The 144,179-nt window shown below is 40.8% G+C and overlaps 1 protein-coding gene and 1 non-coding gene across 2 annotated transcripts; both read right to left on the reverse strand.

The window, feature by feature from the left end:
• Nucleotides 1–22,611: 22,611 nt before the first annotated feature.
• Nucleotides 22,612–99,945, reverse strand: LOC134573760 (interleukin-13 receptor subunit alpha-1-like). The gene is made up of 11 exons (XM_063433538.1): nt 99,602–99,945; nt 85,776–85,903; nt 81,571–81,724; nt 71,419–71,539; nt 67,987–68,037; nt 65,311–65,489; nt 44,554–44,705; nt 37,531–37,666; nt 36,742–36,838; nt 34,327–34,396; nt 22,612–22,872 (listed from the first exon to the last, which is right to left on the reverse strand). The coding sequence occupies exons 1-11, from the start codon at nt 99,684–99,686 to the stop codon at nt 22,756–22,758; spliced, it is 1,290 nt and encodes a 429-aa protein (XP_063289608.1). The 5' UTR covers nt 99,687–99,945; the 3' UTR covers nt 22,612–22,755.
• Nucleotides 76,913–76,995, reverse strand: TRNAL-UAA (transfer RNA leucine (anticodon UAA)). The gene has a single exon. It is a non-coding gene; the product is annotated as a tRNA-Leu (tRNA).
• Nucleotides 99,946–144,179: the final 44,234 nt, after the last annotated feature.

The following is a 144,179-nucleotide window of genomic DNA, read 5'->3' on the forward strand; positions in this document are numbered from 1 at the left end:
TATTTCTACAATTTTATATTTTATTTTCAAGGTTTCACAGAACACATAATAAGTAAACACAATATTAAAACCCTAGAATGGTTCACTTTAAATGCAACACGTAAGGCATCTTTGTGTATCAATAAAGTGCACTTTATATAACAAGCAGGTATTTACAAAACAATCCTAACAGTCTTATATAAACAGGGCATCGCAGGCATATACAAATCTATTAACACATACTTATATACTTTATCCTCCTTATATTACATAGGAAACTCACTGCTCAGAAAATAAAAATAAGTGAACAAACAGAAACAAACACAATAATTCTACACACACACACGTATATAAATATATTTATTTTTATGAAAAACGTAAAATTTCATTTATTTTTAAACAGTAAGAAAAAAATACATCTTTTATGTTTAGCATATAAATACTGTGCACACAATTAGAGATAAGAAAAAACAATGCAATTCTGCTCGATAAATACTTTACAAATGCTAGCTCACAGACTGTTTTGGACAGAGAGAGATATACGATAGGTTAGCTGGATGTGCCCAGGGATACGCATATACAGTACAGGTGTAACAATAAAAAACAAAAGGAAAAAGCGTTTTGTCAGAGCACAAGTGATGATGCAAACACTGATAATGAATATCCTTAACCCCTTAAGGACCGGCCTGTTTTTGCGATGTTTGTACGTTAAGGACCAGAGCAGTTTTAACACTTTTGTGGTGTTTGTGTTTAGCTGTAATTTTCCGCTCTCTCATTTACGGTTCCCATACAAGTTATATATTGTTTTTTTTCACGACGAGAAGGGCTTTCTTTACATACCATTATTTGTATTATGTCATATATTGTGTTAAAAAAAAAATGAAAAAATATGGTGAAAAATTAAAAAAAAAACATGTTTTTGGACTTTTACTTGAAAAATCTTTTACTTATCTACAAAAGCTAATGAAAAAAACTGCTAAATAGATTCAAAATTTTGTCCCGAGTTTAAAAACACCCAGTGTTTACATGCTTTATTGCTTTTTTTGCAAGTTATAGGCCTATAAATACAAGTAGGAAATTGCTGTTTCAATATATATATATATTTTAAATGTATCAATAGTGACATTGTAACACCGTTATCTGTCATAAATGCCCGAAACACACCTAACATGTACATATTTTTTTAAAGTAGACAACCCAGGGTATTCAAAATGGGGTATGTCCAGTCTTTTTTAGTAGCCACCTAGTCACAAACACTGGCCAAAGTTAGCATTTATATTTGTTTGTGTGTTAAAAATGCAAAAAACGCTAACTTTGGCCCGTGTTTGTGACTAGGTGGCTACTAAAAAAGGCTGAACATACCCCATTTGCAATACCTTGGGTTGTCTTCTTTTGCAAATGGTATGCCATCAGGGGGCTAATTCTCATTCCTTGGCTACCATACGCTCTCAAAGGCAACCTAGCCAATCTGACAAATTTCAATATAAAAAAAAAAAAAGTAAAATCAAGCCTTATATTTGACCCTGTAACTTTCACAAACACTATAAAACGTCTACATGTGGGGTACTGTTATACTCAGGAGACTTCGCTGAACACAAATATTAGTGTATCAGAACAGTAAAATATATCACAGCAATAATATCCTCAGTGAAAGAGCTGTTTGTGTGTGAAAAATGCAAAAAACTTCACTTTCACTGACAATATCATCGCTGTGATATGTTTTACTGTTTTGAAACACTAATATTTGTGTTCAGCGAAGTCTCCCGAGTAAAACAGTACCCCCATGTACAGGATTTAGGGTGTCATAGAAAGTTACAGGGTTAAACACAGTGCTAGCAAATTAAATTATCTGGACTTTCGGCCTGGATTGGCAGGCAGGTCCCTCGAATTGCAATCATTAAAATTACTTAATTAGGTAAAAATATTACATAAATATGCACGTATAATTTTAATATATATACATATTTATATATTTGACGTCTACGTGTATATTTATGAAATTATTTATGTAATTATGTATGTGGACATATGTATATTTCGGATTATTTTTATTTATTTATTTATACATAGATATATATATCATTACATTCTAAGTGTATTTTGATATAAATATATATATATATATATCAATATCAAAATACTGTTAGAATAAAATTGCATAGATATATATAATTTTTTTTAATTATTAAATTTTTTTTTTATTTTTTGTTATTTATTTTTATTAACATATTATTTGTATTTTATAATAATATATATATACCATATATATAGTTATTATATATATTGTATATATTTGTGTGTAATTTAAATATAAGTGTATTTTTATAGTAATATACGTATATATAAATATAAAAATACACTTAGTATGACATTATATATATGATATATATATATATACATATATTATATATAGGTATATATAGATATAATACATGTATATATATCATATATATATATATATATATATATATATATATATACATATTATATTTTTTTTTACACTGATTGTTTTTTTTTTTACTTTATTTTTTTGATTTTTCACTTGCAGGGAGACTGCCTGTCAGCACAGACAGTCCCCCTGCAGGCAGACACATGGACCCCTATTGCGGTCATGTGATCGAGTGATCACATGGCCGTGGGGTCCTGATCTGCCGAGGGGGGGCTGCCCGGGCAGACAGGCAGTCCCCCTGGACCGGGAGGAGAGCTGATCGCCGCCGTGGGACCGACGGCGATCAGGTAAGTTGCCCAAGACCGTTATGACGGTTCAGGACCGTCAGCGGTCCAAACGCACGTTTTACCGCTGACGGTCCTAAACCGTCAGCGGTCCTTAAGGGGTTAATGTTTAGAAATTCTGAAGAGGTACTGTTTACTCCAGAGGGAGAAAACAGGGCTATGCTGTTCTCCTTGCTTTTTTAAATCAGATTAACTTTGTAGTACTGCTCTCATCTCCTAAGGAAGATCCTGAGCAAAATGTCTAAGTCTGAAAGGGACACTGTAGGCACCCAGACCACTTCAGCTCATTGAAGTGGTCTGGGTCCTGTGGCCCTTTTGCAATTAGTGCTGCAATGTAAAACACTGCAGTTCCAGAGAAGCCATTAGAGGGCTTCCGGAATCTAAACTGACTTTTGGTCCGTTATCTGATGCTGGACGTCCTCATGGACCCTTCAGAGTCAGATTTTCCCCATAGGAAAGCATTCAATAATACTTTCCTATGGGGAGGTCTAATGCGCGCGCTCCCACTGCCGCGCATGCGCATTAGGTTTACTCTGCCAGTACTTCCAAGGATTTAAAAAATTTAGGTGGTGCCCTAGACTACACAACTACCTTCTGAATCTTGTATCTCCAGGGATATAATAGGGTAAAACTATACATACCTTCTTGAGTAATTCAAATGTATTTATGTAACAAAGTAAGTGTTTCAGAACAAGGTCACTGTATTTTATTTACAACTAAATATAAATTAAACAGCACAATTATTTATATTTATTTTTTCATTTAATACACTATGGTCTGAGATCCTATGAAATGGGGACACTCTATGAAAAAAGGAAAGAGGTAACTAGAATCCAAAAATAGACAGTGTCTCCAAAATGAGGATGCTTGTGTAGCTTGCTATTTCACACCTATATCTAAGCTATTTCACACCTACACAAACCTAAATTTCTATTAACTACTGAACTACATTACATTTGTAAATCAGTCTGTAAAATGCAGCATTTGTTTCAGAATTTGAATTTGCATGGTACATTTGAATCATCTCTACTCGCAGCACGTTATACTGTTAACATTTAAACAAAACCAATGTGTACATTCAATTTGGTTTTCAAACAACTGAAATATAAAAATGATGGCTTATCTATTTCTTTTCTTTAAAAAAAAAAAAAAAAAAAAGATAATTTCATGCTCAAACATGGAAACCCTGTGTATGCATTTAAACCTTTAAACCAAGCATGTCAAACTCAAAGTCTAGCATGGGCCACATAAACAAGGTTTAAGTTTATGTGGGCCACAAAAAAAAAACAAAAACACAATTTTGATAGAAACATAGGTTTATTTTAAAAAGTACTAAATGCCAGTCCCCCCCATATATTAAATCCCCCCCCTACTAAATGCCAGTCCCCCCTTATACTAAATCCCAGTCCCTCCCTATACTAAATCCCAGCACCCCCCTTTAGCCAACAAGCAGGCTCCACTCACATTGCCGCTGCCAGTATGCGACTCTGAAGTCTGGCCTCTGGTATACCCCAAATGGCAACATCCGCACCCTGTGTCAAATCTGATCCTCCCGCTACTTCTTGAAACCCTGTGAAGGTGGAGCACATCGATGTCACGCCGGAATGTGACGTGGTGTTGCGTGCCTCCATGCACTTCCAGGTACTCCACTGTCCAGTCGCAGCCAATGTAACAACAATGTAACCAAGACACACACACACTCACCGACAGACAGACACACTCACTGACACAGACACACTCACTGACAGACAAACACACTCACATACAGACACACACTCACTGGCAGACACTCACTGATAGACTCACACACTCACTCACTCACTCACTCACAGACAGACACTCACAGACACAGACAGACAGACAGACACTCACTCACATAAAGACACTCACAGACACAGACAGACACTCACAGACAGACACACTGATAGACACACACACACATTTACATATTCTTGCACACACACATCATTTTCTTTATTGCGCCCTACTTTTGGGAGCCAATGTGGAGCCTCTCCATGGGGTCCATTGGGGATCTTCTATCTGCTCCTCACTGCTCCCTTGTGCGCAGTTTAGTGATGCTGGGTGCCAGAATATGACGCCCAGCTTCACTACAGATGGCGCGCACGAGGGAGCAGTAAGGAGCAGGAACGCTGAGCTCCCTCGCTGGCCCTCCCCCCTAGGCCGGGTAAATTTTAGCAGAGTAGGCACCTGCAATGAGGGGAAAACAGGTTCCTACACCAAGCATGTACTCGCGGCTCGCCGGGGCGCAAAGATGTCCATTGTGGGCCGCATGCAGCCCGCGGACTGTGAGTTTGACATGCTTGCTTTAAACCATTTAAACCTTTTTCACATATACAGTTATAAACACACTTGCATGATGTTTACTAAATCAAAGCATTTTTTTTACAGTACATTTTTATGAGAAGAGACCCCGGAAGAATTGAGGACATCCACAGCTCCTGAGGAAGTCCCGAATAAAGCGGGACGAAACGCGTTGAGCCATATCTATCATCCAGCTGAAGTCCAGAGACCACGATACCATCACCACTGACCCAGTTGCAAGTATATTTCAGCCCTGGAAGTCGCGACCAGGGATTGTTCATTCCATCTTTTTACTCATTACTGGTTTATTTAGTGGTTGATGCCAGGCATTTGTTCCCAGGTCTTACAATAGGACTGTATACTGTAATCATCTCTGTACTGGATGTTATGCATTTTGTTTTTTAATATTCTTTTTTAATATTCCTTTTTGCACTGTGATGCAGAATAAATTTCACTTTTAAGTTATTTATATTTTCTTAGTTTTTATAGAGTATTATCTCTTGTATGTTTGGTTTCCTATGGGACACTACTTATCTCTAGCGTTTAGCGCCCCTATTAGGTGGGATTAATTCCACCTTCTATCTTTTTTCTACTTTTGTCTCTATAGGTTTTGGAGTGTACCTAGAGGGTGGCAGCTTCTTGTTTAGAGTTTCCCTTGTTTCTGGTTCGATTTTCAGTTTAACGATTTAATTGATGCTAAATCTTGCGGCCATTACTCTATCCTAATTCTCCTTGATCTTTCTGCTGCCTTTGACACTGTTGATCATCAACATCTTCTTTGCATTCTCCGTAATTTTGGTCTACCGGATACTGCTCTCTCCTGGTACTCCTCTTACCTCTCCCAGCGCTCTTTCAGTGTTTCTTTCTCTGACTCTGTCTCTTCCCCCTAACCACTCTCTGTCGGCGTCCCCCAAGGTTCTGTCCTTGGTCACCTACTGTTCTCTATCTATACTGCCTCCCTTGGTAAACTGATCAGCTCCTTTGTCTTCCGTTATCATTTCTATGCGGATGACACGCAAATCTACCTGTCCTCTCCTGATCTCTCTCCGCCTATCTTGACTCGTGTCCCTCACTGCCTCTCTTCGATCTCCAACTGGATGGCTGGTCACTTCCTTAAAATCAACCTGTCCAAAACAGAACTTTTGGTCTTTCCTCCCTCAAGTGCTACTACTCCCGTGTCTGTCTCCCTCCAAGTCAACGGCGCTACCATCACCTCTACCTCGCAGGCTCGCTGCCTGGGTGTTTTCTTCTTGACTCCAACCTCTCCTTCACCCCTCATGTCCAATCAATCACCAAATCCTGTCGCTTCCATCTCAAAAACATAGCGCGCATTCGCCCCTATTTAACCCCGGATGCAGCTAAGGTGCTGATCCATGCTCTTGTTCTCTCTCTCCTTGAATACTGTAATACCCTTCTCAGTGGTCTTACATGTTCCCAGATTGCACCGCTGCAATCTATAATGATTGCGGCGGCAAGGCAATTTTTTCTGTTCGCTCGCACCTCCCACGCCTCCCCGCTCTGTCAGTCCCTGCATTGGCTTCCAGTTAGATATAGGGCTCAATTTAAAATTCTGGTGCTTGCTAACAAGTCCCTACATAATGCTGCTCCAACCTACCTATCCTCCCTAATACACAAGTATGTCCCGTCGAGGCCCCTGAGCTCTGCCAAAGACCTACGTATATCCTCTGTCCGTACGCCCACCTCTAATGCTGCCTCCAAGATTTCTCCAGGGCTGCACCTCTTCTGTGGAACTCCCTTCCCTTCTCCGTAAGACTTTCACCCAGTTTCCACTCATTCAAAAAATCACTGAAAACTCACTTCTTCAAGAAAGCATATCAATTAAACTGTTAGCAGGTTTTTATCCCCAATCCCCCATGACTCCTCTCCTGCAACTGTCAAAAATTACCTACTAAGCCCGCAATAAATACTTTTGTAACAACTTACTTTGTACCCCTACTTTTACCCTTTGTGTCACTATACCCACTCCCTCTAGAATTTAAGCTTATTGTACAGGGCCCTCCACCTCTCTGTTCCTGTACGTCCAATTGTCTGGTTAAAATTACATGTCTGTTAGTCCACCCACTGTACAGCGCTACGGAACGTGATGGCGCTATATAAATAATAAAATAATAATAATAATTAAATATCCTTCCGCACACTAATCTATTACATAATTTGGAGAGGAGATACATTTTTGTGCTGTTTGCTAATAGCATATTTCAACCCTGTGAAATCTTTAAGATTTAACAAACAACGAATAACATTGCTAATATTTACACATACTTAATATATATATATATATATATTTATATATAAATATATATATAAAAAATCCACCTGGATAATTTGTAACTGAGTCAAACCTGAGTTCCACGCAAACATTAATTAGGTTTATTCACAAAACGTAGGATTGTCAGGAATACAAAGTGAATTTAAAGTGCATTTTTCGATTTAAGGTCAAATATAGCCGAATTTGAAATTTTTTTCCAAGTTAGCGATGTTTCAAGTTCGACTATTTTGTCCTTCAATTTTAAATTCTCTTTGAATGACTGTCAATTCTCACCTTGTGAGATTAACCCTGTCAGACAGTGTATTGCAGCCATGTCCATTAGAGCTTTTTTCGTCTAAGTTAAACACTAATTAACAAACCAGCACTGATGTAATAACACATTTATTATTTTACAAAATCTACAATATAGCAAAGCACCTGCTCGGGACTGTGTAACCCATACAGGGTTATCAACTAAAGTAAGAATACAAAGTGAATTTAAAATTTAAGGCCAAAGTAGCTAATCGGGAACACAGGTAAACAAGATCATTTTTCTGATTCTGCTATTTTGACCTTAAATTTGAAATTCACTTTGAAATCTCACTTTAGTGAATAACCCATTCAGAATCTGTCTGTGCACCCTGAGATTGGGGTGGAAACTCTAAGATTCTACAGCACACCAGGCCCCCAGGTATGTTAAGTGATCAACCACTGCATTTAAATGGCTTTTGGCAGGATATAGGTTAATGAAGGCCTAGCTTGGCAAGTAATTTCTATGATGCTATATCTTGTGCATCAACAAAATATCACACCATGCATAAGGTTTCTAACATGTACATGGTACATTCCACTCATATCTACTGCATCATGATATACTGTTTTTATATTTAACCCCTTAAGGACGCGGGACGGTTCAGGACCGTCATCGGCATTTTTGCGTTGCCGACCGACGACGGTCCTGAACCGTCCTAAATTTAAGAGGTACTTACCCGATCGCCGTCGTTCCCCCGGCGGCGATCGGCGTTGCTCCCGTTGTGGGGAGACTGCCTGCAGCCCAGACAGTCTCCCCATGGCGGATTAGGACCCCTGTGGCCATGTGATCGCCCAACAGGGCGACCACATGGTCACAATAGGTGTCCTAGACTCTGCCTGCAGGGGGACTGTCTGTGCTGACAGGCAGTCTCCCTGCCAGTGTAAAATCAAAAAAAAATTAAAGTTATAGTGAATAAAAAAAAAAATATTATTATATATGTGTATATATATGATATATAGACATATATTATACCTATATAATATATGTCTATATATCATATATATAATGTCATGCTAAGTGTATTTTTATATTAATATGTACATATATTAATATAAAAATACACTTATAATTAATTTACACACGTATATATATAATATATATAATAACTATATATATATTGTATATATATATTATTATAAAATACGAATAATAAATAATTTAAATTAAATTTAAAAAATTAAAAATAATAATAAAAATTAAAAAAAAAATATATATCTATACGAAATGTTATTCTAACTGTATTTTGATATTAATATATATATATTTATATCAAAATACACTTAGAATGAAATTGTATATATATCTATGTATATATAAATAAATAAAAAGAATACAAACTATTCATATGTCCATATACAAAATGACATAAATAATTATATAAATATACACGTAGACTTCAAATATATAAATATGCATATATATTTAAATTCTACGTGCATATTTATGTAATATTTTTACATAATTAAGTTATTTTATTGATTGCAATTTAAGGGACCTGCCTGCCAACCCAGGCCAAAAGTCTAGAGAATTTAATTTGCTAGCACTGTATTTTACCCTGTAACGTTCTACGACACCCTAAAACCTGTACATGGGGGGTACTGTTTTACTCGGGAGACTTTGCTGAACACAAATATTAGTGATTCAAAACAGTAAAACGTATCACAGCGATGATATTGTCAGTGAAAGTGACTTTTTTTGCATTTTTCACACATAAACAGCACGTTTACTGATGATATAATTGTTGTGATACATTTTCCAGTTTTGAAACACTAATATTTGTGTTCAGCAAAGTCTCCTGAGTATAACAGTACCCCCCATGTACAGGTTTTATAGCGTTTTTGAAAGTTACAGGGTCAAATATATGGGTCAAATATTTTTACATTGAAAATGACCAGGTTGGTTACGTTGCCTTTGAGAGCGTATGGTAGCCCAGGAATGAGAATTACCCCCATGATGGCATACCATTTGCAAAAGAAGACAACCCAAGGTATTGCAAATGGGGTATGACCAGTCTTTTTTAGTAACCACTTGGTCACAAACACTGGCCAAAATTAGCGTTCAATTTAGTTTTTTACTTTTTTCACACACAAACAAATATGAACGCTAACTTTGGCCAGTGTTTGCGACTAAGTGGCTACTAAAAAAGTCTGGACATACCCCATATTGAATACCCTGGGTTGTCTACTTTAAAAAAAATATGTACATGTGGGGTGTTATTCAGCGATTTATGACAGATAATAGTGTTACAATGTCACTATTGATAAATTTTAAAAATATATGTTTTGAAACCGCAATATCCTACTTGTACTTATAGCCCTATAACATGCAAAAAAATAGCAAAAAGCATGTAAACACTGGGTATTTTTAAACTCAGGACAAAATTTTGAATCTATTTAGCAGTTTTTTTCATTCGCTTTTGTAGATGAATAAAAGATTTTTTCACATAAAAGTCAAAAAACATGTATTTTTTTCAATTTTTCATCATATTTTTTCATTTTTTAAAAATTAAATTACATGAGATTATATAAATAATGGTATGTAAAGAAAGCCCCTTTTGTCCTGAAAAAAACAATATATAATTTGTATATGAACAGTAAATGAGAGAGCGGAAAATTACAGCTAAACACAAACACCACAAAAGTGTAAAAAGATGCCTGGTCGCAAATGTACAACATCGCAAAAAAAGTCCAGTCCTTAAGGGGTTAAACAAAACCAATGTGTTTATTCAATTTTGTTTTCAAACAACTGAAAACATAAACATTATGGCTTGTCTATAGCTTTTTTTAAAAAAAAAAGCTGCTTTTTTTTTTGTCCAAATATGGAAACTCTGTATGCATGCAAACTTTTTTCATATATACAGTTATAAACACACGTGCAGGATGTTTACTTTATTTAAGCATTTCTTTATAGTAAATTTTTCTGAAATATATTTCTGCTTCGTATATTTCAGCGCACTAATCTTTAACACAATTTGGAGACGAGACAAATCTTTGCGCAGACAATGTTATACGTTGAACCAAAATAACAAAGAAGAAGGAAAAATCCCCAAAGGGGTATTCCTGTGCTGGCAATAAAGCAACAATGACACTTAAAGTAACAATAACAATTGCCTACATGTCCTAGGGAGTATAGCGTGGATGTTAGAGGGAAAAGAAAAAAATCAAAAATATATAATGATAATAAGAGAGCAAGAATTGGGGAGGAGGCCGCAGGACAATGCTCTGCTAAATTCATGGAAATAATTTGTAAATACGAAAATAAAAAATTAAAGGAGATAGAGAAAAAGGTGGAAAAAGAGGTAGACCGGGTACAACAATTTAAACTGGACCCAACCTTTAACTTAAATGAAAACAAATTACAAAATAATTTGGAAAAATTCCAATCCCTAATCAAACAACGTAAAGATCATAAATTTTTGAGGGATACCAAAGACTTTAAAACAGGCAACGTATATAGGAGATACCAGAGGAGAAGGATCCAAAAGGACCAATTCTCAACCTCTGAATACGATTCTAGTGAGTCTGAAGTGGATTCTCAATCATCCGCCTCCACCTCTGACGATCAGAGCAGGGGAATCCTTAAAAAAGGTGTCACTTTTTTAGAAAAACAGGGGGAGAGTCGCCCCCAACCACTAACAAGATCCAAAAGACAATACAATCGGAGGAAGCAATTCTGAACAAAAATCAGGTGGTCAATCTATCGAAGTACAAGTTGACACAACCAGAATTAGACCTATTGGGCAAAGGCCTATCTTTTATACCCACTCCACGCTTCGATAAGTTTACTTGGGTGAAAGACGTCCATCTATTTGCCAGAAAGCTCCTACTACACAAAAATTACCTCCTCTCTGAGGAGAAAAAAGCTAAGGCACTAGGTCTGGATTTAAGAGATTATAAAATGACCATACTATTAGCAGAACTCCTAGAAGAAAATGACAGAGGTGAACAAGCAGTATATCCTCTCACCAATTTGAGGAAAAAAAGTCAATATTGCCCGAAATTGGGTGACTCAAAATATATTGAGACTTTTGTCGAAATTGGTAAGCAACGAGATTGACAAAATCACCACATCTGACCTAGACTTTAAACCCAACTCCAACCTATCCACATCAGAAGTAAGGGCCTTAAAATCACTAAGAGAAAACAAGGAAATTACAATTAAACCCTCTGAAAAGGGAGGCAATGTCGTCATTATGGACACCCCAAATTATGTAGAAATGACCAAAAAAATACTAACTGATGAGAGTACTTATAAGGTCATACAGCATGACCCAACCACAAAATTCCAAGAGGAATTAAGAATAATTTTAATAGAAGGGTTGAATGATCATCTCATCTCTAAAAATGAATACGACTATATCCTAGGTGACAGTCCACCTATCTCAACGTTCTACAGTTTACCGAAGATACACAAACAGCATAACATCCTGACTGGAAGACCAATAGTATCCGGTAACAACAATTTGACCCAGAACGCAAGTGTCTATCTGGACCAAATCTTGAAACCACTGGTTACTCAACTCCCGTCTTACCTGAGAGACACAAAGCAAACTCTAGCAGAACTGACTAAAATTCAGATGCCTCCAAACTCTATGCTCTGTAGTCTAGACGTAGAGTCTCTCTACAGCTCCATCCCTCACTCCCTAGGTTTGAAACATACCAGATACTTTCTACAGAAAAGAGGTACCCACTTAGACCAACATAGCGAATTCACAGTTCAATTACTCAAGTTCATTTTGACACACAACTTCTTCCTGTTTGATGGAGTGTACTACCACCAGGTGCAGGGTACGGCTATGGGGACGTCTTGTGCGCCCTCCTATGCCAATCTGCACCTGGGGTGGTGGGAAGAGAAGATAGTCTTCACGAACCCCCCTAGTGACCTGACCCAATGCATCTATTACTGGAAAAGGTACATAGATGACATTGTAATTATATGGACAGGCACCTCGGAACAGTTCCAACAGTATGTGCAGACACTCAATCAAAATGACTTAAATCTCAGATTCACTACAGAGGTGGGAACTCCCACCCTAACCTTTCTGGACCTTACACTTATCCCGAACTCTAATGGGAGTATAAAAACAAACCTATTCAGGAAGAGTACAGCTACAAATAGCTTACTTAACTGGAGGAGCCATCACCCTACTCCCCAAAAGAAAGGGATCCCCATCGGCCAGTACTTGCGCCTTCGGCGCAACTGCACAGACATTGAGGACTTCAAATTAAGGGCCAGAGATTTACGCATTATGTTCAGGTCAAAAGGGTACCCAAATAAATATCTGAAGAGGGCCTATCATAGAGCCCTTCTAACAGACAGAGAGAGTCTAATAAGAGATGAGAACCCTCCCCCCCTTCCCTCATATGGGAAAATGAAGGAACCAGACAACAAACAACTCAGATGCGTAGCCACATATGATGCGGGATGGAACTGCGTGAGATCTATCATGCACAGGTTCTGGCCCCTGCTGAAACAGGACGAACAACTAAGGGATTTTCTTCCACCACAAGTATCCCTAGTGGCAAGGAGAGGCATGAATCTCAAAGACTCCCTTGTCCACAGTCATTTCCAGAGGACTATAGCGCCACAACATTGGCTGACTAATAATCTAAAAGGCACCTACAAATGTGGTAGATGCAAAGCTTGTAGTTTCATCAGAAAGGATTCTAAAACATTTACAAACAGCTCCAAAAGTCTGAATTTTGACACCCCCTCCTTTTTCAACTGCAGTTCCAAGGGCTTGGTCTATTTGATTACCTGCCAATGTCCAATGCAGTACGTGGGAAAAACCTTTTGCCCCTTCAGGAGAAGGATTCTTGAACACGTGAATGCAGTGAAAACTACAAGACACATAGAGACCTCGGTCTCTAGACATGTCAAAACTGTACATAGGGGAGATCCCACGGTCCTAAGGTTTCAAGGCATTGAACTTATCAAACAAGACCAAAGGAAAGGCAACTGGGACCAACGCATTAGGAAACGGGAATGTTACTGGATTTACCGCTTACAAACCCTGTCGCCAAACGGTCTGAACGAAGGCTTTACCTACTCCCCATTTATTACATGATCTCTAAATATAAATTTTGACACTTGTAAATAGTAATCACCTTTTTATTTCCACATGAAGCACTTTTTCACCACTAATAGAGCATCTGTCCGCTTAACCAAGCATTAACCACCCTCCCATTGTACCACGTCATACAAATAGCTTGACAGAGTCTACAGTATATGAATGATTATATAATGAATACACAAGGAAAATGGGAAAAAGTAGTCTCCAGTTTTGGAGCCTGTCCCTAAATCTCTATTGTATATAGATAAACCACCCTTCTCAAATTATACACGTTGTTACATATTAAGAGTATACACTCCAACTTATTTACTGCAGAATTACCTTAATATAAGGGTATTGGACTGTATACCCATTTATAGTGTATAACCCCTAAAGTGGCTTCGATAAGGGACAAATATGACAGTAAATCTTCATAAAACTTAATACCTACACTGTCACTTTAATACTGTACAAGCGCTTTTCTGATCTGTCATTCAACCAAATATAGTAGTGGGCAATTCCACCCTGGAAGGAGGCTTATATAGTTCCATCTCTATGCCTCTAATAGCGATCATGCTATACTCTTTACCTATGTTAGAATGCACAAACTTATATGTGGCAAGGAGCTCCCTAAGGGATTCGTCACAACTCTCGGCCAGATTACGGCGGATAGAGACCACGAATCCGTCAATCATATGACGTTTCCTTCTAATGACTCCTCCTCCATTGCCACCCCGGACCATGTGATATGGTACGTCACACGTGACGCAGGTACATCCCGTACACGTCACCGATGACGAGGGGGGAACCCGGCGTTTAAAAGTCCCGTTTTTTCGCCAGGACAGTTGCTCAGCCCCTGACGAAGGTGTTGCTACACACCGAAACGCGCGTCGGGCGATTAGCTCGTCGTTCTTCTCCTCACTTCACTATTGCACTTATGCACTTAATGCACCTAAGGATATCTACTTGCACCATGGGTTTTTAGACCCATCCCTTATTTTTAGTGCTAAATCCTAGCGAGTAAAGCTTAAGGCTGATTAGGCAAGTGGTTCTTTTAATACCCAGATTCAGACTGAGTTTAGAACACCCTTGAAGGTGTTTCCTATAGGGACTAGTATAGAGGTTTTTTCTAGCAGGGGATTTATATTTATTCTTATTTTTCTCCCTTTTCACTACTTCATTCCTCTACTAGCCTAGCACCAGTGGTAATAACTCAACTATAGACACCAATAGGATTGTCTGCTACATTGAGATAGAGAGCAATCTATAAAGAAAGATACTCAAAAAGCTGGAGTAATCCAGACTAGCTGAGTATAGTACTGGATGGGTAGATAGATAATTTACTATACGATATAGGTACTGAGTAATCTGAATTAAGTAATAGGTATTAACTCAACCTAGTGTATTCCAGCCTTAAATGGCTCACCTCCATATAGATCCAATGATACCTTGGCACCTATTCGCTCAGGGATACCCACTGGGTACTGACTTTATTAGGCAATAGGGTACGGTCAAGTCCAGTGGTTAGAGCGTGTAGAATAGGGGTCTGTCAGACAGCTGACCTCGGTATCTGGAATGGGTCACTGAAAAAGTCTGGATAATAGTATTGCGCCGAACGGTTACTGATTAACTCCACTATACACCACACCTATGGTAGTATGGTTAAGTGACTGGTTAAATCACAGTCCTGTATCGGCGTTAGGGGTGGCATGCATCTTCACCACTGTAGATAAATTATTAGCATCTAGGTGCATATATGACACTAGAGATAACTGCTAAGTCCCTGTAGCGACACTCTTGAAGTAGTCACAAGATCTACTGGGATGTGTACTGCATGCTTTTTAGGTTAACCCCATAGTACTTGAGGAAAAATCCTCCACAGACTATAATATATAGAGAACAGTGACCCAACGAAAGGAGGTGAAAAAAATAGTTAAAGTGACTATATGTGCAGAACCATACTTAGGATGTTGGTTGCCTGCACATAGTGATAGATAGCCCTAGTGAGAAAAAATTGGTGAGTGAAAATGAGCCCATAGAGCCCGACGCGCGTTTCGGTGCTTGCTTAGATGCACCTTCGTCAGGGGCTGACTGGAGACTGGTCCCATGTCTCCTTTTATACGTAGTCAGATAGCTGTGTCTCTGTGATTGTCCAATCGTAAGCCGGTATTCTGAGTATTCCGGCGCCAAAAAACCCCCACGTGATGGTATGCTAATAGGCAGATACAGCCATCCAATCATAGGAGTTCTACTCCGTGTGGTTGTCTAAACGTGTTAACCACCTCAGTGCCGTAAACGTCCACATGCATCTAAGTATCTAGAGGGAGCAATATCCCTTTTGCTATTCTTACTGTGCAACAGAAAATGGACTCAAAAAACGGCCTGGTTGCCACTGTGTGTGTCGATCGATATTTAAAGCTGATTCTCTCTGATTCTTTGTTGTATAGCAGGGAGAAGCCAGGCTTTAAAAGTCTCTCCGTCTCCAAATGTGACCTGCAGCTAGAGCGGCATTCCACTGTACGGTACTCCCAGCATATTAACCATCTCAGTGCCGGTGAATTCCACCGGCATCAAGGTGTGCGCGGGGAACCGTATCAATGTAGCCGTTGAGATGCTAACAATATATTATAGAATTGCAGGTTGCCAGAACGGCATGGTTAATACTGTATGTCAATTAGGGTGATAGTGTTTTGAACGAGGTTAATGTTGCACTTTATGTTGCTAACAGTTATGGGACAATCCTGCTACACTTTTATGCTTGGATACAACTGATTCGTTATATTTATATATTATATAGCAAAAGGCAACCAGAATAAGCGTTCATATACGTTAGAGGGTTAAACAACTTTCCTAATAGACAGAAGCTGTTGGAAATCCCTCTATCTTAGGATATAACATGTAACCCTATGCTTTACACTATGTAGTCCTCTAGGGGGAGGGTATGGGTTATGGGTATCTTTGTATTTTAACTTAGGTGTCTACCGCCTCCTAAGTTGTCACTTGATGCCTTGGACTCCTTCGTACAGATTGGAGTCTTGCTAGGGACGTATGCTTGAGATTAGATACTATCTATACGATGGCTATTCTATTAGATGCTATACTGCTAGAGATACACTGTATTTTCGTGGCTATCACCAATCTTACTAAAGGTGATATCAATCTTCACCTCTAGTGGCTTGCCATATTAGTCAGTGTATATCAAAGTTAAGCATATATGTACTTGCATTTAGATTGTTCTATTGGGAAAGTGCATTCCTCATACACACTGCCATAGTCATGCTGATAGTAGGTTGTAGTGCTATTAAGGACATACATAGTATTAGATGGATATGGAGAAGAACTAATTGTAGAAAAAAGGGGAGTTAACAAGGTAATCTATATGGACAGTTATGACCTAGAGACACAGCGATTATAATAGAGCATATAATACATATTTACATATTTACAAATTTACAATATATACAGATTACTCTTTTGTACTAATAAGCATTAATGGTAACAGGTTCAACTGAGCTTTTTGAGGAGTTTGTTAAAGCACTTAATATTAACAATTTGAATCTTAGGCTGACCTATGAAGTGGGGGGCAATCAAATTAATTTTCTGGATCTAACCCTAAAAATCTCAGAAGATAGTCTCTACCACCCTCTTCAAGAAACCTACAGCCACCAACAATTTTCTGAATTGGCAAAGTCATCATCCTAGGTCTCTAAAATTTGGGATACCAGTAGGCCAATATCTCCGGGTGAGGCGAAATTGCTCCACTCTGGACGAGTTCAAAACCAAAGCCAAGCTATTAAGATCACAGTTTAAAGCTAAGGGCTACTCGAATAGGTGCCTAAAAACCGCATACAAAAGAGCCTTAGTAACTGAGAGAACTACTCTCCTAGAAGACACCCCTAGGAAAGACAGGTCACAAAACTTGATCAGATGTATTGGCACTTTTGACGCTGGTTGGGACCCAGTGAAACAGATCTTAGAAAGATATTGGCCTCTCATATATCAAGATCAACACCTCAAGGAGGTCCTAACTTCACACGTGTCACTCACAGCCAGAAGGGGTCGTAACTTGAAGGACCTACTAGTGCCAAGCCACCTCTCACTACAAAAACCAGAGAATACATGGCTGAGGACCCCAACAACTGGCACTTTTCAATGTGGCAGGTGTAAAGCATGCAAATATATTCGGAAAAAATCCAAAGATTTTTCGGATTCAACTAACACGCAAACATATACGACTAATACCTTCTTCAACTGCCAGACAACAGGAGTAATCTACCTACTAACCTGCAGCTGTAACCTGAAATATGTAGGAAAGACCTTCAGACCTTTTAAAAAACGAATTCTAGAGCATGTAAACTCTGTGAATCCCTCTAGACACCTCGATACGGTAATTTCTCGACACCTAAAATTAAGACATGATGGCTCAGCACAGGGCCTACGCTTCAATGGCATCGAAAAAATTAAATTAGGTCCTAGAAAGGGGGATATAGATATAAAACTACTTCAACGGGAGAGCTATTGGATCTTCACACTGAAAACTTTATCCCCAAACGGACTAAATGAAGGTTTTTCATATACTCCTTTCATTTGATATACATACTTATCTGGAGAGGAGTAGCCTCTACAAGGGACATGTCTAATAAGCATGTTTCATTCCGATTCTCGTCTGTGTACCACCTCTCTATGGCAGTATAGAACCCATCTCTTACTTCCATCTTGAGCACGCCCTACCATTAATGCTTATTAGTACAAAAGAGTAATCTGTATATATTGTAAATTTGTAAATATGTAAATATGTATTATATGCTCTATTATAATCGCTGTGTCTCTAGGTCATAACTGTCCATATAGATTACCTTGTTAACTCCCCTTTTTTCTACAATTAGTTCTTCTCCATATCCATCTAATACTATGTATGTCCTTAATAGCACTACAACCTACTATCAGCATGACTATGGCAGTGTGTATGAGGAATGCACTTTCCCAATAGAACAATCTAAATGCAAGTACATATATGCTTAACTTTGATATACACTGACTAATATGGCAAGCCACTAGAGGTGAAGATTGATATCACCTTTAGTAAGATTGGTGATAGCCACGAAAATACAGTGTATCTCTAGCAGTATAGCATCTAATAGAATAGCCATCGTATAGATAGTATCTAATCTCAAGCATACGTCCCTAGCAAGACTCCAATCTGTACGAAGGAGTCCAAGGCATCAAGTGACAACTTAGGAGGCGGTAGACACCTAAGTTAAAATACAAAGATACCCATAACCCATACCCTCCCCCTAGAGGACTACATAGTGTAAAGCATAGGGTTACATGTTATATCCTAAGATAGAGGGATTTCCAACAGCTTCTGTCTATTAGGAAAGTTGTTTAACCCTCTAACGTATATGAACGCTTATTCTGGTTGCCTTTTGCTATATAATATATAAATATAACGAATCAGTTGTATCCAAGCATAAAAGTGTAGCAGGATTGTCCCATAACTGTTAGCAACATAAAGTGCAACATTAACCTCGTTCAAAACACTATCACCCTAATTGACATACAGTATTAACCATGCCGTTCTGGCAACCTGCAATTCTATAATATATTGTTAGCATCTCAACGGCTACATTGATACGGTTCCCCGCGCACACCTTGATGCCGGTGGAATTCACCGGCACTGAGATGGTTAATATGCTGGGAGGACCGTACAGTGGAATGCCGCTCTAGCTGCAGGTCACATGTGGAGACGGAGAGACTTTTAAAGCCTGGCTTCTCCCTGCTATACAACAAAGAATCAGAGAGAATCAGCTTTAAATATCGATCGACACACACAGTGGCAACCAGGCCGTTTTTTGAGTCCATTTTCTGTTGCACAGTAAGAATAGCAAAAGGGATATTGCTCCCTCTAGATACTTAGATGCATGTGGACGTTTACGGCACTGAGGTGGTTAACACGTTTAGACAACCACACGGAGTAGAACTCCTATGATTGGATGGCTGTATCTGCCTATTAGCATACCATCACGTGGGGGTTTTTTGGCGCCGGAATACTCAGAATACCGGCTTACGATTGGACAATCACAGAGACACAGCTATCTGACTACGTATAAAAGGAGACATGGGACCAGTCTCCAGTCAGCCCCTGACGAAGGTGCATCTAAGCAAGCACCGAAACGCGCGTCGGGCTCTATGGGCTCATTTTCACTCACCAATTTTTTCTCACTAGGGCTATCTATCACTATGTGCAGGCAACCAACATCCTAAGTATGGTTCTGCACATATAGTCACTTTAACTATTTTTTTCACCTCCTTTCGTTGGGTCACTGTTCTCTATATATTATAGTCTGTGGAGGATTTTTCCTCAAGTACTATGGGGTTAACCTAAAAAGCATGCAGTACACATCCCAGTAGATCTTGTGACTACTTCAAGAGTGTCGCTACAGGGACTTAGCAGTTATCTCTAGTGTCATATATGCACCTAGATGCTAATAATTTATCTACAGTGGTGAAGATGCATGCCACCCCTAACGCCGATACAGGACTGTGATTTAACCAGTCACTTAACCATACTACCATAGGTGTGGTGTATAGTGGAGTTAATCAGTAACCGTTCGGCGCAATACTATTATCCAGACTTTTTCAGTGACCCATTCCAGATACCGAGGTCAGCTGTCTGACAGACCCCTATTCTACACGCTCTAACCACTGGACTTGACCGTACCCTATTGCCTAATAAAGTCAGTACCCAGTGGGTATCCCTGAGCGAATAGGTGCCAAGGTATCATTGGATCTATATGGAGGTGAGCCATTTAAGGCTGGAATACACTAGGTTGAGTTAATACCTATTACTTAATTCAGATTACTCAGTACCTATATCGTATAGTAAATTATCTATCTACCCATCCAGTACTATACTCAGCTAGTCTGGATTACTCCAGCTTTTTGAGTATCTTTCTTTATTTCTACTACTAGGGGTTAAGCCCCAGGACACCCCTGGAGTGTCCACTAAGGTGCTGTTTCACCGGTGTGGTGGTTCCAATTTTTTGGACCCATTTTCACAAGTGGAACCTTTCTATTCAGAGAGCAATCTATCTCTACTTTCAAGCAACAATCACTGGGTCTCCTGTATCCCCTGCCTGCAGCTATATACGGATATAGGGATAAGTCTGTGTTTCTTTGTTACCAATTAAAGATTCAATAAAGATTTATCACTACTATTAGTGTAACAAAGGGCACCACATCGAGGCAATATATTCTTGCTCTCTTATTATCATTATATATTTTTGATTTTTTTCTTTTCCCTCTAACATCCACGCTATACTCCCTAGGACATGTAGGCAATTGTTATTGTTACTTTAAGTGTCATTGTTGCTCAATTCCATCTTTGAGGACAGCTGGCAAAGACAGGGTAGTAACTGTTTACTTATAATGTTAAACGTTGTTTGGTAAATCTTAAAGATTTCACAGAGTTGCGATATACGATTAGCAAACTGCACACAGCTTTATCACCTCTCCAAATGTCATAATGGATTAATGCAGACGGAAGGATATTTCAGAAAAATGTTCTGTAAAAAATACTAAAATTTAGTAAACATCATACAAGTGTGTTTATAAATGTATATATGAAAAAGGTTTAAATGCATGCAGGGTTCCCATGTTTGGACAAAAAAGCAGCTTTTTCTAAAAAAAATAGACTAGCCATTTGACTACTTACAATGGGGGTGCCAGGGCACTTCTGGCACCATATCCACTATTGTGCTCTGTAGTGGTTATGATATTTAGAGTGTTCCTTAACCCCTTAAGGACCAAACGTCTGGAATAAAAGGGAATCATGACATGTCACACATCTTATGTGTCCTTAAGGGGTTAAATATAAGTCATGAACAGATGCACCACTGACCACCAATCCGGATGGGTCACTAGCATTCTTTAGAACAGTGTTTCCCAAACCAGTCCTCAAGACCCACCAACAGTCCATGTTTTGTCAGTTTCTCCATTGGAATAAAACAGAGAAATGCATAAATCCTGGATTGTTGCTGGGCCACGAGGACTGCTTTTGGGAACCACTGCTCTAGAGCATTATCAGGCCCCTTACAATATAAAACCCAAGAAAAAGTGTACAGTGAATGCAACCAAACATAACAACCAAATGTAGCTGTATCTATAAACAGTTACACACAGGCATTACGATGTGCTATTTAATAGTAGTTTGTCAGTAGTACAAGCGTTGATCTTAGGAGAAATACCTGATAGACATTCACTGAAGGAAAAGAGGTGACAAATAGATTTTCGTAGATGTGTCTTGCACACAAGTCTTGGTAGGTAAACCTAACCTACATACATTTTAAGTCAATGTTTAATGATTTAGGAGGTCTCTCCCAGTATCCTCAGGATACATTTTATCAATGTCATCAAGGTCAGACAGTAAAGTGAAGCAAAAAATATTGTTACACAATCACAAATGCTTTTCTGTCTGATGGCTTAAGGACATACTTTCTCTCTGTAACGGAGTCAGCTTCAGTGGTATTTAAATTGCTTGTTGTCTGTGTTAAACCACCAATCAGAATTCAAAATCTAAAATGAGACTCAATCTGAGGAACATGGTACTTGTAGTCATCTATTCCTAAATACTTGAATGACTTCAGTTTTAGGCCATATTTCTATTTCTAGACGACAAGCCACTCTACTAAATAGGACTTTACTGGGTAATCCATAGCAGCATCCACAATAATGTATCTCCTTCTACTCAGTCAGTTAGGACAAGAAATCTTCTATAAAAGTCTTCTATATACACAGTGGATGATGGTTCCTAGTCTTTTTTCCTGTTCTTCTCTGTCAATATGTACATCCAGAAACACAGCTAGTCATAGCATATCCCATCTTCCAGCCAAGCCTTGAGCACACATGGTCTCTAAGGAGTTTTGTGTGTCTTCGAAAATGAAAGGTCAAGTTTTCTTTTCCAAAATACCACAGTAAGGATCGGCCTTAGAGCTTTAGAACTTGCGGTCAAATTTTCACTGTTGCACAGTATACCTCAGGAGAAAGTATTATAAAAATTGTCTTTGCTTTTCTTTGTTACTGAAAACTTCACTCTAAGGAGGAGGAGCATGTGGAACATGTCGGAGACTCAACGAAGATAACAGAACAGATCTCATCATTCGGTGGTGTGTTCCAGACATTTGCATACTTGAATCTTAGCAATTGCTATAGGGAATAAGGAGAAAACACAAACAGATTGATAAAAAAAACTACACAAATTCTTTATGTGTCATAAAATATATATATATATATTTTTGTCATTTTTTAACAGACATTTGCGTGGTGAATTATATGAAGAATCATCAGACATTGTGATTTATAAGTGTGAGGAATAATTATTTAAAGGGCCACTATAGTCACCAAAACAACTACAGCTTAATTATTTTTTTTTAAATAAAGATAAAGGGAAGTATCCTATTCTCCCTAATTGATGGGACAAGCAATGTGTTACTGATGATTGCTACAAAATAGAATGATGGTACCAATTAATTTAGCAGAAGAAAATAAGAAAGATCTGGGAGCAATAGTGACATGTGCAGGTCTTCTCCAGCCACTTGTCCATCAGTGATTCTATGATGTCCTCTCATTATCTCTACTTCAAAATCCCAAATAATAAAGAAGAGCATTAGCAGCACGATGTATGGGATATGCGTTAGCCTACATCAGGACCATATTTTTAGATGCCCTTCTCTGCCCAACTCCTTGTTTAAATACCTTTCTCTTGATTTCTGTATCCATTGTGAAACAACTCACATTTAAAAAATACAAAAAATGTGTAAAGGCAAAAAAAAATCTACAAGGAAGCCAATAACACGTGTCTCAGCTTTTAGCACTTTGCCCACAAAATAGCTCCTGCTTTGCTTGATTAATCTACTCCTTAGGTCACTTTCAAAGATTTTAGTGCAAAGTTTGCTAGAAACATGAGCTAGCTTTGAAAAATCTTAAGCCCACAGAAAAGTAAACAAGTATTTAAATAATAATAAAAACAAATTCACAAAACAATTATATATATTCAGTAGATCATGCAGCGGTCGAACCAGTCTAGCAACTTAAAAATAGTTGATGCCAAACCCTAGTGAACAGATGATAAGCATGTATGCAGAGTCTGATTAACATTCTTCAGGTAAGCCCTACTCGGAGTGCTAGTAACTCCCAGTGTCCATATTCCTCGAACAATACAAGTGCACAAATCAGACTTTTTTCCCCCCACTACTTCTATATTCAATGTTCCACCCTACCTTTCCTGTCATGTATTTTTTTTTTTTTTTTATGTTTTTTTCAGGTTTTGTTTTTTTGGAAGTGTGCAAAGTTTTTTTTTATTGCTCATTTTGTACTAAACATGTATTATTTGCTGTACTTTCCTCAATGAAAAAAAAATATTAAAAGATTTACAAAGAAAAGATAAGAATAAAATATACAAAATACATAACATATGTATATAAAAAAATATACAAAATATATAACATGTATATACACAAAAAACAATAAATGTACTGGACAGCAGACACGCTGTATTGTTGAACTCTATTAAATTGATCGGGAATGAAACAACATGATAATTTATCTCAAATTCCTGGGAATGCTTAAACTAGTTGTTAATGTTTATGTAAAATACCTGCACTTCTGTTTAAACAAACATATATTCCCAAAGTTATGGTATTTGACTAACAAGTTAGATGCTCCCTACCCCAATAAACAAGTTAAATAGAGTGATTTACCTTTACTCCCCCTGTCGCTCCTCCCCTGGCAAAGATTATCATTAAGGGTGATCTCAGCCAATCTCAACCAGTTGAAAGTTTCCCCAAAGAGAAGTATTGAGGGGGATAGTGCACATGCGTGTCAATTTCTGTGCTATACCAATCAGCATCTTCACATAGAGAGGCATTGCCTCAATGCCTCTCTATAGGGAGCATTCAGCGTCTCCATGCAGAACATGAAGAGGTGAACATCAGTCCTGTACTTACTACATGACTGCACCTGGAAGGTGGCGTTAGGATGCACTGTAAATACTGCCTTTTCTTAGAAAGAGCAGTGTTTACATTGTTGAGACTGCAGTAATTGTCTCTTTGCACCAGAACCATTGCGTTAAGCTGTAGTGGTTCTGGTACTTGTAGTTTTCCTTTAAAATAATTTATTAATGTGTTTTAATTGTTACAAAATCTCTTAATATCAAAAGAATGTTTTTTTTCCTTAAATAACTGCTGTATTTAAACGATGACCTTTCACCTGCATGGCAATACTTTTTCCTACAATGTTCCCCCATTTAGGTAAACAAGGATGTGTTTCTGATGGGAAGTGGTTAAAACATACCCACAGCAGGCAGGAAAGTGATGCAAAGATATTTGCTTGCTGCTGTGTTGGTTTATGAAGATAAGCGTGTGGTCTGCAATTTACAAAAAATTTTAAATGTATGTCTACATGTTTTGTTCTGTTACATACAATTATGAGAGACAACCACAAAAATGCTAAATATTGTTTTTTCAAGCCTTGTAAACAATGCCTGGAATGTGTATGTGAACAAAGGTATAATTACCGAATCTAAAGAAACATTATATTCCTATCAGAAATGTTATCTGTGACTGTCAACATTCCAGACTAGGGGGGCGGGGCCTGGACTTCATGGCGGCTGGACGTGCCTCGTGTGAGCTCCGAGCTCAATCTACCCACATAGCCTGATTACTTGCACGCCAGCCAGCCAGGACCCACACAAGCACCTAAACAAGGACTTACCTACCTCAGGAGCCAGCCGAAGTGCCCCGGGTCTGCCGCCCGCGGGTGCACGGAGCGTCCATCGAGGGTGTCGGGAGTGCGGCCTAGCAGTATCGCTGGACGGTTGAGGCGGCCGATCCCCCGCTCTGTGCGACCTAGTGCCCTCCCAAGCTTGCAACACAGCCCTGTTCCCCCCCCTCTGGACCGGCGGGGGTTATCCCGGTCCTCCTTAGCCTGAACCTGGCACCAACTGACTAAGATACCGCCACCCTAACTGTCTAAGATACCACCACAACAGAAGCAAACAAAATGGAGGCGCAGCTTACCATGCAAGGAGCAAACTCCCAGCACTCCGAGCCAGATCACCCAAAGGAGGCTGGAAGAACTCTTCACCCGATTCTGGGCCAAGCTGGAGGCACGACAAGAAGTAGTAAAGCCCCAACATCAGGAGGCCGACTGGGAGGCTGAGAACAGGATGGTGACTGGGCCCCCTGTGATCATTCATGACTCCAAATCACACGCACCCCCTCACACTAAGAGATCACCCAGGCCGAGGGCCACTAGGGGCAGAACCCCACGGCACCGACCACACAGGCGGAGGACCACCCGCCACATGCGGCCACCAACCTCCTGCCGACCCCCCAGAGGGGAGGACTGGGACCTTGGGAGCCCCCAAGTCCGTGGCACGAAGGTGCTGGCCCATCAACCGACCTGGGGCTGGAAGGATGCCCAATGGAACCATCCAAGTGATACGGCCACCTTTGCCCCCAACACACGGGACTCACACTTCCCAGCCTTGGGAATAGGCTGAACCCAGACCTGCCGATCTGTCCAAAAAAGGACTCAAACCTGGGGAACCCCAGGGAACATTATAGTATTGCATTAGTTTATCATTTTGCCTACACATAAGTAAATTCCAGTCTATGCCTGCCACCTCACACTTATTATAGGCGCTCAACTCGTTTTTGATTTCTTTTGTGTCTATTTTTTGTTGTTTTAGACTACCCCTACCACATAACATAGTACTGCAAGCTATGGCTAGGGCACTGGGGCCCGTCTTATACTGTTTAAAACGAGAGTGCAATGTTGAATGCCGTATATATAGTGCAGCCTGGAATCTCTAGCACAACTAAGTATGCATAGCCTGTTACACATTGTGAGCCTTACCTGAATCTGCATTTTGAGCCTAACCTGATATTAGCTAATGACATACCAATGCTTAGTAATTTGCTAGTGTAGAGTGAACCGCCTGTTAACTCACTGCTTTGTTTTTCCTGCAGTCATGTACATAACACAACGTTAGTAACCCTATGCTATGATGTCCACTAATGCAGTGCTCCCACTCTGTGTCTCTCCTCTGACTTTTCTTACCTGCCAGGCTCATCTTGATTCTTAACTAAAGAATGTAACTCATGTTTAAAACCACAGTCTCTTACCTAGTGCCAATAACATGTCACTAACACTTTCAACGTAAAAGCTGTCTTTCCTAACGAAGCAAAGCTACATACATATTAGCTTCGTTACATACACGTTTTAACCTAGCATGCTAAAATCTAATTCAATGATGTTTAATAGCCTGTTATCCTCTTGTTATACATATAAAAAAAATGTGCTGTCTCAACTGCCACACTTTGAAATGTTTTGAAAAATGCCTGCAGATGCTATCGTGGCTATGCACGCTTGCTGTTACTTTTCGCACGAATAAAATAAAGAATTTAAAAACAAACAAACAAAAAAAAAAACATTCCAGACTACATTATTATACTATGAAAATATTAACTATGAAATGTCATGTGTCATTGTAGGGTGATCAGAAGGGCTATTCACTAAAATAGCTGACTTGGAGATTTTTCAGTTTAACTGAATTTAAAATTCACGTTAAATCCCTGATAATTTTCACTTCAGTGAATAACCATAAAATTGCACAGGGCATATGGTAACAGTGTTTTACAACATGTTCTGACAAATCTCATAATTTCTTAGCTGCCCTATTAACCTCACATGCACAGACACATGCTGCCTCCCCAACACACACACGCACATACACACACACACTGCATCACCAGCACAAACACAATATATGACCTGCATAGACTGCATCCCTTATCACACCCTATTCCAGGGACAGGCAACCTTCGGCACTCCATATGTTGTGGCCTACATCCCCCATAATGCTCTTACACCCATAATGCCTGCAAACATCATGGAAGGTGTAGTCCAAAACATCTGGAGTGCCAAAGGTTGACTATGCCTGCGCCTATTCCTTATACACACTACATACTCCTACACATAGTTACATAGTTACACACTGCATAACCAGCAAAAACTACTACATACCCTGAACACACATTATGTCCCCTACACACACACTGCATCCACACTAGGTGGGCACATTGTTTTTGGTAATGGACTGTGTGCATGCTTTGTGTACCCATCAGCTCTTTGTGATTGGATACAACTCATATGTTATGTGTCTATCATTGGATTAATAGCATGCACACGCCCTTTTGTTTGTTTAGATGTTTGGATTACGTAATATTGCTTCTCATATAGGACACCATGCATGATTTAGACTTTATAAAGGGAGAATCTCTCAAAATCGCTCATAATTTACAAATTATTGATAGTCCAATAAAAAAAGTACCACAAGAAAGTGCAATACTTCATTATTTTAAATCTACATTACTGGACTAATACGGCAGTTCAAATATCAGGACGATCATGCATGTTTACAGACTGGTTTTCTAGCTGGTCTATTAACTATAGAGTACTATTTATAGTTCTTCCTCTATGAAGTCAAAAGGGGAATTTTCTTAATTTTATTTTTAGGTCCCAAGTAAAATAGAAAGTTCAAGTGTGACATAATGTCATCAAGGTCCTTTTGATTAGAGTTCACTGGTAACAATGCAAAATTTTCAAGAAATCCCAAAGTCTCTTCTTCTTTCATAAGCCTTTTCCGGATTTGCACTGGTTTTATTTTTCTCTTTTTTTGTTTATGTGTTTGCTTTCTAGCTATGTTATTACATTCTGGTCATTATGAAGAAATGTTCATGATTATATTTTTATATATACAGCAATAAGGTCAATTTGTATTGCGTATAAGTACCACACTGTATAATTCTATATGTATGGCTACTGTAGTCTGTAGGCATGTGCATGGGGAACATTATCGGTTCGGTTCGGCATTCCGAAATTTGGGATTTTCGCAATTCGACACTTCAAGACTTCGGAACTTCGAAACTTAGGCACTTCAGCACTTTGGAAATTCGGCAACTTCGGCACTTCGACACTTCGGAAATTCGGCAACTTCGGCACTTCGATACTTCGACACTTCGGAATTTCGGCGTTTCGGGACTTCGGCACCTCAGGACTTCTCTTGCAGCCGCTTGGTAGATAACTCCCTAATTCCCACGGTATTAGGGAGTTATCTACCAAAAGGCTGAAAGACCTAAATTGGTCTTTCAGCCAAATTTACTAATACTAAGTAAAAATTACTTAGTATTAGTAAATTTTGCCCCTACTCGCTATACCGCAAGTAGGGGCATGTCTAGTAAAAACAGTGAGCAGCCTGTGACTGCTCACTGTTTAAAAAAAATAAATAAAAATTGTCCCCCCCCTGGCCCCCACCCCTGAGCAGCGGGTGGGGGCCCTAAATACTAATAATGGGGGGGACCTAATGTCCTCCCCCCTGGCCCCCATCCCTGAGCGGCGGGTGGGGGCCCTAAATTGGAATAAGGGGGGGACCTAGTATCCTCCACCCTGACCCCCACCCCTCAGCGGCGGGTGGGGGCCCTAAATACTAATAAGGGGGGACCTAAAAAAATTAACCCCCCCAGGTGACTAGTGGTCCCCAAACCCCTAGTCCCCCCCTCCCCCCCAATAAAAATTAATCCCCCCTACTTACCCCATTCAACCTAAAAACTAATGAGGGGGGGACCTTTAACTAAGTACCTGTAAAAAAAAAAAAAAACTTACCATTCGATGTTTTCTTTCTTCTAAAATCTTCTTTTTTCTGCCCCAAAAAAGGCTATATAAAAAAACATAATAACCGACGCAATTATAAAAAAAAACAAAAATAAAAAAAAATAAACGAGCGCAAAAAAATAATAATCCATCTTCACCCATGGATGGCTCCGCGCAGACTGAGCTCTGCAGGGCGGGGAAAGGCTTATAAAGCCTTGCCCCGCCTTGCAATTAGGCTCAGAGCACTCTGATTGGTGAGTTTAAGCCATCCAATCAGAGTGCTCTGACAGGTAAATGAAGAGACAGACAGGTAAGTGTCTACATTTACCTGTCACAGCACTCTGATTGGTTGGTTTGAAATCCACCAATCAGAGTGCTCTGTGTCATTTTACACAGCGTGGGAAAGTTCTTTGGAATTTTCCATGCTGTGTAATTTGACTCATAACTCTCTGATTGGTTACTTAATCCACCAATCAGAGAGTTATGAGTCAAATTACACAGCGTGGGAAAATTCCAAAGAACACCTGGGGGGGACATTTTTTTTAGGGCCCCCACCCACCGCTCAGGGGTGGGGGCCAGGAGGGAGGACCTTAGGTCCCCCCCCTTATTCCAATTTAGGGCCCCCACCCGCCGCTCAGGGGTGGGGGCCAGGGGGGAGGACATTAGGTCCCCCCCTTATTTTACTGTAGGGCCCCCACCCACCCACCGCTCAGGGGTAGGGGCCAGGGGGGAGGACATTAGGTCTCCCCCCTTATTTTACTGTAGGGCCCCCACCCACCGATGAGGGGTGGGGGCCAGGGGGAGGACATTAGGTCCCCCCCCTTATTTTACTGTAGGGCCCCCACCCACCGCTCAGGGGTGGGGGACAGGGGGGAGGACATTAGCCCCCCCCCCTTATTCTGATTTAGGTCCCCCCCATTATTTTACATTAGGGCCCCCACCCACCACTCAGGGGTGGGGGTCAGGAAGGAGAACATTAGGTCGTCCCCCCTTATTCTGATTTAGGGCCCCCACCCGCCGCTCAGGGTTTTATTTTTTTATTTTTTCAGTGAGCAGCCACAGGCTGCTCGCTGTTTACTAGACATGCCCCTACTCGCGGTATAGCAAGTAGGGGCATAATTTACTAACACTAAGTAATCTTTACTTCGTATTAGTAAATTTTGGCCTTTTAGTAGATAGCTCCCTAATACCGTGGGAATTAGGGAGTTATCTACTTATTCTTTCCTGTCATTACGTTGACTGGCCAAGTAACTTACATTTATATAGGCCAAAGCAAGATTCCAAAACCACTGATCTAGAGCTACATAATAGCTTTGTATTATTCCTATCTGATGAGAATTGTTAAAGCACTGTAAAGGGACACTGAAGGCACACAGACCACTGAGGTGGTCTGGGTGCAACGCTCCTGTTGTTTTAATACTCCAATATAAAATATTGCCATTTTGTAAAAATGTTTCAATTGGAGGGTTAAGCACATCAAGTGGTTTTCATCCTTTTAGCCACTAAAGACACTTCCTCGGCAATAAATGAGCTAAGCTTGTTTATTCAATCAATGCTTCTCACAGACAGCATTTGATTGACGCAGTGCAACATGCATGCACGCTAGCCTACCCAATGCTTCCCTATGGTGAAAGCACTGGATTGACAGAGATCATCAAGGCAGATGGGGTCGTGTGGCTGCATCAAGACCAGCGCACTACAGAATATAAGGCAAGCAAATCTTACTTTTAGTGTATCGAGAAGCAATAGTCCCTCAAAGAAAAGAGCAGTACAATACAGGAAGCACATGATGAAATATATATTCTCACAGAAAACGAGAAATTGCACATAAATAATGTCAATAGCTACAGAAGCAATGCGGGGTCAAGGAAAGCCCAAAATATAAAGCGTCACAGCTGAGAACGGAGGACGAAAAGGGGAATCATTACTTCTCTAGAAATTATACCACTAAATATTACATTGAAAATCAGCACTAACTTAAAGGGACACTATAGTCACCAGAACCACTACAGCTTAATATACTGGTAACGTTCTGGTGTCCCAAGCCTGTCCCTGCAGGCTTTTCAATGTAAAAACTGCCTTTTTCGAGAAAAGGCAGTGTTTACATTGGTGCCTTGTAGCACCTCTGGTGACAGTCACTCAGACAGCCACTAGAGGTGCTTCCTGGCATTCAGGGTCTACACACACGCTCCCCAAAGAGATGTGTTAATTCAGTGCATCTCTATGAGAAGATGCTGATTGGTGCACATGTGCAATAGGCTCCCAATGCTTTCCTATGGGAAACTGATTCTGTCGATCATTAGTGAAAATCCAGCCTGGGACAGCCGCGGTGAGTTGTGCATGTTGTGGGAGAAAAGGGGAGTAAAACCAACTTTTCACTGCACAGACGGGGAGGGAAGGGGGTGCGGGGAGGGGAGGGGAGGGTGAGACATAAACAGCTACATCAGCCCCATAGTGTAAGGAATACATGTGCAAGTACTGCTCTATTTTCTTTATGTTTATATTAAAGGTTTAGCACATTACATCAAAATCCAGTTCAGTCCAGGCACAACCAGAGCGCAATTTTGAATGTTTGCCCACTGACAAAGAAATGATTAGTCTAGAATTTTAATGGTATGTGTATTTTAACAGTGAGAGACAGAATAACAAAAACAAATAATCCAGAAAAACGCTTGTCAAAAAAGTTATACATTGATTTGCATGTCAATGAGCGAAATAAATATTTGACCCCCTCGACTTAGTACTTGGTGGCAAAACCCTTGTTGGCAATCAGAGGTCAGACTTTTCTTATAGTTAGCCACCAGGTTTGGACACATCTCAGGAGGAATTTTGTCACACTCGTCTTTGCAGATCCTCACCAAGGCATTAAAGGTTTGAGGCTGACTTTTGGCAACTCGAACCTTCAGCTCCCTCCACAGATTTTCTATGGGATTAAGATCTGGAGACTGGCTAGGCCACTCCAGGACCTTAATGTGCTTCTTCTTGAGCCACTCCTTTGTTTCCTTGGTTGTGTGTTTTGGGTCATTGTCATGCTGGAATACCCATCCATGACCCATTTTTTAATGCCCTGGCTGAGGAAAGAGGTTCTCACCAAAGATTTGACGGTACGTGGCCCCGTCCATCGTCCCATTGATGTGGTGCAGTAGTCCTGTCCCCTTAGCAGAAAAACACCCCCAAAGCATAATGTATCCACCTCCATGTTTGACGGTGGAGTTGGTGTTCTTGGGTCAAAGGCAGCATTTTTCCTTCTCCAAACAGGGCGAGTTGAGTTGATGCCGAATAGCTCGATTTTGGGCTCATCTGACCACAACACTTTCACCCAGCTCTCCTCTGAACCATTCAGATGTTCATTGGCAAACTTCATGTGCTTTCTTGAGCAAGGGGACTTTAGGGGTTCTGCAGGATATCAGTCCTTCACAACGTAGTGTGTTACCAATTGTTTTCTTGGTGACAATAGTCCCAGCAGCCTTGAGATCATTAACAAGATCCTCCCGTGTAGTTCTGGGCTGATTCCTCACCGTTCTCATGATCATTGAAACTCCATGAAGTGAGATCTTGCATGGAGCACCAGACCGAGGGAGACTGACAGTTATTTTGTGTTTCTTCCATTTGCAAATAACAGCACCAACTGTTGCCACCTTCTCACCAAGCTGCTTGGCTATGGTCTTGTAGCCCATTGCAACATTGTGTAGGTCTACAATCTTGTCCCTGACATCCTTGGACAGCTCTTTGGTCTTGGCCATGGTGGAGAGTGTGGACTCTGATTGATTGATTGATTGCTTCTGTGGACAGGTGTCTTTTATACAGGCAACAAGCTGAGATTAGGAGCACTCCCTTTAAGAGAGTGCTCCTAATCTCAGCTCGTTATCTGTATAAAAGACACCTGGGAGCCAGAAATCTTGCTGATTGATATGGGATCAAATACTTATTTCACGCATTGACATGCAAATCAATGTATAACTTTTTTGACATGCGTTTTTCTGGATTTTTTTTTTTTTTATTCTGTCTCTCACTGTTAAAATACACCTACCGTTAAAATTATAGACTGATCATTTCTTTGTCAGTGGGCAAACTTTCAAAATCAGCAGGGGATCAAATACTTTTTTCCCCTCACTGTATATCGCTGAAGGATCCTGTCATATATATATAAGATAGGGACAAGTTTTCCAATTTGTTTTACATATACTCCATAAAAAACAAAACACACAAAAAAAACTATTTTCTTCCAACACTTGATGAAAGGATTGTTGTATTAAAAAATAACTTTGAGGTGACAATGTCTCCTCTCCTTTGTTTAATTGCTGACGGCAGGGTGCAAAGTTGTCCTAAATAGACACTATACGGCCTAACCATTCCCTGCTCCTCTGCATGTCCAGATCCTGTACCCATTTCAGTTTACCACCGCCATTTTACAATTCCCCCTTCTTCATCACAACAGCAGTAATACATGGATACTTAGCTTTTACACATTTTCACAGTTATTACTATTATTATGAATTATTATTATTTTACTGTGTGAATTTGGGGAAATTCAAGGCGAATTCAATGTGTATTTAAAATTTTAAATAGCTGATTGTGGATATTTTCTAATTTAGCAAATTTTACTTGAAATATAAATATAATTTCCATTTACTCTTACAGTTTAGTGACTGCAGCTCTTTTACCCAATAACCTGGGTCATTGTTTCAGATTTCAGCAAATATGTAGAACTGCATGTAAGTCCAAAGATGTTTTGGCATCAGACCGAGTTAAGCAACATTTCTTTTCAAATGGATCAATAGGGTTTATAAATATCCATATCTGCACCTACTCTATTTTAATCTTTCTTTCTTGAGCCGCTGGCTACCTGGTACTATGAGTAATCTGTAGGCTGATTTACTAAGGTTATATTCTTTCCATTCCATTTTGTTAGTGTGAATGCAAAATGTCTATCAGAATATTATTTACCTGCAAATTATCTAGGTCTCCAAAAGGTTTTCCAGGGTCAGGTATGGGTGGAAGAATACAAAGAATGCATCTATGGAATAATTAAAAAAAGTATAACGTCAAAATGTATAACATGTATAATAAAATCATTTTACTTTTATTTAACATTTCTATCACAGTATGAAATATTTTACAGCTTATGCAAGTTTTTTGAGGTTTATTCACTAAAAAGTGAGTAGCCATGAATTGCTATAAGTAGCTACAAAAAAGAATACTTTCTAACTTGGCTACGTTGAAGGTTTAGAAATAGGGAAAGGAAATTGGGAACACCAAATGATAAAATAGTCAATAAATAATCTAGACCTTACCCCATATTTTATAGTTAAAGTAACAGCGTGCACACACAAACAAAAATACAGTTTTACATTTAACAAGGCTACTTAAAATAACCTATCTTAGCAAATAAATATGAGGATTTGGTTTCATACTAGTACCATATGGCCATATGTCACAGTACCCATATCGGTGGATCCTACACTAATTTTAACATGGGAGATTTACATGCTAACTTGCAATACTTACTTACAGTATAAACTGCTTCAAGAGACTCCTCAATTTAGGCTTTCATGTAGTCACCTACAAAAGGGCACCCATAGTGGATGGGTTGGGTTCTCAGTCTAATATAAATCTTGTCTGCACAGAAAAAATGGGTATTGGATGTGCCCCCAATTCCCATTTTTTCCCACAATTTATTTTATCAGGAGTTAAATCTTGTCCTCCTCTATTTTTCTCTTTTCCCCCCCTCAGTATCAAAATCTCTCCTTACACCAACTTGCCTCAATCTCCCAACAACCTCCACATTAACCGTTCTATGCTGCACTCCCCCCTTCTTTCATCCCATGCCCTGCATTCTTTTCTCTATTCTCTCCATCCTTCTCCCACTCAATCTCATCCCAGACTCCACCCATTTAAAACCCGCTCACATCTTCTGTCTCTAGCTTTTCTCCTGCTTCTAGCAGCATGTGATGTCTCAACAACCCAGGGCCCATCATCTGCTCTACTCACACAAAGTCAACTAGAAACCACTAGGGATGTGCATGGGGAAAATTTCTGTTCGGCTCGGCATTCCGAAATTCGGGACTTCAGATTGCAGTATAAAGGAATAAGACACCACAAGATCATTTACAATCCCAAAGTACAAAACAAACAATATCAACTAAAACATGTATTAAACCAAGTGATCCCCAAACTACTCAAGCACCCCAAATGAAACAGGGTTAATCAATATACTAAGGGACACAGATTTCGACGTTTTTCAATGAAAACCTGTTTATTGATCAGTCTACTTAACATCAGTTGTTCTACATAATATTTACATGGTTATTTTCTAAAGTGAGGCTTGTCCGGAATTCAAATTTTAGACAAAAATAGCCAAACTAGAAGCATAGCTGACTGGGAAACTGTTTTTATCTTAAATATTAAATTCACTTCCAATTTCTGACAATTCTCACTTTAGTAAATAACCCTGACATTGTAAAAAAAACATCAATGTTTTCTGTAATATTAGTGTAATATTTGTTCCACATCACCGATGTATTCAAATTATTTTTTAATGGCTGTGTTGGATAAATTGTGGGCTGAACATAACAGCCATTTTACTTAATACATTATTGTTCTGGATCGAGGGAATGTGGTTAAGGAGGCAGGCGAACAGTAAATCATTCTGTAAACCATTGATATTTTGAGCAAAAAAATCAACGATTTGAGCAGGCCAAATATATAGCATATTAAAGAGGCCAAAACCTATCAAACACATTAAAGTTATAATGTTGCAATATCCCTTTAAGCACATTATCAGACATTATCTACAGTGGATTCCTATACTGATGCTCCTCACTTACCAACCGGGTTCCGTTCTTACGACCTGGTCGTTAAACGAATTGGTCGGTAAGTGAGGCGCATGCGCACCAGTGCAGGTCTATGTTTGGGGAAATTTCCCCGAATACAGACAAACGCACCAGAGCAGGGAATTCCTCTAATCTATGTTCGGGGAAATTCCCCCGAACATAGAAAAGGGCAGCAGAGCGGAGAATCCCTCAAATCTATTTTCGGGGAATGTTCCCCGAACGTAGACATAAGCACCAGAGCAGGGAATCAATCTAATCTATATTCTGGGAAAATTCCCCAAACATAGACCAGCTCTCTAATGTGGGGAATCCCATGAATACCCACACTAGAGAGCTGGTCGTAAGTGCGAGCCGTCGCAAAGTGAGGACTACCTGTAACTAAGATCTGGTTTTAAATTGCAATGTTCTTCTTAATAAAACCTTTTTTTTTTTTTTTTTTAAATACTGCTATATTTTTCAAACCTGTGCCTGTATTTCCCGATAAAACAATTCATTAGCTTGCATAAAAATGTCCCCATAAATTATTTACCTTTTAATACAAACGACAGCGATGACTGTTAAGATGGTCACAGAGATAGGGATTAAGACAGCTAGGATGATATTCATTGTCCTGAATTTGTATTCTGCTACAAAAAACAAACCAGCAAAATATTAAAATTAAACTCTCTATGTTTCTAACAAGTAAACAGTTACCTTACTTCAAATGTGATACGAAAACTTGCCATTTACCATATCCGTATAACATTGAAACAAGTGTTATGTTCTTTAAGTGAACACTCCAAGCAATGTAACCATGACTGACGCTGTAGTGGTTATTGTACCAGGAACACCCTGCCAACCTCCTAGAGCAGGCATAGGCAACCTTTGGCACTCCCGATGTTTTGGACTACACTTCCTATGATGCTTTGCCAGCATTATGGGTGTAAGAGCATTATGGGGGATGTAGTCCACAACACCTGGAGTGCCGAGGGTTGCCTATCCCTGCCCTAGAGTAAGTAGTCAATTTAATTTAGGTATTCACCCTCTGCCCCCTACATTGAGCTATGTATGGTGGTGCAGGGCCTTGCTCTACTGAGACTCTCAACCAATGAGCGAGCTCCTGCACTGCAGGGCCTAGCTCAGCTATGTTAAAGGAACCTCCTTGCCGGAGTTTCTGGCTGCAGAGGAGGTGGCAGCTGGCACAAAGTGGGCTGCAGTGGTCATGGTGCTTGGAGTGCTCCTTTAAAATGGTATGGTTGCAATACGTTGAAGTGTGATGTGCATATGTTATATCTATTTTTTGAAATATATTCAGTAAAGCTATGGTTTCTGGTCTTACCTGAAATAGTTTTTTCCTCGCTCCACTCACTCCAGGGAAAATCGCCATACATGTCATGTTTTTTTGATCGTATTTTAATTGTATATGTTGCATCAGGATCACCAAGTAAAATTTCTTTGCTGTTATTCCTAGTTTCCTTTTTAAATTAACACAAAAAAAGATATATTATTTGGATAATGATTATATTTGATGGTCCCACACAATTCTTGTCTCACCATTACAGAGGGAGCATTTTCTTAACACTAACCCGGTCCTTAACAATGTCTTCTATTTTTGTCAAACTGCTTTAACCCCTTAAGGACACATGACGTGTGAGACACGTCATGATTCCCTTTTATTCCAGAAGTTTGGTCCTTAAGGGGTTAAAGCAAGTTGACAATTAACTGAAAATCAAACCAGTAGTCCCTTTTTACATTCATCACTAATTATACAGATTATAAATCATTTTGTATTACTTGCTACCATTTTATATAGTAATATGTATTTGGTATATCTTGAAACAGCTGAAGAAGTGTAACTTAATGCTGAAGTCATACTCACATGATTAACATCCAAAATGTAATCGTGGCAATCTTGTGACATTTCTGTGAAATTGTTTAAAGCAGGAATGTCCAAAGGTAGATCCCCAGATGTTGTAGAACTACAACTCCCATTATGTTTTGCGTGCCTTTAGAATGCTTTAGAATGGCAAGGCATTATGGAAGCTGTAGTTTTAAAACATATGGGGATCTACCTTTTAGACACCCCTGGTTTAAAGGATATAAAAGTAAGCCAGAGATTGCTAGTTTGGGAATTGCATTGATTTGCCTGTATCCCATTAACCCTTGGCATTACTCATTCATTGCACTGAGTGAATCGAATAAAAGAAAAATATAGAAGAGCATGTCTGGTTCAAATGTATTTTCCATAACAACTACAATATGCTGTAGTTGTTATGGTGCTTGGCATGTCCCTTGAACTGCAGTTTGTAGTGTTAATGCATAAAAAAATAAACATGTTTATACTTCTTATGATCTGATATGTTATATTTCTAGCTAATAACTAGGGGTCGGCAACATTTCCACAAAAAGAGGAGAAACGGATAAAAACTAGTAGTTTTTGCCTCACATTAAGAGCTCACTTGAAAAAGTACTTAGAATTTGTCTTTGTTTTCCCCCTGTCACATCTCTGCATTTTGATCACAAAATATATGAACTTAACATTTTTTTGCATGTGGCAGCCAGATGAAATAAAATTTGCGCCGCATAGTTTTGCAGATTTGTTTTGCAGAAAGGTAAAAATAAAAAAAATTAAAATTAAAAAAAAAGGGAAAAAAATTCAGATATGAAGAAACCATGAACTCTAAGTTATCCCTAATAATGACACCACAGTACATTTAAGCAATACAGTACACAATGGATAAGGGACTCTTAATATGAAATAACAGAATTGTGAAATTCAAGGATTTTACTATTACCATGACGTAAAGTCATGATTTTATTAATGACAAGGAGACGAGTATTATGCTGCACTCTTTCTTTATTTCCCTCAGCAGCAAAGAAAAAAAAACTTTATAAACATAACCAATAATAACATTAACAGTCTCAGGTGTATTCTTCCCAGCAACAGGAAACAGCCAATCAGGTTCCACTTCTCCAGCATAATAGGTTCTGTCAACCAATCCTGTTCCTCTTTATTTGCAGTCCCGAAGAAGTAAAATTATCCAACCAAACATTGAACCGGTTATAAAAGGAATGTCCCACTCGCTGTGAGGTAGATTAGACTATAAGAGAGGAAAAATATGGTAGTACCTTAGCAGAATACTGGGTGTATGCATAAATCATATGTATCCGAGGTATGGTTTGGTTAGTGTTCTTGCCAAATGGAATATGTAGTTTAACCTATAAATTGGGTGACCGTAAAGGCTTAGATTATCGGAACTAGTGGCTTACCTGGTTCCAATCACAAAGATAACTTGACATTTTAGCGAGTATAACAGTAGCAGAGATACAAGTTTATAGTGACTTCCCGAAGGTCAACTTACCCAGCTGCCATCAACCTTTCCACCGTCATCGGGTGGGAGAGAGGGATAATACTCGCCTCCGTGTCATTAATAAAATCATGACTTCACGTCATAGTAATAGTAAAATCCTTGAATTGTATTAAGACACGGAGGCTCCTATTATGCTGGTTTAAAGCTGAGAAACTACCGTTCCTGCAAAGTGGTGTATTGGCTTGAAATAAAAGTCACGGAAGGTAGATTCCGAGGACCAATCGGCTGCTTTCAAAATGTCTTCCAGACGACAACCTATTGAAGAGGCTTTGGAAGCCATCGCTCCCCGTATGGAGTGGGGTGAAAATATGGATGTGTCGATTCCTGCTGTAGCCATAATCCATTTGACCCAGCGAGCCAGGGTCGGGGTAGACACCGGTAGGTGTGGTTTCTGGAAGGATATGAAGAGTTCATGTTTAGTTGGGTCCCGAAATGCCGTGGTGCGAAGTTCGTAGGATTGTAGGCATTTAACCGGGCACAAGCGTGGTTTGTCAGTAAAGGATGGGTATGTCACTCTCTTTGTTGATGTTTTCGTTCTCCGAGTTATATCGAAAGTGACCCCTTCTGGAATATAGGACCGTGCGGTGACATCTAAGGCCCTGAGGTCAGGGACCCTTTTGCAGGATACGAGGCAGAGGAGCATAGCCAGTTTTGCTGACAATTGTTTCAGAGATACTGTTGCATTATCTGGCCAGGATTCGAGGAAGTTGAGGATAATGGAGACATCCCATAGTACTGAATAGCGTGGCAGCGGGGGTCGTGCGAATCTGATGCCGCGTGGGAGTCGGCATACCAGCAGGTGGCGTCCTGTCGGTGTTCCCTCGATGCCTTGGTATGCGGCTGAAATGGCCGATCTGTAAAGGTTCACTGTGCGGTATGCTTTGCCGCTTTCAAAGGATGAGGTTAAGAATTGAAGGATCGACGTCAGAGGAGCCGATATGGGATCCAAGTCCCGTTCCATGCACCAATCGCGCCATTTGCTCCAAGCAGATTTATAAGCTCGTCTCGTGCCGGGTGCCCATGCGCTCTCAAGAAGTTGGAGAGTTGATTCCGAAATTCCCTCGACTGGGTAGGGCTCCCTGAAACCAGCCATGCTGTGTGGTGAATTAAACCTTGTTGAATCAGGGGATGGGGGGACCTGTCCGGGTCCCGAAGTAGATAGTCGAAGTGTGGGAGGATGCGGGGTATGTCTATCGCCATCTCCAACAGGGAAGGAAGCCATGGTTGGGCCGGCCATAATGGTGCCACGATCACTACAGTTCCCGTCTGTTGCCGTAGTTGCAGTAGGCAACAAGGAATCAATGCAAATGGAGGAAAAGCGTAGTTCTTTGTGGAGGACCAGTCCTGGGTAAAGGCATCTGTTGTCAGTGCTGCTGGGTCCGGTTTCCAACTGAAAAATCTGGGAAGTTGTGTGTTCAAGCGGGAAGCAAACAAGTCCTTGTCCAAAGGACCCCACAGGGACTAGATGTCTTGGAAGACTCTGGGTTCCAGGTGCCAATCGCTGAAATCCCTGAGATGTCTTGAGCACCAGTCCGCGTTGTGTTGCAGAGGCCTGGGATGTACTCTGCTGTGACCGACATGCTTTGTGCCAGGCAAAACTGCCAAAAGTCCCGTGCTAAATTCGCCACGACCTTCGATTTCGTGCCTCCCAAGTGATTTATATACCGGACTGCCGATATAGTGTCCATTTTCAGGATGGCACATCGGGCTTGAGTTGGAGAAAAACTGCGGATTGCAAAGGAACCGGCCAGGAGTTCCAGGCAATTGATGTGAAGTGCTGATTCCACTTCGGACCATCTGCCACCTGTAGATACATTGCCACAGCGTGCCCCCCAACCGTGTAAGCTCGCATCAGATTCTATTATTATGTCTGGTGCAGTGCCGAAAATGGCTCGGCCATTCCAGTCTTCCATATGGGAGAGCCACCATTTGAGTTCTGTTTTCGCCTCTGTGTTCAGAGTGATCATGTCCACGTATGAGGTCCCGTCTCTCAAATGGGAGGCTTGTAGGCGCTGTAGCGCTCGGTAGTGCAGAGGGCCTGGGAAGATGGCCTGTATGGAGGCCGCCAAGAGGCCAATCATTCTCGCCAATTGTTTTAAGGAGATCTGTGAGGTCGCCAGAGTGCGTCTGATCTCCTTCTTTATGTTGGTTAGTTTTGTCGCCGGTAATTGTAGGGTCTGTAGTGTAGAGTCCACGATGAGACCCAAAAACTCTATGTGCTGTGTCGGAGTTAGGATGGATTTTTTCCAATTGATGATGAAACCTAAATTCTGCAATAGAATCTGAGTTCACTTCAGATGGGTCTCGGTAATTTGGGTGGACTGACCCATGATGAGGATGTCGTCTAGATAGATTATGAGACGAACCCCTCGACTTCATAGTAGCGCCATCCCGGGCTTCATAAGTTTGGTGAAGCACCATGGGGCTGAGGATAGTCCGAATGGGAGACAGGTGAATCTCCATTTCTTTCCTTGCCGTGCTCAATACCCAGGCATCTGATCTGATGAGATGTGTGACCATGCATGGAAAAAATGTCGGAGTCTGCACCCCACTGCCCATAGGGAAGAAGGAAATATGAGAGGACTTACCATAAGGTCGTCTGCTTGGACGGTTGCTTCGTGATCCACGAGCAGAACATGGCCACCCACGTTGTGGGAAGAAGGCCGGGGTGTTGCGGTGCTCCGTGAAGGAGGATTGTCCAGTGTAGGAGCCTCGGTTCTGTCGGAATGAACCCCTGTTAACACGGCCGGACCGACGGCTCCTGGCTCTTCCGGCCCCACCAAAAACCTTAGGGTGGAAAACTTTGTGCATATTCGATTGCGCCTTGTCTAGGGCAGTAAAAGTATGTACAAAAGAGCCCAGCTCTTTGACAAAATTGTCTCCGAACAGGAGACCATGGGCCTGGGTGCCCTGCTCGGTTATAGCCATGTTCACTAATTTTGGTTCTATTTTTGGTTCGATCCAACTCCTGGTCGTTTTCGACCATATCGAACAATTTGGTTGCTGGGCCCAGTATATCTAAAATCTTATCCTGGCAGTTGCGCAGGGAGAAATCTAGGCCTTTATTAGGCTTCCAACCTGTCTTGCCCAGGAATTGGATGATTTTCGGGTCCACTGCAGGTGTTCTGCAGGCCTCGTCAGGGATAGTGGGACGTGGGCATTCTGCCCGTAGTTTATTATGCGTTGCCTTATTTAAAGGCTTGCGAATTCTCGATGCTATGTATTTGGCCACATGGGCCGAAGGGGACCATTCCGCCGACCTTGGATGACGCAGGTCATCGGGGTCGAACAGAGGTTCCCCATAAGGGTCTGAGAGTTTGCTTGCATCGTCTGGGGCCTTAAGCTCCATGTCATACGAGTCAGATTGAGGCGTATTGTGCTCTTTGGGGTCATGGTCTTCGGCCATGCCATCTGACTCGGGATCTGATGGATCCTCCGTATCCATGCAGGTCTCTTTTTCAATCTCGCTGAGATCCGACTCAGAGTCTAGTTGGGCTTTTGCCCTTTTCCATAATCTAGCCGATTTTGCCCGGCTAGTGGCTCTTTTGCGTTTTGTTACATTAGGCGCGCCATCTGTGACAGGTGTATAGCTGTCCATCTTTGAGATTAAAGCGTGTTTAATTTTAGCCATGGCCTTGCGGCCAGTGTGAGGCTGTGTTGGGGTTATAACAGGCAAAGCCTGGGTAACGGTCGGCTGAGCCGATTTCTGTGCTTTAAGCAAAGCATGTGTAAGAGTCTGTGAAATTGACTCAGACATCAGTCCCATGGCCGACGTGAGGGCCTTAGTCATGACATGTGACATAGAGTTGTCAATCAATAACTGCATATCTGCAGCAGGATCAAATTCAGCGGGGATAGCCGCTGCAATATCAGATACCCCTGCTGGTGTTTTAACACTCCCTAAATTGGTGTTATTAGACCCTGAAGGAGTGGGTACATCATTGTTACCAGGCATATTGGGGTGTATTTATTACTGTCACCAATATCAAAGTTGTGATCGATAAACCTAAATGGAGGGTTGATTAACCCAGAGGAGAGAAAGGGGTAATAGGTCTTTAAGGGAGGAGTACTCACAGAAAAACATATGCACATACGCTAGGAAGGAATAAGGAGTCGTCCGACCGCCACAGTAGCTGAAACCCAACTCCGAAGTCCGGTTGTTGGGGGTGGAGCTGCGTGCTGAGCGCGAGGACAAAGAAAATGGTCGCCACGAGCAGCGGTGATAAGAGGAGAGCCCGGCTGTAAAGCCGGTTAAGCGGTTAAGCGGTGCTCGTGCGAAATTATAATCACTGTGATGTTAGTACATTTGTGAGCAGTGAGCCGTGACCGGGGAGCCGGTCGCACGGTTCTGCTCAGTGTAGTGGCGGTCGTCCCCGGCGGGAAGGGAAAAAAGGCGCGAAGGTCCGTGACAGGGTATTAGCAGCTCCAGCCGACGTCCCTGAGCCCGGCAAAATTAGGCTGTGGGGGTTAGGCTGGGCTAGGGAGACCCAAAAGGGGAAGCAAATAGGAAATCGTAAAGAATATAAATACTAAGCCAAAGTCATCAATGGCAATTGAAACCATGTAAAACACAACATAGTACCATGATGTTATAAAATTAACAATAGCAACATAAATATCATTAATACTAATAATAACATTAATAATAATATTAATAATATGAATAAAATTACTAGCAATACGAATTATTACAATAAACAGTAATCCCACAGTTAAGGAGCTTGAGGGATCAGATATACTTAACTGAGGGAGCAGCAAATAAAGAGGAACAGGATTGGTTGACATAACCTATTATGCTGGAGAAGTGGAACTTGATTGGCTATTTCCTGTTGCTGGGAAGAATACATCTGAGACTGTTAATGTTATTATTGGTTATGTTTATAAAGTTTATTTTTCTTTGCTGCTGAGGGAAATAAAGAAAGAGTGCAGCATAATACTCGTCTCCATGTCTGAATAAAATCGCCATTTTCAGCACACAGTGAATCTCTTACCTCATACTTGTTTACTTTTCCATTATTCAAATTTGTAAGCAGTAATTCAGATTTTGATTGCCTAGGTTTTAACGGCGTTACATTCCAGCTCACATATATGGTGTCCTTGACCATTCGTGATATATTGGTGATATTTGGTGCAGAGAGCTGTACTACAAGAAAAAAATAAAATAAAAATGGTTGCCTGGTTGCCAAATGGTGTTTGGTCTCAGATATTTATTTTTCTATGATTATTTACTATCGCATAGATTTGGATTTGGTGAAGCTCATTGTCATATTTTTGGTTTGATTTACTATGCAATATTTTAGTGGCTAATCCTGAAGAACCTTAATGTTTACAAATACTGGTTAAGTAATTACTGGCAATGAATATATAGAGTTATAGAAAACCCAATTTATATCCCAGGTGTCTGTAGCCACATAATTCTTAGGCATATTCTGCCTCCCCCCAAACAATTATTTTTCTATTGCTTGATCCATGTTTTGAAGAGCTCACACGTGAATCAGGAAATAGCTCACTCCCTCTCCCCACAAATAAACAAATACAATAGCTATAGCAATTAAATAGATCTAAATATGTATAAAAATAAAAAGCATTTGGAGGACATTTACATACGCCCCAGTTATGGGCAGGCGGTACGTGACGTAAGCGCGTCCGTAAGCGGCAGGACCGCGCGTTTCTTGGACCAGGAAGTGAGGCAGTGAGGCAGCGAGGCAGCAAGGACGCCGAGCTCGACGGCAAAAAAAAATTGAAGCGGCCGAAAAAGAGATCGGGTTGACAATGACTGGATAAGACCGACTTCATAACCCTCAGCCTGCAAGTACTTGCGCTTTTCAAGCAGAAGACTGGTTTTGGCTTCGACATGATGGACACGTGACTGATCCCATCGAACATAAAGCTAATATTTGTGAGTAAATATCTATTTTCCCATTTACTTGTCACTGACTTCCACCTGTTATTTGACGTGAAATAAGGGATATCTATAATTAAAAAAGAAAAGGGAAAGAGAAAGGAAAAAGAAAAGGGAGAAAAGGAAAAAGAGAAAGAAAGCCAGAACCTCTTCAAATAATAAAGGCTGAAGGGGATCAAACTACAAGCCAATAATTAATACCCGTTAAAGGTAAAAATACCATTTAAAGACATATGCGTTAAAGAAATATACAATATATTACTCCAAGTGAAGTGAAGTTTAAGCAGCAGACTCATCACTACACATGGCTCCTAAGAAAGAGAAAGCCCAAATTATTGAAAAAAAGAAGGCAACAACTGGTACATATTACCTACCTAAAATGGCATCTACAGAATCAGAGAGGCAACGGAAATCTTTGCCCTTAGAAAATGCTGAGCTCTCTGTTCATCAATTGTCAAACTTATCAGAAGATGACTTCCCCCATCTGCCAAAAAACTCACAGGGAATGACGCAACAACTATTAACTCAAATGTTGGACAACTTACCGTATATACTCGAGTATAAGCCGACCGGAATATAAGCCGAGGCTCCTACAATGTGTGTGCATATGAATGCAGTGTGTGTGTTTGAGTGCAGTGTGTGTATATGAGTGCGGTGTGTGTATGAATGCAGTGTGTGTGTATGAATGCAGTGTGTGTGTATGAGTGCAGTGTGTGTGTATGAATGAAGTGTGTGTGTGTGTGTTGCAGAGCCTTGGTGGGGGGTGGGCAATTTTATTATTATTATTTTTTAATTATTTTAATAATTATTTTTTATTGTTATTTTTTATTTTATTTAATTTTTATTATTATTATTTGTTTTATTTATATTTTATTATTATTTATATTTTTTTCCGTCCCCCCTCCCTGCTTGATACATGGCAGGGAGGGGGGCTCTCCTTCCCTGGTGGTCCAGTGGCATTGGTAGTTCAGTGGGGGGGAGGAGGGGGGAGGAGGGGGGCTGGCTGAGAGTTTACTTACCTCTCCTGCAGCTCCTGTCAGCTCCCTTCTCCTCCGTGCCGGTCCGTGCAGCTCCTCTGTCAGCTCACACTGTAAGTCTCGCGAGAGCCGCACTATGACCCCGCGGCTCTCGCGAGACTTACACTGGGAGCTGACCGAGGTGCTGACCGGACCGGCGCGGAGGAGAAGGGAGCTGACAGTGTCACGATTCGGGGAACCCAACACGCTAACAAACACACACAGACACACACACAGAAAGTGTGCAGTATCGGACCTTAGAGTGGCCGGGCTAAGCACACACAGAATAGTCAGGAGACAAGCCGAGTAAGGGAAACCAGAAAACAGAATAACGATAAACAAGCCGAGGTCAAAGGGTAGGAGAAAGTCACAAAGTCAGTATAACAAGCCAGAGAGTACGTAACCAGAAAGCACACGTTCAGAATCAATACTATAAAGCAAAGACCACAACAGGGCACAGAGAGACAGGAAAGGTAAGTATTTAAATCCTAGCCTGAATCCTGATTGGATAACCTCCAGTCAGTATTAACAATACGATTAACAATAACGATATCTATACCCCCCACTGTGATTGTTGCGCTGTAGCTTTAACGCCGGGTCACGTGAGTGACCCCGGCGTTTAGATAATAGTGCCGGCTCCCAGCGTGCAGCGTTAGACATGCTGCCGCTGGGAGGAGGAGAGGAGGACGCGAGCGGCGTGTCAAGAGGAGAGGACGCCGCTCGCTTACCGGTAAGGGGAGAGGGGACCGCGGGCGGCGACAGACCGAGGGTGAGTGCTGCGAGAGGATTGCAGCCTCCCCTCTGAGCCACCCGCGGAGCCCTGACATAACCCCCCCTTGAAGACCGCCCGGAGGGCGGTAAGCCGAAGGCTTCAAAGGAAACCGCGCATGAAAGGAGCGGATCAAGGAGGGGGCGTTCAAGTCAGAGACAGAAGCCCACGACCGCTCCTCAGGGCCGTAACCCTTCCAATCAACTAGATACTGCAACCGACCTTGAGAGAAACGAGAATCAAGGAGAGCAGCCACCTCGTACACATCACTAGAGACCGCGCGGAGGGCATCGGAACGCCTGAGAGACCCAGAGAACCGATTACAGAGCAAGGGCTTCAAAAGGGAGGTGTGAAAGGTGTTAGGTATACGCATGGAAAGAGGCAAAGTCAGGGAGTAGGACACAGGATTCACCCTATGCAATACCTTATAAGGACCAAGGAACCTGGGCGCGAACTTCATCGAGGGAACCCTAAGGCGGAGATTCCTAGAGGACAACCAAACCCTATCACCCGGAGCATAAGAAGGAGCCGCAGCGATCAGCAAACCTCTTTTGAGTAGCAGCAGCACGACAAAGAGCAGCATGGACCTGATCCCACATCTTCCGTAAGGAGGCGAGGTGCTCGTCCAAAGCGGGCATTCCCTTGTCGGAGAACACACCGGGAAGGACAGCGGGTTGGAACCCATAAGCCACCATAAAAGGACTTACGCCAGTTGAAGAATGAGACACAGTGTTCCTGGCAAATTTAGCCCAGGGAAGGAGATGGGACCAGTTGTCCTGGTGTGCATTCGTGAAACAGCGTAAATACAACTCCACAGACTGATTTGCTCGTTCGGCAGCTCCATTAGATTGCGGGTGATAGGAGGAAGTAAACGATAAGGAGACCCCCCATCTCAGCACAAAAGCCCCTCCAAAACCGAGAGACAAACTGAGGGCCCCTGTCAGATACGATATCTTGCGGTATATCATGCAAGCGGAACACTTCTTTGGCAAACACCTGAGCCAACTGAACCGCAGAAGGTAGCTTCTTAAGCGGAATGAAGTGCGCCATTTTGGAGAACCTATCAGTTACAGTCAAGATTACTGTCTGTCCATCAGATGAAGGAAGATCCACAATAAAGTCCATGGATAAGTGTGTCCACGGTTCCTTGGGTACAGATAGGGGCATAAGGAGTCCCAGGGGTTTAACATTAGGGGACTTACACTGTGTGCAGACACGGCAAGCCTACACATAATCTACCACGTCTTTTTTGAGTGAGGGCCACCAAAACTGTTGGAGAAGACCCTTGTAAGTCTTGGTAACCCCTGGATGACCAGCAGTTTTGGCTGTGTGAAATGAAGTTAATAACTTCTTTCTGTCTTTTACTTTTACGTATAGCTTACCAATAGGAGTCTCAGGGGGTGCTTGGGATTGGTATGACTTGATACCATCAAGAAAAAGGGACGAAATAACCAAACGGGTAGTAGCTATTATATTCGTTGTAGGTACAATGGGCTCAGGAGTGGAGGTTATAGAATCTACAGGTTCGTACTGGCGGGAGATAGCATCAGCCTTGACATTTCGATACCCAGGCCTGTATGTGATTATGTACTGAAAACGTGAGAGAAATAAAGACCATCTAACTTGTCGAGAGGATAACCTTTTAGCGTCTGCGATATAGGATAGATTTTTATGATCGGTTATAACCAGAATCTTATGTCTAGCTCCTTCTAACAAGTACCTCCATTCTTTAAAAGCCATCACTATAGCTAATAATTCCCTGTTCCCGACATCGTAATTCTTTTCAGACTCAGACAAGTTAACCACAGGGAAGGAGGGGTTCGTTATACGATTGTCTTTGTGACAACACTGCTCCTATACCTGATTCAGAGGCGTCTACTTCCAGTACAAAGGGAAGGGAAGGATCAGGATGGTGTAACACAGGGGCAGTGGCAAATGCCTTTTTAAGAGTCTCGAAGGCCACAATAGCGTTAGGATTCCAAACCCTGGGGTGTAAACCTTTTTTAGTCAGTTTAGTAATAGGGGAAATGATGGATGAGAAGTTTTTAACAAATGTCCTATAATAATTGGCAAACCCTATAAATCGCTGTATTGCCTTAAGTCCTTGGGGAAGGGGCCAGGACAGTATAGCTTCCAATTTTGAAGGATCCATGCTGAATCCTTGTTCAGAAATAACATAACCCAGGAATTGTACAGAAGTTTGGTCAAATAAGCATTTTTCTAATTTACAATAAAGACCGTTCTGCAACAACCTCTTAATCACCATCCTAACATGAGTATGATGTGTCTCCAAATCCGGAGAATATACAAGTATGTCATCAAGGTAGACTACGGCACAGACATGCAGTAGGTCTCTAAGGACATCGTTTATGAGATCCTGAAATACGGCAGGAGCATTACACAATCCAAAAGGCATGACTAGATACTCGTAATGCACACTGCGTGTATTGAACGCCGTTTTCCATTCATCGTTCTCCTTGATGCGAACAAGGTTATAAGCCCCCCTGAGGTCTAGTTTTGTAAAATATTTAGAACCTTTGACACGGTCAAACAACTCCGTAATGAGAGGGATCGGATAGGCATTTTTAATCGTTATATTGTTTAGAGCTCTGTAGTCTATACACGGTCTCAAATCGCCCTTCTTTTTCGCCACAAAAAAGAAACCAGCACCAGCCGGAGAGGAGGACCTTCTAATAAAACCTTTACTTAAGGCTTCCCGTATGTACTCCTCCATGACCTGGTTCTCTTTCTCAGAAAGAGGGTAGACCTTACCCCTAGGAGGCATAGTACCCGGTAATAGGTTTATGGCACAGTCATACTCACGGTGTGGAGGTAACTTATCTGCCTCCCTTTTTTCGAAAACCAATGCAAGGTCTGCATATACAGAAGGGACAGAAACAGAAAGAGGTTTAGCCGTGGGCACGTTGAGTAAACAAACGGGACGTACATGGGCCATACAGTCTCGTTGACAAGATTCCCCCCAGGAGAGTATATCTAAACAACCCCAATCAAGTACTGGGTTGTGTTTAACTAACCAGGGAAAACCCAGAACGATGGTAGCAGTAGGGGAGTCAATTATTTGGAAGGTTAATCGTTCCTTGTGTAAAGCACCCACAGACATAACTATATCTTGGGTTTCATGGGTCACCAGAGGTTTCTCAAGTGGTCTACCATCTATGACCTCAACGGCCAAGGGTGTGGCCTTTCGGATCAAAGTCAGGGCTGCGGTTTTGGCAAAGTTCTCATCCATAAGGTTGTCTGCCGCACCTGAATCGATCAAGGCTTTGGTTGTTATAGTGGTTTTATTGACCAAAAGAGAAACCGTAATAAACGGTCTGGAGATGGACACATGAGGGGACAAGGTCATAACACCCGAGGCCGACCCCTCTCTGGGCCTTAGGTGCTGTAGTTTCCCTGTAACTTAGGACAGGTATTACAGTGGTGCCCCCTCTTTCCACAATAAAGACATAACCCCTCTCTTCTACGATACGTTCTTTCAGCCTCAGTTAACCCCGTAGCACCCAATTGCATGGGTTCGGGGGATGGTTGCCTAGGAGCGGGTAATGCTAGTAATGCAGTACTGGGTAGAGCAGGTAACACCCGTGTATCCAGCCGTCTTTGACTACGCCTCTCTCTAATACGGTTATCAATAAGGATTACATAGTCTATAACATCATCAAGAAGAACAGGCAGTTCCCTGGATGCTATTTCATCCAGTATGTAAGCGGCCAAACCCTCCTGAAAGGCTGTTACGAGGGCGTCATTATTCCAAACCACTTCAGCTGCTAGAGTGCGGAATTCGATAGTATAATCCGCTACAGATCTATTACCCTGTCGAACCCTAAGCAGAGCTTTGCCAGCAGAGGCAACCCTACCAGGTTGATCAAACATGCGTTTGAATGCTGACAAAAAATCTGCAAAGGACATAGGAGACATATTCTCCCACATGGGGTTTGCCCATGCTAAAGCTCTCCCGGACAGGTGGTTTATCAAAAAGGCAATTTTGGATCTGTCAGTGGGATAGGAACGTGGATTCATCACCAAATGGATGTCGATTTGGTTGAGGAAACCACGACACAATGCTGGGTCACCACTATAGCGCTGTGGCGGCGTCATGTTAACTACATGAGCAGGAATGGGTGCTGGAGTAGGGATGGGTTCGGGCACAGCAGCAGCAGCCTCCTGAACGGCAGGCTGCAAGTGTGCAGTACGAGCCAGTATGGTTTGCAAAGCTTGAGCAAACTGATCCATACAGTGGTCCAAGCCATTCATTCTAGCCTCCTGATTAACTAGGAGCTGTGGTATGTCAGCAGGTTCCATTATGGCCCTGTTGTAATGTCACGATTCGGGGAACCCAACACGCTAACACACACACAGACACACACACACACAGAAAGTGTGCAGTACCGGACCTTAGAGTGGCCGGGCTAAGCACACACAGAATAGTCAGGAGACAAGCCGACTTTCACACCTCCCTTTTGAAGCCCTTGCTCTGTAATCGGTTCTCTGGGTCTCTCAGGCGTTCCGATGCCCTCCGCGCGGTCTCTAGTGATCTGTACGAGGTGGCTGCTCTCCTTGATTCTCGTTTCTCTCGAGGTCGGTTGCAGTATCTAGTTGATTGGAAGGGTTACGGCCCTGAGGAGCGGTCGTGGGCTTCTGCCTCTGACTTGAACGCCCCCTCCTTGATCCGCTCCTTTCATGCGCGGTTTCCTTTGAAGCCTTCGGCTTCCCGCCCTCCGGGCGGTCTTCGAGGGGGAGCCCTGACAGACAGGAGCTGCAGGAGAGGTAAGTAAACTCTCAGCCAGCCCCCACAGCCCCCAGTCTGTATTATGGCAATGTAAATTGCCATAATACAGACATTGACTCGAGTATAAGCCGAGTTGGGGTTTTTCAGCACAATACTCGAGTATATACGGTATATAAAAAAATTTAAACTGATATCGAACAAAATACAAATGATCTTAGATCGGAAATTGCCATTCTTTATGAGAAACTCTCAAGTCAGACAATTATACTACAAAAAGTTCAAGACGACTATGAACATATTAAAACATCTAATATACAGTTAGAGAAGAAATTGCATGACATTGAGATTAAAATTACAAACTTAGAAGATCGCTCCAGGAGAAACAATATAAGAGTTAGAGGTATACCAGAATCAATAACACAAGAAGATTTATATTCTTATCTGGACAGCTCCTTTTCAAATATTCTGTCTCGACAGACCCTGGGTCCTGAAACTTTTGAAACATTTCATAGATTGTCTAGACCAAATGGGAACGATAAATCCTATCCAAGAGATATTATGGTTTGCTTTTCGAGCTTCCAGATAAAAATTCGAATAATGCAGAAAGTAAGGAAGGAGACCTTGGACACCGATGAATGGAGACATTTAAAAAAATGTCAGGACTTATCTCAAAAGACAAGACAAGCAAGAAGAACTTTCTCAGAGGAAACGGCAATCCTAAGAAACATGGAGATAAGATATAAGTGTCTGTTTCCGATGGCAATTATGGTCTTTTTTAAAGACCAAACATATATCTTTAGAGACAATATGGCACTAAAAGAGAAATTGACAACTTTGAAGCTTACTCTAACCTCAAATTGAAGTTTTTTTTTTTTTTTTTCTTGTATTGGGTCAACATTTGAAAAGGGGTTTCTGGCACGGTTTAGAAATGGAAATGTTTTAGAGTTGTCACATATAGTTGACACATATATAAGAAAAAGAAAGGGAAGAACAAGGGATAGAGGGATAGACTTACACTTAAAATAATGAATAAGGTGAAGAGTTAGAAGTTATAATTTGTTTACACAGATATACAACTAAATTTAGTTGCACTTAAAAGTGGAGAAATTAATGAATGAAAATGAACATTATAATACGCACAAAATTGATCAAATTCCGCAGTAGATGAGCATTAAAAATGCACAATTTCAAAAGAAAAAAAAAGGGAAAGAAAAAAGGGAAAGAAAAAAAAAAGGGGGGAAGAAATTTTAGTTTATTCACAAGGGGAAAGAGAGTAAAGGGAAAAAGTTTAGCAAATGAAAGATGGATTAAGGGGAGGGAAAGATAGGGGAAGAAGGGAAGAAAGGGAAAAGGCGAATATATTTAAACATATGTATATCACTTAAATTAATATGAATTATGTAGTCACGACATTAGGTAAATAATGGAGGTACTGACCTAGAGGAGAAAATAGGAATTTGTATGAGGTGAGAAAGCAAAATGAGATTTTTTTTTGGATATAATAACAAGGTGATAGATGAAGTTGTTTTAGATAAACTTAGATAATTGTATAACGATATAACCAGGGAGTAATCTGCAGATAGGTTTCGGGGTTAAAATTGTATATTTAAAAAAAAAAAAAACAGGAAAGGAAGAGAGAAAGGAAAAAGAAAAGAAAAAGGAAAGAAAATAATAGTGTAATGTATTTGAAAGGGAAAAGGGAAAGAAAAAAGGAAAAAGGAAAAAAGGCCCACTATCCTGGTTCAGGGTCCTGCGACGGCAGCAGGGCCAAATATGAAGACTTTATATAGAAGTTCTTCATATAACGGAATGAATGCTCAAGCAGATTGTTGGATGTGGAGCTTCTTCAGGAAGCTACATATTATATGGCCGAATGGGGAAGGTACGGGTGGATTTGTGTGTTGGTTGCTACCCGAGAGGAGGTTAGAGGGGAGGAAGGAGTGGGGGGAGTTACGGCAAGGGGTTTAAACTCAGGACAGAAAAGAGGTTAACTGTACAAATTACTGGTGGATAGTAAAACGGATATTGGTTTTGTTCAGGAAACACATTGGGTTAATTCTACATCTAAATTATGGAATTATGCAAAATTTCCAGTGGTCCATAGATCTAATCTGATTGGAAAGAATAAGAAAAGAGGAGTAGCAATTTTCTTTTCAAGTAGCTTGAAGTATGAGTTGGTTTATGAGGAGGTTGATCTTGGTGGTAGGTTTCTCATAGTAATAGCCCGAATTAATGACATCCTGTATACTTTGGTAAATGTATATGCTCCAAATCAACTTCCACATAGATTTTTGGAAAGTTTGTTGCAAAAGGTTGACCGCGTGTGGTCTGGGAGCTTGATTATCGGCGGTGATTTTAACTGCATTATAGATAATAAAGTAGATAGGAACAGAATTAAGCCCGTAAATAAAGATGGTAATCAAAAAATAGGACCATCAATGATGCAGATCTTTTTTAGCAAAAAACTGTCTGTATGACTGCTGGAGAACATTTAATCCAGAAGAGCGAGATTATACGTTCTATTCAAACGTTCATCAGTCATACACTAGAATTGATTATTTTTTGGTTAGGGCTGAAACTTTGGATCGAGTTAACAAAGTGATAATTGGACCTATAACATGGTCTGACCATGCACCAGTATGCTTAGTTATAAATAATAACGCTGAATATAAATGCAGAGATAGATGGAGATTAAATGAAACTTTATTAAAATCAGAAACTAATGAAGAAGAACTGCGTATCCAGGCTCGAGAATTTTTCGAAAGCAATGATACAGGGGATGTTTCTAACGCTATGTTGTGGTGTACTTTTAAATCATATATGAGAGGATGTTTTATAAAATTAGGTGCTAACATAAAAAAAAAAGAAGGGAAAAGAGCTGAATGAGCTTAGCATCGATTTGGCAAAAAAGGAACGTTTGCACAAGATTACTTTAGATTATAAAATCCTGGAGGATATTAAGGAGATTAGAAAATTTTTTTTAGTAAGAACTCAAGAGAAAATAAATAAAGCAATGTTAATATTAAAGCAGGGATGGCATTATGGAAATAATAAAACAGGGAAAAATCTTTCTAACAAATTAAAAATAAAAATAAACTTCAATCTATAAAATATATAATAGCTGGAAATAAAAAACTCTTTTCGCCAACCCAAATAGCGAATGCATTTGAAGAATATTATAAAAGTTTATATAATTTAAAACTTAATGAGCCATCTGAAGGGGAAATAAAGCAGTTCCTGGATAAATGAAACCTGCCAAAGATATCCACTGAGAAATTAAATCAGCTAAATGCCCCATTCTCCATTCAGGAGATTAGTAATACCATTAAAACATTAATAGCGGGCAAAGCACCAGGTCCAGATGGCTTTTCATCGATTTTTTATGAAAAATTAAATGATATAATTTCCCCATACATATTGAAGACATTTAAAGAATTTGCTAGTAATAAAACTATCCCATCCGAATTGCTCCAGGCCTCTATAATGCCAATCCCTAAACCAGATAAGGACCCAATATATACCTCAAATTATAGACCAATTTCTCTTATTAATTTAGATATTAAAGTGTATTCTAGAATTCTGGCTGATAGACTTAAACAAAATATACCGGATATTGTACATTTAGATCAGAGTGGGTTTGTAGAAGGTAGGGGTACGTCTGATAATATTAGGAAATTAATGAATGTGCTATATCATGTGGATCAAAGTTTGTCCCCTTTCGCCATGGTTACCCTTGATGCCGAGAAGGCCTTCGACCGTGTCGGCATAGAGGGTCCTTTTAAGGAGTGCACAATGGCGCTATATAAAGATCCTCAAGCCAGAGTTTCAGGATTTATGTTCCAATCAAAATGGTTCCCAATTAGAAATGGGACGCGACACGGCTGCCCTTTGGCACCCCTGTTATATATTCTTTCCATAGAGCCGTCGGCAGCCGCGATTAGACAGAATGAAGATATCAGTGGGCTAAAAGTAAACACTTTGGAGAATAAAATTGCACTTTATGCAGATGATGTTCTACTGACCCTTACAGATCTATTGCAGCTGTATTTTGTCTTATTAAAGAATATAGCAAACGTTCAGGCTATAAAGTAAATATAAAGAAAACACAAATTCTGAGAAAAGGCCTAATTGGGCCTGGGGAAAAAAAACTTAAAAAGGAATTTAAATGTGACTGGGAAGCAAGGAATATAAAATATCTAAGGGTAAGACTATCTTTAGACTACAGAGAAATTGGAGAGCTTAACTATACAGAAATCGCTACCCAATTTAGGAGGATTCTAAAAAATTGGAGGGGGTTAGAACCGTCTTGGTTGGGAAGAATCGAAGCGGTAAACTCCTGCCTACTTCCCAAATTGACATTTTTATTTGGTTATCTCCCGCTGAGGGTGTCCTCCCAGACGATACGCGGTCTTCAAAAACAGATATCAGAATATATATGGCAAGACAGGAGACCTAGAGTGTCATTGGAAATTCTACAGAGAGATTGGAAAGAGGGGGGAATTTCTTTCCCGGACATACAAAAACTATATATGATCAATATGGTAGCACATTTAATCAAGTGCGATAATACAATATCAAGACCAATTTGGTTAGATATTGAAAAATCGGACCTCTGTAATATCGAACCTCTATTTCTCTTGTGGTGTGATAGTGAATTTGTAAAAAATACAAAATCTAGCAATCCGATGAATAATACAATGATCTACATAGCAAAATATCTAAAGAAAAAATACGGAACTAATTATATAACAAAAAATGCCCCATTAACATGCTTAAAACTTTATATAAAAGACATAAATATTCAAGAATGGGAAAAGTGTGGAATTGCAAAAATTGCGGAACTTTTAAACGATAACAAAATGTTGTCATTTCCAATATTACAGCTTAAATATAACATCCCCTCGAAGGAAATATTTAATTATTTAAGAATAAAATCTTTTACTATGGGAAAAACTTTTTCGGAAACTTCTCCAATTGATCAGTTTATAGCATCCCATTATAGAAAAAAATTGCTTCCAGATTTAACCAATTTATAAGAAGCCAAAGGCAAATAGATAAAGCGTTAGCAATGAACAAATGGGAGCAAGAACTCAATTTTTCATTCCCGGTCGAAGATTGGATTATGGGCCTACAATTAGTAAAAATATATAAACATGGGGTAAATATACGGGAAGTGTATTTTAAACTTGTATACCGTTGGTACCTGGTGCCCACTCGCCTGCATAGATTTCAACCCACACTTCTACCGGATTGTTGGAGATGTGGCAGGGAACTAGGCTCATCCTCTCACATCTGGTGGGACTGTGAGGAGTTGAAACCTATGAAAATTACTTTTTCGGACTTGGTAGATTTTATTTTGAAGGTTCAAACTGCTATTACGGCTCAAATGTTCCTGTTTCATTTAGACATGCCAAAGGTCAATATAAAATTAAAAATCCTTATGATTCACATTTTTATGGCAATTAAAATAGTTATGGAGAAATATGGGTCCGTTAATCTGGCAACATATTTGCATACAAGTGGATTATCAATGCAGGATGGAAGCAGTGATAGCAATAAACAAGATATCAAGAGAGAAATATGATGAGATCGTGGCCCCTTGGAATAGATATCTTAGTCCTAAAACTCAAAAAAAACCTCCCGCCCCCTATTGATAACCACTCTTAGGTAGTAGTTCTATGTGGAACTGTAAGAAAGAGGATAATGTATGTAACTTTCTGCTTTCTTTTTTGACTGTAGTTAATGTTTAACTGTATGAAATATGGTTTTATTAAAAAATATGTGTATGTACAATATTTACAATATTTAAATTACTGTAACACTTCAAACCTATTTCTGAAAGTGTGTATATGGATGAAATTTTAAAGTTAAAAATAAAAATGTATATATATAAAAAAAATAAAAATATAAAAAGTATTTGTATATCAGCTACAACATTAAAACCACTGACAGGTGAAGTGAGTAACATTGATTATATTGTTACAATGGCTCCTGTCAAGGGGTGGGATATATTAGGCAGTGTCAGGGTACCTGAGGTCTCTACCTTTGAAAAGGGTAGAGACTTAGTTGTTTATCCCTCTAGACACGCCATATCTGCCGTTCCTCGCGGTCCTTCCAGTCATTCTAACGCTGGCCGCAAGGGATCCGCTTCCTTTTCTAACACGACGCTCGATACTTGACGTCTTCACGCTATCCCGAGCGACCTGCCACTCTATTGGCTTTATCCTATCAGCACCCAGCTGAGGCGTGTCTACTCTCCGGACTCAGGGTATTTAAGCTTGCTTCTCTCGTCAGCTCATTGCCCTGTCGTGGTTCTAGCTTGTCTAGTCACTCAGTGCTCTTGTATTCTAGTATTCTCTTTGGTTTTGACCCGGCTTGTTGTACTATTCTGTTTATCTCTGGTTATCCCTCTGACCCGGCTTGTCTCTCGCTTACCTGTCTTCTCGTTCCCTCGACCTCGGCTTGTCTCTGACTATTCTCTGTTACTCTATGTACGTTAGTCCGGCCATTCTAAGGCCCGGTATACGTACCTTTCTACTGTTTGTACTCTGCGTGTTGGATCCCTGTCCCGATCCTGACATTACGACAGGGCCAATGGATCCTGCAGGTACAAACAGTCAGCTTGGTTCTTCCGACTCCAGGTTTGACGCCATGGAACACAGGATGGATCAGATGGCCCTAGCACTACAGGCGCTATTGTCTCGTGCTAGCAACCCACCAGAGGAGACACGTACTCCTTCGATCCCTCCTGTAAGTTCAGGTCTAGAAGTAGCTACTGTTGGTGCTTCTTCCCGTATTACTCCACCAGTACGTTATGGCGGTTCTCCTGAGAAGTGTCGTGGCTTTTTGAACCAGATCAGCATCCATTTCGAATTACAACCCCGTTCCTATCCTACAGATAGAGCGAAGGTTGGATTTATTGTTACGTTACTCATTGAGAAGGCTCTGCGATGGGCTAATCCTTTATGGGAGAATGATAACCCGTTAGTCTACAACTATAATGCCTTTGTAGCTGCTTTTAAAATAACTTTTGACCCCCCTGGTAGGAAGGTCAATGCAGCTAGGTTACTGTTGCGCCTTAGACAGGAAAATCGAACACTTGTGGATTATGCACTAGAGTTCAGATCCTTGGCGGCAGAGGTTAAGTGGAACGAACAGGCTTATATAGATGTATTTTTAAATGGGTTATCAGATGTAATCCTTGACGAGGTCGCTACTAGAGAGCTCCCTGAGAATTTGGAGGATCTAATTTCTTTTATCTCTCGCATTGATGAACGCTTAAGAGAGAGGCAGAACACTCGAGATAGAACTCGTAGACCCTCCTTTAAACTAGCTCCTGCATTTCGAAATTCTGAGATCGAAACCTCACGTTTTCCTGAGCCTATGCAGATAGGTAATACTCACCTCACAGAGGAGGAGAGACAGTACAGGAGAAGGGAGGGTTTATGTATGTACTGTGGAGACAGAGGTCATCTACGCCTAAATTGTCCCAATCGTTCGGGAAACGCTCGCACCTAAGTTTCTCTAGAGGACAGGCCTTGGGTGTATCTATTTTGTCCTCTGTTCACAATTATAAAGATCACAGGCTTCTGCTACCCGTTTCTTTGACTTGGGAGAAGGGAGTAGTAAAAACTATGGCTTTGATTGATTCTGGAGCTGCTGAGAGCTTTATCGATCAAGTTTTTGTTAACAAGCATACTATCCCATCCCAGTTAAGGGAGACACCTCTGGCCGTTGAGGCCATAGATGGTAGACCTTTACTTGAGCCTGTTATTTTCCGTGAGACCATACCTGTTAATTTAACTGTTGGTATCTTGCATGAGGAAGACCTATCCCTCTTGATCATTTCCTCTCCTTCTATTCCCATAGTCCTGGGGTACTCCTGGTTAAAGAGACACAACCCTATCATTAATTGGGAGTTAGGGGAGATAATTTCATGGGGTCAGAATTGTCAAGAGAAATGTTTGCGGAAGGTCTCGCCCCTTTGCCTGGCGAACACGTCGGCTAACTCCTCTAATCTTACAGAGACTCAAATACCGCCTCAGTACCTGGATTTAAAGGCAGTATTTGATAAAAGGAGAGCCGATACCTTACCTCCACACAGATCCTTTGATTGCAAGATTAACCTACTCCCTGGTACCATGCCTCCCAGGGGACATGTATACCCGTTATCTACTAAAGAGAATTCAGTTCTAGAGGAGTATATTCACGAGAATTTAGACAAGGGATTCATTAGGAGATCCTCCTCCCCTGCCGGGGCTGGATTTTTTTTTGTTAAAAAGAAGGATGGTTCGCTTAGGCCTTGTATTGATTATCGAGGTTTAAACAAGATAACCATTAGGAATGCTTATCCCATTCCTTTGATTACCGAACTCTTTGATCGTTTAAAGGGTTCTACCATTTTCACCAAGTTAGATCTCAGAGGGGCATATAACTTGGTGAGAGTCCAGCAGGGACACGAGTGGATGACGGCATTCAATACTCGCTACGGTCACTATGAATATACAGTTATGCCTTTTGGGTTATGTAATGCACCGGCTGTATTCCAGGATCTGATAAATGAGGTTCTTAGGGAATTTCAGCAGGAGTGTGTTATTGTATACCTGGACGATATACTCATACATTCCAAAGAGATTGAGACTCACCACGAACAGGTCAGAAGGGTTTTGCACAAACTTCTTCAACATGGCCTGTACTGCAAATTGGAGAAATGTAGTTTCGATCAATCCCAAGTAAATTTCCTCGGTTATGTGATCTCTGGGGAGGGATTTAAGATGGACCCGGATAAACTCCAGTCCATTCTGGATTGGCCTCTACCCAAGGGTCTCAAGGCCGTTCAGAGATTTATTGGGTTCTCCAATTACTATAGGCGCTTTATTAAGGGTTATTCTTCTATTATTGCGCCCATCACCAATATGACCAAACAGGGGGCTGATACTAAGAATTGGTCTACGGAAGCTCTCCTTGCTTTCAAAACTCTCAAGGAGCTTTTTGCTTCCGCCCCAATTTTAGTTCACCCTAGTTCCTACTTGAGGTAGACGCCTCGGAGACTGGCGTAGGTGCTATCCTATCCCAAAGGTTAGGTGTGGATAAACCATTACATCCATGTGGATTTTTCTCTAAAAAATTGTCTGGTGCTGAGAGCAGATATGACATTGGTGACAGAGAACTACTAGCTGTTATCAAGGCTTTAAAAGAATGGAGACATTTATTGGAAGGGACAGTACATCCTGTTACTATTTTAACGGATCACAAGAACTTGTCCTATATTGGTGAGGCCAAGCGATTGTCTTCTAGGCAAGCTCGTTGGTCGTTATTCCTCACCCATTTCAATTACGTTCTTACTTATAGGCCTGGTTCAAAGAATTCTAAAGCCGATGCTCTATCTCGCCAATATGAACCTTTGGCTTCTTCTGAACCGGTTCTGTCCTCTATAGTACCCCAATGCAATATTATTGCTAACACTACTCTCAAAATCCATTCTCCGTTGCTTGCCCAGATCTTGAACCTACAGCATCTGGCACCTGGACAGACCCCTGAGGGTAGAAAATTTGTCCCTCCTGAACTCCAACTGGAGCTCTTACAGTGTTTCCACGAAAGCAAGGTGGCTGGTCATCCTGGCATTCGCAAGACTTATTCCCTGATCTCCAAGGATTTCTGGTGGCCTTCCTTACGGAAGGATATTAAGGAGTTCGTCGGAGCTTGCGAGACTTGTACCAGGACTAAACAGCCTCACGCATCTCCTTGTGGTTTATTGCTCCCCTTGGACATTCCTGAGAAACCATGGTCCTGTTTGGCCATGGACTTTATTGTGGATTTACCTGCTTCCAAGAGACAGACTGTTATTCTCACGGTGGTGGATAGATTCACTAAGATGGCTCATTTTGTACCGTTGCCTAAACTCCCCACGTCTCCTGAATTGGCGGAGGTTTTTGCGAGAGAAGTTTTTCGCCTACATGGGATACCTTCGGAAATCGTTTCTGATAGAGGCTCTCAATTTGTCTCACGATTCTGGAGATCCTTCTGTTCTCAATTAGGTATCAAGTTGAACTTTTCCTCTGCATATCACCCTCAGTCTAACGGAGCCGCTGAGCGTACTAATCAAAAGATTGAACAATATCTGCGCTGCTTTGTTTCCGAACACCAGGATGATTGGGTCGGTTTGATTCCTTGGGCAGAGTTCGCACACAATAATCTCGTTTGTGATTCTACTCATTCCAGCCCCTTCTTCATGAACTATGGCTTTCATCCCTCCATTTTTCCTTCGGTCTCTTCTTCCCAAGGAGTACCGTCGGTTGATGATCATGTCGCCAATCTGAAGAAGTTGTGGGATCAGACTCGTCAAATTCTCCTGCATAATTCGATGTTGTTCAAAAAACACGCTGATAAACACAGAAGGGCGGCTCCAGTTTTTATTCCTGGGGATAGAGTATGGCTGAGTACTAAGAACATTCGTTTAAAAGTTCCCTCTATGAAATTTGCACCTCGGTACATAGGCCCTTACAGGGTTTTGTCTCGTATCAACCCGGTTGCGTATCGCCTAGCTCTGCCATCGGCCTTACGCATTCCCAACTCCCTTCATGTGTCCTTGCTGAAACCACTGATTTGCAACAGATTCTCCTCTACGGTTTCCTCACCTCGTTCGGTTCAGGTGGACGTTTAGGAGGAGTACGAGGTCAACTCCATTATCAATTCCCGATTTTCCCGGGGTAGATTACAGTATCTGGTCAACTGGAAGGGATATGGTCCCGAGGAGAGGAGTTGGGTACCTCAGGAAGACGTTCATGCTCCTCGTCTCCGCAGGGCGTTTCACTCCCGCTTCCCATCTCGTCCCGGTTCCTTCCGCCCGGTGGGCGTATCTGAGAGGGGGGGTACTGTCAGGGTACCTGAGGTCTCTACCTTTGAAAAGGGTAGAGACTTAGTTGTTTATCCCTCTAGACACGCCATATCTGCCGTTCCTCGCGGTCCTTCCAGTCATTCTAACGCTGGCCGCAAGGGATCCGCTTCCTTTTCTAACACGACGCTCGATACTTGACGTCTTCACGCTATCCCGAGCGACCTGCCACTCTATTGGCTTTATCCTATCAGCACCCAGCTGAGGCGTGTCTACTCTCCGGACTCAGGGTATTTAAGCTTGCTTCTCTCGTCAGCTCATTGCCCTGTCGTGGTTCTAGCTTGTCTAGTCACTCAGTGCTCTTGTATTCTAGTATTCTCTTTGGTTTTGACCCGGCTTGTTGTACTATTCTGTTTATCTCTGTTATCCCTCTGACCCGGCTTGTCTCTCGCTTACCTGTCTTCTCGTTCCCTCGACCTCGGCTTGTCTCTGACTATTCTCTGTTACTCTATGTACGTTAGTCCGGCCATTCTAAGGCCCGGTATACGTACCTTTCTACTGTTTGTACTCTGCGTGTTGGATCCCTGTCCCGATCCTGACAGGCAGCAAGTGAACAGTCAGTTCTTGAATTTCATGTGTTGAAAGCAGTAAAAATGGACAAGCAAAAAGATCTGAGTGACTTTGACTAGAGCCAAATAGTGATGGATAGACGACTGGGTCAGAGCATATCCAAAATGGCAAGTCCTGTGGGGTATTCAAGGTTTGCAGTGGTTTTAATCTACCCAAAGTGCTACAAGGAAGGACAACCGGTGAATCGGTGTGGGGAGTCCTCCTACTGGCACCCTGCTGGGGGGTATGTTAAGTTCACAAAAATCAGGAATATCTTGTGCTGTTTTTGAATAATGGAAATCATATTTGGTCACATCGTGGTGTAGTTTAATATTAAATATAAGCAATCTTCCTTGGATGACTCATGAAAATGTATTTCTTATGAGCTCTGAACATTTTTTCCCTTATCAACTGGCAGCTGATGCTGACGTATTGTTTCCATGGTTAATTGTGTTGACTTACATTATTTTGACCTCTTAAAGGATCAGCATTGCAGTAAAGCTAAGACAATGGTTGGAATGTAAAATCATACACTGAGGCAAGATCAATATAAGTATTCAAATAAACACAAAAAGTAAATGTAAACTGACACACAAAAAAAACAAAAAATACAGGTGAACCCCTCATCTTAAATTTTTTTACAGAAATAACTATAGCAACAATAATAGGGTTATTTACTAGAAGGAGAATTGTTGGGAATTGAAAATAAATGTAAAGTGAATTTCAAATTTAGGGCCGATATAGACAAGCTGGAAGAATACAAATACAAAAAGAAAAGTCCTGCGCTCACTCCCATCACTCCTGGGCGGCAGCAACGACTACAGTCCGCATCAGCTAATACATATAGTAAAAACCAAAGGAAAAAAAGTTACCTGCGCTCTCTCCTTAATCCCTATGTATATTTAAACAAATGGAGGTCATTTAGTTGCTCCAATGGCCACTGGATGGAATGCCCGCCTGCCAATGTTAAGGCAGACCCCCCTAGACGGGTCCTACTCTGACCCTTTACCTTGCTTCCTTGAGCTTCTGGCAAAAACATCTCTAACTAAATCTCTAACTCTAACTAAATTACCTCCATTTGTTTAAATATACATAGGGATTAAGGAAAGTGCGCAGGTAACTTTTTTCCTTTGGTTTTTACTATATGTATTAGCTGATGTGTACTGTAGTCGTAGCTGCCGCCCAGGAGTGATGGGTGTGAGCGCAGGACTTTTCTTTTTGTATTTGTATTCACTTTATGTACCACACAGCTAGGTTACAATGCAGCCGCCCATCCCATGTGTTCCCTATTAAGGGTTAATAAGTATATAGGGGTGTATATAAAAAATACCCCTTTCTGTCTCATTAGAGATGTTTTTGCCAGAAGCTCAAAGAAGCAAGGTAAAGGGTCAGAGTAGGACCCGTCTAGGGGGTCTGCCTTGACGTTGGCAGGCGGGCATTCCCTCCAGTGGCCATTGGAGTAGCTAAATGACCTCCATTTGTTTAAATATACATAGGGATTAAGGAGTATCTAAATGACCTCCAAGCTGGAAGAATAGCTGACTTTGAGAATTTTTCCAAATTGGCTATTTGTGCAGTAAATTTGAAATTCACTTTCAATTATCTCTGAATTCTAAATTTAGCGAATAACACTGTTAGAATAACTCTGTAAGTATTTCACCAACAAGTTGTTTGCAAATTAACATCCGTGCAGATGCTGCTGGCTCTGTGAAGTTGCTACAAATCGGTTTTCAGAAATTAATATCTTCATTTCAATCTTTAAAAGATTGGAGTCATCTACACACCTGAATGTCCCTTAAATCGAATCGTGTTAATGTAGTTTGCTACATTAAAATATTAAAATGATTTATGTAGCACTTAGTAAAACTTACGTATTTCTTTTGGTATCATCCATGAGTAGAAAGGTTCAATGTTTTCATTGGAAAAGTCTGTAACTACCAATTGAAGCTCTTCTTTTTCATTTAGAATTTTAAAATGGCATCCTACAGGAATTCCTTCTTTATATTTATACTGATGGCAATGTTTTGCAGTGCCCAAAAAATCCATAAATCTGCAAACCAATTAAGATCCAACTAATTAAAATACAAAAAAAAAACCCAATTTTTTTCAACAATTTGAAATTAATTTTAAAACATTGTGAAGATGCTATACTTGAATATTTACCATATATACTCGTGTATAAGTCGAGACATTTTAGTCTTAAACTTAACTTTAAAACGCAGAGTGGACTTATCCACAGTCAATGCTAGTTTTGTAAGAATTTTATACGGCGTTCGGGAGTCGAACGGCATTTGGGAGTCGAATGCGGGGCAATGGCGACTCCCGAATGCCGTTCTTCTAGCTGGTTTTGAAGTTGAACGGGCAGATGTACAAAGTATTAGCGAGGTTTGTAGGCTTGCATAGCCGATTTAGAGATCCATGCCGTCAATGACCATGTACCGCTGCCTGCGTTCGAGAAAAAGTTTGTTTGAACACATGCGTTCGTATATACGAATGGTGGCCACCCAGGGAATGCTTGTTTGTGGTTAACAGCCAGGGGTGGTCGGTGATTACGAGGTGTTAATAAAGGGGGACCATACAGAGTATTTTCGGTAACCGTACAGAAGCCGAATAATTCCATTTGAATAACGTACCCTCGACTTATCCACAAGTCATAGCATATTTCGCATTTGTTGGTTAAAAAACTGCGCTCGACTTATACACGAGATCGACTTATAGATGAGTATATACAGCATACATTCTGAACATTCCATTTACTTAGAGAAACACTGGGGGTACCATTAAAATTTTAACGCATTTTATTTTTTGGCTTCATTAGTGTGCTGTCATTTTTCATCATGCTGAAATCTTGATAGTTTCTGCACAAAACTATTTTTTTTTTGCAAAATGCTACATCATAAGCCTGCCTCTGAAGCCACGCCCCTATCTCCAGAAAAATACTTCCTTATCAAATGTATGCACACAGCTCAGCCACTGACAGCCGCACACATCCTATAACAAAACAATTCACAGCACATGCATGCAGCAACCCACAGACACACACATCCCCTGTCACACGCAAGCAGATCAATGCACACACAACTGCCATCACAGATTGAGGTAGGGTATTGGAGATTGGTAAAGGAAGTGTGGGAAAGCATGTGGAACAAGTGACTAGAACGGGTCATTCATTGTGTTATTATGAAACATACTGATATTTTTCTGGAAACCTGAAATGATGGGATAAAAAAAAAATTGGCCACATACCCGTAATGGAAATATGATTCAACTTGGTTATTTTTCCAATTTGGCGATTTTGGTCTAAAAAACTGCAATTGCCTAGTTCTCTGCAGTTCCCTGTACAAACTGAGAATAGGTGGTAGGGTCCTGAAAAAAGCACTAAAGTCAGTGGAGGTGCCCATTGAGGTAACTTGGTATGTACTTACTATGTTTTGTGGGCATTACAGATAACTAGGGAAAACGTACTATGTTTGGTGGGCATTACAGATAACTAGGGAAAACAAAAGAAACAGTAATGCTTCATTTCACTAATTACCTAAAAGTCTTCTCTGATCTTCCCTGCTGTATTCATGTTTATTAATTTTTGCTTTACCGATGGGGTTGGAGTGGACCCTCTATCTGGTATCCAATGGTTTGTGACTGAGTACAACTTTATATTTCTACAGACACAAATATTCAATATTAAAAGGCTGCTTGCAAACATAGTGTCATGTCCCAGAGCCCAGCGTTATTACTGGGAGTGCGGGAAGGTTGGAAGTTCTCAATATTGTTTTCCATAGTGATCACTTGATGGACTTCCAAACCTCCACGCCTTATGATCATATGGTGTAGGAAAATCATTTTTGCAGCACTCTGAAATATCCTCGACTTTTACAGGGAGAACCTGAGAACCCTACAAAAAACGTGTATTTGGAACCTGTGGTAAGACTGAACTACCTTGTCAGGTGCCTTGAATTGGTGGTGATAAAGCTTTAGGCTGTCACCTCTGGCACACTACTCATCTTACGAAAACCCTTAGTAAGCAGCTCGAGGGAATGAACAGCTGTAAAAAGTCATACTGTACGTAATCTCAATTTATGCCATAACAATTTCTGAATCTTATAAGTATTAGCAATCTATGAAATGTACTAATAAGATTCATCTACAACCACATGCATTACTTGTCCAATAAATATTTTTGTATCAGAGAAAAATATGAGCAAAAATAATGTTTTAATGCCCTTGATTCTATATGCTTCATTTCAGATACCATTTGTATTTATTCCAGGTGTGAGGCACAATCTTGTTTCATTATTATAATTTTTATAGTGCCAACATATACTAGTGTGCTGTACATTAGAGGAAATAAACACAGAAGGACAGATTACCCTACTAATACAGTTATTTTATGCAAAGTACAAAGCAAGATAACCCTCTGTTTTAAGAAATATACATGGGGTTAAGTTCACTTTCACTCCAATGCCAAAATGAACTTATTGAGATGCATACATATACATACATTCATAAAAGACACACCTTCCAATATATATAGTTTACTTATTACTTACAGCCGAGAATGAGGCACTTTTAGTTTCTCTTTAGAACTTTCATTTTGTAGCCTGAAAATAATTGGAGATACATGTTAAATTAACACTTGCATGCCAGTCATTTAGTACTATAAGTCTGAGCACTATAAGAAGTACATCATCAGTGAGTCCTTGAGTCACAATTCAATACTTCCAAACATCCTGGGCTGCAGAGTCAGGTTGAGTGGCCGTCACTATTTATGTGGTCTGCAATCCAGTCTGGAAAAAGACTGACCCTGCCCTCTGACATCTTGCTTGGCTTGCCCCCAGACTTCGGGACCATGCAGGGAGTGCTGCTAAAGTGCTCCTTGCATGGTCCTAGTTCCCGCTGTACAAAGCAAAGACGGGACAGGACCCCAAAATCGGTTATGTCCCACCGAATGTGGGACTGTTGGGAGGCCCGCAATTCTAGTTCTCACACAGTGTTTTTAAGGACAAACTACTCCAAAGTGAAAGCATTGCTGACTTGGATGATTTTCCTAATTCAGCAATTTAGGGCTAAAATATGAAATTCACTTTGAATTCTTTTTGAATTCCTGATATTTCACATTTTGGTGAATTACCTAACCAGGTGTTCCAATATTACTTAAAGCGGCACTGTCATGGCCGAATCCCAGTTTTTTTTAACCCCCTCCTGATTCCACTACATCTAATTGTCCCCCTAGTCACCCCAAATGCTCCTAAGCCCCCCATCTTACCTATATTTGCATCTTTATTTTGTGCCCGGACCTAGGTCCTGGGCACCACCATCTTTGTGTGGGCAGATGACATCCCTGTGGGACACGTCATCTGCCCACACTAGATAGCGCTGTGAAATCCCCGCACATGCCCAGTTAAACACTCTGGCATGCGAACGGGAGTTTCATCTATTCATTCATCAGAAATTGATGAATAGAAATTTCAAACAAATGAACGAAGACCTCTTTTCATTTTACAAGGAGGAAGCTACCGGCACACAGCTGCCTCCTTGTAATACTTAAAAATAAAGCGGCAGGTGGGGGCCCTAAATGACTATGGGGGGGACCTATTGTCCTCCCCATTCCTCCCCCCACCCATGGGCGATGGGTGGGGGCCCTAAATGACTATGGGGGGACCTATTGTCCTCCCCCTGGTACCCATCCATGGGCGACAGGTGGGGGCCCTAAATGACTGTGGGGGGGGGACCTATTGTCCTCCCTCCAGTCCCCACCAATGGGCGATGGGTGGGGCCCTAAATTAAAATGGGAGGGACCTATTGTCCTCCCCCCGGCACCCACCCTAAATGACAATTGTCCCCCCCGACCCCCACTCATTAGCAGCAGGTGGGGGCCCTAAGTGAAAATAGGGAGGGACCTATTGTACCCCCCGCCTGGCCCGCACCTGTGAGGGCAGTGTGGGGCCCTAAATGACTATGCTTTCAATCTTAAAAGCAACCAATCACAGTATTATGAGTCAAATTACATAGCATGGGAAAATTTCAACTTTCCCACGCTGTGTAAAATGACACAGAGCACTCTGATTGGTTGGATTTCAAGCCAGCCAATCAGAGTACTTTGACAGGTAAATGTAGAGACTTACCTGTCAGTCTCTTCATTTACCTGTCACAGCACTCTGATTGGTTGGCTTGGAATCAACCAGAGTGCTCTAAGTCAAATTGCAGGGCATGGGAAGGCTTATAATCCTTTCTCCGCCATGCAGAGCTCAGTCTGTGTTATGCCCTCGATGGGTAATGATGGATGACTTTTTTAGTGTCTGTTTTTTTTATTTTTTTGCGCTCTGTTTTTTATTTTTTATTTAACCGTTGCGATGGGTATTATGGATTTTTATTTGGCCTCTTTTGGGGCTGAAAAAAGAAGATTTTAGAAAAAAGAAGACATCAAATGGTACATTTTTTATTTACAGGTATTTAGTTTTCTTGTCCCCTCCTCACTATTTTTAGGGTGAGAGGGGTAGGTAGGTCTTTATTAATTTTCTTTGTGGTAGGGGGGTAACTAGGGGCTTGGGACCCATAGTCACCTGGGGGGTTTACATTTAGGATGACTGGTGGGGGCTGGTGGGGAGGACAATAGGTCCCCCATAGTAATTTAGAGCCCCCACCCGTCGCTCATGGATGGGGGCTGGGGGGAGGACAATGGGTCCCACCCCCCATTTTTATTTAGGGCCTCCACCTGCTGCTCATGGGTGGGGGTCGAGGGGGACAATAGGTTCCCCCCCATTTTTATTTAGGAGCCCCCACCTGGCGCTCATGGGTGTGGGCCGGGGTGGGGGGGGTAAAGTAGGTACCCACCATTTTCATTTAGGGCCCCCACCCGCCGCTCATGGTTGGGGGCAGGGTCGGAAATAGGTCCCCCTCATTTTAATTTAGGGTCCCACCCGCCGCTCATGGGCGGGGGCCGGGGGGGAGGACAATAGGTCCCCCCATTTTTATTTAGGGCCCTTACCTGCCGCTAGGCCCCCCTCCTTCAGTTTAATAGCCCCCAGTCACGCGGCACAGGTGTTTTAAAGTAAACAAGAGCAGACAGGAAGAAATGAAGAACAGATCCTGACAGAGGGAGAGAAGAGAAATCTATTGGGGAAAGGAAAGTTCGTCATGACAGTTCCATGTTCCATATTATCATATTACCATATAACCCCTTAATAGATATTCGTCTAAGGACAGTGCGGATGAGAAAATAGTGACCAAACTCCCATGTAAAAAACAAACAATTTTTAAAAGCATTATTTCTAATGGTTTTTTTTTACAGGCTTTTATGTTTTCTCATGAGCTAAGTATCCAATTGATCTTTTAACATCCGATTCATAAGAATGTAGCATACTATGCTTTGTCTCCTTCCCACAGCTTTACTGCACTTCATTCCGCCACCCTTTTCCTTCCTCCTTGACCTTGGATGGAATTTCGTACGGGTGAGTGCAAATGTTTTTGTTCTTGAAGACCTTCTAAAATCTATTTTCACTAATGACATGATATTTATAATCAGTAAACTATTTGCTTATCATCTACTGGTTTTATATGGTGAAATCAATTAATGTCAGCTGGATTGTTAGTTTTGTTTGTTATGACATGCTTTGCACATTATTCATAGCAGTAATAAGCTACTTCATGCTACAACTGTACTTTAGTCACATCCACAGTCACGCAATGCACTTTACAGTTGGAAATTCAGAACATTTCTTAAAGGAACATTCTAAGCACGATAAACACTACATCTCACTCGATCAGCTGATGCTCTAAGAGCCAATGAGGTAACAGGAGAGCTAACAGAAGCTATTGTGGAAGCTTGTAGTGATACCCAGCGGACCCCAGATAAGAAGGCAAACCTTCAAAATATTTAAAGTCCAAGACTAACACGTAACATTTAAAATATATGAGTATTTTTTTCTGGTTTAAGGCTAAAACTTCACAGAATAATTTAGAAAACTTTCTTTAGTACTAACCAGTAAACCAAGGTGTAGTTAACTTTGGGAGTTGCTTTCTCTCCAGGTAACCATGTGCAATTGATGTACTCCATATTGTGCCAAACACAGTTGAAATTTCTCACAGCAGTATTTGGATTTCCTGTTAAGAAGAAAACGATACCCTTTTTCAGCAATATTTTTAATTTATAGATTATCATTGTTTTAATATTTAAGGAGCCCCTGTCACCTAACAGTTTAACAGAATTTAAATTAAAAATAAAAATCTACACACTGATTGAGCAGTATTAGAGATCAAGCAATTAAGACTTTATTGCTGTCACTGTCAGTGGATTCTTTATAATTAGATGCAATAATCAAATTGTTGGATAATAATTAAAACCTACATACAAGCAACACAGTGGTATCACATGGTGAATATAGTATTATGTCATGTATTATAACTGATAGATTGACTTAGAAGTCCATAAATTAAAGAATATCTCTAAAGTGAAAATTCAAGATGAATTTCCATTTCCATCGTGATTCGTATGTCCAGGTAATCGCATATGATACAGTGATTATAAAGCCCATACTGGATATTATCATCAAGAAATAACCTGTGCTAGAAAGAAAAGATTATTTAGATATAATGTGTGACATTAAAACATCTTTTTTCGAAAAGGTCTTGCCCCATTGGAGCGGGATGATCAGGTCAAGAGACTTTCACAACGGGAGACCTACTGGATCCACAAACTACAGACTCTGGAACCCAATGAGTTAAATGTAGATGTGGATCGCTTCTGTTTCCTGTGAACCTCTGAATGTTTAACCCCTTAAGGACACATGACATGTGTGACATGTCATTATTCCCTTTTATTCCAGAAGTTTGGTCCTTAAGGGGTTAAAATGTTGAAATATTTATTTAAAATGTTGAATGATTATTAAGATGTTGAATGATTATTAATTCATCATTATTATCTTACCATCTTTAACTATCATTATTTCTCTTGATTACATTGGATACATTTTATGATCCAAAGGGAACTCCTTACAGTATATAAATAAAGGATGGAAGGAAGGGGAATTAGTGTGGATATGTGTGGCTACTATATATTATGTATAAATGTTTAATATTAATTTATTTTTGTATAAATGTAATTTTCTTATATAGTATACAGATTAAAACTGGTGAGGCACTTATCACATGACAAAAGAGATATACAATGAAAATGTATATCACTTTTGAAAGATATGTTAATTTAGATACCGCTTATAATATAATTTTCACTTGTAAATAAAACTTAATTGATATATAGAGGCTGATTTACAGCACTATAGATCACAGAGAGGCTATTTATATGTTTTTTTAATAAGTCACATATTGTAACTAAATAGTCTTTTCTTTCTAGCACAGCTTGTTTCTTCATGATAATATCCAGTAGGGGCTTTATAATCACTGTATCATATGTGATTGCCTGGACATATGAATCACATCAGGTGGAACGCACGGAAGTAACTTTTGAAATGCATACCACTTCCGGTCACATGGAACATACGGAAGTGAATCTTTAGAAAGCATAATCACTTCCAGCTACAAGGACAAAAATGAAAACAACAGCTGTGAGTAACAGAGGAGAAATTGCACTACCACAACAGGTGATTGAAACAAACACACGACCAATCAGAAGAAGGAAGATGAGCACTGGATCACCGGTGAACTTAGGGATTAGCCCTATTTAAGAGACTCAGGGGAGGGAGGTTTTAGGCTGCTTGTTTGCTGCATTTGTAAATTTTGTCATCATTTTTATTGCATGGTCCCTGAGGAAGTCTTAAATTTTAAGGACAAAACGCGTAGGACCGATCATACATTTATTATTGTTTTGAAGATTTTATGCTATACCGATTTAAACTGCTTATTTCAACCTATCACCTGGAGTCCTGAATCTTAGTGGTGAACATCCGGAGGAGTGGATAATATCATCTGGGGAGGCACCTTATACATGCCTGATTACGCCTCTATCTTGTGAGTACATTTGATAACAGCGCATATAATTGAAGATTATATTAGCTTTAGTGTACTAATAATCTTAATTTTAGTAATGACAGGAGGCGAATATTTGCATATCTTTCTTTACTGAAAACTCCAGCAGCATAGAAACAGTAACAACCAATCAGAGAAAAGATATGGTGCCCATAAAAGGCCCTGTCTATGACATCACTTCCTCTTTCTTTGAAGCGAAACAATAAGTAACAACAAGAGACATAATCGTATTACGTCAACAGTTCAACCCCATATTAGAATATCCAACTCCAGAAGTTCCGTGATGCAGAGGTATGGAAGGTGAATCTTTGTCTTGATGAGAAGACGTTCACGCTGCAAGAAAAAGAAAAAGGTGAAAGGTCTCTGGCGTGATAACTTGTCCGCATACAATAAACATTAAGCATCTGATATACCAACGAACATTAGAGTGTGAAACATATCAATATATATAATACTAAAGCAATGATATTTAAGAATCTATAAACACAACATAATTCAAGGTTCATATCTAATATTCAACCTATACAAGACCCTCAAGATACGGGTCTAATTAGCAAACATACAAACCATAACGTACTTACCTTCCTGAACATAAAGGGCATATTCTGTTCCACACGAGAAACCTGGGAGGGATCCTATAGGGTGGGAAATATTCGCCTCCTGTCATTACTAAAATTAAGATTATTAGTACACTAAAGCTAATATAATCTTCAATTTTACCACATGACAGGAGGCTTCATATTTGCATTTTTAAAGCTTTGAATTGACCAATGTGAAGGAAGCATGAGATGTTGTCGAAATAGAATGTTCTAAACGTACTTTCTCGCGCCCAGACCGCGCAGCGTATAATGCCGGCTACGGGAGCGTCAGCCCGAAAAGGCTTGTGAGGCCGCCGCTCCCCCGACCGAGTGGGCTCCGAAACAAGGTTCGACGCCCGCGAAAGACAATAGCCAATGGACCCATCTGGTCAGTGTTGCGGTAGTCACCGGTCCATGAGGGTTCACGTAAGACGTCAGGAGGTGACCCGTCGAATGAGTTCGAAGGGGGATATTGATATCGGCATACCCATTAGCGTTCTGACCACGCATAGAGTGGTGTCTGACACTGAAGACGAATCGGACTTAGTTCGTCTCGACATGGTAAAGGCAACCCCACCTGGTGTGAGAGAGAAACCATCCATATCGCAAGCCCTAACGTCCGCCACACGTCGAGGCATAATAAGAGGGCTAGTTTGGCTGAAGGTTGTTTCAGTGACAAACAAGGATTGTCCGGTCATTCCCTAAGGAATCTCAGCACCACATCCACCTGTCAGAGGCGTGAGTACTTGGGTGCCAGGGGTCTTGATAATTCGGCACTCCGTAGTAGTCGACAAAACCAGTGAATATTGATCTACTGGCCTGCCCTGTACCGGAACGTGCGCCGCCGATACGGTGGGTCAGATCACGTTGAGGGATCGATATGACCGACCCACGAGACCCGGTGTGTCGGATAGTAAGGATCAGCGTGGCAGGTGCGGTAAAGGGGTCGGAATCCCTTTCCACCCACCAATCACTCCAGGCCGACCAGGCAGGAATATAGCATTTCCTGGTGCCGGGAGCCTACGAGTCCCATAGAGGGACTTAGTTGATGCAATAGGTCGTGGACCGACCAGGAGCCCCTGAAACCGTCCAGGCCACTAGTCCTTCCCTGACAAGTGAGTGAGCTTCCCCTCGCGGTCCCGTCGGAAGTAGAGGAAAATCAGGGAGTAGTAGAGGGTCTTTGCGAGACATCTCCAGGCAATCCGGGAACCGCGGTTGATCTGCCCGAGGGGTGTCATGAGCAGGAGCGATATCTTGTGGGTACGTGTGTATCGAAGCACCCTTGCTATTGCGGAGAACGGACACGTTTGTAGGGTACATCCACCGCTTCGCATCCGGAGGAAGAGCGTAAGAGTGGCTGCGTACTTATCTCGCCATCAGCTGTTGCATGGCCCTGTAGAGTAGTGGGCCAGGGAATATCACTTGTATGGAGGAGGAGAGGAGGAGAGGAATCCCGCAATCCGGCGAGTATCCTGAGAGGAATCGTATCCAACCTTAGAGTGTGTCTGACCTCTATCCTTATAGAGGAGATCTTTGCCCTAGACCAACGCGGAACGTGGTTCTCCAAGCCGATGTCGAAACCGAGGAACTGGCCCAATTCAGATGGAGAAGCGATCTTTGTTTGTGTACTACCGAATTTGTAAACCAGTCGTTATCGCTTAGGAGGTCTCGTAGAGGATGAATTTCCTCCATCTTGAAGTGTTTGTATACCACGTAGGAGTTCCATCGATGTAGCCTCCTGGCTTCTGCTTGACCAGGAAAACATTAGCTGAGGAAGCCTTCCCCTCCGGTGCATATTGGATTGCGCCCTTCTTGAAAAGGGGGTGCGGATTTCTTTGTCCAGGAGGCGTTCCAGTTCCGCCAGCATGTGTAATGGAGGCGAAAGAGATTCTACGACATAGCCTTGTGGTGTCTGGAGAACCCCGGTGACTTTGGTAATCGTCTCCCAATTCCGTAAAACAGAGAGAGGCTGTCGGTCGTAAAATTGGAAACAGTTAGCTATGTAGGTCGACTCACTAGTAGAGAAGCGAGTAAGAAAAATATATGAGGACTGTGTATACGATCTGGAACCTGTCGCCCAGAAGCGGCTGGCGGCTCGGTTCCGCTACTGACCAGTCCTCCCAAAAACATCTTTCCCCGTAGGGGAGCTTGAATAGATTTACGTGCTCCTTGAGTTCTGCCATGAACACTACGTCAAATAGTAGGCCTTGTGCATTTGGGACGAAATCTTGTTGTTCCTAAGTCCCATAATGCGTTGTTGATGCGCACCAGAACAGAATTGTCTGTCGGCGCATAGTACGTCATCTATTGAGCCGGGCGTAATTACCACTTTGTCTGGTAGCAGTTTTCTGGGGTATTTGGCCTTGAGGCGTGCGCATACTTCCATCCCCATAGGGTTGCGCAGCCAATAGTGTTCATCCAGGAACGGTCCGTCTTCGGTCACTCTGGTTTAGTGCCGCTATTGCTATCTCTGCCTCGGCCACTGTCACAGAGTCAGGTTTCCGTAACGTACTTTGAGGAAGTGTCCTCCATCAAGTGGTGTGGGGCAGAGCCCATAACAGAACCTTCTCCACTGAGGCCGCTACAGCGGCGTTTGTCATTGCCTAGAAATCTTGGGAAGGTTGAGGGTGTCCACCATGACTCGTTCCCGTCCTGTCTGGAGACAGTGGTAGTCAGTGGGAGTAGTGTTTGAAGATCAGCACGTAGGGGTGCTAGACTCCTGGTAGAACCAGGGGTCACCCGGGTAAAATGGTTTGAATTGCCTGTTTGAGAGTATGAATACCTGTGCCAAGTGTATAGGGGTCACCTCTATTAGTTTAATCTGGCTACTGAGAGCCGCGGTGCAGGTGCGACTGACTGGTAGTGGTGTTTGGTCAGGTTAGCCGGGTCCACCACCAATGTACGCCAGAGCTGGTACCAGAAGTGGGGTACGAACCCACGCGGACATACGTCCATTGGATCTTAAGTCCAAGGCCTTAACCACTCGGCCATCCTGGTTGTATGTACGGTGTTAAATTATACAGGCTGATTATAGAGGCGCGTGGGGCCTGTCTCCATAAGGTCTGCAACCGCAGGACCCACGTCTGTTCGGTTGGGGTCAACCCAGGTGGTGTGCCATGGTAACCCAGAGGACACCCACATCAAAGGTAATGGTCTGTCAGTGACCTCGCATGCATATCTGGGGGGTCACCCCAGGTGGTGTGCCATGAAAAAGTACCCAGAGGACACCCACATTATAATTATTGGTACCTTGCAAGTATCGCATGCATATCTGGGGGTCACCCCAGGTGGTGTGCCATGTAAAAATAACCCAGAGGACACCCACATTCAATATGTACACTAGGCACCGTAAATATGCATATATGTATCCCTGTGAAGGGTACTTTGCAGTACACTCAGTTTCCTTAGTGGTCCTGCCGTCAAACCGTATCCAGCATGGTACTGTTGCTTTAAAGAAAACTGACAGGCAGTGAGAGGGCTGTATATGCACGTAGTCAGTGAAATCAGGGCTGTATGTGTTTATCTCTTGAAAATACAGGCCCTTGTGCATATCATCGGGGTTCACCCCGGGTGGTGTGCCGTGACAATCAGAGGACACCCACATCAATTGAAATGGGCCGTCAGCGCCCTTGCATGCATATCTGGGGGGTCACCCCAGGTGGTGTGCCATGAAAAAATGCCCAGAGGACACCCACATAAATTTGCACCCTTGGGTACAGTAATGTAATATAACCCTGTGCCGGGTAATCAGTATAATATTCCCTTTGAAGGGTAAAGTAGTATTTGATCCCCTGAGGGGAAATAACGTTGCATCTGTCCCTGCAGGGACCAGCGAGGCAGTATGTCAGTTAAGGTATGTATATCATATATAGTACAGCCTTCATACCAAAGAAAACTCAATTGTTCCTGCATTGACTATATTGTACCGAACAATAAAAAACAGGACCACCATCAGAATGTGATCATACCTACTGACCTTGCACGGGATGGAGAGTAATGCCTACCACAAACTGAAATGTGTACCTTATAAACTGGTACATAGGTAAAATAGGACACCTTATAAAACTAATTGATTACATTTTACCATAGATAACGAATGTATTTACAAATATATGATAAAAGGTCCTTGTATATATCCTGCTTTTGTTGCCAGTAAAATGACCTTGTTGGTTATGGGAACAGGTGATATATCTAAAAAAATTGTTCCACTTAATCCCATGTAAACATTCTAATTAAAACCATTGAGTTTTTCATAGGTGCCCATATTGGGGTTCGAACTTGCATATAGCTAGAATAGCTGTCTGTTTGCTTTGCAGGCAAACCACATGTCACCTAAGCCATCCCTCCAGCTGTCTGATTTCCTGAGACTGAGAAGAGGGGGGGGGGTCCCTGAGGGGGGGTCCCCCAACTCCGTTGCGGCGATCGAGTGATCACTTTAAATTGCTTGTATCCTATCCAGTAGGGGACACTGGTAAGATGTATAATATTAAGCCTTCAAATACAAGTGTATATAATGTGCATGCTCTCCTCTTGCCTCACTGAGGCAGGTATACATAAAAAAAACGGAAAGTAAAACTTTTCCACCCTTAGGGGTAGACTGTAGAAATATAGCTTTCCCCTGCGCCAGAATGCAAATGGATAGGGGAGAGAGCGGGGAGTCACCCTGAGGGTAGTCCCCGGTATCGTGGCGGCGGTCGGGTGATTACCGAGCCGCCGTGATGGAAGATAGACGGCCGGCGCGGATCTCGCGATAACCGCGAGATCCAAGATGGCCGCCGGCCGCGTGGGGAAGGGGTTCCCGCTCGCGGCCGCTAGCGAGACGCAGAAAAACGCGGCAAACAAAAGGCAAACACAGTAAGAATAGAAAATAATAATAATAACAACAATAACCCCGGCTACCCTCCACCCGTCCCCACCAGCCCCTGTGTGGTAGCAGGCAGGTCCGCGTGGCGAGCGCACGGGAAGCCGCGCCGCCCGCGGATCGCCTTAAAAGTGAGGAGAGATTATAAAACAAGATACAGGGACAGTTAAAGGCAGTGAGGGGAAAATCGGGTACAAGTAGACCGGGTATGAAGAGTAGTAAAACACATTAAAACAGTACACAATAAAGCATAACAGTAAGTAACCAAAATGAAAGCATGAGGTAAAAAATACTCTGACCTGATGTTGGCTGGAGCAGCAAAGAAAGAGGAAGTGATGTCATAGACAGGGCCTTTTATGGGCACCATATCTTTTCTCTGATTGGTTGTTACTGTTTCTATGCTGCTGGAGTTTTCAGTAAAGAAAGATATGCAAATATGAAGCCTCCTGTCATGTGGCAAAATTTAATTTATGTGGATTTACACTATGTTTTGTATATTTCTTTATTTTCAGATTATTAGCTGGTTCCCTTTGTTTTGTATATATACTTTGATTGATATAGGATCACCGACTGGGGGTGATCCAAGGAAGGCTGACACTTAACTTTTGGATGAGTATAATTTTTTGTTACCACTTTCATATATTATATTTTGGAGTGGAATTCTCTAAATCAGCTATGCTTTCAGTTCGCATACTCTGGCCTTAAATTTGGAATTCACTTTGAATTCAACTTAAATTCTAACTTTAATGAATAATCCTGAATGTATATTTGCACTCAAATAGCATGGCTCAGACCACTTCTATAAACTCCCACTCTGCTTATTTTTATTCATATTCTTCCTAGTTCCAATATTCTTCTCAACAATCTCCAAATCCGTCAGACAGTATGTAACTGGCAATCTGGCACTCACTGGTATGCCAATTCCAGGGAGAGAAGAAGTCACCAGGAAGCATATAATCTGCCAATCAGGATGCAGATTGCAACATAATACCATTCCAAAGAGTTTACTAGTACACCAGGACACCTTATATAGTTACATAGTTACATAGTTACATAGTTATAGGCTGAAAAGAGGCATGCGTCCATCAAGTTTAGCCCACCTGCAAAGCTCTTGAAATGTACCCATAAATTTGCATTTACAAATATACTAACATCAGCATACCCCCCAACATTACAAATGGACAAAGAGGGACACTTTAATTTTAGGGGTGTGGTATGTCCAGGGGCAGGGAAATTCGAAAACATGTTCGGTGACTTATTGATGACAATCCACGCAACTACAATAACATTTAGAAAAGAATAGTGTTATCATATTGACACAGAGTGATTTCTTAACACATTTATTGTAGTTTAAAGACATATTACTGGCAGTATTATTGCTGTTGATCTCTGTTATACACTCAGATACACCAATATGAAGCTTTTAGAAAAGAGGAGCATTAGGACAGAACAGAGGGACTTGGGCCTAAAATAGAGACTGTCCCTACTAAATCCACATACATTTTAATTCACACATTTAATATACCTCTCATCAGAGGTGACATCTGAGTAACTGGTTACAGAGACTCCACAGTGGATACTCTGCAGGGATTAACATCACTGAATACAGTGGAATGTAGAACATGGATTTGATAGGTAACTAGCACTGGTGGGGTAACCCAAGCATTCCCAGGAAGGAGAAGAACTACGGGGCTGAACAGATAGATGAAAAGCATGGTGTGCTGGCTTTGCCTTGTTAACAGGATTAATCAATATTCTGCAGGTCCTTTTACCTGCTGCCCTATGTCCATGCCAAATCGACTCCTTGATAAATAAGTCATAAGTGTGACACTGCAGCTTGGGCTACCTCCAGGAAAGGAGAGAGATGTGTCCAAATAGTGCGTGGCAAAGGAGGAAGCAAAAATATCTTCAATGACGTTGCTCTCAGTTAACAGAGGGTACAAAGTACTCGCACCACTATAACCTTTACAATGATCCGAAGTTCATTCTGCTAATCCTCTAATGCTCTCATGTGGAATGATATATATATGTAACATATATATATAATTTTTCTTTCATTGGTTACCTGTATCTCTTTACCAAATAACAAAAAACTATTTTTAAAAGCATATGACCCCAAGTTCTTTTCTAGCTTAGAACACTTAAAGGCCCATGTGTTCCTTAAAAAATCTGTATTTGTAGGGGACACATATTGCCCACAATCTGACTATAGGCAGTCACCTGACACATCCGGTAGAACATTTCAGCGAGAGAACGGGAGGATCTACTCCCCCCCGCTAAGCGTCAGTGGGCCAAAACAATAATCTAAATATAGACATACTGAAACATGGGAACAACTTCCACTTGTGGGCCACAGGGCAATATGCCCATTTGCCGGAGCAGTTTAGCATCTGTTTAAAGTTTATATTATTAAATAAAAATGTTGATCAGGGTTGTACATTGGAGAGGCCAGGGAGGTGATATTCATGTATAATGTAAGAACGTCAAGTGAATATCACTGTAACATGGGATACCACATGAACTGAGCAAGTGGACATGTATGTGATTAATGGTACCCTTATTGTTAATTATACAATGTGTCAGAATACATGCCTGTTGTATGCGTATTAACCCTGTCAATTTAAAAATAAAGAATTTAAAATAATCAGTATTTGTTAACTCCATTGGGGTCAAACTCTATACAGGTACTAATTTACTAATAATTTACTTACCTGATACCAACAGTGTGGATAACTGCGTCTCTTTACTTTTTAGTCCGTTCTGCGGGCATTCACTATAAACTGTAAAATTGATCCATACATTTAAATCAATTTCTTTGGTGTCCTCGTCTTGAAATAGTAATTTATTTCTGCACATTTTGGGGTTCTGGGGATTTGAAAAAGAATGATTAGAATTGCCAAATCATCTAGCACATTATAGAGAAGTTTGTGAAATGCATTTAGGACCAAACATAGATGCTACTAGTAAAAAAGATGTGATAACAGGACATTTTAACTATAGGAAGGTATTTTCTGAAAGGTGGTATGATATATTCGTGAAGCAGAATAGCAAGTTACGGTGCTGCAATTAAAGCAAACCCAATCATTACTGTTCTAGTGTAATGTTGACATTGTTTGAAAACTAGAAATGACTGTCCGGAGACACCGTAAAGCAGCAGATGAGGTTTTGTGGGTTTTCCTGCATACTGACAGTAGTGACGTTAAAAAAAGGACACGATACCATGTATCAATTAACTGATAATGCAACTTGGGAGTAAATAACTTCAGTGCCTAAAATGTAAGACCAGAAAACACCACGTAGGAGGCGCTGGTATCGGTAGTATAGTATATCAGGAACCAGGAAGCTTCTTTCTTAGAATGCTATTTTTGGAGCTAAATATGATAAATATTAGCAAGAAATCAATCCAGGCAACAAAGACAGAAATAGACAAATCCAATGGATGTGTTTATTGGTAATCCGAATACAGGAACAACAAACAGTCAACAACCCATGAGACGCGGGAGCTAATTAGTAGCTATGACAGGGGGAGAGTTAGTAATCAAATAAAAACATGCTTTAGGCCAGGGGTGCCCAAAGGAAGATACCCAGATGTTGTAGAACTACAACTCCCATGATTCTTTGCATGCCTTTAGAATGTTTTTAGAATGTCATATCATTATGGAAGTTGTAGTTTTAAAACAACTGGGGATCTACCCAGACAGACTGACGTCCTACTAAAAAAGTATTAAAAAAACAATCTTGTAACAATATGCAGTACATTTTCAGATAGTAGGAAGTAAAAGTGGCAATTCCAGCCTATTCATTGATTTTACAAACTATCTTATCTAAATTATTGTTAGATTTCAACAAATGTTTTGCTTCGTCACTAGTTCCCACTATTCTATTGTTTGTCAGCTAATTAGCCCAATAACATATTCTTTGTATTTAGCACAGCTGGTTCAGATCACGGCCAGATAAGTTGTCTGGGTAGCTGCATGTTTCGTGTTCTTTGACAGCCTCTAATATACTGAGAATATTAAAGGAACACTTTGGTGTTGTGAATGCAAAGATGTATTCCTAACACTGACATGTTCCTCTGCTCCCGAGGCTTCCCTCCAGCGATTTAAAAGGTTAAATAACCCTTTATTCACTTATCCAAATCCAGCTACGATGTCCCGCTGCACCGGGTTGCGCTCAGCCTCCTCTAACATCAGTAATGGGTGGTCCTAATGTGCATTTACGGCGAACTCCATGCATGCATTAGGCCTTCCCCATAGCAAAGCATTACCTTTCCTATGTAGTTTTCCTTGACGCTGGATGCCCTTATGCACAATGTGAGGGCATACCGTGTCGTTTCACGGAGTCAAACTTTTTCTAAAACTGCAATGTTTCACGTTGCAGGACTGAAGGGGACAGTGACAGTGTACCCTCTTCAATGAAATTAAGTAGTCGGGGTGCCTATGGTGTCCCTTCAATGGCAAAAATATTCATTTTAAGGGTTCTCTGTTTAATGTTTGGACTAGTATAATTTGTAAAAAAAAAAATATATGCATATCTAGAGCAAATGGCTTTGGTAATTGTTTCCACTTTTTAAGTGCAGGGAGTGCTGGTGATTGGAGATATCACTGTTGGTTAAGTGACATTAAAGTAAACCAATGTGAATGAGAACAACATATTTTAGTCAGCTCTGGGGAGAAATGTGATATTATTTTTTAGTTCCTACATGTGACTTTCCTGAATGGCATAAGATGCAGAAAGTTGAAGAATTGGGAGATTATTCTGCATTTCTTGTCTTGTATTGGTTAGACAGGTTTCAAAAAAATTAACAAGTGGACAACTACACATTTTGTTTCGTTATGAGGGATAACCCAGACTAGTGCACTACGGGAAAGTTTGGCTATGCCAAATAATTTTTCTTGAAAATGCAATTCAGTTCGGGACCTCTGATGCTTGTTTGATGGTTTGGCTCGACTGAAAATCGTCCATAAAAAAGATTCTGAGGAATATGCAGACATGACAAAAAAGGCCAGAGAAAAAGGCATCTATAAGTGTGCAGCAATGCAAAAACGACTAATGGCTATGCAATCTCAGCCAGTTTTGCAATGTCAATTCTAAGTTGTCAACGGCAATTATTTTATCTCTATTTAAAAAAGAAACAATTGAGAGATGAATTGACTTGAGAAGAATAGTTTTATTTTTTTTTTGCAATGTTGCATTAATTAAAAAAGGTAAACGGGGGACAAATGGGGAGCAGCTGCAGCAAAAGTCATTTAAAATTAAAAAAGGGAATGTTACAAAAAAATTAAAGGAAAAAGTCAGTGGTCAATTGATGAGATGATGCTCTGAGAAGAGCATAGCTTTCACACGCATTCAGCCCTTACTGTGAGTGACTGTCCGTCCATCATCTTAAAAAAGATAGCAAAAAGAAAAATAAACAGTATAAAACACACACACAATAACCAGTAAGGAAACAGATAAAGTGACCACGATCTGATAAAAAAAACTAGCAAGACACATTTGCAAAAAAAAAAAAAAAACACTATATGCACAGTCTGATAAATTATTAAATTAAGTACACAGTCTAGTAGCAATAAAAAAATAATAAAAAAAAAACAATAAATACAAGTTCAAATCAGGTAGCAGTTAATTTAAAAAAAAAAAATCATACCAATAAAGTGGCAAGTAATACAAGATCCCAAAATGAAGCAAGCAGTCTTACACGTTACTTGCACCTTAATTGGCTAGAAGCCATATAAAATCTGCTCTCAGTTTATACACAGCCCAGCTCACAGTTTTCAAACAGGCCATGCATGGGCAAAGATCTCTCAAATCCCTGATTGTACATTTGTGAAATGGCAACTTGGGTTACCTCCAGGGAAGGAGATAGATCTGTCCAAACAGTGTGGCATTCTGTGTGTGCTCCAAAGTTCATTATGTTCAATTTTGCTCCAATTTGGGATTTTGTATTACTTGTTTTTATGAACTCTTTTTTTCAAGTAAACTGCTACCTGCTTTAAACAAAAGACTTTCTCAGGGACCCAATAATTAAAAAAAATGCTGCTATTTTGTCCTTTTGTTAGGATATTTTATATTTACAATTTGTTTTTATTATTGGGTCCCTGAGGAAGTCTTTTGTTAGACAAAACATGTTGGACCATATTTGTTTATTACCTTTTATACGTATGAAATAAAGCAGATTATTTTTACCATTTCCTGAGTCCGGACTTCCATATTGTGGTGACATCACCAACCAGTTGAGAGGGAGTTCTGAATATACCCCCCAAACATCTAAGGGGAGGCACCCTAACGCGATCTTATTATTTACATCTTGTGAGTTCTACTTATATTGGCACTGTTGTATTGTTTATTTACAGTATTATACTATTGTATAGTTTTTTTTTTTGTTTTTTTTTCTGTAGACTATCAGCTATACTCCTCTGCCATTTATATATACATTCTATTTGTACGGGATAAGGTCTGGAACATCCCGAGAGGAAGATGTTTCATTATTACGATGTCATTAATTTTGTACAGTTATATATAGAGGTGTGGGTTTGACACACTCTGTTGCTTTTCTGTCACATCAATGTTGTTATAGCTGTTCAGGTGACATCAAAACAAAATGAAACTAGCCCTTTATTTATATGCTTTAAACTACTTAATATTTGATACACATTATTGCAGATGGACAAGGCACATAAGAGTAAGGGCGTGAGGAGCTGGTCCTTCTTCACATTGTGTTGGAAGGGGGTGACTAAGGACATTTTGGTTTGGATGATCGATCGGTATACAGTGTTAACTGTTTCTTATATACATATATAAAATAACAGACAGTTGAAATGACATGCATTACACATTGGCTACAACCACAAACATATAAATATTGTATGTATATTAGAAATAAATTAAAAGCATAGTAAAGAAAAGCAAAACTTACATTTGGCTTACTAATTGCACGGTTGTACTTTACTTCACAAACAGGATTGATGTTATTTGACTCCCATTCCCAGTGTAGAGTAAACATATTCATTTTTAAGGTAACATTGGTTGGGGTAGGGAGAAGTTCTATTGAAAGAAAAAAATAAATCAATGAATCCTATCACAAACATTTGTTTTATAAACAAAACATTGTGACATTCATGGTACTCAGATTTAATGATAGCTGTGTGAACAAACATTGGTTTCTATAATATTGGCCCATGTCCCGACACCTTCACAAATTAAACATGTGAAGTGGGATTGATGAAAAAATGGGAATTCTATTGGGTATACAAATCGGATGCAGTTTATCCCAATAATATGAATGAGGATAGAGCCTTTTCCTGTTTTTGAATGTAGTGCAGTCTTTCATTTGTCTATTTCCCCTTTTCGGATTCTTGGTTTATCTTCTCCATTTAATTGTTTTTAATGTTTTGTAGGTGTTTATTATGTACAACTGTATTCTAGAATCTATGCAATATCATCCTTTCTAGTGATGTTATGTTTCATTTTAAGATGATGCAATGATGGTTCAATTTTAATAAGAATCGCTCTGGGGGGGATGTATTGTTCGAAAATCAACATAATTAACAACTTAAAAATTTATTGGGAATAAACTTTATATGTGAGTATTTTTTAAACATTCCCTGATCTAATGGGTTATTCATATTGAGGACATTTATGTAATATTATGCTTGTATGTTCTATTTTATTTTTAATTCGTTCTGTATGTATTTTGCTGAACATACATTTCTGCATATATAAGAGGCAATAGTCCTAATGATGTATTGGTATACGTAGGTAGGAGTTAAATACAATTGAAAACTTTAATTTCCATATGGTGATGACTAATTGATTACAACGATTTGTAGTCTTGAGAAATTTCCTATTTGATAGGTTTATTTGCACTGATGGAGTAAGTGTGATGTGCATACTTTTTTATTTTTCCTATGTTTAGGAGTTAAAATACCTTTAATTTAGGAATAGATATTTTTCTTTTGGAGCAAGGTATCATGTGATGTTTGAACTCAATATGGATACATTGTGTTGCTTATTAAAGGTACACTGCAGGCAATATAACAACCTCAGCTAATTGTGTGCCCACATATGTTGTCACCTGGCCACTTATTATGTCTGCCTACCAGAAAATATTTGATGAAAGTTGTGGGCACTTTGTTCCAAAATAGAGTTAAATAAATGCTTATTAAATATTGAAGATAAGTAAATAAAATATAATAAAAACTGGAAAATTTAAAAAAAATGTAAGTAAAATCCTCCACAAAAAGAAAAATGTTGGTGCAACAAATAGAAAAAAATTGCAAAATGAATAGAGACAAAAGAGGAACAAATATAAGCAACACTCTTTTAATGACCCCCAGAGTTTCCTGCACAATAAATAAAGCAAGCATCATGATTACTCAATGGTTATTATGCCCCTGTATGCCAGAGACTAAGTATGTCTTTCTAAGCCCATATTGGTATACTCACAATGTATATGATTGCTACCTGAAGGGTAAACAGCAGCTGCCACAATAACCGATACAATACGAGAAAATAGAAAAGACTGGAGATTGCAAGCCTCCACTCAGGTTCAACTATAATACTATAATAAAGATAATAATAATCTTAGTCTTAAACAAATAAAATGACATTTTAGAGTCTCTATATTATTATTTTGAAATAGAATGGTTCTCATTTTATTGATCTAAAAAGAATGAAAAGCTGAGTGTATCCCCCCTTGCAGTTTCAACAGGTGCTAGAGTGCAAAACAAATGCTGTATTTATAGTACATTCAGAGAGTATTCAGACCTTCTCATTTTTTTTTATACGTTTTGCAGGCTTATGTTGCAATTGTTTACATTTTTTTTGCAACAGTGTACACTCAATACCTCACGATGACAAAGTAAAAACAGGTTTTTGACACACATTCGAAAAGGAAAAAAAATATCATATTGACATAAGTATTTAGATCTTTCACTATGACACTTCAGATTTAGCTTGGATGCATGCCATATATCTGGATCGTCTTTGAGATATAAGCTATAAATGCACATCATATCAAATATCAAGCCAATCAAAGGAACTGCCTTCAGAGCTCAGACACAGGATTGTGTTGAGGCACAAAGATACAAACAAATGTAGCTGTATTGAACGTTCCCAAAAGCTTAGTGACCTCCATGATTCAAATGGGAGAGGTTTGGAATAACCAGGACTCTTCCTAAAGAGAAGGGAAGAGAAGAGCCTTGGTTCAAGAAGTGACCAAGAACCTTATGGACACCCTGGGGGGAGCTCCAGAGATCATGTGTGGAGATGAGTGAAATTTGCAACCATCACTGCAACATCCACCCATCACTGCAACATCCACCCATCACTGCAACACTCCGAACATTTCTGAATCACTTCACCAATTTGGCCTTTATGGCAGACAGGCAAGATGGAAGCCTCGCCTGACTGCAAAACACATGAAAGCCTGCTTGGAATTAGCAAAGAAGCAGCTAAAGGACTCTTAGACCGTGAGAAATAAGATTCTCAGGTTTGATGAAATGAAGATCGAACTGTTTGGCCTCAATTCAAAGCGTCATGTCTGGTGGAAACCAGGCGCTGCTCGTTTTTTTTTTCTCTTTAATTTAGTTTTTTATAACTTAATTATTTAAAATATCTGAATGCAATATGTATGAATATAAATGCAAAGTAGGAGTAAGTAGATTCTAAATATTTTTTTTTTATTCTTTATTTTTGTAGTGAATAAGCTTTGAACAGATGCATGTGAGGTACCCCAAAGGCAATCCTCCAGCTGATAATTAACAGTTGAACATAGAGGTACATGGTAGATCTAGCACATTTTTTTTATATAGGGATAGGATGGGTGCTAAACAATATATGTTTTCGTCACTTAGGGTGCTTAGGTATTCTCATAACACAATGCAACAGCGCTTTACTATCTAGTTATGAAATTATTATGCTGTGTCAAGAGCTAATATGTGCATATAAGCTAAGTGTAGAATTAAGGATGAGTTTACAACATTTTCAGGTACATGCATATAGACTATGTGCTGCAGGATTGAGAAATGTAGTGCTGTATGCTTGCTAATTCCATGCTAATGGCAGGTAAGTGCCTATATCCAATTATACATTGCAGCTTTATAGTTTATACCGAGCTTACTATTTGCCACACTATGCTTAAAGGACCATGCTTACATAGTTTGAGTTGCGAATGTATTATAAGCCTGCAAAGTTAAGGCAAAGACAGGGAAAAACATAGTGAAGCAGGAACACATCGCTAGCTATATTAACAGGCTAGTGCTTTGAAATTATAACGCTATTTTCAGGTTATGTCTAGGTCACTTTAGTGGAATTTCACCCTGGTTAATCTGCCCAGTGGAGAGGGCTGCCATCATGGTGGTCCCGAGACCTCACAGACAGGGGGAGTCCCGCCACTACCTGATACCTGCTCTGCTGTTTCTGAGTAGCTGGGAGTGAGTGTCCATCAGAGCAGGCATCAGGGCACAGTCCCTCCATGTTGTGCATTGGGTTGCTTGCTGGGATCTCTTGGGTTTCCGATGTAGCTTGTTGCGCTTGCCTCTCTTGTTCATCCGGGAGCTGGTGACCGCCATTGTAGAGGGTTTGGTGACGGCTGCTCGGGTATGCTGGTTTCTGTGTCGCCTCAGTGCAAGCTGGTTGGGAGTAAGAGGTCGGGTGGTGTGCTGGGGTTTCTCGCTTGCCGGTAGGCTCAGTCCTTCCAGGCGGGAATGTTGGTGTTCGGTGTAGTAGCGCCATCCCCTCGGTGCAGCCACTGTCGCCGCTGGTTTGGATGGCTGCGAGGGTAGGCGAGAGTTGTCCCGCCTCCCTGTATGGCAGGGTCGGAAGGCAGGAGCTGCGATGGTAATTGTGAGCGCGGGGAGAGAGCTGGTCTTCCCCTTGCCTCCCGCGCACATGGTGCCCGCCATCTTGGGCGCAGCTGTCGGGCTCTCCGACAAAGTCTGCGGCAGCTCGGTCAGGGCCACAGTGTGAGGACCGGGATCACCCCCAGCGGTCCAAAGGGGGGGGGGCAGGGCTGGGTCCGCTCGGGTTCATGCCTCTGGCTGGGTGCTGTGTTGCAGGATAGTGGGGATGCGGTCGTCAGCCCCACTCACCGCCGGAGAAGGCCTCTGTTGGGGTAACAAAAATTTCTCCTCCAGGGGACTGAAGCTCGGTGAGCCAGCCTCTCCCTGGATCCAGTATTCTCCTTGCTTTGGGCACCATTGCTGTCGGTCTGCTTTGAAGTTAGAAGGCATGGTGGATTAGCGTTTTGTTGCAGGAGCTTCCCTAGCTTGCGACCGTCCAGCTCGGCGGTCCAGCCCCGCCCCCGATTCTAAATATTTAACATTTTACATATTTTGAGCTCCTGTTTTTTTTTTTTTTTTTTAAGGAGCTTGTTAGAACACGTCTGTCAGGTTATGTTTCTCAATAGGTCTGTGGGATTGCTGTCGGTGATATGAGCATATTGTAATGCATCTAACTGCTGTTACATATTAACTCCCAAATTGCCATAAAGTTATAGAACAGCTGTTAATATCCCAAGTTAGGACATATTAAAAGCTGTTTGGTATTTGTTTTGTTGTTTGTTTGTTTCTTGGTTTATTTATCTATTTATTTATTATTAACATTTATATAGCGCCAACAGATTCCTCAGTGCCTGGCAGTTTTAATGTGAAGATATATAACTGCAAATAAGGTTTCTTGCCTGTATTATTTATTTATTTACAGGCTTATTTACTAAAAGTGAGAATTCAAAATGAATTTCAAATTTAAGATCAAAATAGCTGAACAGGAAACATTCTCTAAAACAGCTGTGGTCTCAGATTAGCTACTCTGGCCTTAAATTTTAAACTCACTTTGAATACTTTAGTGAGTAACCCTGTTAGATTTATCTCATAAAACGTCCAAAAGTCGCATAATAAAAATTGCGATCTGGGTTCTTTTTGCTTTGAATTGTCCTGAGTTGCTCTTGTAAGTTGGCTTCAAAAATTGCAGCAATTCCCCCCAGCATTAAAAATAAAGAATCATTATTGCATTATTTTAACATTTTTCAAACTACATTTACCCCAGTAAATTTAAATAATGCTTACTAGAGAGAATAAAAAGATAAAGTAAACATAATGACATCTCTTTAACTGACTTTTCTTCTTTATATAAAATATTAAAAAAGGAACATACCTTTGCCACAAAAAAAGTGACTGTGTTTAAGTAAAAAAAAGGAATGTGACCTTTCCACTTTCAAAAATTACCGTATATACTCGAGTATAAGACGCGTTTTTCAGCACATTTTTTGTGCTGAAAAACCCCCACTCATCTTATACTCGAGTGAGGGTCTGTATTATGGCAACTTACATTGCCATAATACAGACAGGACCGCCGGGCTCATTACAAACCCGGCGGTGCTGTTGGGGGCTGCTAGCGAGCTGTAACTTACCTTCACAGCAGCTCCTGTCAGCTCCCTTCTCTCTCCTCTGGTCAGCTCCCACTGCAAGTCTCGCGAGAGCCGCGGGGTCAGAGCGTTGCCACGGGTTACCGTGGCAGCGCTCCGCGCGGCTCTCACACCGCGAGGCTTGCAGTGAAGCTGACCGGAGGAGAGAGAAGGATATAAGGAGCTGGAAGCACACCTACAATCAACGGGCATTTTGCAGGCCCCACCGGCGAGCGGAACAGGACTGTCCCACCTGAACCCGGCCACCATTCGGGAATTCACCCCGAGAGGGCAACGAGGTGCCTCATCAAATGGCTCACTCACCTGAGAGACTCATAGAGACTTGTGTGTTCCACCACTTAAAAAAAAAAAAACAACCACAGTTAGAGAATGTTTTCGTTTTATCTGTATTACTGTTCTTTATTTACGTTTTGTTGTGTTTTCTCCCTTATTTTACTTTTCATTTCCTTTACTAATGTGCAACTGGTACTACAAATGCAAAGCCTAATAGCCTTCTAGGTGATCGACCAAAACGGTACCACAAGTGAGAAACTAACACACATATAGAGAGGACGCACTGACACTTGTTAAATGACGGCCTGCTTACCGCACGGCCGAGTAACCACCGCCGCTCACAAAACACTATTAACCCCCCCCTCCTTCTGGGGAACCAACATTACACTGCCAAACACGTAGTCAAGTAGAAGGAGGTATAACTCCATCCTAGGTAACATTATGCTGACTCCCCATTCTTACCATACCCATAAGGGGCTTCACATTTGAGATCACCTAACTTTGGATAGTATAATGTCCTAAAAATATAAAATGTGCTATGTTTTTCTTTGAATGCCAATTATTGTTTAATATTGTTGACTGCTACGTTAGCAATTGCTGTTGGGGCATTGCTCACTTACTTGTACTCTAAACGCACAATTAAATAAAGAATAAAAAAAAAAAAAAAGTTAAATATAATATATAAAAAAATAATAATTTAAAATAAAATAAAAATAATAATTAAAAAAAAAATGCCCACCCCCCACCAAGGCTCTGCATCAGACACACAAACACACTCTGCATCACACACACACACTACATTCATACACACACACTGCATTTATACACACACTACACACACTATATTATATACACACACTACACACACTGCATTCATATACACACTGCATTCATACACACACACACTGCACTAATACACACACACACTGCACTAATACACACACACTGCATTCATACACACACACACTGCACTCATACACACACACTGCACTCATACACACACACACACCGCATTCATACAAACACACACACACTGCATTCATTATATACATACACTGTAAATAAATATTCAATTAATATAATTTTTGGGGGGATATAATTTTATTTAGAAATTTACCAGTAGCTGCTGCATTTCCCACCTTAGTCTTATACTCGAGTCAATACGTTTTCCCAGTTTTTGGGGGTAAAATTAGGGGTCTCGACTTATATTCAGGTCGACTTATACTCGAGTATATACGGTATGCAATGAATTGAGCTGTTAGTCCTTAAATTTAAAATAATAACGCAATATATGTGGTCATTCCTCAATCATTTGACCCATTCAAACATTTTTAAGCAGATGCCTAATGTTTTATTTAAACATAACAAAGTCATAGCATACACTCGATACAGAACAAAATCCCTAGAGCAGTAAATAAAGCATAAATTTAACAAGTGTAACTCAACAGTGGCCTGTGGTGTTTTGTTTTATGTTGTACTAAAAAACTGGTAGTATTATGTGGTGAGCTGACAACTGAGCTGCAAATTTATTTCAATAACATGCTTATCTTATCTTATTTGTTTTATATAGCTTTTGTGTTTAGTCTTTAGCAACTTAGAGTTTTTATTGTAATAAAAGGGGGGAGTGGAAGGGGTTGACAGGTGACAGAAATACTAGCAGCTTCAAACTAGAGTTACATTTAATGGTCCCTTACATATTGAATAAATCCCTACGAAATCATCCCTATACTATGACCTAAGTACAATTCTAAACTCCAATATGTTTTATAATTCATATGGTGATCCCTAATCTTTGGTGGAATTGGCATGAATTTATATTTATATATTTCTAACCATGAACCATGCTGTATTAACCCTTAAAGGGACACTATAGGCACCCAAACCACTTCAGTTCATTGAAGTGGTCTGGGTGCACTGTCCCAGGTCCCTTAACCCTGCAATGGTAATTGTTGCAGTTTTCGATCAACTGCAATAATTACCTGCCAGAGTTAACTCCACCTCTAGTGGCTGTCTACCAGACAACCACTAGAATGACTTCTGGGTGGTTAGGCAACGTTTCATCGCCTAACTGTCACTGGACGTCCTTATGATTTGCATCAAGCATTACCCGGAACCTAATAAAAAAGCATTATAAAATGCTTTCCAATGGAGTTGTACTAATGTGAGCTTGGCCCTCCACGCTTATGCGCATTAGGTGGAGCAGAGGTGGAGCCTGCACCAGCAATGAGTGATATCATTGCTGGAATCAGGTAAGTGACAGAAGGTTTTTTTTACCATTCTGCACCATGGGGGAGGGGAAAGTGAGGCCACTGTCACATATTATTTAAGGTGTGGTGTGAATCCAATCACTGTAGGTTTTTTCCAGGTGGACCATGAAATTAAATGAAACCAAGTATTGCAAAGGTTAACTCTTTAAGGGCTGATCTGTATATAAATAATGCAATATGGCCCATCCAAAACCTGAAATCAGTATGGAAGAGTGAGCTCTGAGCATTGCACAGAGACATACAGTATCTCACAAAAGTGAGTACACCCCTCACATTTTTGTTAATATTTTATTAAATATTTTTATGTGACAACACTGAAGAAATTATACTTTGCTACAATGCAAAGTAGTAAGTGTACAGCCTGTATAACAGTGTAAATTTGCTGTCCTCTCAAAATAACTCAACACACAGCCATTAATGTCTAAACCGTTGGCAACAAAAGTGAGTACACCCCTAAATGGAAATGCCCAAATTGGGCCCAACTAGCCATTTTCCCTCCCCGGTTTCATGTGACTCGCTAGTGTTACAAAGTCTCAGGTGTGAATGGGGAGCAGGTGTGTTTAATTTGGTGTTATCGCTCTCACACTTTCTCATACTGGTCACTGGAAGTTCAACATGGCACCTCATGGCAAAGAACTCTCTGAGGATCTGAAAAAATGAATGGCTGTTCTACATAAAGATGGCCTAGGCTATAAGAAGATTGCCAAGACCTTGAAACCTAGCAGCAGCAGCACGGTGGGCAAGACCATACAGCAGTTTCACAGGACAGGTTCCACTCAGAACAGGCCTCGACATGGTCGACCAAAGAAGTTGAGTGCACGTGCTTAGCATCATATCCAGGGGTTGTCTTTGGGAAATAAACGTATGAGTGTTGCCAGCATTGCTGCAGAGGTTGAAGGGGTAGGGTGTGCCGGTCAGTGCTCAGACCATACGCCGCACACTCATCAAATTGGTCTGTGTGGCTGTCACAGAAGGAAGCTGATAGATGATGCACAATAAAGCCCACAGACAGTTTGCTGAAGACAAGCGGACTAAGGACATGGATTACTGGATCCATGTCCTGTGATCTGATGAGACCAAGATACACTTATTTGTTTCAGATGGTGTGAACTGTGTGTGGTGGCAACCAGGTGAGGAGTACAAAGACAAGTGTGTCTTGCCTACAGTCAAGCATGGTGGTGGGAGTGTCATGGTCTGTGCCTGCATGAGTGCTGCCGGCACTGGGGAGCTACAGTTTATTGAGGGAACCATGATTGCCAACATGTGCTGTGACATACTGAAGCAGAGCATGATCCCCTCCCTTCTGGGACTGGGCTGCAGAGCAGTATTCCAACATGATAATGACCCTACAAGACGACCACTGCCTTGCTAAAAAAGCTGCAGGTAAAGGTGATGTACTGGCCAAGCATGTCTCCAGAACTAAACCTTACTGAGCATCTGTGGGGCATCCTCAAATGGAAGGTGGGGGAGCGCAAGGTCTCTAGCATCTAAAAGTTCCGTGATGTTGTCATGGAGGAGTGGAAGAGGACTCCAGGGGCAACCTGTGATGCTCTGGTGAACTCCATTCCCATGAGGGTTAAGGCAGTGCTGAAAAATAATAGTGGTCACACAAAATATTGACACTTTGGGCCCAATTTGGACATTTGCACTTAAGGGTGTACTCACTTTTGTTGCCAACAGTTTAAACATTAATGGCTGTGTGTTGAGATATTTTGAGGGGACAGCAAATTTACACTGTTATACAGGCTGTACACTTACTACTTTACATTGTAGCAGAGTGTCATTTCTTCAGTGTTGTCACATGAAAATATATAATAAAATATTTACAAAAATGTGAGGGGTGTACTCACTTTTGTGAGATACTGTATATACCTACTAAATATGCAGAATTAGCTATATTATGTATTAACATGATTGGTGCTAATTGTCCACATGAATGATAATCTTAGATACCAAAATAATCCTGTTTACATAAGAATGGAGATATAAAAATGAATTAAAACCAGCTAGAACAAGGCTAAAACAAGGCTAGAACAGTTATTTAATCAATTATTATCTGACTATTACCACATATTCACTAAAGTGAGAATTCAAGGTGAATTCAAATTTAAGGCCAGACTAGCTAAATGGAAGGTAGAGCAGACTTAAAATCAATTTAAATTCATCTCAAATTCTCTCTTTAGTGAATAATCCTAAGAGATTCGGCATAGCATCTTCATAGAATGCAGTTTCTTGTTAGCAAAATGGAGTTTGCATTGTTAGTAAGCATAACAGCTGATAAGTTCTATAACTGCATACATTAATCATTACAGACATGTTATTTATCTCTCAATATTACAGTTGACTTGGGGCTATTTAAGACCAGAGAACCTGAACTGAAAGCGTAGCTGACTTAGAGAATGTTTGCAGTTCGGCTAGTTTGACCTTGAATTTGAAATTCATTTTGACTTCTCACTTTGTTCAATAACCCTGTTAGCAACCCATTCTCGGTACACCATAAGTCATTGCTTAGTAATAGTTCCAACCTGATATCATCAATATTTACAAATGTATCAACGAAGATAACACACATTGCTTTTGGGCCTAAATTGAATATATGCCAATATAATGTAATTATGTAGAAGAAAAAAAATTAAATAACTCAAATTTAAACAAACCATTGATGTCGCTATCAAGTCTGAAGGAAGATGTTGGTATAGATTGTGTTTGTATCGTAATTGTAAAGTGGCCCTAAAAACATTAAGCCATTGTTTAGTAGAAAATAATGGGGGATGTTAGTGCAACTGTTAGTGCATTCTGTTTCCAATTAATAAAGCCTAATATGACCCCAAACTAATCATCTACATATGTACTAATAAAATATTTAACTGAACAGAACTACCTGCCCGGGCACTTTAACTACTCTATGGCACTAGGGGTCCAAAATGCCATTACACATTTTTACAAGAAATGTATCTCTATGTGGCATCGACTTCCAGAAATATACAATTCTAAAAAATGTATATAATATGTTTAAAAACTTGCACATTTAATGAATTTCTCTATTAGTATCAGAAAACTGGAAAATGTGTGTGTGTGTGTGTGTGTGTGTGCACGTGCACATTTTTAAATTCACAGTCAGATAACAATAATTACATCACCGCTCTAATCATAAGTGGTCTCTGTAACTCTTGACGAAAAATTTGTTTTTCATAAAATACTTCAGTACAATTCAGGGAAATAATTATCTTCAAAACAAAATTAGTTATAACTAGCCATTGTTAGCAATAGTCCCAGACGGGTATTTCTTTCTCCTTTCTGCCGTGTGATATGTACATCTAATAAATTCCTTGCACGGTTATATGTTATGTACAGATTTAGATACATGTTCACTTACACAATTGTTTTCTTTTTTTACATTGGTGATAAATTCAGTTTTCTTTAATAATTTATTCACATTTAGGCTAAAAGGTATACTCACCAAACAATTAATGGTACGGAATCGAAAAGCAAATTGCATAATTTATGCTAAAATTGACAAACTTTTAGGGTTATTTACTAAATTACATAGTATTACATAGTGACATAGCTGAAAAGAGATTTGCATCCGTCAAGTTCAGCCTTCCTCACATATATTTTTGCTGTTGATCCAAAAGAACGCAATAAACCTAGTCTGTACCGCTACCAATTTTGCAACAAATTAGGAAAAAATTCCTTCTTGACCACAAAATAGCAGTCAGATGTCTCCTTGGATCAAGCAGCTGTTACCCCACTAATTATAAATTATATCCCTGTATGTTATGCTTTTGCAAGTATTTATCCAATTGCAGTTTAAACATCTGTATGGACTTTGACAAAACCACCTCTTCAGGCAGAGAATTCCATATCCTTATTGCTCTTATTGTAAAAAAAGTTTTCTTTGCCTTAGATGAAATCTCCTTTCTTCCAGCCTAAATGTGTGACCTCGTGTCCTATGTGAAAATTGAAAATGACCAGGAATTCACATTTAAGGCTATAATAGCCAAACTGAATATGGAATTTACTTGGAGAAATGTTCTTATTCTGCAATTTGTTCTGCATTTTGAAATACCTTTTCAATTCACATTGAATTTGTGGAAATTGTCACTTTACTAAATAACCCTGTTTGACTTGAGCTGTGTTGAAGAATTTTTCCAAATGAGCTATTTTTTGCCTCCATTTTGCAAATAATGTTTCAATTCTCTTCAACTAATTGTTTAGTGAAGAAACATTATTTTTTTTGTTATCGTTTTAATTCCTGAATAAATTTGCTATCATAAACTGTTATCTGCTACTCCGTACATTGCTAAGCAACAATGCTAAACATACACCAGACATTGAAACAAACATCCTGTAGAGAAACTGGATAAAAATATTGTGCCTTGTGTTTTTCCCCTTCAGAATGTCATGATGGTTACTTTCGAGGAGTTGCAGAGATATCTGGAAGCACTGAGCAGGACTATGACTAATTACTGTGGTATTACTAAGTGCTGCTGTTTTTTTACAACATATCAAGAGTTTAACTTCTTTCAACACCATTCTAATGTGTTACAAACAGTGTAGGAAACATAACCAGCGCTCTGAAGCTTCTGTCTTTCTTTCTTGATGGTTGTCAAATAATATTTTGTGACACTTTTAACCCAATATAGCTAGAGCAACAAAACGTTGTCACCATAAAAAAATAATGACAATAAACAGACTGCTTTATGTATTCCATTACATGTATCTGCATGTACAGACAGAAATTATGATGTACATTGTATGATTCATGGCATTATAAAAAGGGAGCATTTTAAACTGTAAAATCTTAAAACGTAGCGTAAAAACGTAAAATTGTAGCACATTTATAAGAAGATTTTACAAACCAAATACAGTTTAAAAATCCAAGCATGCATATGGCATAGAGTTAGACCACCTGTTTTATCCCAAACTGAATATTCTGAGGAGTCCTTTATTAGGCTAACTGGGTTGATTGGGGGTTGCTAAAAGATGTCTATGTTTCTTTGGGACTTCTATGAATTCTGTAAGCTATGAAAGTGCTGCCCAGCAATTTGTGAAAGTCATAAGTCTATGATTGCAAATTAATTCATTAATCACAGCAGTTGGTTTAGAAAGTCCCCTGTAAAACAATAGCAAATAATTATATTCCTAATTTTTTTTTTTTTCATTTAGTTCCAGAGTAATTATTGAGACATTGGGGGGTGAATAGTGTCCCTGACTTTAATATCTGTTTGGCAAGTTGATAGTGAAATTTATTAAATCTGTTGCTTTTTTTTTGCGCCTATCATTTCTGAATATACGCCATTTTTCTTAGCGACGCAACAGATTTCTCAATTTTTTGCCACTTTCTCTGGCAGAAAAGCATTTTTATTCTTTTCCCTTTTTTCGACACTCTAAATTTGAAATGGAAAATGATGCACAAACTCGAGTGATTTACTGTACAGAACACCGTCACTTTTTAGATCGCTTTTACAGCACTTTAATAAATATGATTAAAAATAATGACACGATTTTACTGGCAAGTTTCATAACACTTTGCTAAATATCCCCCATTATATCGTTTGTGATGTCACATCTGCGCAAACAGACCACGTAACATTTGATTTCAATATACTCTTACTCCTGCAGTAGTAAGGGCTGGCTAAAGGTCAGGGGAAACACAGTTTGCAAACATCTAGGTGATCTGTAACTATAGGATATGTATTACACCTTCAGTTTTTATTTTCTTATTCGCCATAAAACAAGAAATGTTTCACAAACAATAAATGACGTTGTACTCACCGCCCTGGGTTGACCCAGCAGTTAAAATCGTAGACAGCCAAATGCCTAAGACAAAGTGATCGAGCCAGCTATTCTTGCTCCCCATGCCTGCTTGCTGATTTGTACAATCCAAATCAGTGTCTCAGGTGGTTTTCTATATATCTCTTTACATAAAGCCAATGTCGGATTGTTCGCTACCTGTCTTTGTTTCTGTCAACAAACGTCTGTTGTCATACACGTTACTGAAGTATCCAGTGCTGTGTTATTTGTTGGTACCATACAAATAATTGTCAATAATTTCACAGAGCAGTTTAATTCCGAAACAAGAAGCAGCGTGAGACGTCACCCTGACACACACTCCAGCGTTTTGCATTGTAGAAATATAAAATCCTTTTCCCAGAAAATACACACCCTGTCTTTCTACACACTGCCCTCCCCTCCAGCCACTTAATTCTCCTCCCACACACCAACAGAATCGTTCCTGTCCTGAAACATGTGGTGATACTTTACAGCCGTATCTCAGAGAGCTCTGACTGTCACTGCAAAATGATAACATGCTCTGGGGAATGATTATAAAAGTCAAAACCAGTGGGTTTTTTTTTTTTAGTTCACATGCTCTGTTTACATACTTTTACAATTTAGCTGTAAGGGAAAACTTCAATCTAGCACATGTGTTTTTAGTAAAAAAAAACATCTTTTCAAGTCTTATGTTTGCACTTAAATGTTTTGTAATGTTAATATATTTAATTGTTGCTCAAATCAACATAGTTTTAGCCCCTGAAGCTCTTTGCATGTCCATTATGTGATTAGCCTGACCGCCTAACTGAGCAGAAGCAGGGTACAAGAGCTCCTGCTTAACGGGCAGAGAAAAGGACATATTCGGGGGCTAATTAGCCCAAGGACCCACCCCTGAACAAAATGTGACCTTTTTGGAGCGCATCAGAGCTCGGAAAGCGAGACACCAAGCACGGCCTACAGAAGCCGGAGCTGGGGAGAGACAGCCGCTCTCTCCGAAACCGGACCCTCTAAGCGACTTGGCAGGTCTCCAACCCTCCCCATCCCCCTTAGGACTGGTGGGGGATATCCTGGTCCCCACTGGAGAGGCGTATCAGGTAAGCTGACCGATCTTTTGGTTACTATTCGCCTGCAGAAACTCCGGACCACCGGGGCATACACAAGATGGCTACTCAGCAAGGGCCGAGGATGGCGGGCACAAACGCCACACCACCAACTCATTGCATGGAAGGCTTTGATCGGCTCTGCAAGGGCCTCTGGACAATACTTTGTCCTGTAACCGAGCAGCCAAAGTGATCACCTTATGGATCCGCCCTGTGACCCGCAGACGCCATTACAGATACCCACTCCACGTTTCCAGGGCAGCAACGTGGCCACAAAGGCACCGAAAACCATTATGGCGGAATATAGCACCAGACTACCGGGGCTCACGCACTCGCTCCCACACACACAGCGGCACGGCCACCAAGCAACCCCTGCAGCCACACTACCTACCTCAACAAAGAACCTCAGACCAAAGAAGCACAACTCTAAACCCAGAGAGTATGGCTGAACACCGCATGGCTGTACAAAAGGACGCTTCTCACAGAAACACCAAAGATGGAACTAAACCTGGGGGCTCCACTGAACAGCAAAGTATACAACCAAAGTATACAAAGCATGGACCGAGCAAGTATACGCTACTGACGCCCGAAACAGGCATAGGCTGAGGGCCTCCTTACCTGCACTACACGGCCCCCAACCTGGGCCCAAAGCTGTGGTTCACATACTCCCCCTCCTGCAACCACATGCTAAATATTTTACGTTTTGCATTCTGAACCTTTATTTCACCCACGCTGGCGATAGTAAGACACCTTCCTGGTCACCCAGTGGAACCTTGTTTTGTGTAGATGGGGACGCAGTGACACACCTTGTTTGTTGTTATAATATATGCCTTAACCGCTTTGTTCCAGACCCCATCTATCTACACTGTACCTAAACATGTGTCTCATAGTATTTCCCCATAATCTCATATCTAAAATGTATCGTTAGTTTCATTACCGAGCTTCACCTATATACCATAGATATGTGCCTAGCTTATACCAAACAGATTTAAAACCACAAAAATGTGTATTTTATATTGATGCCACACGTACTGTTTTAACTCTTGAAGCTCTAGCATGTTTCTAACTGTAATCTCAATCTATGTTTAAATCCAACTGTTTAAGCCTGTTTAAAACAAAAAAAATGTGCCTGTTATTCATGTGTGGGAATCATGTGTGGGAAAAGCCAGAGGACTGCTTTTGGGGCACCTCTCACCAGCCTGTATTGTATACTTGCACTACAAAAATAAAAAATAATAAAAAAAAAATAATAATAATCATTAAAGAGTTACTCCAACCATGACTTTAGTAAAATAAAACCTGTGTATGTATTGTCTCTGGCAGTGTGTGTCTCTTTGTGTCGGTGTGTCTCTCTGTGTGTATGTGAGTGTATGTATAAGTGTGTGTAGTTATGTTTGTATCAGAGTGTATAAGTGTGGGTGCATCAGTGTGTGTAAATCAGTGTGTGTTTATATTAGTGTGTGTCCAAAGAGGCAAAGCAGCAGCATTATGAGGGTGATATGTGTAGTATTTGTTGTAAACCACTCACCTGTCAGAAATGCATGCTTCCTTATCATAGGTCAATCAAAATAAATGTGAAAACGCAGACATTATTGCCAGTTCCTGCCTGCTGCTGTAGGACAGCATTCCCACTGTATATTGCACAAGCTTAAAAGAACACTATAGTCACCTAAATTACTTTAGCTAAGTAAAGCAGTTTTAGTGTACAGATCATTACCCTGCAATATCACTGCTCAATTCACTGTAATTTAGGAGTTAAATCACTCTGTTTCTGTTTATGCAGCCCTAGCCACACCTCCCCTGGCTATGATTGACAGAGTCTGCATGAATAAAAAAACTGGTTTCACTTTCAAACAGATGTAATTTACCTTAAATAATTGTATCTCAATCTCTAAATTGAACTTTAATCACATACAGGAGGCTCTTGCAGGGTCTAGCAAGCTATTAACATAGCAGGGGATAAGAAAATCTTAATTAAACAGAACTTGCAATAAAGAAAGCCTAAATAGGGCTCTCTTTACAGGAAGTGTTTATGGAAGGCTGTGCAAGTCACATGCAGGGAGGTGTGACTAGGGTTCATAAACAAAGGGATTTAACTCCTAAATGGCAGAGGATTGAGCAGTGAGGCTGCAGGGGCATGTTCTATACACCAAAACTGCTTCATTAAGCTAAAGTTGTTCAGGTGACTGTAGTGTCCCTTTAATAAAAGTTTGCATTCAACTTAAGTAAACCGGCATGCTGATTGCTGAACATAGTACACCTCATATAAAAGCTCAAATATTGCATGGTGTCAGAGTAAATAAATTACTGGAACTAAGATGGATGAGTTCCAACGCCCACAATGCACTGGGAAGCTGGACGTAATTTAGCTGAAGCTAGGCGCATGTTCAGACACCATGCAGATATGTTCAGCGAACCCCTTAAATGAAAGGGTGAGGATGAAAAATGTTGTTACCTTCTCCTATGGCTAGGAGAGAAAGGCAGAGATATTTTTATTAAATAGCCATTGTCTACAGACGCAGCAAATAATTTAAAGTCATATTACGACTGCTTCACAGCCTATGAGGAGCCCAAAGTGCATGTTATAAATTCTATTAGAATGTGCAGAGAGATCACTAGCCTTTTGAGCAGTTTGTGGCAGACTGGCGTCTCCTTAATAACCCCTTAACGCCGTTACGACGTACCATGCCGTCCTGCATTAAATGGGCTTTAAAGCCGTTGCAACGGCATTGTACGCCGTAACGGCTTGCAGCCCCAGGAGGTGAGTTGTACTTACCTCCGCCGCGATCCTCTACTGGGGGACGTCCTGACAGCCCAGGCAGCCCCCCTCTGGCAAATGAGGCCCCCGGGGGCCATGTGATCGTTCTCAAAGAGCGATCACATGGCCCCCTATAGCTGGCTATGGATCTGCCAGCAGGGGGACTGTCTAAAATATCAGACAGTCCCCCTGCTGGTAGGTAGTGTAAAAAAATAAAATAAACATGTTTAAAAATAAATTAAATATATAGTTTTATATATATATATATATATAATATGTATATATATTATATATATAATATATATACATATTATATATATGTAACGTCATACAAAGTGTATTTTTATATTAATATAAGTATATATATTAGTATTAAAATACACTTAGAATGACGTTACATATATATAATATGTATATATATTATATATATAATAGATGTACATATATATATATAAATACGTATAATTAAAATAATAAATAAATAAAATAATAAAATAAATAAATAAAATATTGAAACAAAATTTAATATAAATTATATATGCATATGTAATTTCATTCTAACTGTATTTTGTTATTAATATATATATATATATATATATCGGTAACAAAATACACTTAGAATGACATTCTATATATATATATATATATCTATATATAAAATACAAATAACCGCAAATATATATATATATAGATAAATACATATAATTACATAAAATATTATATTAGTATACACGTAGAATTTAAATACCTATAAATGCATATATATTAAAATTCTACGTGTATATTTAAATAATCTTTTAACGTAATTATGTGATTTTAATGAGAATTTAATTTGCAAGCACTATATTTGACCCTGTAACTCTCCAAGACACCATAAAACCTGTACATAGGGGGTACTGTTTTACTCGGGAGACTTCGCTGAACTCAAATATTAGTGTTTCGAACTGGTAAATTGTATTACAACGATGATATTTTAAGTAAAAGTGACGTTTTTCACATTTTTTACAAGCGAACAGCATTTTTATGGTCTATGTTATTGTTGTAATATGTTTTACTGTTTTAAAACACTAATATTTGTGTTTAGTGAAGTCTCCCGAGAATAACAGTACCCCCCATGTACATGTTTTATGGTGTTTTGGAAAGTTAGAGAGTCACATATCAGGCTTGCATTTTATTTTTTTCACATTGAAATTTGCCAGATTGGTTATGTTGCCTTTGAGAGCGTATGGTAGCCCAGGAATGAGAATTACCCCCATGATGTCATACCATTTGCAAAAGTAGACAACCCGAGGTATTGCAAGTGGGGTATGTCCAGTCTTTCTTAGTAGCCACTTAGTCACAAACACTGGCCAAATATTCGTTTTTTGCTTTTTTCACACAAAAACAAATATGAACGCTAACTTTGGCCAGTGTTTGTGACTAAGTGGCTACTAAAAAAGACTAAACATACCCCACTTTCAATACCTTGGCTTGTCTACTTTTTCAAATGCTATGCCATTATGGGGGTAATTCTCATTCCTGGGCTACCACACCGTCTCAAAGGTAACATTACTAATCTGGAAAATTTCAATTTGAAAATGGAATGTTCTATATTTGACCCTGTAACTTTCCAAAACAACATAAAACCTGTTAATGGGGGGTACTGTTGTACTCGTGAGACATCGCTGATTACAAATATGTGCATTTTTTTGCAGTAAAACCTAACAGTGTTATGACATTCACAGTTAAAATGTCAGACGGAAATGCAAATTTAAAAATAAAAATCTTATTTTCTCAATTTTTTTTTATTTTATTCATAATAAATTATGTTCCATATATGAATAGTTAATGATAGATTAAAGCCCTGTTTCTCCTGAACAAAATGATATATAATAAGTGTGGGTGCATATAATTTGAAAGAGGTGAATTACAGGTGAACAGACATATAGCGCAAATTCCAGTTTTTGTTTACGTTTTGTTTTGATCAGAACGTGCACTATTGACTCCGTCCTGAAGGGGTTAAAGACTGCAATTATGCAAACAATGACAAAATGATCCACGACTGTATTGTGTTTAGGAAACATTTATCGATAATAAGAGAGAAACGTTTGAATGTGGGCTCTGAGTTAACACTAGAACAAATAATAGATGTTGCTAGATATCATGAACTGGCTCAGACACAGTTAAAGACTATTTCAAATGGCAAGCACTCCACATGAGCAGCCTGTGCACGCAATCTCCCACCATACAGTAATAGGTGCAGTTCCTAGGCAACTTAATACCGACCCCACACAGAAATACTGAGAAAGTTCGCAATCTAGTAATGTTGCTTCAGGGTGTCTCAAAGAATGCAGCGTTTGTGGAAACAAGCCTTATACCGATCGATCTCTCTATCCTGCGAAATGAAAAATGTGCAAAATATGTGGGAAGATAAATCACATTGTAAAGGTCTGTCATCCCACACGCATGAAAAGGGTCAGTGCAATAAGTAAGAAAAGCACTGATCAGCAAACTGATGAGCTGATTATTGACCCACGGCCCTTTAAAAGCACGACCTGGGTCCCTCTAGTTTCGGCCAGATGGGAGGAAGTAGAAGTCAGTCACTTCATCCTAGCTAAAAGGAGAGAGTGCAATGCAGGAGGAAAAAATGACACAGGCAGCAGAGGGGAGTGACAGAAGGGTTAGTTCTTCAAACTCCCCACACATCAGCCTCAGGAGCAGCACCCCAAGCAAGTCACCCTCTGGCAGACAAAATGTATGCTAACAGTAGGGTGGCTACAAATATACAAATTATGATGTGTGTGTATCTGTGTTTGCATATGTCAGTGTGTGTATGTGTGTGTCAGTGTGTGTATGTGTGTGTCATTGTGTGTATATGTGAATGTGGATTTGCCAGTGTCTTTATTTGTGTGTATATGTGTGTTATTGTGTGCTTCTGTATGTATCTGTGTGTCAGTATGTGTATCTGAGTTTATAAAATTAAAGAAAATTATTTGAAACTCAAAAAAATGGGAATCAAAAACTGGTTTTATAATGTATTACAAAGAACTCAACAGTATAAATATGACCCCTGACCCAACCATCAGCACTGAATGTACATAATTGGGGGGAGGCAATAGATCCCCAATATTGGCATACAGGGATACGATATCAAATTATACTCTCTAATTGATGTCTCCCAGGGAATTAAAACAAAAAAAGTTTATTATAATTAATAAAATTACACGGAGACAACAAAACTTGGAGCTAAGAAAAAAGTGTAAACCTATATATATAGTATACCAAATAATTGGAAAGAGAGGAGTCTATGGGTGCCAAACACCACTCTACCAGGTCTGGCTATGATAAATCCCCAGGTCAGATTGAGTGGATGAATATGATGCAGGTCAATATACAGGTATACAGGGGGTTAATTTAAAGCAAGAAAAACGTGAATGTCTCAATGACAATATATCCACCCTGCAACTAATATTTTAGACACGTTGGTGATCATAGGTTAACCTATTTCTCCTGAGCATCGATATGAGAAAACTCCCACTAATGAGGATAATATAGCAGTTCTATGCTGCCCCTATTATGGAGGAAAGGGTAGCAGGCAACAATTGCCTAAATATGTATCTGCATCATATACGGAGATTCATACACCGGGGTGTAACCCCTATCACTCCCGAGGTAGACACCTTCAAGGGTGTTCTGTTCTATTCCTATAGGGAGAATAAAGATAGCAGGCAAAGGTTATCTGTGGCATAGATGAAAGTCCAGTAGAGTTAGAAATATATACCCTGCAACTCCTAGAAAACACCTTCAAGGGTGTTCTATGCTGTCCCTATCGACAGGAAAGAAAGAGCAAGCAAGTAGAGACAGCTAGCTGGCTATAAGAAAGACTCCTTCAGTGCTGATAGTTAAAGTAAATTTAAATCAAACAACTAGTGCTACCATAGTGACAAACTGTGCCAAAATAAATTAAAACAAAGCTGGAACCCGACGCGCGTTTCGGTGCGTCTAATGCACCTTCGTCAGGGGTTAAACGATACCTGGTCCCGCCAGTGGCTTTTAAATCTTTAGCTGCCAATCGAAGTCCTCCGATCCAGCCCACTGATTCTCCTCCGGTGTGTGTATGGGACGTGGGGTAGGTTGAAGCCCGGAAGTGGAACCCGGTCCAACCACTATTCAGGTGGGCGGTGACATTTCGTCATCCGTCCGTCCCCACGTGGGACAAGTCGACAGGAGGGGAGGGGGGGGGGGTTTGGAGGAGGGGAGGAAGAGAAATGCTCCTCCCTCACTCTCAATTGTCCCGATAGAGGGACATACTTTGCACGTGAAAAAGTGCAGTTTGATCGGCTAAGTATAAACAATTAATAAATAAAAATAGTAATAAATGCAAAGTACGAGTTATTTGGGAATTATTGCACAATAGAAGTAGCAAGGACTCTGGGTCCTTGCAGATAATAGGTTGGTATTAACCCTCCATTATGTTACATTTAAATGTAGCTTAGAAATTCTACATTTATAAACCGGTTCTAATAGAAAGGGGGAGGGGGGAAGGAGATAAAGCTCATCTTCATTTATTTTTATTTTTATAATTCCAATGTACATATTGCTTAACATCATAAGGTACATAGTTTGAAAAATGTACATACTTCAAATGTCCACATTTCTAGGCATCATATGGTGCATAGATATCATCAACTGTACACAGGAAAATCCATATGAATATATCTTTTTATCTTGTTCCAATCATGGTCTTACTATAGTGTGCAAAGAAAGGCATATAGCATATCAATGTGCCGTTGTCTCAAAGAAAACATATCTCACTGTAATTCAAAAAATGCACTTATCTAGTAAGAGTGCAGATTATTCAGTGAAGAGCCTAGATCTTGTTATAATTCAAAGATATTCGAAGTGCACATATATAATGAAAATGCAAATTATTCAATGGGATACCTTAATCTTGCAGGGTGGATATATTGTCATTGAGACATTCACGTTTTTCTTGCTTTAAATTAACCCCCTGTATACCTGTATATTGACCTGCATCATATTCATCCACTCAATCTGACCTGGGGATTTATCATAGCCAGACCTGGTAGAGTGGTGTTTGGCACCCATAGACTCCTCTCTTTCCTATTATTTGGTATACTATATATATAGGTTTACACTTTTTTCTTAGCTCCAAGTTTTGTTGTCTCCATGTAATTTTATTAATTATAATAAACTTTTTTTTGTTGTTTTAATTCCCTGGGAGACATCAATTAGAGAGTATAATTTGATATCGTATCCCTGTATGCCAATATTGGGGATCTATTGCCTCCCCCCAATTATGTACATTCAGTGCTGATGGTTGGGTCAGGGGTCATATTTATACTGTTGAGTTCTTTGTAATACATTATAAAACCAGTTTTTGATTCCCATTTTTTTGAGTTTCAAATAATTTTCTTTAATTTTATAACCTCTTTCGGGTACAAGCCCTTTGGTGGATCTGGAACCACCTTCCTGACCTCAGTGCTCCCTGCACCTTTTCTAGTAGAAGGAGTAGATGCACTTTCTTTATCTTATTTAATTTGATTCATAGGGTTTAAGACCCACTATATTGGTCAGATTACTTCAGAGATCACTAATTTAATTTCCCGTCAATATGGCAGGTTTCCTCTCAAATAGAAAGGATTTCTCCACTTGGTGTCTAGATGCAGATCAGGTGTTTTCCAAATCTAATTTACCCCTAGAACAATCTAACTATACATTAACTGCTGGGTTCAATACACTTTCCAACCTCTATAAGCAACAGATTAGAACGAGTTGGGAAATTTCCTCATTAGAAAACTATCTTAAAAAGGGACTTATACCAAGAGGCTTAAGGGTACCCACAACTCCATCTAATCATATCGATGAGGAGGACTTTGTAAAAGAATGGGAAGAGGCAGCAGGCCAATGCTCTAATCGTTTTATGGAGATTATCTGTAAATATGAAAAAAAGAAATTACAAGACATTGGACAAAGGTGGATACCGAAATAGACAAAATTGATCAATTTAAAACGGATCCGACCTTTGCCTCCAATGAAAGCAAATTGCAGAGTAACCTAGAGAGATATCAGTTAACCATTAAACAGAGGAAACACCAAAAATTCCTTAGAGATCACAGAGATTTTAAAACTGGCAATATATATAATAAAAAATCTCAACAAAGAAGAAGGGTTGTTAGAGATCAAATCTCCACTTCCGAATACGAGACAAGTGGTTCAGATACTGACTCTCAATCAACCCTATCTACCTCCAGTGAATCCAATAGAAGTATCCTTAAAAAGGGAGTAACTTTTTTAGAGAAGACACAGAACGAAGAACGCCCCTTCTTAAGGCCGAGACCAAGGAGACAATCCTATCGGAGAGATCGATATTAGAGAGAGAACAAATAATAAATTTATCTAAATATACCTTGACCCAGACTGAACATAATTTACTGGAAAGAGGACTTTCCTTTGTTCCAGTTCCTCAATTCAACAAGTTCACTTGGGTCAAGGATATCAATCTCTTCGTTCGAAAACTATTACTCCACAAAACACATGCCCTAAATGAGGAAAAAAAGGCCAAAGAATTGGGCCTGAACCTCAAAGATTACCAGCTCACTCTATTGTTAGCAGAACTATTAGAAGAAAGCGACCCAATGGAAAGAAAACTCTGTCCCCTTACAGACCTGTGCCGCAAAAGTGAGTTTTGTCCAAGATTAGGTGATTCCAAATACATACAAACCTTCTTGGAAATGGTCTGTAAGGAGATCGATGCTTTATCTCCTTCGAAATTTCTGCTTAAACCGAATGCCAATCTTACATTTGGTGAACAAAAAGCACTAAAAAAGTTACAAGCCAGAGAGGAAATAACGATTAAACCCTCCGATAAGGGGGGCAATATTGGGATTTTAGACACCTCACACTATGTCACCATCACTAAGAAAATTCTCTCTGACAATACCATATATAAAGTCTTAAAAACAGACCCAACAAAAACCTTCTTGGGTAAACTGAAACAGATTTTACAAAGGGGTCTTGATGGTAATCTAATCTCTAAAAAAGAATATGATTTCATGCTGAATTTGAATCCACGCATACCTACATTTTACAGTCTGCCTAAAATTCATAAAAAATATCAAGATTTAACAGGCAGACCTATAGTGTCAGGTAACAATAACCTGACACAAAATGTAAGTGTATACCTGGATCACATCCTACGACCCTTAGTTGCGAAACTTCCCTCTTTTCTAAGGGACACTAAACAAACTTTGGCACACCTTAAAACGCTCAATATACCTCCAGACTCCAAACTTTGCAGTTTAGACGTGGAAGCGCTTTATAGTTCAATCCCTCACACGATTGGACTCAGGCACGTACAATACTTTCTATCACAGAGAGGTCAACATCTACAACAACATAGTGAATTTGCAATTGAATTACTGCACTTTGTATTAACACATAATTTCTTTCACTTTGACGATACCTACTACCACCAGGTGCAGGGTACGGCGATGGGGACGTCTTGTGCGCCCTCATATGCCAACCTGCACCTGGGTTGGTGGGAAGAGAAAATAGTGTTTACAACCGACTCCAATCAGTTTACCCGATATATCCTTTCTTGGAAAAAGTATATCAACGATATAATGATAGTATGGAGCGGCACTACAGCTGACTTCTCTCTATTTGTACAATCACTTAATGAGAATTCTCTCAATTTGAAATTCACGTCTGAAATAGGTACCCCGAATCTAAATTTTCTCGATTTAACGGTAATCCCCTTAGAGGGTACTGTCAAAACTGACCTCTTTAGAAAGAATACGGCTACCAACAGCCTGCTTAACTGGGGAAGTTACCATCCAGTCCCCCTAAAAAGAGGTATACCAACAGGACAGTACCTGCGCCTAAGGCGTAATTGCTCTGACGAACTAGACTTCAAAATAAAAGCTAGAGAGTTGCGCACAATGTTCAGAGCTAAGGGATACCCACATAAATGTCTGAAACGAGCCTATCATCGAGCGCTCCTAACAGATAGGGAAGATTTGATTAAAGATGTACCATCATCTCTACCTAAAAAGGATCCAGACTCCAAACTCTTGAGAGTCATTGCAACGTATGACGCCGGCTGGGAACCAGTTAAATCTATTTTAAATAGATACTGGCCCCTACTTAAACAAGATGTGCATCTAAAACAAATTCTCCCTCCAAATGCGGCACTTATAGCACGGAGGGGAAAGAACATCAAAGATGCCCTTGTTCATAGCCACTTTAAACAATCGAAGACAATTACAACTCATTGGCTCTCCAATAAACTTCAGGGGACATACAAATGCGGTCGATGTAAAGCGTGTGATTCCATCTGCAGAGATTCAAAAACCTTTCACAATAGTGATCAAACGGAGACTTTCCATTCAAACTCCTTTTTCAATTGCAATTCTAAAGGACTGGTATACCTGATTAAATGTCAATGTAATCTACTATATGTAGGGAAAACTTTTAGGCCCTTCAAAAGACGGATCCTGGAACATTTAAATTCCATCAAAACTAGTAGACACATTGAAACCACGGTTTCTAGACATGTTAAAAACTTCCATCAAGGTGATCACACAGTACTCAAATTTTTGGGCATTGAGTTGATTAAACTTGATCAAAGAAGGGGGAATTTGGATAAGCTCATCAGGAGAAGAGAGTGTTTTTGGATTTATCGCCTGAACACTCTATCTCCTGTGGGCCTCAATGAAGGCTTCTCATATTCTCCCTTTATCAATGATTCTTGATAATTCATAATATTGTTCTTACACCATATTAGCGATCTCCGATAACTAATAATGCCATCTATGTAATATAAGAACTTTTTACAGTAATATTAACCTCCTGACCTAGAAACATCTTAAGTTTCATTTATTAATCTTTCCTGAGTGAATATCACCAACTTTATCATTATTATTTTTGTTTGGACGATACCCCTAAGACCCAGAGTGGCACTTCCCCCTCCTCTCCCCCGTCAAATACCAACTTCTCCTTGGAATTTATGCACAATTGTAAGATTTAGAAGTTATCCGTATATACAATATAAGCTACATTCTATCATATAAAGATTATTCCCTATGAATTCTGCTGGTTCCTCTAAATACACAGTATACACAGTAGTTTACACGTATATGTAGACTTTGGAATTATAGCAAGATTAAGGTATCCCATTGAATAATTTGCATTTTCATTATATATGTGCACTTCGAATATCTTTGAATTATAACAAGATCTAGGCTCTTCACTGAATAATCTGCACTCTTACTAGATAAGTGCATTTTTTGAATTACAGTGAGATATGTTTTCTTTGAGACAACGGCACATTGATATGCTATATGCCTTTCTTTGCACACTATAGTAAGACCATGATTGGAACAAGATAAAAAGATATATTCATATGGATTTTCCTGTGTACAGTTGATGATATCTATGCACCATATGATGCCTAGAAATGTGTACATTTGAAGTATGTACATTTTTCGAACTATGTACCTTATGATGTTAAGCAATATGTACATTGGAATTATAAAAATAAAAATAAATGAAGATGAGCTTTATCTCCTTCCCCCCTCCCCCTTTCTATTAGAACCGGTTTATAAATGTAGAATTTCTAAGCTACATTTAAATGTAACATAATGGAGGGTTAATAACAACCTATTATCTGCAAGGACCCAGAGTCCTTGCTACTTCTATTGTGCAATAATTCCCAAATAACTCGTACTTTGCATTTATTACTATTTTTATTTATTAATTGTTTATACAAGCCGATCAAACGGCACTTTTTCACGTGCAAAGTATGTCCCTCTATCGGGACAATTGAGAGTGAGGGAGGAGCATTTCTCTTCCTCCCCTCCTCCAAACCCCCCCCTCCCCTCCTGTCGACTTGTCCCACGTGGGGACGGACGGATGACGAAATGTCACCGCCCACCTGAATAGTGGTTGGACCGGGTTCCACTTCCGGGCTTCAACCTACCCCACGTCCCATACACACACCGGAGGAGAATCAGTGGGCTGGATCGGAGGACTTCGATTGGCAGCTAAAGATTTAAAAGCCACTGGCGGGACCAGGTATCGTTTAACCCCTGACGAAGGTGCATTAGACGCACCGAAACGCGCGTCGGGTTCCAGCTTTGTTTTAATTTATTTTGGCACAGTTTGTCACTATGGTAGCACTAGTTGTTTGATTTAAATTTACTTTAACTATCAGCACTGAAGGAGTCTTTCTTATAGCCAGCTAGCTGTCTCTACTTGCTTGCTCTTTCTTTCCTGTCGATAGGGACAGCATAGAACACCCTTGAAGGTGTTTTCTAGGAGTTGCAGGGTATATATTTCTAACTCTACTGGACTTTCATCTATGCCACAGATAACCTTTGCCTGCTATCTTTATTCTCCCTATAGGAATAGAACAGAACACCCTTGAAGGTGTCTACCTCGGGAGTGATAGGGGTTACACCCCGGTGTATGAATCTCCGTATATGTTGCAGGTACATATTTAGGCAATTGTTGCCTGCTACCCTTTCCTCCATAATAGGGGCAGCATAGAACTGCTATATTATCCTCATTAGTGGGAGTTTTCTCATATCGATGCTCAGGAGAAATAGGTTAACCTATGATCACCAACGTGTCTAAAATATTAGTTGCAGGGTGGATATATTGTCATTGAGACATTCACGTTTTTCTTGCTTTAAATTAACCCCCTGTATACCTGTATATTGACCTGCATCATATTCATCCACTCAATCTGACCTGGGGATTTATCATAGCCAGACCTGGTAGAGTGGTGTTTGGCACCCATAGACTCCTCTCTTTCCTATTATTTGGTATACTATATATATAGGTTTACACTTTTTTCTTAGCTCCAAGTTTTGTTGTCTCCATGTAATTTTATTAATTATAATAAACTTTTTTTGTTTTAATTCCCTGGGAGACATCAATTAGAGAGTATAATTTGATATCGTATCCCTGTATGCCAATATTGGGGATCTATTGCCTCCCCCCAATTATGTACATTCAGTGCTGATGGTTGGGTCAGGGGTCATATTTATACTGTTGAGTTCTTTGTAATACATTATAAAACCAGTTTTTGATTCCCATTTTTTTGAGTTTCAAATAATTTTCTTTAATTTTATAACCTCTTTCGGGTACAAGCCCTTTGGTGGATCTGGAACCACCTTCCTGACCTCAGTGCTCCCTGCACCTTTTCTAGTAGAAGGAGTAGATGCACTTTCTTTATCTTATTTAATGTGTATCTGAGTTTGTCTGTGTGTATGTGAGTGTCAATATGTATTTCTGTGTGTATTTGTGTGTGTGTGTACCAGTGTGGTTTCTGTGTGTCAGTGTGTGTATCTGTGTGTGTATATGTGTGTCAACACAATCATTACTTTCAAACACATATCTGAATTCAAAATCCAAAATTATGTATAAACGCATCCTTCACTCAAACACCAATGCTTCACACAAATGTAACTCCACATTTAAAAGACAACAAAACATACAAACATAGCCCTGTATGCACACCCCTACATTATTAACATTTCTTTGAGACAAGTCTATGATCCATGAGTGTGTGTTTTTTGGGGGGAGGGGTGATTTGGGGTGGAAGGAGCTATTGCATGCCAGGGAGTAGGGTGGGGCAGTGTACAGGGAGATCAAGCAAATGCTTGCCAAGAGATCAATCAATATTAAAGACGGTCTTGCATGCAACCCCAGTAAACCACCCTCCTGGATGTGTTCCTCTCACACTATGCAGCCATATAAAAGAGGAGCTTGAAAGTATGGAGAGGCAAAATGTCATCATTAAGGTCACAGAGCCAGCTGGATGGGTTAAGCCCATGGTTGTAGATGAATAACCATGCACAGGCAAACTACGGGTGTGTTTTGACCCGATAGATCTTTACAAGGCCATCAAATTACTTCATTACCTATTACTTACCATTGAAGACATAACATTAAGGCTAGCTGGTGCCTAATACTTTAGTGTTTTAGATGCGTGAGCTATTGGAACCTTCATGATGAGCTTTCGTATCTGCATGTGATAATCTTCAAAGGTGAGAAAATCGTTGTTCCTACAAGCTTTCATCCACAGATGTTGTCATGTATTCATGCCAATCAACTAGGCATTGAAAAATGTAAGCAGGAAGCTTGCAATATAATGTTCTGGCCTGTTGCTGTAATTGACAAGTTAAAAGCTGTTTTGCCAAGGCATGGCATTATAAAGACTGACATTTCAGATAATGGCCACCATTATTAATAACTCAAGTGAATTTGAGAAATTTTTCAGCATATGGACAGCACATGGACATTTTTTCTGCACGTGGATTCCACAAGTCCATACTATGGAGTATGGATTGTTAATAATTAATGTATACATATATGTTCTAGCTGTATGGTAGCATATAGTGCCGACTCATGACATTTTAAAAGTTTACTCAGCAATGGACTGGTTAAAGGTTTAAGTTAGGACACTGTCATATACTGTCTGTCAATCAAAGGATAAACCTTTATACTCATCCTTTCAACTTTTTTGGTGCTAACAAGACAGTGCTAACTAAAGAATCTTCTGACTACAGCTATACAGTACATTACATCAGATAGCAAAGAAAAAGTTAAAGGGACACTATAGTCACCCAGACCACTTCAGCTCAATGTAGTGGTCTGGGTGCCAGGTCCCTCAGGTTTTAACACTTTAGATGCAAACATAACAGTTTCAGAGACACTGCTATGTTTACATTTGGGGTTAATACAGCCTCTAGTGGCTGTCTTCCGGACAGCAACTGGAGGCGCATCTGCGGCGCTGGAGGCATATTTTATATGGACACTTTGAATGCGTGCGCGGCACTTGCTGCGCATGAGCATTCACCTCCGCTGACATCGGGCGGGGGAGCTGACGTCGACGGGGGAGGAGAGGTCACCAGCACCGAGTGAGCCCGGCACTGGAATAAGGTAAGCTGCTGAATGGGGTTTTAACCCCTTCAGCGCCACGGGAGGGGCACCCCGAGGGTGGCGGCCCTCTCAGGGCACTATAGTGTCAAGAAAACCGCTTTGTTTTGCTGACACTATAGTGATCCTTTAAGAGCCGTTTTGGGAGAAAGGAAATGGTATATACACAGTAAATGGATTGCTGGAAATTGTAATTTATCCATATATCCATTCATTCCACCATACATACATTCTGCTGCCACTTTTCACATCATTTCTTTTCGTAAGAATGTTTACTTGTTGTTTTTCTTTCTGTAATATTCATTCAATAAACATTTATTTTATTTTTGCAATTGTCTCATTTATCGTATAATATTTATGCAGTACCCTTTGGGTCTTCTTAAATTTCAGACATGTACCTGGCTTGTATTATTTTTGCTGATGCTTCTACATTTCAGGCCTTGGTACTCTTGTCATCATAAATATTTTATTAAATGTTTCCATGTTACTTATTAAACTCCCCATATCCCACCCATACCCCCCCCCCCCCCCCACACCCTATTTTTAAAATCCTATTGTGAGTTCCTATCTATCAATCTTCTTTCCATACTTACTTTTGGAGAGAGAGTGCACATCTTGCATCTATTATATTGCAATTCATTTTTTTATTCTGTTTACCTGCCCGTTTTGGGGAGTTCTATATGTTAATCCCATCTCCTCCTCTCCTCTTCTCTGTCACCTCCCCTCTCTGAAACTGAATATCAGTTATGCCAGACTTGATTGTTACATACTATGGTCAGGAGAGAGGAGAAATATGATAATTCTTCCATCTCCAGTTTGTAGTTATTTAACCCCCCCAGAAAAAAAAAAATAATAAAGAATCAGGGGAGAAGAGTGGTCACTTTTTAACTCTATGGAATTTGATTTGTTTGGTTGACGTTTCCATTTTGTTTATCCATGTATCCCAGTTTTCTATATGATTATATATATTTCCTAAGTTCACCAGGATACCCCTTTCAATTTTTGCCTGCCTTATGACTTGTGTAATTAGTTCTTAGGTGCATGGGTTTGTCACTGTTTTCCAATTTCATGCTAAAAGTAATTTAGCTCCCGTAATAATATGTAGCGTTAACATTAATGTCTTTTCAGGACCACTTTAATTTATGTTATTTGGTATATTACATTGATTACATATTTCCAGAATTTGTTTATGGGTGCACATTGCCACCATGTATGAATCAGATTGCCTTCATTAACTTTACATTTCCAGCATCTGTCTGATGACTCTGCAAAGATTTTCTTTAGGCTTTTCGGTGTTAGGTACCATCTGTTTGAGAGTTTACTTTCAATTCTTTTTCCCATTTATTAATCAATTCTATATGTTTGTCGTGTCTCCATCTGTATATAACTTTGGCGCATTTTGCCAACAGATTTTTGTAATTTTTCCATTCAAATAGGTGTATGAGATTTGTAATTTTCTCCCCCTTGTTTTTAAGGAGGTATTATGTTATGAAGCCCTTAATTTGCAAATAATTACAGGCTTCCCTGAGGGGAATATTAAATGTCTCCATAATTTGATTGAAGGACTTGACTTTATGTTCCTCTAATATGTTTTAAATTCCCTTATCCCCCTTGTTGTCCAAGTATCTATATTAATATTGCCTAGCATATCTGAGATGATAGAAATTGGAAACACATCTGTTATTCTATTTCTAAGTCTTATGTTAGTTGTAAATTTGTCCCACCAGCTTATTAATCCTTTAAGTATCTGTGATTTGGATCGTGCCTCTGTAATACATTTTGTATTCACATCTAAGACCCAAAATAATGAAGACAGGTTTCCTACCCCAGTTTGATCTTTTTCCATTTTGTACCATGTTTCTTGAGTTGCCACATTGTTTTGTGTGAATAGTATATGAAATAGTCTACTAGCCATGTAACATTGTAACATTTCTGGGCACCCCAATCCTCCATGCTGCCTTGATCTGGCCAAATCTTTCACTTTAACCCTTGCTTTCTTGCCTACCCATACAAACTTAAAAAAGGATGAGTGTAATAAAGACAACCAGTTTTCTGGGAAATTTAGAGGGATCATTCTCCATAAATACAGCCATTTTGGTAGAATGTATGATTTTAAGATGTTGATCCTGCCTGACCAAGAAAAGCCCATACCTTTCCAATCCCTTAAATGTTTATTTGTTTGTTTTAGTAGAGGTAAATGTTGGCTTCTATTAGGTCTTTCAGATCTGAAGTTAGGGTTATGCCTAGATACTTTAGCCTATCCTTATTTTCGGGAAGCCCGATATTTTGTACAAGAAAGTTAGTTAACTTTTTGTTCATATTTTTAGCGATAAATATTGATTTCTCCAGATTCATTTTGTATCCTGAAACTTTAGAGTATTTATCTCTTTTAGAAGCTCTGGGACCAACATTTTTGGTTCTGCTAATGTTAGTAAGATATCGTCTGCATAAATATCTAATTTTATTTGTCCTACCGCATTAGTAAAACTTTTTATTTTTTTTGTTTTGTCTTATTGAAATTTCAAGGGGTTCAAGCACCATTATACACACTGAAGGGGACAAAGGGCACCCTTGTCTAGTCCCGTTCTTAATATTGAAATTTTGTGATGTAAAACCTGACCCTTTTACCTTTGCTGATGGAGAGCTGTAGAGAACGAACGTGGCTTGTAATATTGATCCATTGATTCCAAATTGTTTTAAGGTAGCGAACATGGACCCCATCTAACCCTGTCAAATGCTTTCTCTGCGTCTATTGACAGTAACCTTAGAGGGGCTCCATTGTTCTCTGTTTCTTCTAGTATGTTTTTTTATTGATTTATTTATTGATTATTGATTGAGGACCAGGTATAAAACCTACTTGGTCATTATTAATTAACTGTGGCATAACTATTTTGATTCTGTCAGCAAGAATAGGGGATAATATTTTGATATCAGTATTAATGAGTGAAATGGGTATAGAATTGCCAATCAGTTCTGGGTCTTTATCTGCCTTTGGGATGGGGACAATATTCACTCTCAACAGCTCTCCAGGACAGCATACTGTTTTCATTATGTAGTTAAAGATGGTAGTGAGTTCCCCTTTTAATTGCTCTTTCATTAGTTTGTAAAATTTGTTTTTAAAGCCGTATGGGCCTGCAGCAGTCTTTATTTTAAGCTTATCTATAGATTTACTAACCTCTTCTTCTGTTATGGGCTGGTTTCTCAGCTTTCATTGGTCGGGCAGGATTTTTGGCATTGGAAGAATTTCCCTATCTCTTTTTCCCTACCAAATAGTCCAGATAACATCCTTCAAACAATCTTCCTATTTTTTGGGGGGGCCATTAGGGAAGTTTCTTTATCCTTTATTATATATATCACTTTTTTTTATTTTATTCTTTATTTTAGGTGTGCAGTGTTAAATACAAGCTTTTGTAATGACATAGTGACTTATGACAAGAGGTAGAACCACAATGTTTAGACAGATAAGGTCTAGATATGCTGCACTTTTTTTTTTTTTTTTTAAAGAAAACAGGCTTATTCTCAGTAAGGCAATATATGAGCTGTGAAGAAACATAGACATGTAAGTTGCCAAGTGATTAAACTAGAGGTTAAGAAAAGTAAAAGTAAACATGCTGAGCCTATGAGTAACTCAATCTAGTTTTTGTAAAAGTTCCACTGGGTATGAACACAAACGAGGATAAGATAAGGAAACAGATTCACTGGGAACACTTTATAGTACGGGCACATAACATGAAACAACTAAGATCTGCACTATTAAACAGGATGGTGTGAAGATTTCGGTCAGCATGGGATCATCCAATACCACTAGCAGGTCTCAGGCAGTCCATCTCCCCTCCTACTTTAAAGTCACCTCTTGTTCTCCCAAATGTCCCCGATGATAGCCAGGTTTCATGTAGATGGTCAGAGGGAGGGTTGCATGCTGCCTTCCTCTGTGTCTTGCCTTGAAGGGGACACAGTGGTGCCCTTTTGCTGTATGAGAGTGAGGTTGTTGTATAGACCCCATGAGTATTCGGTGAGGCTCTGTGTGGCAGGGCTCTCCTCCGGCTTTGCTGGACCTGCAGCATTAGGCCATGGACTTTGGTGTCCATTTCTCTTCCCTTCCCTGGGCAGATTGGTTTAGGCAGTGTGCGTCGCGGGCGATGGACTCTCCTTGGCTTGTGTGTCATAGTCAGAGAGGCAGCACTTCGATGGGCTCTTAGCCCAGGCGGGCGTTTAGCTGCATGGGTAAGCGCTCGTGTTTTAGGATCGCTCGGGGGAGGCCCACAGCGCCGCGTCTGCTGGGTCTTTTTTGTTTCCTGCTTCTGTTCCTGGAAACCAGACCTCGTACGTTGTTGCAGCTTTAGCCAAAAGTTTTCAAATATTTTGTCTAGCCGTTGCAGGACAGTGTCTGTGTGGCTGCCGTGAGGAGTATGCTGATTCTGTGCGTCTGTCTCAGAGTCTGCCGCCATCTTGAGTGTACGGGAAGCCACCAGGATTTAGCAAGAGGTGAGTGTGGTAATGGTCGCCGAGGGTCAACCAGTGGGGACTGGGATATCTCCCCCCAGTCCAGGGGGGGAGGGTAGGAGTGGAGCTTATCCGCAAGGCACCAATAGAGCGGGGAAATCGACCGCCTTCCCCCAGCTCTGTTGCCCACAGGCCGCAATGCTCGTCCGCGGCAACCTGAACGCCTGTATGCTCGAGTAGGGGGTCTGTGGAATCAGCACTGTACCCCCAACCAGTATGGCATGGTTTCGTTGCTTTCAGGGTGTTGGTTGAGGGGGGATCCCCCAAAGATTATCAAGTCGTGCGGGAGCTCACGCGGTATGCGTCCGCTCAGCTCAAGGTCTTGGCTCTGCCCGATATATCACTCTTTTATGTTTCTCTTTTTTACATTCATTGGTCATTAGTGCTTCTGGCTTATTGCCCTTTAAATACCTTGAAGATTGTAACACTTCTAGCTGTTTGGTTACTTTGTTCATTAATTGGTTGTTTATCTGTTTCTGCAATCTTCTGTGTAGAATAAAATCTTTTATATGCCACTCTTTGAGGAAAGTATCAAATGTATCTTTATATTCCAGCATAATAGGGCTGTGGTCTGACCATGCTATATCCTGTATCTCTATTCTTTTGACAAGATATAGCAATGTTGGGTAGAAAATTGCTGTGTGTTCCTTTGTGTTTTTGCAGTTGTACAAATACCTAATAGTGTAATAGCTGCAGGTTCTTTACCACGTTTTGGCTGCCCAGTTACAACTATTAGTGATAAAGGAACTCCTTTCACTTCAGCAGTTACGCAGCAGATTTGTAAAATGTTGAGTATAGAATGGAAATTTCACGACAGACTCTGGTCCAGAATGAACAATAGTTCCCGGTGCACCCTAATTATTCTTCTTTCCATGGGACTTGGTTACGCGCTGATAAATATTATGTGGTCCCAAAGCACAGTGATAGTAAAAGATGTTATTAATATATCACACTCTAAGTGGACTTTATCTCCTTCATCATGGGAAACAGACAATAATTTTATTAGAACTGCAAAGAATGTATACCAAGCCCTAAATTCAACTAAATCTTGTTGGATTTGTGGATGCACCCCACACTCTATCAAACATCATTATCCTTTTTGGGGAATGCCCTGGACTGGTTACTCTTTAGCTGACATGATTCGGACTAATTCCACCCCATTTACTGATTTCACAACCAGTGATACAGATACTTCCCTTGAAAAATCTAAATTGGTCTTAACTCGCACCATAGATACAGGGGTTACAGCTTTTATTAACCACAATAGTTCTACTAAAGGTAAACTTAGGTCCAAGAATGCAATTATTATTCTTGAATATAATTTGCATACTTACATTGGCAGGTTGTCACATTGTGGTCTAGCAAAGAAACACCTCCCAGATTGTAGTGGATTATTTTGTTGGCAATCTACATTAGCAGTGTTAGAACGTTGTGCAAACGAGACTACTGACCCTCGCCCATTTGTAACACATGTCATTAAAAACAATGTATCTAATCCTGTTACTGAACAGGAACAAAAAATAGTCTCTGGGGCTAAGTCACATGCCAAGACCCGTAATACCACCCTTTCACAGGACCAAAATGATATAAAGCCATGAAAGGATAATTTGAAACCATCCCACAACTGTCTTTTGGCTCTCCTTTAAAAAAAAAATAAACTTCTTTGTCTGTTGGCATTAAGCTTCCTATTGGCTTATATTATTTATGTGACCGACGGGCGTATAAAAGTTTGCCTATTAATTGGACTGGTATATGTTATCTAGGTAGCATTATCCCTGCTATTTACACTACTGAGACCTTGCCCCAAGGAAGACTGCGAAATCGAAGGGAAGCTATAGGGGACCGTAAGTGTAAAGATAATTCCAAGGATATGACAGTAAAATAAGGAACTAATGAAATGGTTACAGGAGCTTTCTTCCCACATTATGGTGTAGTGTCCCTATATTACAAATTGAATTTGTTTATGAATTTGGTAGATGAAGCATTCAATTATACGGGTGATGCTAGTATTTTACAGCTATCTGTTGAATAAGAACAAAGTAAGGCTACAAAACCGCTTGGCCCTAGATTATTTATTAGCAGCAGATGGAGGGGTGTGTGCTTAAATAAATCAAGAATGTTGTGTGTAACGGACCGTTTCACTTACAAGAGGATAAAACCCAGTTTAGGCGATAATCCCCTTTCCAGATGCACAGGCAGCTACTGCAAACACCATTCTCCTGACTGGAACCACACGAACACTGGAACAGCTGAACAAGAAAAGCAGACATCGGCTTACACTCTTGGCAGTCAGCATACAATCCCATTCCCCCAAAGACCGAGACGACACATCGCTTTGAGGGTTAAGCAAGAACTCTGGACTGGCTCATCCAGCCTGGCTTTTATTGAGGTTACATGCAAATAGGACACTCCCAGGGGGAGGCATAAAATCACCAATCACACATCTGGTGCAGCCCACACATTCCCTCCCCTCAGATAAACAGTTAAACCAATTATTACATATAATAAAAATACAGTTTTTACACACACACTGTAACTTTAAAACCATACATTCAATTGCAATAAAAGTTGCATATTCAGACTCAGCATACATCAAACATAAACCCTTCCAAAAATCAGCCAAATCCCTCCAGTGGATCAAAAGTAAAGGAAGTCCTTTATGACCGCAAGCACAATTTCCTGCCCAAAACAGTTCCATAGATTTGGGCTGTGCGGTCGGTCAATTTCATGCCGAAAAAACGACTAAGTCCCATTTCGAACGGGACTTAGTCTCTGGAGCTGCAAGTTCAGTATGGGAGAAGGTAAGGGTCAGCGGTGTTCGGCAAAATGTGTAGCCGATTTTAGTTCCACAGAATCTTTAGCATATACCGCTGACCGCGTTCGACTGAACAAAGATGGCCGCCGCCACGTGCAATTAACCTGCAGTAACCTCACAGCCTGGGAGGTAAATTGCCTGCACACTTTAACTTCTGGGTGGTCCGCCTGTGTGGTACTTGGTTCAGTAAGCCCTATTTACTGAACCAAGTGGGGGAAAGCCAGGAACAAGTTATTTTACAGGTCTGGGGACATAGTCTTAAAGGGGCATTGTTCAGCAAAGTCACAATATGTCCCCAGACGGTTCTTAAAGGGCCATACACACCAATAAAAGTCCATACGTTTTCAGGGGCCATAGTCTTAAAGGGTATTGTTACCCAAAGTCTCAATATGTCCCCAGACAGTTCTTAAAGGGCCAGCAGCAGTACAATAAAATACCATTCCCTGTGCTTAAAGGGCCAGCAGTCGCACAATTAAATACAATATGCCCCAAATAACCCAGGGGCCATAGTCAGCAGGTAAGAGGCTAGCAACCAGGCCTCTCCAGTTCACAGTGGCAAAGCTGGTTTCGCCACATTGTGTTTTCTAATTTCTAATAATAAAGGACAGATACACCATGATGTTAAACAGCTACATGAGGTACAAGCTAGACTAAGGGAAGTACATGATTATTCGGTGGGATGGAATCCATTTGGTAATTTTGACATGACATTGGGATTTGGATGAGATAGGGAAGAAAATTTTAGGTGGTTTTATCGTAGTTGTGCTTTTAATTATTACTATATGTATCATTTTCCATTTGATTTTCTGTATAGTCAAATGTTTATATACACGTTGTTCCTCAAGTTCGCGCCATACGCTATTAGCTATGGCAATGGTCCCCATTGTAACTCCCAACAACCCAGCTATGACACTAATTGTTTATTAACCCTTAATTCGTCCAGGAGGGAGGGACAGTCTTGTTATAGCCATGGCTCCCCGGAGATTTTCTTCAGAAATAACGGTTCTGAAGTTTTTTTTCTTCCCTGAGTGATATAATAGACAATTAATTCATTTACTGATATGTTATTCTTTCAGAATAAAAGATTGGAATGAAATGGGTTAATGAGCACCCTTCCCCCTTATATCCTGTGTCACACTACACAGTTGATTGAGTAATGTCAGGATGCTCTATTATAACAGCTGGCCTTTGATCCTGATTTGTATCTTCTTCTTGTTTCCCCGCCTGCACTCCATATCCTGTTAACACCTTGTCTTTATGACTGTTGGAAAGTGTTTTTTAATCAAGTAACATGTTTTGACCAGCTAATGCTAAATGTGCTTTAAGTTCTTTGAAGATGCATTTGACTGGACATGACTGTGTTATGTGAAGACAACCCCTTTTTGGACATGTACAGAATTTTTTTTATAAGATCTGTGTTTTCCCCATTAAATTAGGAGTAGTATTCTGCCATACATTTGTGTGGAAGAGTGCTTCCCTCCAAGCTCGTATTTCTGCTGTGTCCATTCCTTGTCTTAATACCTGAGAGAAAACATTGCTGTCTGCTGAATTTAAACCTGTAACGAAAATATACCCCAACTCGCAGGATTCAACTCAACAAAAGACAACACAGAGGAGAGATACGTCTACCGGACCTTAGAATGGCCGGACTCGACGTATATGAGAGGAGACAGAGTCAGGAACGATCCGAGGTCAAGGGCACAAAGAGACAGCATAAACTAGGACTAGCCGGGGTCTGGTACACAGTAAACAGGAAGCCGGCAAACAGAACAGATAAGGATATAGAGATAACGTAGTCAGAAACAAAGCCAAGGTCAAGTACGAAGGAACACAACTGAACACAACAAGCGCTAAAGGGAACTGCAATAGAAACCACGATAGGGCAGGGAGTAAAGGGAGAGGTAAGTTTAAATACCTTCAACTTATTCTTGATTGGCCCCTGTCATATCCACGCCCCCAAAATGTGAGAGTATGGGGAGTGTGGGGTGACAGGGGCCAATGGGAGACCATTTTGATTTTTGACTCCCTCTTCCCCTTTAAGAGTGTGCTCGTGATGCGCGGCGCGCTCTCAGAGCTAGGCGGGACACTCGACCGCATTCTGCGGTCAGCGCCCGCCGTCATCGGCGCTCTGAGCGCGCCGGGAACAGAGGACCTCGGCCGGCCCCCAGACAAGGTAAGTAACGCTACAAAACCACAACAGTCACTTTTCCCAGAATAAGATCAATCCTAGAGTTCTGGAATAGCGTGTGTAGTCTAAGTCGGAGGGATGGAATGTTCTCCATATACCTTAAATTATAATAATTCATTAAGTTTTGCATTCTCCTCTCAGTTGTTTTCCTACTTTTCCTGTCCTTCTGGCTTTTTCTATCTTTCAAAGGGTCAACTACACAATTAAAGTTGGCCATAATTAGTACTAACCCTTGATTGACTAGCTCTCTTTTCTTAAATACCTGAAATATTTTTTTTTGTGGCTTTGTTTGGTGTGTAGATGTTAGCTAGTGTAAATAGCATGTTTATTTCACATACAAAAATAATATATCGGCCATCTGGGTCTAGTTCTTGATATTTAATGTTTCGGGAAAAAATTTTTGCGAATAAAATTGCTACACCTCTTTTTTATTTTCTAATGCTGCACTTATAATGATGGGGTATTTTGTTAAACCTATTGTATTTTTGTTAGTTCTCGTTCAATGGGTTTCTTGCAGTGCACAGATTTGTATCCGATTTTCTATCAAGAAATCTAAGATTATAGACCTTTTACATGGTGTGTTTATCCCCCGGGCATATATTGAGGTCAACTGAATTTATAGTTTTTTTTCGGTTCTCGAGACTCTCTCTCTCCAAGAGTTGCCTTAGATATGATAAAAAAAAACAAACAGTCTTTGTTAGTGGTAACATAAAAATAAGACGGATTGATACCGAACGTTGGAATCAGCCTAAGACGTATGGCAAAAAAAAAAAAAACGCTTTACAGTATCTGGAGTAATGAACACTTGCCGTGTGGCAAAAGCGTACTGAGGGTAGGCGATTGAGAGCAAGCCTACCTTAAGGCACTTCTAGAATAAAAAAAGAAGAAAATTAAAAGAGAATAATGTACTGGAAAAAGCGGTAGAGACAATGAAAGACGCTATAAATCTAAAATCCACTGACCTATTAACTTTTTTATTAACTCAATCCTTGTGTAATTATTTTTACTTTCTCTTATTCCACTTCCTCGTTATGCAAAGCTAGTGTCATTCTTAATCATACCTCTCTAATAAATAGTGCGGTTTCTTTTTATTCTTCCTCCCTGTGTATGTGTGCATTTCCTGTGTATCTATCTCTTCCTTTTATCTTTTTTTTTTTTAATTCTTTATTTTTCTTGTGCATATGATTACATAACATAGAGACCTGTAGCGCCACAACAGCGTGTACAGGCATTTCAATGGAAAACATTGTAATGTCAGGAATAAACAGCACATTTTTGTTTGTGAGAAATAACAGGGTAGTAATACTTGTTGCTAGGGTATGTGCGTCAGATTATTGCATGCTGTGGTCTAAGAGTTTGTGACACACACTGATTATTGAGATAGGTACGTCTAAAAGTTTACAGGCTATGTTCAACTAAAATTATAACTATAGACACGACTATACAGGCTAGTCCGACAACTCACTGCTGCCTATAGATCAACATTTATCCTACTTTTTAAGCAGATTATAAAATAACATATTCATGTATAGAGGAATGCATAGTTCCACGTTTATAGTGCATGCTAAGCAGATCAGGCAGATGAAAAGGGCATGGTTTGTGCATGAATAGGCTAAAGACCTTTTTAGTGCAGGCAGGGTGATTACCTGAGGTGTTATTGCATTATTAGTGAAAATGCGATAGTGGCACAAGCTTAGGGGTATGGCTTGGGCTCAATGGCAAACAAGGTAACGAAAGCAATGCATTAAACAGGGTGTTATTGGTAATCTAGTCCAATTGTATATACCGTATATACTCGAGTATAAGACGAGTTTTTCAGCACATTTTTTGTGCTGAAAACCCCCCACTCGTCTTATACTCGAGTCAGTTGTCTGTATTATGGCAATTTACATTGCCATAATACAGACATGGACCGGGGGCTGTCAGGAAGCTGTAACTTACCTTCACAGCAGCTCCTGTCAGCTCCCTTCTCTCTTCTCCGGTGCGTGCAGCTCCCAGGTCAGCTCCCTCTGCAACTCTCGCGAGAGCCGCGGGGTCAGAGCGTTGCCACGGGTTACCGTGGCAACGCTCCGCGCGGCCGCGAGAGTTGCAGAGGGAGCTGACCTGGGAGCTGCACGCACCGGAGAAGAGAGAAGGGAGCTGACAGGAGCTGCTGTGAAGGTAAGTTACAGCTTCCTGACAGCCCCCTCCTACAGCCCATCCGCTGGACCACCAGGGAGTGCGAGCCCCCCTCCCTGGCCAGCTAACAAGCAGGGAGTGGGGACGAAAACATATTAATAATAAAACAAATAATAATAAGAAAAAAAATATTAAAATAATAACATAAAAAATAATACAATTAATAATAAAATAAAAAAAATAGTTACCTAAAAAAAAATAACATTAAAAAAAATATTAAAATAATAATTAAATCATAATTAATAAAATGCCCACCCCCACCAATGCTCTGCACTCACACACACACACACTGCACACACACACACACACACACTGCACTCACACATACACACACTGCATTCATACACACACTGCATTCATACACACACTGCACTGCATTCATTATACACACACTGCACACACACACACTGCACTCATACACACTGCACTCATACACACTGCACTCACACACACTGCACTCACACACACACTGCACTCATATACACACACTGCACTGCATTCATTATACACACACTGCACTCATACACACACACTGCACTCATACACACACACTGCACTGCATTCATTATATACACACTGCATTCATACACATACTGCATTCATACACACACACACTGCACTCACACACACACACTGCACTCATACACACACACTGCACTCATACACACACACTGGACTCATACATACACACTGCATTCATACACACACCGCATACACACTGCAGTCATACACACACAGCACTGCATTCATTGTACACACACTGCACTCATACACACACTGCACTCATATACACACACTGCACTCCATTCAGTATATACACACTGCACTCATACACACACACTGCATTCATATACACACTGCATTCATTATATACACACACTGTAAATAAATATTCAGTTAATATAATTTTTTTAGGATCTAATTTTATTTAGAAATGTACCAGTAGCTGCTGCATTTCCCACCCTAGTCTTATACTCGAGTCAATAAGTTTTCCCAGTTTTTTGGGGTAAAATTAGGGGCCTCGGCTTATATTCGGGTCGGCTTATACTCGAGTATATACGGTACTTAGTGTTCTGGAGAGGATCAAACTTTAAATTGCCTGAGATTGTCAGGAGGACTCCAGATGGTGTGATTACCGCAGGTGTTGCATGCTTGCAGAGTGTCCTTGTGGGTTGTTTAACCGATGCCCTGCAATGGGAGGCTGCAGGCACGTATTTGCCATAGTCTCGTGTGGGTCTGGCCTCTTGGTGTTGGGCCTTCGTTATCAGGCTGGCGTGAGAGCGGGCCGATGCGGTCCGCACTTTTACCCGCTGGTTCCCAGGGGCCGTCGGTATGCTCCTGTTGCCGCCCAACTGATCTCCGGTCCCCTGCTGCCTTGGATTGCCCTGCTGCTTTCGGCCTTTTGGGCGGCTCGGTGTTTGAGGTGTCTGTGCCCTCCTCTGTGTGACCCTGCCTGGGTGAGCGTGTGGCCGGGTTTCAGGTACAGTCGCTGGGTTCGCCGGGAACATAAGAGCCTCCAGTTTGTCCCAGACGTTTTGGAAGGCCTTGTCCAGTCTGTGCTCGACTTCTGGCTGCTCTCTGTGAGTGCTGGAGGAGCATGCTGCCTCCACCATTTTGGGTGCAGTGCCGTCCCTTGTTGCAGGCCCCTATGTCGCCGCGGCATTCTTGCCGGGTTGTACCAGGGTCTCCCGAGGGTGGACCGGGATAACCCCCACCGGTCCATAGGGGGGGAACGAGGGGCTGGTCTCTGCTTCTCTGCCGTAGATGTCAGCGGGGGAGCGTCCGTCTCCCTCACGCCGAGCACGCGTGTAGGCCTCATGGGAAGGGCATGTGTATTATGCTGAAGTTGTCGCTTGTGTGGCATCATTATGTGCCCCAGGTTGTCACCTTCCACTTGGTGTCCTTTTTGGGCCGTTTAGGTACCGTTTTGATGGCCAAATTTCACTTAATTAGTGTTGCAGAGCAGGAGCTATACAAGTTTGCTTCCTCTGCTCTCAGTGGTCAGGCCCCGCCCCCTCTTCCTTTTATCTTAATTAGTATACTTTATTTTGTTTCACTCTAATAATGTGAGTCTATTTGTAGAGGTAATTTTTCTTCACCTTGTGAATTGGTTGTACTACTACGTGCCTGCTTAATCAGTTTCGTAATACTTTCTATTTTTGTCATTGCTTTGTTTCCCCTACGTTTCTGGTTTTACCTATTACTTGTATTGTCCCGTTATCCCCTTGTGCAGATGGTTGCAAAAAAGCGAAAAGCAAAAAAAAAAAGTATATATATATATATATATATATATATATATATATATAGTCCGTGGATCTTCTTGTTTCAAACGTATTTCTTTAAGTCTTCCCTCCTTAAGTGGTTAAATGCCATTGGTGCCCATTTATTTTAGATAATTGGGACCTCACTATTTATCTAGTGATTGGAGCTACTTCCAATTTTATTTTCGATTAGTCCGCTTTTTAGATGATATGGCCGATTGATGGGAGAGATCCTACCTTCATGTGATATGAGAATTTTTGTGGGGAACCCCCATCGGTAATTAATATTGTTCTATCTCAAGATTAATGTGCCATCAAAAAAAGGTCTTCCTCTTTTGTCTGGTTGGCCATGAAAAATCCTGAACATTTTTCAGTGTTTTGTATTCTTCTGCGCATTCATTGTGTCTTATGGCTCTCAATATTTGCATTTTCATTTTAAAAGCAGCACAGCATATCAGTACATCTCTTGGGAGGTGGTCTGGGACCACCTTGGGCTTATTCACTCTGTGTCATCTCTACATCATAAGGATTCTGGTGTCCCATTCCACTTTCAGATGTTGAATGAACTCCTCTATGTATGGCTCCAGACTTTTTGCATTTATTTGTTCTGATACTCCTCTGATTCTTAAATTGTTCCATCTTAACCGGTCATCCAGGTCTATCAATTTATTCTCCATGTCTGCCATCTTTTTTTCCAGCGCCAGATGTTCTTCTTTGTGGATTTTTTCCTTTTGTTCCAATCCATTTAGTTTTTCTTCTATTCCTCGGATCCTTATATTCAGAGTCTACAATTCTTTCGAAATGTCCTAAGTATTAATTTGGATTTCTTTTCTCAGTTTCGCAAATTGTGTGTCCAGGTGTCTTAGTAAATGGTCATATTCATTTTTCCTACAGGACGTGCTTTCTTAACTCGCTGCAGCCCGTTTGATTGTCAGTTTTGTGAGCAAAGGTTAAATTAGGTAAAATAAACTTTACATCTTATATTGCCCCTAATTGCTGCTCTCTATGAGGTCCCAGAGCTCTTACTCAGGAGTCATCTAATTTTCCAAAGACTAACTGTTTGTACTAACCCCTGAGGGAGTATTTACATGTGATATATAGTAATGTCGCGAACACGAAATTTTCCGCAAACGTTCGCGAACCGGCGAACCGGGCGAACCGCCATAGACTTCAATGGGCAGGCGAATTTTAAAACCCACAGGGACTCTTTCTGGCCCCAATAGTAATGGAAAAGTTGTTTCAAGGGTACTAACACCTGGACTGTGGCATGCCGGAGGGGGATCCATGGCAAAACTCCCATGGAAAATTACACAGTTGATGCAGAGTCTGGTTTTAATCCATAAAGGGCATAAATCACCTAACATTCCTAAATCACAATGGATATGGATTTACACCTGACATATGACATATTGACACCTTGACATATGGATTGACACATGTCCTCAGAGACCCTGATACACACTGACACAGAGCAGAATAGGGACTGTTCCCCCTACATAGGGTCACTTGGCAGATATGGATTGACACCTGTCCTCAGGGACCCTGATACACACTGACAAAGAGCAGAATAGGGACTGTTCCCCCTACATAGGGTCACTTGACAGATATGGATTGACACCTATCCTAAGGATCCCTGATACACACTGACACAGAGCAGAATAGGGACTGTTCCCCCTACATAGAGTCACTTGGCAGATATGGATTGACACCTGTCCTCAGGGACCCTGATACACACTGACACAGAGCAGAATAGGGACTGTTCCTCCTACATAGGGTCACTTGGCAGATATGGATTGACACCTATCCTAAGGATCCCTGATACACACTGACACAGAGCATAATAGGAACTGTTCCCTCTACATAGGGTCACTTGGCAGATATGGATTGACACCTATTCTAAGGATCCCTGATACACACTAACACAGAGCAGAATAGGGACTGTTCCCCCTACATAGGGTCACTTGGCAGATATGGATTGACACCTATCCTAAGGATCCCTGATACACACTGACACAGAGCAGAATAGGGACTGTTCCCCCTACATATGGTCACTTGGCAGATATGGATTGACACCTGTCCTCAGAGACCCTGATACACACTGACACAGAGCAGAATAGGGACTGTTCCCCCTACATAGGGTCACTTGGCAGATATGGATTGACACCTGTCCTCAGGGACCCTGATACACACTGACACAGAGCAGAATAGGGACTGTTCCCCCTACATAGGGTTACTTGGCAGATATGGATTGACCCCTTCCTCAGGGACCCTGATACACACTGACACAGAGCAGAATAGGGACTGTTCCCCCTACATAGGGTCACTTGGCAGATATGGATTGACACCTATCCTAAGGATCCCTGATACACACTGACACAGAGCAGAATAGGGACTGTTCCCCCTACATAGAGTCACTTGGCAGATATGGATTGACACCTGTCCTCAGGGACCCTGATACACACTGACACAGAGCAGAATAGGGACTGTTCCTCCTACATAGGGTCACTTGGCAGATATGGATTGACACATATCCTAAGGATCCCTGATACACACTGACACAGAGCAGAATAGGGACTGTTCCCCCTACATAGGGTCACTTGGCAGATATGGATTGACACCTATCCTAAGGATCCCTGATACAAACTGACACAGAGCAGAATAGGGACTGTTCCCCCTACATAGGGTCACTTGGCAGATATGAATTGACACCTGTCCTCAGAGACCCTGATACACACTGACACAGAGCAGAATAGGGAATATTCACTAAATGTCAAACATTGTTAGACAGGGGAATATTTAGTAAATAAGGATAAGGGGGGGGACCTACTGTCCTCCCCTGCGGCCCCCACCCCTGCGCGGTGGGTGGGGGCCATAAATCACAATGGGGGGACCTACACTCCTCCCGCCCGCCCCACCTAAGAGCGGTGGGTGAGTGCCATAAAAATAATGAGGGGGGGACCTACTGTATGATGTTGTATCGATCAGGTAGTGTAAGGGTTACGCACGCTTCACAGTGACAGACCAAACTCCCCGTTTAACGCACCGCAAACAACCGCAAACAGTCCATTTGCACAACCGCAAACTCCCCATTTGCACAAGGTTGGATACCAAGCTAGCCATGTCCGTTCATTGTCCTCACTGATGTTATTGAAGGTCTCTTCCTCCACCCAGCCACGTACAACACCAAGGGTCCCTGAAAGTATGCTAATAAACTGAAAAAAGAAAAAATCTCCCAAGAAGGAGATCTAAAACTGGCATAGGAAAAGGTTAGACAACTATAATAAAGTGATACCTACAAATCCTAGTGAGCATAGGTGTATAATAGAGGGAGAAAGGGAAAGCAGAGTAATTCTTCCTAATAACGTGGTTAGTACCCTTTGTTAAAGTAAATCGAGTAATGGACACACGTCTTTATTGTATCATTTATAAACAACAAAGGGATACTATACTTATTCCCCTATAGTGGCTAATTGTGTAATACTGGTAATACTATTACCTATTATATAATATTGGCAGGGGCAAGGAAATTCCCACTAAATAGATGGATATAGGCAGAGAGTATGGAGACCGGAGTGATAAAGTGTCAATAAGGTGATATAAAGTTAAATGTATCACAGACACACAGCCACCCTTTCTCTTAGCTAGTTTCCAGAAATGCTGGATAGGTAGAAGGGCTATAAAGACTCAGAGAGGTCTAAGAAGAATCCTCTAAACTAGCCCTAATCTCCTTAAACACCTTCAAGGGTGTTCTAAGCTAAAGCTCAATCTAAACGTTTAGATGACTGCCTGATTTCCCATCACAGATGCTGGCTAGGAATAACACTGTGCAAGACAAAGAGTGGGTCTAAGTGCCCATAGTGCAGTAAAGTGTCCCTAGTGAAGTGAAAAAGAGAATAACAAGCTGGTACCCAAGAGAATAACGAGCTGGCGCCCTATCAGGGGACGTGTATATGGCATCGATTTTAGGAACCGGGAGATGGAAAAAGATGCTTGGTCGGTCCTCCTACTTCAAATTTGGGGCACTGCGCATGCAATCTAATGTGCCACCAGATAGGAGTGGTGTGTTAAGTAGTACTATTCCTATCAGTTTAATCCCTGTTATGTGCCTTTTTTTTTATTTGGTTTTTGAAGCCACAGTGCAGCACCAGAGGCCTGAAAAATTAGGCATGTACACATGCCTGAAAAATTAGGTATTGTTGCAGCCGCTGCTGTAGCAGCGGCCTGAAAAATTGATGTTTGTTTCCCAGGCAGGAAGTGCCCTAAAACATTGCGGCTTGAACTCTAGTTGGTGGCGGATAAGTCACGCAAGTCAACCGGCATTCAGAGCTAAAATACAGCAGCGTGTGGACCATTTTTAGCCCAAGGCAGCTCATCTCATCAGGCCTTTTTTAGTCAAATGTATCACCCAGTGTCAGTCCCTTCGGGATCCATCCCTCATTCATCTTAATAAAGGTGAGGTAATCTAGACTTTTTTGACCTAGGCGACTTCTCTTCTTAGTGACAATACCTCCTGCTGCACTGAAGGTCCTTTCTGACAGGACACTTGAAGCGGGGAAGGCCAGAAGATCTATCGCAAATTGGGATAGCTCAGGCCACAGGTCAAGCCTGCACACCCAGTAGTCAAGGGGTTCATCACTCCTCAGAGTGTCGATATCTGCAGTTAAGGTGAGGTAGTCTGCTACCTGTCGGTCGAGTCGTTCTCTGAGGGTGGATCCCGAAGACTGTGGTGATGCGTAGGACTTAAAAAGCTCCGCATGTCCTCCATCAACATCCTGTCCTTGCCGGCGTGGTCGTGGGAGGAGGAGGATGACTTTCACCTCTTCCCCGGTTAGATTCCTGTTGTGCTGTGACATCACCCTTATACGCTGTGAAAAGCATACTTTTTAATTTATTTTGCAAATGCTGCATCCTTTCCGACTTGTTGTAATTTGGTAACATTTCAGCCACTTTCTGCTTATACCGGGGGTCTAGTAGCGTGGACACCCAGTACAGGTCGTTCTCCTTCAGCCGTTTTATACGAGGGTCCCTCAACAGGCACGACAGCATGAAAGACCCCATTTGCACAAGGTTGGATGCCGAGCTACTCATTTCCCGTTCCTCCTCCTCAGTGATCTCAATGAAGGTATGTTCTTCCCCCCAGCCATGTACAACACCAGATAGGTGACAACGAGCACCCTGGGATGCCTGTTGTGGTTCGTCTTCCTCCTCCTCCTCAAAGCCACATTCCTCCTCTGACTCCTCTTCCTCACAATCCTCTTCCAGCGTTGCCGCAGGTCTAGCAAGCGATGCTGATAAGGCTGTTTCTGGTGGTGATGGTGACTACAACTCTTCCTCTTCACACTCATCTACGGCCTGATCCAGCACTCTTCGCAGGGCACGCTCCAGGAAGAAAACAAATGGTATGATGTCACTGATGGTGCCTTCGGTGCGACTGACTAGGTTTGTCACCTCCTCAAAAGGACGCATGAGCCTACAGGCATTGTGCATGAGTGTCCAGTAACGTGTTAAAAAAATTCCCAGCTCCCCAGAGGCTGTCCTAGCACCCCAGTCATACAAATATTCATTAACGGCTTTTTCTTGTTGGAGCAGGCAGTCGAACATTAGGAGTGTTGAATTCCAACGTGTTGGGCTGTCGCAAATCAAGCGCCTCACTGGCATGTTGTTTCACCGCTGGATATATGCAAAGTGCGCCATGGCCATGTAGGAATGCCTGAAATGGCCACACACCTTCCTGGCCTGCTTCAGGACGTCCTGTAAGCCTGTGTACTTATGCACAAAGCGTTGTACGATTAGATTACACACATGTGCCATGTACAGCACATGTGTCAACTTGCCCAACTTCAATGCCGCCAAAAAATTTGTTCCGTGTTCACAAACCACTTTGCCGATATCCAGTTGCTGCGGAGTCAGACACTTTTCCACCTGTGCGTTCAGGGTGGACAGGAGTGCTTGTCCGGTGTGACTCTCTGCTTTCAAGCAAGTCAAACCCAAGACGGCGTGACACTGCCGTATCCGGGATGTGGAATAGTACCATGGGGGCTGCCGTTGATGTGGAGCAAGATGCAGCAGCAGAAGAGGAATCAGCCGAGGAGGTTATGGAAGAGGATGGAGTAGGAGGAGTAGAGGAGGCAAAAAGTTTTTTGGTTTTAAATGCACGCTATTGTGACACCAGATATGAGTGGCAATGTGCACTTGCAGAGGTTGGCAGAGTACACGCTGAAGGCCTGACACACCCGCTTGAAGACAACTAACTGCTATTCAATCTATAACAGTGAAAAAAGTTTTTTGGTTTTAACCCCTTAAGGACCAAACTTCTGGAATAAAAGGGAATTATGACGTGTCAGACATGTCATGTGTCCTTAAGGGGTTAAATGCACGCTATTGTGACACCAGATATGAGTGGCAATGTGCACTTGCAGAGGTTGGCAGAGTACACGCTGAAGGCCTGACACACCCGCTTGAAGGACACTGACTGCTATTAGCTTAAAGTGAAAAACTTTTTTTCTTTTTAAAGGCACGCTATTGTGACACCAGATATGAGTGGCAAAGTACACTGGCAGAGGTTGGCAGAGTACACGCTGAAGGCCTGACACACCCGCTTGAAGACAACTAACTGCTATTCAATCTATAACATTGAAAAAAGTTTTTGGGTTTTAAATGCACGCTATTGTGACACCAGATATGAGTGGCAATGTGCACTTGCAGAGGTTGGCAGAGTACACGCTGAAGGCCTGACACACCCGCTTGAAGGACACTGACTGCTATTAGCTTAAAGTGAAAAACTTTTTTTTCTTTTTAAAGGCACGCTATTGTGACATCAGATATGAGTGGCAAAGTACACTGGCAGAGGTATGCAGAGTACATGCTGAAGGCCTTACACCCGCTTGAAGGACATTGACTGCAATTAGCTTACAGTAAAAAACTTTTTTTCTTTTTAAAGGCACGCTATTGTGACACCAGATATGAGTGGCAAAGAGGACTGGCAGAGGTTGGCAGAGTACACGCTGAAGGCCTGACACCCGCTTGAAAGACACTGACTGCTATTAGCTTACAGTGAAAAACTCTTTTTCTTTTTAAAGGCACGCTATTGTGACACCAGATATGAGTGGCAAAGTGGACTGGCAGTGGTTGGCAGAGATCACGCTGAAGGCCTGACACCCGCTTGAAGGACATTGACTGCTATTAGCTTAAAGTGAAAAACTTTTTTCTTTTTAAAGGCACGCTATTGTGACATCAGATATGAGTGGCAAAGTGGACTGGCAGAGGTTGGCAGAGTACACGCTGAAGGCCTGACACCTGCTTGAAGGACACTGACTGCTATTAGCTTACAGTGATAAACTTTTTTTCTTTTTAAAGGCACGCTATTGTGACACCAGATATGAGTGGCAAAGTGGACTGGCAGAAGTTGGCAGAGTACACGCTGAAGGCCTGACACCCAGACGCTTGCAGACAACTAACTGCTATTCAGTCTATTACAGTGAAAAAATATTTTTTGTTTTTAAATGCAAGCTATTGTGACACCAGATATGAGTGGTGGCACTGGGCAAGTGGTCACAGTATCCACTGTGTGCCTGACACAGAAGCTGGCAGGCAGGCAACTGCAATTACATTACACAGAAAAAAAAGAGGAAAAAAAAGCAGACTGATGTTCCAGCCCTAAAAAGGGCTTTTTGGGGTGCTGTCCTTACAGCAGAGATCAGATGAGTCCTTCAGGACTGTAGTGGACACTGAATACCCTAGCCTAACTATCCATTTCCCTATAAAATGAGCAGCAGCTACACTTTCCCTCCTCTATCTAAGAATGCAGCTTCAGAATGAATCTAAAATGGATGCTGTACAGGAGGTGGGAGGGTCTGGAAGGGAGGGTCTGCTGCTAATTTGCTGGAATGTGTCTGCTGACTGTGAGGCACAGGGTCAAAGTTTACTCAATGATGACGAATACTGGGCGGATCGAACCGCGCATGTGTTCGCCCGCCGTGGCGAACGCGAACATGCTATGTTCGCCGGGAACTATTCGCCAGCAAACAGTTTGGTACATCACTAGTGATATATCATTAGGCACTTAGCTTATGAAGATACATCATCTCACTCTACCCCCCTTCCACTGAATTATTTTATTGATAGTTACAAAAAAAAAAAATCAGTCAGTATTTATCTATTTATTTTGTTCTCTTAATTTATTTTCTAATCATATAATAACTTCTTGGGTATTTCGTTATCTTGTGGGATCTTGTGTTGCTCTTATCTGTTTGCTCTATAACTTCACTTAAGTCTTGCGCTTTGCATCTTCTACTTGTATAGAAGTAATTCTTCCTTTTTAAACTATGTATTTAGTCTCACACCCTACTACTAGCATTGACCTTATATTTTCATTGTTATCTAAATTTTTAACGCGGTAATATTTTATCTAACCGTCCCATATGTCATATTTATCATAATTTTGCATTCCCACAATTTGTTGCACTTTTTTGCTTGTGTTGCAAGGTTTGACTATGCTCAGCAATGGTCTATTAATAAGACCAATCTTATTCCAGGAAACGGTGCACTTCCGGACAGACAATGGTATGCCTCAGTTTACATTAAGAATTGATGAAATAGCACCGCCTTCTACTCCAATGGCTTCTGTACCATCCTCTATTCCTGCACCTGAGTCTAACAATCCTCCATTTCAGAAAGGTGACCCTATACAAGTTTGTTTAGATTCTGCTACACAAGTGGCACATGATGTTAACACAATATCATAATTGTTTGTATCAGTACAATAGAGGGATTTTCAGTGGTGATTTTATGAAAGTATGTTGCATAATGTATCACTTACATCACACCATTGCCACAGATGTGACAGATGAGACATTGTAGCTACTGGGTTAAGAACATATGATAGTTTAGTGGGCTCAACTGCACAAATTAATTTGGAACTTCTAAGCCATAAACTTGCTTCTTTAGCTTCTCATGCTTCTGTTGGTCTTGATACCTAATATGGTATTGATAACAATATTGTAAATCTTCAACAGCATCAAAATCTTCATCAGCATCAAACTCATGTCATAGTAGATATGACTGAGATCATTTCTGATAAGTTTCATACTTTGATTCAATTTATAATTTCACACGTGATACTGCTTGTTCTCAAGTTCAGTATGATATTTTTTTACAGACCTTAAAATACAGTTACAAAGTTTATGATCTGGTAAATCTGTGACAAAGTTTGCAATGACTCATGCAATGAAGTTCTTTTTACCTGACTGCACACCTGAAAGGAACACTATAGTCACCTAAATTACTTTAGTTAAATAAAGCAGTTTTAGTGTATAGATCATTCCCCTGCAATTTCACTGTTCTGTTTGTGCAGCCCTAGCCACACCTCCCCTGGCTATGACTGACAGAGCCTGCATGAAAAAAAAAATATGGTTTCACTTTCGAACAGATGTAATTTACGTTAAATAATTGTATCTCAATCTCTAAATTGAACTTTAATCACATACAGGAGGCTCTTGCAGGGTCTAGCAAGCTATTAACATAGCGGGGGATAAGAAAATCTAATTTAAACAGAACTTGCGATAAAGAAAGCCTAAATAGGACTCTCTTTACAGGAAGTGTTTATGGAAGGCTGTGCAAGTCACATGCAGGGAGGTGTGACTAGGGTTCATAAAAAAAGGGATTTAACTCCTAAATGGCAGAGGATTGAGCAGTGAGGCTGCAGGGGCATGTTCTATACACCAAAACTGCTTCATTAAGCTAAAGTTGTTCAGGTGACTATAGTGTCCCTTGAAATATGTGTCATTCATACATTGATACCTTGGCCTTTAGCCGCTATTGGCCTACTTTCTAATGGTTGTTTATTATTGCCTGAACTTTCACATCAATTAGTCACCCAGGGTACAGAAAGTTTTAACTGGACACTTGTATATGTTTCTTTGTGTCATTATAATACAAATTCTGTTCTCCATCTCAGTGCGCAACTATTACTAAAAACATGTTGGGTTGATCAGCATCTACGGTCAATTTAATGTTACAAATCCTGTCTATTACTTGGGGTTAAATTGGGTATGTTTTCACTCATCTAAGCCTCCTCAGATTCTATTTAAAACACAGGATACATCTCTTGTTAGTACTTGTTGGTTGCTTAGTACGTGGTGTAATTCCATACCATGCCCCAGATAACTACCGGTAATATAACTTTGAATTAATCATGGGAACATATTATTGATTTTTCAGTCTTAGACTTATGTTTGGGTAAGGGTTCTGAGATGAAGAAATGGTTAACTGACTCTACCTCACTTACAACATTACTTGATTCCTTCAAACGAGTTTCACACCGAGCTCAAATTACTGTCACACCTGCACAAGGGATTTTGAAACAGGTTTTTGCTTTTGTTAACCAGGATGGACGGACCTCTTGATAGGAATCTATTTTGGTATACAGTAATACTGCTCCACACATTTATAATGCTATTTTACATTGAGTAATAGTTATTATGTGTTTACGATTAATTTTGTTTGTATTTATTTGTGTTGGGGGTTGCTATTTCAAACGTCTTAAATTGTAGAAAATAACTTTAGGTTGCTGAATGCCTGGGGTAACCCCTAGGCATGTGCATGGAAAAAAAATGTTCCTTTTGGGTTCTGCATTCCGAAATTCAGGACTTCGGCAATTCGGGACTTCGTAAATTCGGCACTTCGACACTTTGGAAATTCAGTAATTTCGGAACTTCGGGACCTCGGCAATTCGGCACTTCGGCAACTTCGGGACTTCGGAACGTCTCTTGCAGCCGCTTGGTAGATAACTCCCTAATTCCCACAGTATTAGGGAGTTATCTACCAAAAGCCTTAAATATCTAAATTGGTTTTTCAGCCAAATTTACTAATACTAAGTAAAAATTACTTAGTATTAGTAAATTGTGCCCCTACTCGCTATACCGCGGGTAAGGGCATGTCTATTAAACAGAGAGCAGCTAGTGGCTGCACACAGTTAAAAAAGATATATATTTTTTTTAAACTGGGTACCCCCTCCCGAGCCCCCACCTTTTAAACTAAAGGGGGGCTATTACACCACCCTGGCCCCCACTCCTGAGCGGCGGGTGGGGGCCCTAAAGTAAAATAATGGGGGGGGACCTATTGTCCTCCCCCTGGCCTCCACCCCTGAGCGGTGGGTGGGGGCCCTAAAATACTAATTAGGGGGGGACCTAATGTCCTCCCCCCTGGCCCCCACCCCTAAGCAGTGGGTGGGGGCCCTAGAATACTAATTAGGGGGGAACCTAATGTCCTCCCCCATGGCCCCCACCCCTGAGCGGTGGGTGGGGGCCCCTAAAATACTAATTATGGGGGGACCTAATGTCCTCCCCCTGGCCCCCACCCCTGAGCGGTGGGTGGGGGCCCTAAAATACTAATTAGGGGGGACCTAATGTCCTCCCCCCTGGCCCCCACCCCAGAACTGTGGGTGGGGGCCCTAAAATACTAATTAGGGGGGGACCTAATGTCCTCCGCCCTGGCCCCCACCCCTAAGCGGTGGGTGGGGGCCCTAAAATACTAATTGGCCCCTAAAATACTAATTAGGGAGGGGACCTAATGTCCTCCCCCTTGGCCCCCACCCCTGAGCGGTGGGTGGGGCCCTAAAATACTCATTAGGGGAGGGGACCTTATGTCCTCCCCGCTGGCCCCCACCCCTGAGTGGTGGGTGGGGGCCCTAAAATACTAATTGGGGGTGGACCTAATGTCCTCGCCCCCAGGCCCCCACCCCGAGCGGTGGGTGGAGGCCCTAAATTAGAATGAGGGGGGAGGACCTAATGTCCTACCCCTGGCCCGCACCCCTGAGCGGTGGGTGGGGGCCCTAAATAATAAAAAATACCCCCCCGGGTGACTAGGGGTCCCCAAACTCCTAGTCACCCCCCTCCCCCCAAAAATTAACCCCTACCTACCCCCCTCACCCTAAAAATAATGAGGGGGGACCATTTAACTAAGTACCTGAAGAAAAAAAATACCATTTGATGTTTTCTTTCTTCTAAAATGTTCTTTTTTCAGCCCCAAAAAAGGCCAAATAAAAAGCCATAATAACCAACGCACTTAAAAAACAAACAAAAAAAAACGAGCGCAAAAAAAAAAAATCCTTCTTCACCAGGCGAGGGCTCCGCGCAGACTGAGCTCTGCAGGGTGGGGAAAGGCTTATAAAGCCATGCCCCGCCCTGCAATTAGGCTCAGAGCACTCTGATTTGTGGGTTTAAGCCATCCAATCAGAGTGCTCTGACAGGTAAATGAAGAGTCTGACAGGTAAGTCTCTACATTTACCTGTCACAGCACTCTGATTGGTTGGTTTGAAATCCACCAATCAGAGTGCTCTGTGTCGTTTTACACAGCGTGGGAAAGTTCTTCTGGAATTTTCTTCTGGAATTTTCCCACGCTGTGTAATTTGACTCATAACTCTCTGATTGGTGGAATAAGTAACCAATCAGAGTGCTATGAGTCAAATTACACAGCATGGGAAAATTGCGTCGGTTATTATGGTTTTTTATTTGGCCTTCTTTGGGGCTGAAAAAAGAAGATTTTAGAAGAAAGAAAACATCGAATGGTAAGTTTTTTTTGCTTTTTTTTTTACAGGTTCTTAGTTGAAGGTCACCCCCTCATTATTTTAAGGGTGAGGGGGGTAGGTAGGGGGATAAATTTTTGGGGGGAGGGGGTGATTAGGGGTTTGGGGACCCCTAGTCACCTGGGGGGACTTTTTTTGGGCCCCCACCCGCCGCTCAGGGGTGGGGGCCAGGGGGGAGGACATTAGGTCCCCCCTTATTAGTATTTAGGGCCCCCACCCGCCGCTCAGGGGTGGGGGCCAGGGTGGAGGACAATAGGTCCCCCCTCCATCATTTTACTTTAGGGCCCCCACCTGCCGCTCACTGTTTACTAGACATACCCCTACTCGCGGTATAGCGAGTATGGGCAAAATTTACTAATACTAAGTAATTTTTACTTAGTATTAGTACATTTGATTGAAAGACCAATTTAGGTCTTTCAGCCTTTTGGTAGATAACTCCCTAATACCGTGGGAATTAGGGAGTTATCTACTAAGCGGCTGCAATAGAAGTCCCGAAGTGCAGAAGTCCCGAAATTCCGAAATGCCGAAGTTCCGAAGTGTCGAATTTCCGAAGTTGCCGAATTTCCGAAGTGCCGAAGTTCCAAAGTGCCGAAATTCCGAAGTGCTGAAATGCCGAAGTTCCGAAGTTGCCGAAGTGCCGAAGTTCCGAAGTGCTGAAGTGCTGAAGTGCCGAAGTTCCGAAGTTGCCGAAGTTCCGAAGTTGCCGAAGTTCCGAAGTGTTGAAGTGCTGAATTGCCGAAGTCCCGAATTGCGAAAATCCTGAATTTCGGAATGCCGAACTGAACCAAAACTTTTCCCCATGCACATGCCTATTTATTGAACTCTCTCAAGCCTGATTTACATTGTTTCAACTGCATACTGTCAGGGCTCCGCGGGCAGCGGTGAGGGGAGGCTGCAATCCGCTTGCAGCACTCACCCTCGGTCCGTCGCTGCCCGCGGTCCCCCCTCCTCTTACCGGGCGGCGAGCGGCGTCCTCTCCTCTTGACACGCCGCTTGCGTCCTCTCCTCCTCCTCCCCCCAGCGGCAGCATGTCTAACGCTGCACGCTGGGAGCCGGCACCCATATCAGTACGCCGAGGTCACTCACGTGACCCGGCGTTAAAGCGACAGTACAACAATCACAGTGGGGGGTATAGATACACCCCACGTGTGTTTGTTAATTCTGATTGGAAGTTATCCAATCAGAATTAAGGCAAGGATATTTATACTTACCTTTCCTGTCTCTCAGTGCCCTGTTGTGGTCTTTGC

This window comes from Pelobates fuscus, chromosome 9, assembly GCF_036172605.1.
Source record: "Pelobates fuscus isolate aPelFus1 chromosome 9, aPelFus1.pri, whole genome shotgun sequence".
Lineage (NCBI taxonomy): Eukaryota > Metazoa > Chordata > Amphibia > Anura > Pelobatidae > Pelobates > Pelobates fuscus.

Coding starts and splice junctions, on each gene's coding strand:
- LOC134573760 (XM_063433538.1), bottom strand. CDS start 99,686: ATGGGGAGCAAGAATAGCTGGCTCGATCACTTTGTCTTAGGCATTTGG. Junction 85,904..99,601: donor TGCTGGGTCAACCCAGGGCG/GTGAGTACAACG, acceptor TTCTTTCAATAG/AACTTCTCCCTACCCCAACC. Junction 22,873..34,326: donor GAGACCTAGATAATTTGCAG/GTAAATAATATT, acceptor TATTCCCTATAG/CAATTGCTAAGATTCAAGTA.